We start from the raw sequence: 144,179 nt of genomic DNA, 5'->3' as shown, positions 1-144,179 counted from the left end.
AAGGCAGCGCACACACTGCTTTCTCATCATGCATTTCAAAGCATGGGGGAGCTCCATTTGGAGATCCATTGGAAGCTCCTAAGGCGGACCTACACACACGCGTGCGCGCGTGCACACACACACACACACGCATGGAAATAGCCGTTCGGTGCAAGAGTTTATACACACACACACACACACACACACACACACACACATACCTTTTTGGTATTCTCGACATAAACAATGTCTAGGAACCAGCTTATACACCTTTTGGTATTTTTGACATAAACAATGTCTGGAAACTAGTTTATCCACCTTTTTGGTATTCTCGACATAAACAATGTCTAGAAACTACTTTATACGCCTTTTTGGTATTCTTGAAAGAAACAATGTTTGGAAACTAGTTTATACACCTTCGTTGTATTCTCGACATAAAATGATGTTTAAAATGATGTAATTGTGTCTTGAATTTCGCTTTCAATTATAAGGTTACTTATACAAAAAGGCTACTTTTCTGAAATGGATAACAGCTAGTGTACCAATTTACTTATACTAGTTCCTTGCAAAACTTATGGAGAAATTACCTATCTCCTATATAAGACTTCTAGTCTATACGTCTTTTTGGTATTCTCGACATACGGAAACCAGTTTGCCAGTAAAACAGTATAGCATTATAGCAATATAGACGTGTAGCAGTATCGATACTAGTACTTCCAGTACCAATACTAGCACTAAGAGTCTGAGACAAGTACCAATACTAGTATTTGAGTTGACCAGGATTGCAGTACAAGTACTGGCACTGAAAATTCAAGACTGGTACCAGTACCAGTAATAGTGTATCAAACAATAAAAGTTTTGTTTAAAATGATGTAATTGGCTACCAAAGTCTCTTGAAATTTCGCTTTCAATTATAAGGTTACTTACACAAAAAGGTGTACCTATGTGAAATGGATAACAGTTAGTGTACCAATTTACTAGGATAGCATGATAACAGTACCAGTACCAATACTAGCACTGAAAATCTGAGATTGGTACCAGTACCAGTACCAGTGTATTAGACTATAAAAATTTAGTTTAAAATGATGTGATTGGCTACCAAAGTCTCTTGAAATTTCTAATTCAAATATAAGGTTACTTACACAAAAAGGTGTATCTGTGTGCAATGGATAACAGCTAGTGTACCAATTTACCACGATAGCAAGATAGCAGTACTAGTACTACCAGTACCCGTACTGGCACTGAAAATCTGAGACTAGTACCAATACCAATACCAGTGTATCAGATTGTAGTAAGTTTGTTTAAAATGATGTAATTGGCTACCAAAGTCTCTTGAAATTTCTCTTTCAATTATAAGATTACCTACACAAAAAGGTGTACCTGTGTGAAATGGATAACAACTAGTGTACCAATTTACCAGGATAGCGGAATACCAATACCAATATTGTCACTGAAAATTTGAGATTGGTACCAGTACCAGTCTTAGTACAGTGTATCAGACTGTAAAAAATTTGTTTAAAATGATGTAATTGACTACCAAAGTCTCTCAAAATTTCTCTTTCAATTGTAAGGTTACTTACACAAAAAGGTGTACCTATATGAAATGGATAACATCTAGTGTACCAATTTACCAGGATCTCATGATCGTAGTATCAGTATTACTAGTACCAATACTGGCACTGAAAATCATAGACTAGTACTAGTACCAGTGTATCAGACTGTAAAAAGTTTGTTTAAAATGATGTAAATAGCTACCAAAGTCTCTTGAAATTTCTCTTTCAATTATAAGGTTATTTACACTAAAAGGCGTACCTGTGTGAAATGGATAAGAGCTGGTATACCAATTTACCATGATAACAGGATAACAGTACCAGTACTGGCACTAAAAATCTAAGATTGGTACTAGTACCAGTGTTTCAAACTGTAAAAGTTTATTTAAAATGATGTAATTGGCTACCAAAGTCTCTTGAAATTTCTCTTTCAATTATAAGGTTACTTACACAAAAAGGTGTACCTGTGTGAAATGGATAATAGCTAGTGTACCAATTTACCAGGATAGCATGATAGCAATACAAGTACTACCAGTACCAGTACTGGCACTAAAAATCTGAGACTAGTACCTTTACCAGTACCAGTGTATCAGACTGTAAAAAGTTGTTTAAAATGATGTAAATGTCTACCAAAGTCTCTTTACATTTCTCTTTGAAGTATAAGATTACTTACACAAAAAGGTGTACCTGTGTGAAATGGATAACAACTAGTGTACCAATTTACCAGGATAGCAGTACCAGTACTGACACTAAAAATCTAAGACCAGTACCAGCACTAGTACCAGCACCAGTACCAGTACAGTGTATTAGACTGTAAAAAATTTGTTTAAAATGATTAAATTGGCTACCAAAGTCTCTTGAAATTTCTCTTTCGATTGTAAGCTTACTTACACAAAAAGGTGTAGCTATGTGAAATGGATGATAGTGATAGCCGTTTTTTCGGCTCTTTGTAATTGCCACAGTGAGTTACCTCACCCTACCAAAATCACCCAAACACTGTGGCTATCCCTACCATTTCACTGTACATAGGCGTGCGTGAGTCACGGGACTTTTCCCATATCTTCTTAAAAACCCTCAGCTAGCTAGTCACTGGGCTAGGTGAGCCAAAAAAAAATAAAAAAATAAAAATAAAAAATAAAAAAATAAAATTATATTATGGCCTCTTTGTGTGTAAATATTTCATTGTATATATGGCCTAAATATAGGGATTTTTTATAATTATTTTGGTATTTTATTTAAATATTTCTACTTAGGTGTGTGTTTTATTAAACCTATGTACACCTTCTTTCATCCTCTTACACCATAATTATATATATATTTTTTTATTTTTTTTTGCCAATATGTACATACTCTAACCTCATGTTTTTCCTTTATACAAATCACTCCCACATTTTCACCCTCACCCTCGTGAAAACAAAAAATTGATTTCTACTCATTGGTTACTTTTATTATATTATTTACTTGCATACATTTTCCTCTTTCACCAAAAATAATTCAAGGAGGGACCATATCATATGATTCCAATATCTTTCCATATCCATAACTCCTCCATATTTTTATTATTATTTTTACTCATTATTCTAACACCATGTGCTCATTGAGCTAAAGTCCATGAATAGTCCATACACTAGTCCCACCATGTATATATTTCTTATTTCACCAATAATCCTCCTCCATGCATGGATCAAGGGCAACTTGAATTCTTTGATATATAATATGACAAAGGAGGGGCTCACTCTTGGATGCATTGTACAAATTCAACAAAGGAGGGGACCACTAAAAGACTTTTGCAGGCATAAAAAACAGGCTTTTTGGTGAGAATTTTGGCACCTATCTCCACTCCGAATTTGGAGCGGTGGTCAAAAGAGAAAATGTAGCCCACGCTCTGAATAATCACCCCAAATTTTTTCATGATTTTTGGAGCTACCAGCTGTGAGCTATGATTTTTTTAGTGGACCCCAGTTTTCCCATGCTATGCATCCACACTCTCTCTTCCACTTTATCATTTTCCTCTTTCACACACACTTCTCCACTCATCATCCCCATCTCTCTCACCACTCCTCTCTGCACACTACTCACCTTCTCCTTAACCTTGAAGAATAAGAGAAACCATGGTGAACTCATACCTCCCACACACAATTCCATTCCAAAATTGACCACCTAGTCTCATTTTTCCTCCTCCAAATTACCCATATCTATCAAAAAACCACAAAATTCAGCCTCTTCTCTTAAAAGACAGCATCATGGTGGTTGATTACTCAGCTTCAATTACCTTGTCTCTCAAGGAAGGTCAAGAGTGGAGAAAAAATGTACCGTCAAAGCTAGTGGACCGTCAACAAGCGTCAAAATTGGCCCTACTCAAGACACTTGGAGCATCAACCTTGTAAGAAATCCACCTTTTCTTACCTCTTAAGAGTTTTTCTTCCTTATTTGTATCCTACATGGATACTCCCATTGTAAATATCCAATTCCATTTGTAAATTAATACTAACTCTACTAACACTAACCCACTATGAAAAGTCCTATCACCTCCATTTCTCTCCTCTCTCTTTCCCCACCAACTTCTTGATAATTCCAAGCAAAAGAAATTAGATAAATTGCTGAAAATCTAACCCAACCATGGTTAGAGTAGTAACCCTAGCCTTCAAAATTGCTATAAAAGGAGGGTGTAGCTAGCATAAAAGGGGGAAGCCATAAGCAAGAGAGTGCACTATGCTATAGCTTGAGAAGCCAAGCTCAACCTCTCTAGAAGGAGCTCTTGAGTGGAAGCTCATTGTCTTATGCATGTGCATGTGTTGTAATAGGGGATTAGCAAGGGAAATCTATGCCATTGTAAGAGAGAGAGTGATCATTCAATTGAGAGTAGGAAATCTATCATTTCTCCTACTAGTGTAAGCCCAACATTCGCTGAATCAAGGAGGGTGGATTTGGACTAATCTTGGATATTTTGTCTCCCTTCCAACGTGAAGTAATGGACAACAATGATGCGTAAGTGTCTTGGTTTTTTTTAAGTTCTTGATAGCTTGTCTCTGGTGTTGTCATCAATCTAGCCATAAATCCCACATACTGTAAGAGGGCGACAGGGTGGAGAGGACTCCCCTGGCCTTAAGACAGTGATTGGGGTGGCTTTTCTAGTGATGTGTTGTGGTGAAATTTACGCAAGCTATGTTGAACAAGTACTAATCTCACTTTGATTTGTCATGACAGATTTGTAAGAAGGTATTAATGCAACAAGCACCCCCTCCCCCTTTCTCTCTCTTTCTTAAATATATAGTTGTGTTTGCTTGATCATTGCCGATACGTTTCAAAGCAGCCCGAGCACTCTCTCTCTCTCTCTCTCTCTCTCTCTCTCTCTCGTGTTTTAGTGTGTGAGAGTATTCCATTGGTGTTAGGGTTAGTGTAAATTCCTTGCTTGTTTGTGGGTTGCTCTAACGATTCTCCTCTTTTGCGTCCTAGTTCGCTCTTAAACTAGGTGGTGCCCCTTGTGTAGTTGGGATTTGGCGGTGGGTTTGTTGTTTTGGTTTGTGTTGTGTTGTGCACCAGCCCCATTGAGCAGCACGGGAGCCTTGAAGGGTGTCTAGAGGCCACTCTTCTTGTTGCCCGCCCCGGACCGCCTCAAATTGGTGCCCCCACTGAGGACGGCTTGTCTATTTTTGTGTAGAATCAACCTTTAGCATAGTCAAGTAGTTTGCATGAATCACGAAGATTTGTATGATCCCTTCATTCCCATTGCAAGGCAAAAGGTACACATAATTGTTAGTACTAAGTTGCAATTTCAACGTGTCATTCGTAGAATTTTAGGTCCTCTTAGGTTGGCCGAGATAAACGCTTCAGTAAATCCTTTTATTTTGCCTCTCATTAGGTACGACCTTAGTTTGGACGTCTATATTTCTGTTTTGTTTTAAGCATTAGGACATGCATAGGCCATGGATAATGGACAGGAATAGAGGTTTTTCCCTTTCATTTACTCCACACATTAGAATAAACGTTGCAATTAGTAGAAAGATCCATTTTCAACAACGAATGGTGTTCATGTTTGGTGCCCAAAGAGCAGGAGAAATTCTTGCATCACCAAACCCTGTCATTCTACCTCTCATCAACTACCACACTTCTTTTGATGTACATGTGTTCATTTTATTTTAAAATGAAGTGCAGCCCAGCAAAGTAGTCTGTATGTTTGTTTTTTCTTTGTCCAAGTTGTTACAAGAAACAAAAAAACGATCATTTATTCTAACTGGGAATGTGTGTGCAGTGAAAGTTCAATCCTTAGAGATCTAGCTCTATTACCAATTGAGTTGCAGGAGCAAGTAGTAAGGCGTCTCCCTCATAACAAGAGGGTGGTGAAGTTAAGACGGAAGGTTCTACGCGTGGATTCCATTTTCCTCTTGTTGTTGGGCACTAAGGAAGACCGCGCATTCATCCAACTAGTGTGTGCCCTAAGATTGGTAAATAGAGTGAAATTTGGCGTTTGGCGAGTGCATTTCACCATTGAAGAAGACTCTTCAGGAAACTTGCGGCCAGAGTTCATGCTTCATAGACTCACATTTGGTGAATTTTTCCCTCATTTGCGTCTTATTAATAGTCTTCCTTTCGCTTTCAACAAAGGAGATAGGGAGCTATTCAGAGCTTGTCTTAATAAAGAGAGCATAGAGAAGATTGCAAATTTGTATAAATTCTCATCCTTCTCTACTTTCTATGACACTTTGTTCATAGAGACATTGTAAATCTCTTTATGCTTTTGAATGATTTAACCATAATCCTAAGGAGTTTTTGTCCAGGAATTTTGTAGCATAAGTGGAGTCTTTAAATCTTGCAAACTTGATTGGACTTGATGAGGATGTTCTTTATGAAATTGTGAGAAGGTTGCCTCACTCCGACTGTGTGGAACTCGAAGGAAAGGAGCTCCTAGTCAATTGCTACTTTCTCACGGCCTTCGACGAGCATGAAGATCTAGTTTTTATACAAACCGCTTGTGCATTGGGAATTGTAGAGCAAGTGCAATTTATCACTTGGGACGTGGTTGCTCTTTTGGATCCAGAAAATGAAGTTCTAGAGATTTCTGTTTATCGCCTTAGCTTTGAAGAATTTCAACCCTTCTTAGAGCTCATCAATAGTCTACCCTTTTGTTTTGATCAAACAAATCGAGACCTTATTGAAGCTTGGATAGCTGAAGAAGAAAACCTAGAGTGGTATTTTCTCACTTCTTCATTTGCAGGCGAGTGGTTCTAGATCTCTATTGTATCCCTTATTGTAACTCGTGTTGTAATCTTTCATAATAATGGAGAGCCAACGCCAAATGTCTGGATATCCTCTTTTCTTTGGAGAGCCTGGAGAGGATGCAGAATTATTTTTAGCAAATTTCAAGATGTCTTGCCGTATCAAGAGGATAGTAACCGATCAAGAATGTGTAGAAATGTTTGAGGTGGTCCTTAGGAAAGATGCTAGTACTTGGTTCGACTCTTTGCCTGAGGAAGTTAAGGGAAATTACACAGAAGTTTTGAATCGTTTTAAGATATTGGTATCTTCGTTTAGGAATATCCCTGGATACGAAATGTTACTAACCCTGGTGATGGTGCAGAATTTTTAAAGAAGGAGAGGTTCATAGTCGGACTCTTTCCTGACCTTAAGGTAAAAGTTGAGGCGGGTGCACCTGCTACTTTTGATGCAGCTGAAACTAGGGCTGCTGAGAAGTATAGGAAACTCAAGTGCTTAAGGGGAGAGGTTCCAATAGAAGGTCTTAGACCCAAAGGTAAGTCACAAGCATCAACATCGAGGGAGCTTCCTGAGGTAACGGCGGAAGTAATTGAGAAGTTAAACGAATCTTTAAGCAGCCTGTCAATTCACCTTGCACAAGCTGTAGGTCCAAAGGGACAAGCAAAGAAGTCTGAAGAGCGAGATCCACGACCTAGGAGAGTCTTGCAATGTTGGAATTGCGGAGAGTCTGGACATGGGATGTATAATTGTCCTTGGCCCCGTGGGGAGCCAGGGAGGCCTAACTTGAATTACTCAGTGATGAATGCAGGTGAAGGAACTGGTCAACAACCAAGGCTTCTACAAAGGCCAAATGGACCAAGACCACCTCCACACGGGGTAGAAGGAGTTCCACCTTTGCCAGATCCAAATGTGCATGTGGTAGAGGTGACAAATTCAAATGAGGTTGACATGGAAGCCAATGGAATTAAGCGTGGCCGAGGAAAAGGTAAAGAGAAAGAAGGAGTCACATCACAGAGTGACCATGGACAAGGCAAGAAGGCAAAGGGAACCAAGGAAACCAAGAGGACTCGACGTCGTATCAACCTCTAAGACTTCCCTCTTGGACATGGTATGGCTCCGTACAACTTGTTGGAAGACATGAGAGGTAAGGGTCCTGATATTTCATGGCCTCAATTTCTTGTATTATGTCCACAAGTTAGGAGGGATTTAACAAGGGCAGTTAGCACTAGGAGAAAGGTAAAAGAGAGTGTGCCTGTTGTAAAAATTGCACAAGCTGAAATGAATGAGGACATTACACCGATGCTAGACTGTTACATCAAAGGAAGATTGGTTAGGAAAGGTCTAGTGGATGGGGGTGCACAAATTTGCATCATGACAGAGGGACTCATGCAAAAACTAGGCATGCACATCCATGAGACACCTGAAATTAGGGTCAAGACGGCAAACAATAGCAAGGCTAGGTGCGTAGGCATTTGTAAAAATGTTTTTGTGGAGGCCTTTGGCATTAAGAAGGCAGTGGATTTCTATGTCATGTCTACCAAGGGAAATGGTTACCCATTTATCCTAGGAAGACCATGGCTAATGAAAATGCGAGCTTTGCAGGATTGGGAGAGTGGAAAGCTAATTTGCAGGAATGACAATCACAAGAAAGTTGTCTTTGACATGAAGGAGCAACGCCAAGAGGAGCTCCATGAAGAATCATCTCAAAGTGAGACGGAAGAAGGTTGGACCGATAGCACTTCAGAAGAAGAAAGTAGCGGCAGCATTACTGAAGAGGAGTCTTCCATCGAAGTCATGGGGGTAAGGTTTAAGCCAAGCAACCAAGAGACCTCTTGTCAAGGCTTGGAGGAGGTAGGTCCTCAAGAGAACGAAGGTGAATATCAAGATGAAGGGATGCTGGAAGGTATGCTATCAACAACACTTACAAAGGATGAAAGAGAGGAGTTCAAATGTGTGCTAAGGAAGTTTCCTAGGCTTTTTGCTAAAGACTACACCGATGTGCGTGGAGTAGATGCTGTTCAACACAAAATTGAGTTGAAGCCAGAGGCCACACCTAAGGCTCAGAAGCTACGAAGGCTAGGAGTCATCAAGGAGCAGGCTTTACTCAAGGAGGTAAGAAAGCTTCTAGCAGTAGGGTTCATTTATCCAGTGGAGAATTCGGAGTGGGTCTCTCCTGTTGTTGTCACTCCTAAGAAGAACGGCAAGTGGAGGGTGTGTGTGGATTACCATCCCCTCAATGAGGCAACAAAGAGAGATCACTTTTCCCTCCCATTCCAGGATGAGATACTAAATGAGGTAGCTGGTCATGAGAAGTACACTGTGTGCGATGGTTACTCAGGTTACTTTCAAATAGGGATTGCACTGGAGGATCAATTGAAAACAACCTTTATCACTCCTTGGGGTTGTTATGCTTTTAGAGTCATGCCATTTGGTCTGACAAATGCTCCTGCAACATTCCAACGTTTCATGAATATGGTGTTTCAAGCATTCTTTGGAAAGTCAATTAGGGTGTTCATTGATGATTTCTGTATTTATAGCTCAAAATCATTGCATCTACAAAGGGTAGAAGAAGGTTTAAAGAAGCTCTACGACATGGGAGGTCAACTCAACCCCGACAAGTGCCATATAGGTGAGGATGAAGTAATCTTGCTTGGTCATAAAGTTTCTTACAAAGGCATTGAAGTGGATCCTTCGAAGGCAAAGGCTCTTATTGAGCTACCATCACCCAAGAGTCTTAAGGAGGTCATCTCATTCATTCAAAAGGTGAAGTATATGTCACGCTTCATTCACTTAGCCTCGGAGTTACTTCACCCTTTGCAAAAGTTGACACAACAAGTAGAATTTGCATGGTCTGATGAGCTTGAAGAGTACTTTTGTAAAATTAAAGTCATTTTGTCAGAGCTACCAACACTCATGCCTCCTTGTTGGGAGTACACATTCTTTGTTAGCTCTAATGCTGGGAAAGAAACAATTGGTGCTGTGTTGCTACAACAAGATCCCCACAGTACAAGGATGCGACCCATCTACTTTGCTAGTAGGGTCATGAATGCTTTGGAGAGAGACTACACAGAAGCAGAACTCATGATGCTTTCTCTCATGTTTGCGGTGAGAAAGTTTAGATCCTACCTGCTACCAAAACCTTTTGTAATTCTCACTGCAGAAAATTTGTTCCCTTGGGTGTCATCTCAAATGAATCTTAGTACTAGGATCTCAAAGTGGATTATGGAGTTGCAAGAGTTTCAATACTCTTTCAAGGTAGAAGATAGTGTGCGTGCACAATTGGCAGGGATTCTCACTTATAGGGTGCACGAAAAGGAGATTAAGGTGCCTGAAGTAAAGACCCTACCATTGCCACCACCAAAAAGTATTCCTAATGCTTTTACTTTGTTCTTTGATGGAGCTTTTCGTCGAGCCACAGGAAAAGCAGGGGGAGGGCTAGTGTTGCTCAACCCAAGTGGAGAGGTGGTCATGAAAGAGAAGTTCAATCTACCAAGTTCAGCTAGCAACAATGAAGCAGAATATGACACTCTACTTCATGGTTTGAAGATGTGCATTGGCCAAGGGATACAACGCCTCATGGTAAAGGGAGATGCACTTCTCATTGTTAAACAGATTTTAGGCATTTGGGCATGCAAGAATGAGAGCTTACGGACAAAAGTTCATGCCATTCGTAGATTGTTTAATCAATTTGAAGAAGTGCAACTATATCATATTCCTAGGAAACAGAATGAAGATGCTGATTTACTTGCACAACAAGCCGTTGCATGTGTAAAGAAAGAAGTGCAGGTCATCATGGTGGCGGCTGCTGTGAAGCAACCGAGGTACCAGGGATTGGAGTCATTGGCTCCCATCATTGGCTACATTTTGGAGGGTGAGTTTCCACCAGACTTCACAAAAGCTCAAAAGAGGAGACTCATGAAGAAGGCAAGCGTATATCTCTTCCTAGAAGGCTCCCTCTATCTAAGAGGGAAGGATCAAGTGTGCAGACGAGTACCAACTATCAAGGAAATTCCAGCCATTCTAAAAGGTTTGCATGAAGAGGCATGTGGTGGTCATTTTGCCCAAGAATTAAGTGTGAAGAAGATTTTGTTTTCGGGGTATGTTTGGCCAAGTTTGCATGTGGATGTTCAACATTGGTGTAAAAGCTGTCACACTTGTCAGATAAATGGAAATAGAAGGTTGGTGCATGGCCCAAGGCAAATAGTGCTTGCAAATGGACCCTTTGAAAAGTGGGGCATTGATGCTATGGGTCCTCTGCCTAGGACAAAAAATGGTAAACTCTACATTCTAGTGGCTGTAGACTATATGACTAGGTGGGTGGAAGCACAAAGTGTGGCAAAGGTAAATGAGAAGACAGTGAGCAAATTCGTCTACACTCACATTTGTTGTAGATTTGGCACACCTTTGGAGATTGTTTCTGATAATGGTCCAGGGTTTAGAAAAGGATTGCTCACAGAAGTTTGTGAAGAGCTTCACATTCTACATCGTCATAGCACACCATACTACCCACAGTCAAATGGTTTGGTGGAGAAGGCTAATGGTGTCATTGCAGGAATCATTAGAAAGATGATGCAAAACAAGACAAAATTATGGGATGACTTCTTGGATGGTGCCTTGTGGGCATATCGAACCACATATAGGGAAGCCATGGAGTTCACACCATTTCACTCGGTCTATGGTCAAGAGGCTTTGCAGCCTATCGAGCTCAACATTCCAACAATGCGACTTCATGGCAAAGGAGCACAAGATGATCAAGAGGTATGGATGGATCGACTTCTTACGTTAGTAGAGCTCGAGTGGAAAAGAGAAGCAGCATATAAGTGCTACAAGAGGAAAGCCACACAAGCGAAAGAAACGCACGACAAGAAACTGAAGGACAAAGGCATCAAGGAAGGAGAGCTTGTGCTAAGGTATGACAATCGACTTGACAATCGTTTTGATGCCAAGTTTGAAACAAGATGGCAAGGGCCATACATAGTCAAGAAGGCTTTCAATTCAAGTTACTATCAGCTTATGGACTTGAATGGTAAAGAGCACTCCAGGAAAGTAAACGGGTATCGCTTGAAGCCCTATTTGAGTCCCCTTCTACCAAAGGATCTACCAAAGATTTGTCCAAAGGCCGCTGTCTTATGGAAGTATTGTTACATGAAGCATGAGTGTAACTCCAGCCAAAATTCTGAGGGGCCAAACAATGAAGATCTCGTCAAGGACTCTGAAGCACTCTCTTTGGAAAAGATGCTCTATGATGGTACATGAATATACCATCATCCAGGGGGAGGGCTAATGATAGCCGTTTTTTCGGCTCTTTGTAATTGCCACAGTGAGTTACCTCACCCTACCAAAATCACCCAAACACTGTGGCTATCCCTACCATTTCACTGTACATAGGCGTGCGTGAGTCACGGGACTTTTCCCATATCTTCTTAAAAACCCTCAGCTAGCTAGTCACTGGGCTAGGTGAGCCAAAAAAAAATAAAAAAAATAAAAATAAAAAATAAAAAAATAAAAGTATATTATGGCTTCTTTGTGTGTAAATATTTCATTGTATATATGGCCTAAATATAGGGATTTTTTATAATTATTTTGGTATTTTATTTAAATATTTCTACTTAGGTGTGTGTTTTATTAAACCTATGTACACCTTCTTTCATCCTCTTACACCATAATTATATATATATTTTTTAATTTTTTTTGCCAATATGTACATACTCTAACCTCATATTTTTCCTTTATACAAATCACTCCCACATTTTCACCCTCACCCTCGTGAAAACAAAAAATTGATTTCTACTCATTGGTTACTTTTATTATATTATTTACTTGCATACATTTTCCTCTTTCACCAAAAATAATTCAAGGAGGGACCATATCATATGATTCCAATATCTTTCCATATCCATAACTCCTCCATATTTTTATTATTATTTTTACTCATTATTCTAACACCATGTGCTCATTGAGCTAAAGTCCATGAATAGTCCATACACTAGTCCCACCATGTATATATTTCTTATTTCACCAATAATCCTCCTCCATGCATGGGTCAAGGGCAACTTGAATTCTTTGATATATAATATGACAAAGGAGGGGCTCACTCTTGGATGCATTGTACAAATTCAACAAAGGAGGGGACCACTAAAAGACTTTTGCAGGCATAAAAAACAGGCTTTTTGGTGAGAATTTTGGCACCTATCTCCACTCCGAATTTGGAGCGGTGGTCAAAAGAGAAAATGTAGCCCACGCTCTGAATAATCACCCCAAATTTTTTCATGATTTTTGGAGCTACCAGCTGTGAGCTATGATTTTTTTAGTGGACCCCAGTTTTCCCATGCTATGCATCCACACTCTCTCTTCCACTTTATCATTTTCCTCTTTCACACACACTTCTCCACTCATCATCCCCATCTCTCTCACCACTCCTCTCTGCACACTACTCACCTTCTCCTTAACCTTGAAGAATAAGAGAAACCATGGTGAACTCATACCTCCCACACACAATTCCATTCCAAAATTGACCACCTAGTCTCATTTTTCCTCCTCCAAATTACCCATATCTATCAAAAAACCACAAAATTCAGCCTCTTCTCTTAAAAGACAGCATCATGGTGGTTGATTACTCAGCTTCAATTACCTTGTTTCTCAAGGAAGGTCAAGAGTGGAGAAAAAATGTACCGTCAAAGCTAGTGGACCGTCAACAAGCGTCAAAATTGGCCCTACTCAAGACACTTGGAGCATCAACCTTGTAAGAAATCCACCTTTTCTTACCTCTTAAGAGTTTTTCTTCCTTATTTGTATCCTACATGGATACTCCCATTGTAAATATCCAATTCCATTTGTAAATTAATACTAACTCTACTAACACTAACCCACTATGAAAAGTCCTATCACCTCCATTTCTCTCCTCTCTCTTTCCCCACCAACTTCTTGATAATTCCAAGCAAAAGAAATTAGATAAATTGCTGAAAATCTAACCCAACCATGGTTAGAGTAGTAACCCTAGCCTTCAAAATTGCTATAAAAGGAGGGTGTAGCTAGCATAAAAGGGGGGAAGCCATAAGCAAGAGAGTGCACTATGCTATAGCTTGAGAAGCCAAGCTCAACCTCTCTAGAAGGAGCTCTTGAGTGGAAGCTCATTGTCTTATGCATGTGCATGTGTTGTAATAGGGGATTAGCAAGGGAAATCTATGCCATTGTAAGAGAGAGAGTGATCATTCAATTGAGAGTAGGAAATCTATCATTTCTCCTACTAGTGTAAGCCCAACATTCGCTGAATCAAGGAGGGTGGATTTGGACTAATCTTGGATATTTTGTCTCCCTTCCAACGTGAAGTAATGGACAACAATGATGCGTAAGTGTCTTGGTTTTTTTTAAGTTCTTGATAGCTTGTCTCTGGTGTTGTCATCAATCTAGCCATAAATCCCACATACTGTAAGAGGGCGACAGGGTGGAGAGGACTCCCCTGGCCTTAAGACAGTGATTGGGGTGGCTTTTCTAGTGATGTGTTGTGGTGAAATTTACGCAAGCTATGTTGAACAAGTACTAATCTCACTTTGATTTGTCATGACAGATTTGTAAGAAGGTATTAATGCAACAAGCACCCCCTCCCCCTTTCTCTCTCTTTCTTAAATATATAGTTGTGTTTGCTTGATCATTGCCGATACGTTTCAAAGCAGCCCGAGCACTCTCTCTCTCTCTCTCTCTCTCTCTCTCTCTCTCTCTCTCTCTCTCTCTCTCTCTCTCTCTCTCTCGTGTTTTAGTGTGTGAGAGTATTCCATTGGTGTTAGGGTTAGTGTAAATTCCTTGCTTGTTTGTGGGTTGCTCTAACGATTCTCCTCTTTTGCGTCCTAGTTCGCTCTTAAACTAGGTGGTGCCCCTTGTGTAGTTGGGATTTGGCGGTGGGTTTGTTGTTTTGGTTTGTGTTGTGTTGTGCACCAGCCCCATTGAGCAGCACGGGAGCCTTGAAGGGTGTCTAGAGGCCACTCTTCTTGTTGCCCGCCCCGGACCGCCTCAAATTGGTGCCCCCACTGAGGACGGCTTGTCTATTTTTGTGTAGAATCAACCTTTAGCATAGTCAAGTAGTTTGCATGAATCACGAAGATTTGTATGATCCCTTCATTCCCATTGCAAGGCAAAAGGTACACATAATTGTTAGTACTAAGTTGCAATTTCAACGTGTCATTCGTAGAATTTTAGGTCCTCTTAGGTTGGCCGAGATAAACGCTTCAGTAAATCCTTTTATTTTGCCTCTCATTAGGTACGACCTTAGTTTGGACGTCTATATTTTTGTTTTGTTTTAAGCATTAGGACATGCATAGGCCATGGATAATGGCCCAGGAATAGAGGTTTTTCCCTTTCATTTTACTCCACACATTAGAATAAACGTTGCAATTAGTAGAAAGATCCATTTTCAACAACGAATGGTTTTAAGTGAGGGCTACTCTTTTTGGTTCGGCTTTTTTGGTGCTTTACTATTTGGAAGATTGGTAGCTGGTTTGATGTTTGTGAAGGAGCTTCTTCCTTTTGGATGGGGTCTTGTACCAACCTGATGTTATTCATTTGTACAAAATCAGGCTATGTAAGTTTGTTTTCTATAATAAACCTTATATTTATCTGTGTACCTTGGTCTTTGAACATGTATATGTTCATCCTTGGTTAATATAAGTAAATAACTAAATCGCACACACACACACACACACACACACACACATGAGTACCTTCTCTTCTTCTTCTACTCCTTCTTCTTCTTCACAGCTTGGGTAATATAAGTAAATAACTAAATCACATACACACACACACAAACACACACACACCCATGAGTACCTTCTCTTCTTCTTCTACTCCTTCTTCTTCACAGCTTGGGGAAAATGGTATCATCTCTATTTGGCATGATTTTTGACTTTATCGCATGTATATGTTGTGGACTTCTTTGACTCTGATGGCATGTGTTGCAAACATATTTGACTCTGATGGCATGAGTTGTGGAATGGGGATTTTTTTTGTTTGCATTTTCACACCGTTATGCTGTCGGAATTTTGATAGCTTACCAATGTAGTCAAGATTTAGGGTTTATTTGGCTAGTCGGAAGTTATATAAGCTTCAAATTGGTGTGCATAATGATAAATAACTCTAGAATTTTACTTTGTATCTCTAAAAATTTTAGAAGAGAAGTCATTCTCTCTCTTTAGGGTTTATAATGTCTTCTTCCAATGTTAGTGCGAATAGATACTATCTCCCTAGAATTTATACTTTCTCTCTCCACCAAAAACACATATATGGAGTTTTATGATGATTGAAAATTACATTAAATAGATACTTTATGCTATGGCACATGTTTGGTTAAAAATACTCAAAAGTTTGATGAAATTGTAAAAAAAACTCGAAATGAAAAACTCTCAAATGTTAAATCCCCTAGGTGAAGTAGATTCTCCTTTCAGGGAACTTCATGTTGGCAGCCATGCAATCAAACCATGGAGCCCCTAGTATAGCATCCTCATGTTGGAGCGGAGAGATGAAAAATTCTTCTTTGTCGACACAAAGCCTCAAATCCCCAATCAAAGGAGTAACAGAGGCTTGTTGTCCCTTGAAAGCTATGTCAGTCAGTCGTTATAATATCTCCCATCTCAAAAGCTTGAATGCCCAACTTGGTGGCCAACTCCGTTGATGTGAAGTTGTGAGTAGAGCCAGGGTCAACAAGATGAAGGAATCATGCTCCCTTACCTTTCCCCAAGCATAGGAGAGAGATGATCCTTTGCAACAATGAGCGTCCTCTTTCGGAGATTCGATGGTGGAAGCCATAGGAGTCTCATTGCAATCATTTTTCTTGGGGCAAGAACGATAGACATGTCCTTGCTCCCCACACTTAAAACACTTATGGTCCTTGCAAAAAGCTTCAAGCTCTTCAGGATAGAGTTTTTTTTGCCTTTATATACTCCCTTCTCCTTGGACCGATTGTTTTTGTTGTTGTTGGAAGTGCCTTGGGAACAATTTTGGGCATTGGTTTTTCCCCTTTGCATCATTTTTTTCTTTGTTTTCAATGGGCTTGACATTCCGTCTAGCCCCTTGTTGGAAATTGATGCGTGAAGCAACCATGGTGTGATGGATTACTTTGGTGATAGAACCATGCCATTGAGAGTTGACGTATTCGTCCATCTCTTCCGGTAATCCCGCAAAAAATTTATACTTTTGATCAGCAAAGTCTATCTTTTGGAAGACAGTATCCTTGAGATGTAAATCCCAAAACTTGTCTACATATTTGTGGATAGACTTATGAGAGAGAAGCGTCAAACTGCACCATTTGATGAGCACTTTGTCCTTCGCATCACTTGCAAGGAATTGCTTCATGATTGAAACTCGTAGAGTTTTCCATGTCTTTGGGGCTTTGTCGTTGCCACAAAGTCTAGCCCACCATTGATGAGCCAATTTCTTGAAGTGCATAGCTACATGGTGTAGCTTGGAGGACTTTGTAAAGTCCTCCTCTCCAAAGGCTGCATCAAATTGCTGGATGAAGGCCAACACTTTGTAGGTAGCACTAAAGGTGCCATCATAGGTGAGAAAAGAGATACTCTTTCCTCCCTCTTTGAACTTTTTTAGCTTTTGTGACCTTCTCCATGCAGGGTATGATTTGCAATCTCGTTCTCTCTTTTATACTCTAGGAGAATGGGTGAAGAAGAAGAAGAAGAGGGTGACTTCTTTCTTGCCCTTTGTTTCCTCTCTTACCTTCATGTGTGAAATCAAAGCTATCAATGTTCATTCTACTCTCTTGGTTATTGCCAGCCATGTTAACAAAATTTGTGTACGTACTTAGTGTATGCTTTGGCAATTCAAAATCTTAGTTGCCACTCCTCTTAGCCTTTGAAATTGTCTCTTAAGTATCTACACCCACGGCGCGAAGTGGTTAATTATAGAGAGTAGTGGAGTGGGTCTAATATTACAGAATTGTGATCAAGGGCTAGCTCCTTTCGGACTTCTTATGGATCAATAATGGTAAAGCCATAGACAAGTCTAAAAAGACTCTATTATTAAGTCCAAATCTCCCGAGGTGTGCATCATATCCCACATAGAGGGCTCAACAAAACCGATAATAGATCCCAGTCCCACATACCCTAATATAATTAACAAAATCAACCATTTATAGGCTACTTAAGGACCTCTCTTCTTCAGCAAGAAAAGAAAAACCAAATTCTCAGATACCAATGTAATGGAATTGGCCTATTTACTTGAGAGTAGTGGAAATTAGAGAGAGTACTTTTGTGAAATTACTTTGTGAGCATAGCGGGTGAACATAATTGAAGGTAGAAACATAAACATAGCATTTAGTTAGCTTATGAACAATAATTTGGCAAGAGAGAGAATTTAGAGAACATGACAACAGTTGAGGATCGGATTTATGTGGAGCCGGTCCCCTATTATAGTTTCTCCCATCAAGAGAGACTTGTTACAATACAATCTTTGTGTTCCTTGTGACCTAGGTGATTCATTGAAGATGGAAAGCTTCATGAATCACGAGCATAACATAAACTTTGTGGAAAGAATTAACTATCCCAAGACCTCAAACAGCTTTGAAGGTGGAGAGAGCTAGTAGGGAATGAGGGTAGGGAAGAGGAAGAAAAAACATTTCATAGGAGAAAGAACTAGTTCCTCACTTATCATCACTCTTCTTGCTATATACATAATAGCATAGTAATAAAGAAGGAGAATATGGAAAGCTTAAGCATTGAAGCATGTCTCTTGGTTGGATTTGCGTTCTATAGCCAAGAGTGTTGGTGTAGGCTCTCAACTTCTCTACTTGCTTGGAGAAGGAGAGGGAGATCTTGCACTTTGCACTTCACACAATGAGTGTGTGTGTGTGTGTGTGTGTGTGTGTGTGTGTGGGAGAGTATATCCCTCAAGCAAGCCCCCTACTTGCTTTGGTCGACCCCCCCTTGTAGCTCATTCTTGAAGCTCATTGGACCCCTCCAGGCCTAGCCAGTCACACAAGCAAGAGTTATACCAAGCAACAAGGGTAGCCTTGGGACAAGTGTCCCCGTTTCCCCTGTGAGAGAGAGGGCTTGATAAATGCTAAATCAATCAATTAGATCCACTAAATTATCATTGGACCCCTTGGGTGGCCAACCAATAGGCTTTAGGCACACCATGAGGGTAACCTAGCTGGGGGCTTGACATGTGTCCTACTTGCCTCTTGGGCAAGGGGTGTCCTTTGGGAGAAAGAGTGGTCAAGCAACCACCCCGGGGGATTCACTCTATATAAAACATAGGATGCCACCTACCAAGCGTACAACTTTGATAAAACCCCTTTATACAACTCATATTAGGAAATATGAATCCCCTTTCTACGCTTATACGAAAATCAATGAAGAAAACCATCATACCCCTAACTTACATATAAAATTTAGGTCTCACATGATCTACCTGAGTAAAACTAGTCAAATAATGTCTAACATAGTGACTGGAAACTTACTAAGGAACCATTTCTATTGATAACTAGATGTACCGAGTCAATGTGTTTTAGTTTGACTTTCAAACTATGTGCCCAATCAGCCTGCACTCTGTCTACTAGTCCAAATCTGAGCCAACTAAATTACTCAAAAAACATGTTTATAAAGTTGTGCTAGGTTCTCTTTGTAAATTTGCCTCTACAAAAACTCTTTACAGCTTCATCCCTCAACAACTGAACTATAATCACAAAACAAGAAATTGATACAAAGGACTATTAGTTCTTGGATGTATCTTTGTAACTATTGACTCACAAGTTCAAGGGTAGACTCTTTTGGGAAGCCATGATTTTGAAACACAAAAACTTCCTCTCATTTTTTCCTTTCCTCACTTCCCCTACCCCCTCCCCTCCCCCAAATATGATGACCCCCTCCCTTACTTAATCTTGGGAGATAAATTATTGGGGCTACCCCTAACTTATACGCTTATGTAACTTGTAAAAAAAAAACCCTCCCCTGCACTTACGTGGTGTGGTAATTTCCATGGTGAATCCCTCGGGGCAACCGCCCCTCCTTCTTGCATGGCTCGCCCCCTCCTTGTAGGGATTTGCTTTGACTTTTGTGCCACCTCAAGCCCCTCAACCTTGGCCTAGTTCTCACCACAAGCTTGGTCCTTAAGCCCCTCAAGCTTGGACTGGGTTCCCACCTCAAGTACAAACCTAGCATCTCAAGCACCTCAAGCATCTCAAGAATCTCAGTCATCAGGCATGACAAGCACCTCAAGCTTGGGCCGGGTTCCCAGCTCAAGCACAGCCTTAGCTTACCTAAGGTCAAAGGACTTTAACACTAACTATTGGAGGTCTTCAATGAAGCTAACCCTGATGTCTTTATGCTGCATTGGTTAGCCTTACTCTTTGATAGACCATCTCTCATTTGGGCCCCTTTACCATTGGCCCCGTGTTGAGATTCTATACACACATGTCTATATCCTAACCCTTGTTCTTGTTCATTCTCCCACATTAAATGATTAGTTTAATATGAGAAAATCATTTGGGTTGGTTAGATATTAGATATTATGACATTAGGATCACCACCAATACCACCACTCGATCAGCAGTACCAAGATGAGAGTAGAATAAGAACGTCAAATCCGACCAAGACAAAAGCACCACATTGAGAATGAGAACAAAAAGAAAGGGTCCAAGTAGAGGAACTTCTACAAGCAAAGACGTGGATGGGCCTATAAAAATATACAAATAATATGCTACATACAAGGAAATACACAAATCTGTATACCTGGCAATCACACATACATTGCACAAGATAGAGAGGGTGAGAGAGAGAGAGAACATATGCAGGCACACCTCTTAGAGCGAAGTGCTACATCGGCACAGCAAAAGATAAGAGAGGAGAGGAGAGAATAAACACACAAGCACTGGGTACAATCTCCCCCCGTGCAAGAGTGACCATTTTCCTCTTGCACGTATTTGATTTATAGATTTCTTGAATGGTCAAAGTGAGTGCAAACTAGCCGGCCGGTCATAAATGGCCAAAGCTCATAAAAGAGCACTTGAATAATAGATTATACATAAAATATAATATCCTTTCAAGATCCTTTCACATAACCCTTAGCCTTTTCCACATGTCAGCTACACTAAACAATAAAATATCAATTCCATTACATACCTCTCTGTTAGAAAGAAATTGTCCTCAGTTGCGAATATAAAAAATTTGCAAACCATACTTGTCAAAAATTAGTGATAAGTATTATGTGGCAAAAATAGCATGTAGTAAAATGAAAAATTTATGAAACAAAAGAACATTGCTTATGCCTTCCGTCATCCACATACTACCTATTCTAGTGTCCCATATCACTAGAATAAGCAGTATATGTCATACCATGATGAATCAGGATATCATTGGTCACACTCATCATTCAATAAATCAAATCTCATCAATCTCAAGTTCAATTCCATAATTGGTCAGACTCATCATTCAATAAATCAAATCTCATCACTCTCAAGTTCAATTCGATAATACTATCGCGACAGAAAAGCATCATATACTCATTCCAAATCCAGCTCCAAATATCTGCCAACAAACATCCATTTCAAATCCAAATCCAAATATCTTTCATTTTGTGTACTCGGGTAACAACATCATACCAGTTGCAGTGGTGGCCAGTCATTGCAGCATGATTTTGTGATCGGTGTTGCCTAAATCGGAGAATCTACACCAATAAGACGTGCTGCCTAAATTGGCAAATTGGCAGTAATGCTGCCTAAATCGATAAATCTGCATTTGATATTGTTTAAAAATCATGAATCTACAATTTATCAATGTGTTGCCTAAAACACCGGATCTGCACCAAGTTGAGTATCTACACACTGCCTAAATCAGCAAATCTGTGTGTCTGTGACCAATGAACTAGGCTAGTCAGTAAAATATAGCATTTATCACATGTGTGAGACCAATTTGGAGCATGTTTGAGTAGGAGGTTACTTTCAAATTGTTGTTCACTATCCAAAGCACCTTAGCTCACAAGACAGACCATAGTTTCACTTTAAAAAAAATAATGGGTGGAAAATGTTTGGTTGACCTATTTACAAAGTACAATGATTAAGGTTTGCCTCATACTAGCCTATGGTTAGCTGAAAAATCTAAATGTAGGAGTTTCAAACTATAGTTTGTAAAAGAAAAACTAGTAACAATTTCACCATCTAGAAGAGATCAATAGCGATGAGTTTATCAACCAGATCTTTTGGAGCTGCTATTGTGATATTTCCATTGAAAACAATTAGAAAAAGGCATACAAAGAAAGAAAAAATAGGGTGGCGAACCTCTTTGAATTGTCATCTACATGGTTAGCATGTGAAGTGCAAGTGGGGTTAGTTTTGAATGTATATAAAGCTCTTAGGACAACACCAAATACAGAGTACATGACGAGGCTCAAATTGGAGCAGGATGTAGCTACTAGGCTATTGATAAAAGTTCAACTCAATGAGGGCATAGCTACTTGAAGTAAAGGGGTTCAATGGATTCTTTTGCTCCAATGTCGTAAATATTCACATATGTAAATCTCCCCGACAAACATAGGACTGCTATGAAGACCAAATTGTAGTAAACTTGAAAGCAGCATGATCGCCATCATGACCTGCTAGTGTATCAAGGATCAATTAGTCATCATGAGGGCTTTGAAAATGGTTAGTGTATAGCGAGATAGTGCTGAACAGACTATGAACTTTAAGGAAGGTCGGGTGTTGACCATGAGCAACAAGCTTGGCAAAGCTGAGTTGCACCATTTAGTCGGCTGGGTTGAGACAGAGATGAATGGGGGCACGAAAGGACCAAAGAAAGTGGTGAACAAGGGTCAAGATAGAGAGATAGCTCTAGCACAACGAGCCGGACGACAGCTGGGCAGCCAACAGTTGATGCTGAGGAATCTTCCCTTGCTGGCTGGCGATATTGAGCACAACCTCTCCGGCAGCAGCTCGGCCAGCGAGTGGAAGAGGGTTGCAGACTTTTGATTGGATGGCAGGAGGCTGGAGACGTTGCTGGGGGAGGTGAGGCGTGGGCTACAGCGGCCAGCCAGCCACTTGCCGGCCAAAAAGAGCACTCGACACGTATGCACTCGCCCCTGCAAGATTCTCTTTGGCTGGCCGACTGCTCTGGTTGTGCTCGTGCTAAGAGAGGGAGAGAGAAATGAACTGAAATGTTATATTAATACTCTTCAAAAGCCAAAATTACCAATGAGATCAAAATGATACAAGCTTGGTGAGTCTAATACATTGTCTGAATACAAAATAAAATGAGGTAAAGTGAAATCATCAGCCTCATCGTCAAGGCGTCGTCTGAGAAATTATTGCATCGGTCGTTGCAGAGCTTTGTCAATGTCCGAGGATGCCCGACATTAGGATCGTCTGAGAAAGTAATCCACAGGTCATTGAAGAGCTTCACCGATGTCTGCTTCTGAAAGTAGCCATACTGGTAGGAGGGAGAGAGAGTGCTCCCAAGCGCCAAGGGGCCTTCCCTGTGCTGACGCTTCTTGCAAGGTGCCCGACTCCTCGAGCTTCTTGCCCCTTCTCTTTGCAAGTACCCAGAATGGAAGGTAAGATTGAGCAGAGCTAGACCGGGGAGAGAGGTGAGGTTGGGCAGAAGGCATTCATGGGAGCTAATGAAAAGATGAGTTCGGGTTTCAGGGCGACGCAATGCAGGCCTTTGAATCCCAGAGAGAGCGCTTGTGGCTGGAGTGCTATGCTCTATTTTAAGCGGCTGTGGTTTTTCATGGTTGCATAGTGAAAAGTGGTGCTAGTACTTTAGTTTTTCATGCTACTAATGGTTAAGGTCATACACAACTGGAGCATGAGATTCTCCACCCTCATATGTGGGTTGGTAGGTGTATGCATGAATGATTACCTGTTGTTAGTTAGCGTGAGTGAGGGATGTCGTTATCCCTACATGTACTTCTTCTTCTTTTGAGCCGCCATATTGGGCATGCACCCCACCCACCGCCTCAAGTGTTTCATGTAGACAACGACAGATTCTGTGTGCGGCTAGCGACCACAACTACCTTTTCCATGGGGTGTAGCACGGTTATGCGCCAGTAGATGAGAGAGAGAGAGAGAGAGAGAGAGAGAGAGACACACACACACACACACACAGAGAGAAAGCCTTGTTTGACTCTCATTCATGTCTGCCGTTCAAGAGAGGGTGTCATTTAGAGAGATTATTGGTGATGGCTTTGATCAGAGAGAGAGAGAGAAGGGGAGAGATGAACACCTCATGGCCATTGGGTGGTCCAGAGAGTGGACAATCGACAAAAAGAGCAACCCCGATTGCATGGTGGTTGTGAGCCCTGTGCACCGTAAGTGAAGGAGGTAGGTACATGCAACCCATGTTGAGTGTAACATTAAAGGCGCCCTATTTATGGCTACTACATATTTGTCATAATTGAACAGTAAAACAATGTCAAAGATGCACCTGGCTTGCAAAATCTGCCACCATAGGACCTTCGTTACTCCTGATGGAGGAAGACGAGAACAATAGTCTACATACATTGAGAAATGTATATTGTGTAGAATCTTTGGGCGTCAAGTGGATTTTGAACACTCCACGCATTTTTGTGAACTTGGTTGTGGCTGGGCTTGCGAGACTTGTTGCTGTTTTGTGAGCATCACAGTGGAGTTGTTGCTTTGGTCATATATTGATCAGTCTCGTGCACAGCTCTACCAATGATCAAGCTCGCCGACAATGATCAAGCACGCCTCTACCAAGGATCAAGCTCTATCAATGGTCAAGCTCGCCGGCAATTCAACGTCAAAGATAATTTGTATTGAATTCATTTTATTTTATTTTGTTAATATTCTTCTGTATGAATTTGAATCTGGATGCTTAGCTGGGATTTTTTTCCACAACCAGAGAGAAACAAAATTCATTAAAAAAATTGTCGCCTCTCATTACCCTTCTTTGTGGTACCCCCTTTTTTTTGTTTTTTCAAATCTTTTGATGAACCTAATTTCTAAACTTCCTATTGTTGGCATACCTTGATTACTCATACAAACTCTCGGGTTCTCTGTTTGCTAGGGCTTTTTTTTAAAAATCATTTTCTTCTACTTCTTCACCTTCTACTATAATATGTACTTTTTGTTCTATAAAATCCGATCATAGATATATACGTCATACTTTTTGGTTTATAGAATCCGATCATATTCTCTACTTATAGAATCCAATCATAGGTATATACATCGTCTCTTGCTATTCATGTGTCTCTACATTCTTAGTCTAATCCACTCTACACTACCACATCATTCTTGCATAAACCCTGAAACATCTAAAACCTTCTCTGCTTCATTAAAAAAAAAGTTGCACTATTTTTAGGGATTAGCCAATCCAAAAAAAGTCACTAGCAATATAATTAACGCTAATTTATACAAGCTTAATCAATCAAAGGCATGTGCAAGTAGAAGAAAAAAAACAAAAAACAAAAAAAAACAATAACTTAGCTTTTGATTATCAAGATCTTTGATCTTTGAGCGTAGACTATGCTATGATATGACTGCTACAAACGGAGACGTGGACGATGGCCTTCAAAAATATTCAAATAATATGCTACATACAACAAAATACATAAATTTGCATACCTGGCAATCGCACAGACACTGCACAAGATAGAGAGGGTGAGAGAGAGAGCCAAAGAGCACGTGCAGGTGCACCTCCTAGAGCGTAGTGCTACGTTGACACAGCAAGAGAGAAGAGAGGAGAGGAGAGAAGAAAGGCACAAGCATTCGGTACAATCTCCCCCCGTGCAAGACGGTGACCATTTCCCTCTTGCACGTGTTTGATTTATAGATTTCTTGAATGGTCAAAGTGAGTACAAATTGGCCGGTCGGTCATAAATGGCCAAAGTTCATAAAAGATCACTTCAATAATAAATTATACATAAAATATAATATCCTTTTGAGATCCTTTCACATAACCCCTAGCCTTTTCCACCTGTCAGCTACACTAAACAATAAAATATGAATTCCATTACATGCTCTAATACCATTGCTACAAACGAACACCTGGACGGCGGGCCTACAAAAATATACAAATAATATGCTACATATAGCAAAATACACGAATCTGCATACATGGCAATCGCACATACATTGCACAAGATAGAGAGAGAGAGAGAGAGAGAGAGAGAGAGAGAGAGAGAGAGAGAGAGAGAGAGAGAGAGAGCCAAAGAGAATGTCCAGGTGCACCTCCTAGAGCGAAGTGCTACGCCGGCATAGAGAGAAAGAGGAGTGGAGAGGAGAGAAGAAACACATAAGCACTGGGTACAATCTCCCCCTGTGCAAGAGTGACCATTTCCCTCTTGCACTATGTGATTTATAGATTTCCTGGTCAAAGTGAGTACAAACTTGCCGGCCGGTCATAAATGGCCGAAGCTCATAAAAGAACACTTGAATAATAAATTGTACATATAATATAATATCCTTTTGAGATCTTTTCACATAACCCTTAGCCTTTTCCACCTGTCAACTGCCTTAACAATAAAATATCAATTCCATCATAGGAATGACCACCTACTAGACCAACCAGGAATTATGGATTAAGAACACCCCTAGGAGAAGCACACTTATCATACCCTAGGCCAAAAAGAGTTCATGAAGGAGGATTAGGACACCCTATGCTTAGATTTATGGATCACTGTAGGAGCAGACCATCTCAAGTCCAATTAACAAGAAATATTCCAAAAATAGAGATCCGAGGGATCACGTGGCAACATTGTGCATGTCATTAAACCTGAGGAAGTCCTAGAATTTCCAACATAGTTCACAAGATTTGGACTAACCTTAGAAGAGGATTCTGCCACGTGGTTTGACTTCGTAGAACGTAGAGATTTTCAGTCAATCAAGGAGGTGTTTGATGAACTCATCAAGAAATTATCTCAAAGGGAGATATCTCACAACATCGTCTCACAATACAAATTCAAGAAAAAAGAAGGTGAATCTATACAGAAGGTAGCCTTACGACTGAAGAGATATGTGAAGTTCTGCCCAATAGAAGAACCTCCAACCCAATCAAGGCTAATGCTCATTTTTATCCGAGGGCTGAGGAACAAAGATCTCCATAAGAACCTTCACATGAAAAAGAGTCCTACACTTAATGTGTTGATAGAACAAGCTCTCTACTTGGTAGATAATTGTGTTGTCTACAAGGAAGGAGAATACAAGGATAGACAACGATTTCTTGTCACAGCATACTGGATCCAAATCTACCAAGCCGTATAAAAATCCGAATCCCCGTTAAATCAAGAACATCTCATTGAAGAGGTGCTCAAGAGGATCTACTCGTTTGCTAAGCCACAGGTTAAGCAACCTAAGTGGTGAGTGATAAAGCAAAAATGGACAAATCATGCCACCAAGAGGCAAGGGTAGCAACATGAAACTTAACAAGAAGAAGAACCAAAAATACCAAGCCATGTGCCTACAAATCTAATTTATATGGAGTCCCCACCCACTAATGTAAGCTTTCACTCAGAACAGGCCATCTAAATCCACACAAAAAGTACAAAGGTAGAGGTCCCATACGGACCACTCATAGAGGAGGAACATGCAAAAAAGGCTATCAAGAATTTTATAGATGTAGGCTACAGTCTAGAAGAGGCCCAGGCTATGGTGGACTTACCATTAATGTCCTTCCTAAAAGAACCCTGCCCAGTGTCAAGAACACCCAAATAGGCAACAACATTAGGAAAAATATGAACCCTCTAGGGGCCCTTTGGGATTAAGGTTAATTAGAGGCCAGCCAATAGGAAGAGGGTGGTGGACACACTCTATACCCTCAAAAAAGTAGGGGGACAAGGTAGCCTTACACCTCTTAATGGCCTCTTACCTGGTGAGAAGGTAAGGGAGGTGGCTAGGGGAAAGGGAGGGGGGGGAGGGGGGGGGGGGGGGGGGGACCACTTTGACCTCTTTTCCCCCACTTTTTGGCCCGGATTTAAAAATACACTAAAAATTTCAAATTTTTAAATTTCAAGTTTTCCCTCCTTAAAAGGTCTCCTAACCTATTTCATGGTCAAAAAAGTATTTTTTACCTCCAAAAGTCAAAAACGTGCACTAAAAACACTACAAGAGGTTGTGTGCTCTTGTGACGCTGTTAGCGACGGAAATACACTGGGTTTTTATAACCCCCGGCGTCGCTAAAACCGTCGCTAATAGCGTCGCTATATGCGACGCTATAGGCGTCGCTATATGCGTCGCTATAAGCGTCGCTATATAGAGATGCTCATAGCGACGGTTATAGCGACATTTACACAGAAGACTATAGCGATGCTCATAGCGACGCTACAGAGCCATAAATAGCGACGGTTATAGCGACGCCCGAGAGAATTTTTTTTTGGTGACAGGACATTGAATGCCCTGCCACCCATCAACCATATTGTACTTGATTCACTTTTAAAAAAAAGTGCAAGGATAGATAATAGACCCAAAATAGTCACCCACAAGACGCATTGTTTGCAAAATTGACAAGCGTAAAATTGACAATTGTATACATCATAGGCAAAATGAATTGATTGGCAAATGTAATAATGACAATTGTACAACATCATAGGCATAAAGAATTGATTGGCAAAAGGAACTGCGGTGACAAATGTAATAATATACATGGTTCAAAAAGACGTATAAAATCCGTCTCATGATACATAAGCTATAAGAAACCCTAAACTAATGCTATCTAGCTACGGCTAAACTGACGTCGTCTAGTCAGACGTCTCATCGCGTCCAAGCGGCGTATCTGTCGGATTCTGCAAAAAAAGACAATAAGACAGCTTTCAGTAAGTATAAACATATAACAACATTTATAAAACAATACAAAAAATAGAAAAGAGCAAACCCTAATACTAACCATGCCGCCGCGAGAACTAAGAATGTCCATCAGGGCGTTTAAGCCCTTCCTGCCTGCGTACTCGCGCTCGTACGGTGTGGGATCACGTCCTGTCATCGACCACTGTCAAAACATACAAAGATTTCATTATGTTAGAATTAAAAAACTCATAAACCCTAAACTATCAAACATAAAGAGCAATGCGAAAACACTTACAAAATCGGCCTCAAATGATGCCCATCCACCGCTCCCCAAGTGGTGCGAGCTCCCTGTCTCTACTCGCGCTCTGGCTGCATACTTTTGTTGCTTCCACTTGTCGGGATTCTCGCGCGCTGCTTTCTTCGCATTCTTCCAATCTTCTTTGGCCAGCCAATCTGGCCTGTTCCACCCATTCTTGATTTCTTTTTGCACTTCGGAACGCTTGTGTTTGCAGTATTCGCGCATTCGAATCTTCATCAGGTCTTCATTGAAGCGCTGATCCCGTGTTGGAACGGGAAACTCATCATGAAGTATGCTGATTACTCTGTTTTTTAAATCACTTGGTACTTCACTCCATTTGTTTAGTATGTAGTGTCTAAACAGCTGAGAGCAAAGACCACGCATGCGCGAGATCACCTTCTTGCCATCATCATCCATGATGATGCCGCCGCTGAAGTAGACGGAGTAAGGCAATCCCTCTGGCCGGTGACGCGTGAACCTGGGTGTCCCAGCAGGGGTCTCTAGCGGCGTGTCGATGGGGGTACGGACGTCAGGTGTCTCCACCGGCGCCTGGGCCCCGAAGCGAGGAGTGTCGAGTGGGGTGGCTCCTGGAGGAGTAGGTAGAGGTGTGTAGCTGCTAGGAACAGTCAGCCGTGCAAAACCTGGCGTAGATGGCGATGCTGTGGCTGGTGTGGGGGCGGGCAAAGAAGGGGAGGGTAAAGAGCCTCGTCGAACACGAGGCGGTGTGGAGGCATCGGCGACGGAATCCCCACAACAACCGCCACCGCCACCACTAGAGCGCCGGTGTCTAGACGAGTGTGAAGATCGTCTCGTCGACGCCGAAGCTTCGGAGCGCGCCGAATGCTCCGAAAGAGAGGGAGATGCGGATGGAGTAGGAACGCGCGATGATGCGCCAGAGCGATGACGCTCCACGTACCATTGTCTCTGCTGCGGTGACAAAGAAGAAAGAAACTCCTCAACATCCATACCTGCATTAAACACACGAATATTTAAACTTAATATTGAATGAATAGAGTAGACAATGACGCAAAGACCATTAAATACAATGACGTAATGACGCATATAAATACAATGATGCAATGAATTGAGTGATAGAAGAGGCAAGTCGAAAACTTAGAATTTTCAATCAAAAGATGTGAGCGCGAGTAGAAAATAGCGTTATACACCATGGAAGGTACTTAGAGAGCCAGAGCTTTTACAACACGGAGCAAAATTGTTCAAATACAATATTTGTGGCTTTAAGAGATCTCTCTCTCATCCTCGCATAACTTAGATAACTTCCTATATCTATATAGAGCTCTCCGTTTAAACACATATCCTCTGTTTCATTTTGTAGCTCCTCTGCATGCACCCCATATAGAGTAGTAGCATCTTGATGCTCGTCTGGCACCACCGCAGCGGCTTCTGATTGAGCATCTTCTCTTATCTCCTACATTGATGCCGTTGTGATTGGCACATGGTAGCTTTCATACGTCCTTACACTACGAGGGGCTACCTCTATGACATACCACCAGTTTGATGTAGACTTTGTAGGATGAAATATTACCTGCCAGAGCCACATAACTTACATGAGAGCTTTCAAGCACATAACTTGTAAAAGGGGGATGTTAACTATTTACATACTTACTTGTTCACAATGCTCTGGTAGTACGAAAGTGTCTCTTAGGTCAGTCCATTTCTTAGTAGAATCCACCTCAAGAAAACCAGACTCTCCTCTACGCACAGTAATGTTGCGACCCTCCATGATTATCTTGAACCATTGCACGTCGAACAAGTCGACAAAAAATCCTCTGTAATCGATCCTCAAAATCTCTTGCAGCGTGCCGAAGTAAGTGAGTTCCGCCACCACAGGATCTGCATCAGAGGAACGTCGTCGACTAGACTGTTCAAATTTTGCCATGATTCCACAATCTTGAGTAAAACGCTTTTTGTCGATCCGTTCCACCCTAAAATGTCGACCTTTACACCATGCTGCTGTGTATGACTTATACTACAACGAACAAAGATTATGAGTGGCCGTTCAAACGTTTAGAAATAAAGTCACTAGCTAGTCGTACATTGCAAACTTACCTTGGTCGCGCAACCCCGAGAGTACTCCCACTCTTCCTCAGTCACTTCGTCAGCGCATTGTTGTGCGCTTTTCAATTGGTTGTGCAACCATCTTAAGCTCATGAAGGTTGGTAGGCTCTCCAGAACCGTCGGATAGTGCATCGGTGGTCGTCTTCCCTGTCTCCACTCGATTCGTGCCCTTTGTCGCTCTTGCTTTGCATCCTTATATTGTGAAATCCATTTTTGCATCACTGGATTGTGAAGCATGCAAAATCGGTTGATTTTAGCCTCTAGATCTTCCGTCATCTTCTTCTCAACACCGAGATTACACATGACAATCCCAGATATGCGCTCATCATCTATGGTTTTCCATAGCGTGTCCCAGGCTTTATCAAATCCGTCTAGCCACTCTCCAATGTACACTAGGGACTCTGATACCAACCAACCTTCTGCCATGCTACCCTCTGGACGTGCCTTTTGACGCACATATCCCTTAAGCGTTTTCATGAAACGTTCTAAGAAGAACATCCATCTGGAATGAACTGTGCCAGCTATTTCCACCTCATCAACTATGTGAACAAGAAGATGCACCTGAATGGTTAGCATGGTAGTAGGAAAATGTTTCTCAAACATGCACACAAGCTCCGCAACATTTAGTTTGGCGAATGGTAGTCTACGTTGATCTCCTTTTGTGAGATCCATTGCACCAGCTTTGCAAGTTTGTAGATTGTGTTACGGATGTCGAGAGACAAACATCTCTCAATGGCAACCGGTAAAATAAACTGTAAAGTATGTGCAGCAATGATATTAAAGTCCACATTTTATGCAATGATATTAAAGTCCACTATGAACGTACCTGACACATTTTATGCCAATCGTGTGACTTCAAACCGGTAAGCTTTCCTTCTTTAGTAAAACACGTTCGGAGCGAGTGCATTATGCCAGTGGGGGTCCGCAAAGATCGAATGGTCTCTTTTACTTTGCGTTCTTGGGCTCCTGTGAAAATCCATGGTGCTTTAGGGAGTTTTATCGATCCATCAGACGCTGTTTGCGGCCAATATTGCTCCATACGATCCACATTTCTAAGGTCAACTCTGGCTCCCAAAGTATCTTTCTTGCCGGTCAGATGGTCCCATAGTAGATTACCCACATTCTTGAATATGTGCATTGGATCGAGCAAGTGATTGATCATGAGTCAGGGCCAGTATGGTAACTCGTACCATAGAGATAGTCTCTTCATCCCTGGAGGCAATCCGGCATCGCACATCTCCTTCTGCTCTAACCATGCTTGTGTAGACATCCTTGGTGGCTCTCTTCCCAAAAAGCCGTCGCGTAACACATGATTCTCTGGAAGATATGCTTGATGACCTTCGTAGATTTGCTTCTTCAGTGAGGGTGCCCTACGTGCATTCAGTCTAGGTCCACATGTGACACATGCTCTGTATCCGCTTGTTTGAAGCCCTGCATGTATACACATGATAATAGATCAACTATGGGAAAAAACAAGACTTACAGTGTCTGAGTGAGGAGTGTCAATAGATCACCTGAGCATTCTGTTAGCCCGGGATAGTCATGCATGGTCCACATTAGAATGCCTCTGATCAAAGCATCCCGTCGTCCTGTGTGTCGGCTCATATCCACCACCTCTATGCCAATCCACAATTGTTGTAGCTCTTCCAATAGTGGACGAAGATACACATCCATATTCTCCACTTTATATCGCCCTGGCACAATCAAGCTTAGCCATAGGTGCCCCTTCTTCGTAGTCAACCACGGGGGAATGTTGTAGTTGACGATGACAACGGGCCATACACTGTAAGATGTTGATCTTTGACCAAATGGATTTACGCCATCCATAGCCAGGCCTAAGCGCAAATTTCGAGCTTCCCTGGCAAAATTCGACCATGTTCCATCTATATGTTTCCAGGCTGCGCAATCTGCAGGAATTCATAGCACACCATCCGAAGATTTATTCTCCTCATGCCATGATGCTAGGGCGGCCATGGACTTACATTCGAAGAAATGCTTGATGCGAGGAATCAGAGGAAAATGTTGCAAAACCTTTTGTGGAATTTTTGTCCCGTGGAGATCTACTCGATATCTTTCGGAATCACATTTCGGACACTTCTCCATGTCTATGTATTCCCCTCTGAAAAGAATGCAGTCATTAGGACAAGCGTGGATAGAATTGTAATCCATCCCCAAGTTTCGCAAAATCTTTCTTGCTTCATCTCGGGAATCTAGCATCACATTGTCAGCTGGTAGTATGTGCTCTTTAAGCAATCTACACAACATAAAAATACGATACAGTCGTGTAAAAATCTATCAGATCATTATACATTTAGAGTTTTATTAAAGTAAACTAATTGTAATAGATCACCTGAAAAGCGTTGTGACGCTAGTGTCACTCCATCCAAACTTTGCCTGCATGTTGAGAAGAACCAGGAGTGCTTTCAATCTAGACATACGTGCTCCATTATACAATGGCGTATCGGCTTCACTTTTCATATCATCATAGATAAGCCTTTCTGAATCCATGATCGTCTCGATCATTTCATCAATCTCGGACTCAAACATTGCCTCGTTGGGAATGTGCTCTGCATGATCATCCCCTGAGCTGTCAGAGGCTACATCTTGTGGCCTCACATATGCTGCTTGACCAAAGCGCCTGCGAACACGTCTATTGGGTTGCAAGATTGCTGTTTGTTGGCCAGCGTCAGAGTCCGATGAGTTATAATTGGCAAAAACTCGATCTATAATAGATGGATCGAACTCGCCAAATTCGCGAACGTGCTGCAAAGAAACACGTCTTGTCCGTCGAACAGCATGCTTGCATTGATTACAAGGACATAAGACCCTCGTTGAGAGATAGGTGTTTCGGTTGGACGGTCCCACATCCTCGTCACTACTCATAATGAGGATAAAAATCTTATAACCTGGACAACAAATTTAATATTCTATTGGAATTCTTCGTCTTATCTCTCTCTCTCTCTCTCTCTCTCTCTCTCTCTCTCTCTCTCTCTCTCTCTCTCTCTCTCTCTCTCTCTCTCTCTCTCTCTCTCTTTCTCTTTACCTCACATTCTCTAGTCATGTCCAATCCCCGCACACCTCGGTCTAGAGGTGCACGGAGATCAGAACCACCGGGTTATAATCTCGTCTTTATTGGTCAATACCTATATTTGTGGGTACAAGAAATCTACAGATCCACGTCTACATGATACTGCATGTAGTGGACAAAATCCCTTTGCCTCTTCTCTAGCTGTAGCACTTCACAACATCTTAACATCTTTTCACAGTAGATCTTATCACTGTTCGTCTAACTCTAAACCCTAAACCGTAAGTAATTCTTGCGTGGACTCGATCTAACGTAAATAAGCGTAAATCTAAATAAACGTAAATCTAACTAAAAATAAACCTAAATCTAATTTAACGTAAGTCTACATCGAACCTAATCTTTAACGTCTTTTGGGATAGTTTCCTACGACGTTAAAACTCTCTTCTTCTTGTGTGTGTGTGTGTGTGTGTGTGTGTGTGTGTGTGTGTGTGTGTATGTGGGTAAACCTAAATAAACCTAAGTCTAATGTAATATAACATAAATCTAAATCCACCTTGAAGATCCACCTGCTTCCCTATCTTCTGAAGACATTTCACCAGTACTTTTGGATCGACGGAGCCCACCATGAGTGAAGGCAGCAATACCCTATATTCCATTGAGGGCTTTCTTCACCCGCTTCATGCAGGCATCGCAGTCTATGGAGACCTAAATCTAATCTAATATAACGTAAATCTAAATCTAGTGTAAATAAACGTAAATCTAATTAAAAATAAACCTAAATCTAATCTAATTTAACTTAAATAAAACTAAATCTAATTTAACGTAAGTCTACATCTAACCTAATCTTTAACGTCTTTTAGGATAGTTTCCTACGACGTTATAACTCTCTTCTTCTTGTGTGTGTGCGCGTGTGTGGATGTGTGTGCCAATAAAAAGAGATAAATGGTATAACCTTTCTATCACCCATGCCAAGTATGATAGATTGGTTATGCCATTTCCCTCTTGAATAATAGGTCTTGAGTTCAACCCCTCGTCGGCTAGATCTTTAGGTCTTTTAATTTTAATTAGTTTCCTACGACGTTAATTAGTTTCTCTCTCTTTCTCTCTCAATGTGTGTGCGTTTTTTTGGATTGTATGCATGTTTTCTCTCTCTTTTCCTCTCTCAATGTGTGCGTTTTTTGTTTATGCATGTTCTCTCTCTCTTTTCCTCTCTCAATGTGTGTGTTTTGGATTGTATGCATGTTTTCTCTCTCTTTTCCTCTCTCAATGCGTGCGTTTTTTGTTTATGCATGCTCTCTCTCTCTTTTCCTCTCTCAATGTGTGTGTGCATTCTTTGTTTATGTATGTGTGTGTGCGTTTTTGTTTATGTTTGTACTCTCTCTCTCTCTCTCTCTCTCTCTCTCTCTCAAAAACACTATGTGTGTGTGTGTATGTGTGTGTGTGAGAGAGAGAGAGAGAGGGAGAGAGAAAGAGGGGAAGGGAACATGAGAGTGAAGAGAGGGAAGGAGCATACCTGGCTCTCCTTCCTCTCCTTGTGTGTGTGTGTGTGTGTGTGTGTGGAGAAGAAAGAGAGAGAGAGAGAGAGAGAGAGAGAGAGAGAGAGAGAGGGAGAGCGTTACCTGCTCCTTGCTTGAGGGCGGCGAAAAACTCAGATCTGAGATCTGAGTTTTTGGGCGCGCTCTGTTATTTTTTTAGCCCAGTCGGCGTCGCTATGAGCGTCGCAAATTTCTTTGTAAATTTGCGACGCTCATAGCGACACCGGGAATTTGTTTTTGGAGCGTCGCTGTGTGCGCGTCGCTAATATGAATAGCCTCTTGTAGTGAAAATTCCAAAAAATTAAATTTTTCCAAAAAATTTCTAAACATCATTTTCCACCCTCCAAAGTCTTTCCAAACCTATTCTATAGCTAAAAGTGATTTTCTCTCTCTACAAACCCTTTTCCAAGCTCTCCATGGCTGCAACAACCACATGCACCCCCTATAGTCCAACATTATCTCTCTACTAGCTTGCTCCCATCTCCATTGTAGCACCAAGCAAGCTTCTTCCCCATCTCTTCCCCTTGCCCACCACATAGTTCCACACCAAGCTAGCTCCTCTCCCTTCTCTCACCTCCATTACAGCATGAAACAAGATTCTCCTCCTTCTACTTTCATTCACTCGCACTACATGGAAACCTCTACTCCCGAAGGTGGAAAAAGCATCAACTCACATGACTTGCATATACCACACGAACAAGAGGTGTGAATAGTGCATGGGCATTGCAAGGATTCATCTCCAACATAAAGATAGAATGGTGAGAAAACTACCCTTGTAGCTTACATTCAGAGCTTAAGATCATCTCCATCTTTAAGTTTATCATGCTGGAGGGAATTAACCTCTTTATGGCTTTCAATGTTTAGGCTTCACACCTCATAACATTGGGTGGTGCTATTTTGTTGATGGCTTTGGTGCGCCATCTATAGTTTTGTAGCATGTGATTGAGCCTCACAATGTAAGTAAGTTGTGTTATCTATGGAGAGTCATCAAAGATTTTTCTTATAATTTATTCTTTGTATAGTTGTCATTAGATTATTAGAATGATATCATTTTGTACTTTATAACTTTGTGCTCACATAATGTGTTGTTTACTTACAGAGTCAACTTGTTTTGAGAGGACATGAGCAAGCAACCATGTGCAGAGATGGAAATCACTCTATTTTTGTTCTGTGAGGAACCTTTCACTACAATTTTAAAAGATTTTGATAAGAATAGTAGGATTTTTGTAGAATCTTGAACCAATAGGTACTCTCTAGGAGCTCTTAGAAAAGACATCCCTATAGTACTACTATCTTCCCTAGTGTCATAGACACACAAATACTCGTGTATATGAATCTCTAGATGAGAAAGACAAATACTCGTAAGAGAAGCCTAACAGCAACAACATTGTCTCCATTTGTAATTATTTTTATGAGGCTGGATTCCTCTATAAATGCAATATAAATATTTCTTTTTGTTAAATGGTGTCGCACTGAGTGAGAGTATTTTATTTAGATTACTGGAGTTTCATACAGATTTGAGAAATATTGTTGATTTTTTTGGATATTCTGATTTGTCTGTAAGATGTTTGAAGTTTCAAGTCTTAATCATTCCACCATTAAGAAATTCATGCAATATTTTGATTTCAGTTTAATCACTAATGGTTATTCTTATTAAGTGGATCATAACCTTTGTCAAGATGTCCTCATTTGGGGATGTTGAATATATATCAATAGCAACATTTCAAAAGTTGAGAAAGCTAAATTCTTGCTTTCCAAAATGTTATTGTCAAGGGAATACAAGGATAGACAACGATTTCTTGTCACAGCATAGTGGATCCTAATCTACCAAGCCGTATAAAAATCCGAATCCCCGTTAAATCAAGAACATCTCATTGAAGAGGTGCTCAAGAGGATCTACTCGTTTGCTAAGCCACAGGTTAAGCAACCTAAGTGGTGAGTGATAAAGCAAAAATGGACAAATCATGCCACCAAGAGGCAAGGGTAGCAACATGAAACTTAACAACAAGAAGAACCAAAAATACCAAGCAATGTGCCTACAAATCTAATTTATATGGAGTCCCCACCCACTAATGTAAGCTTTCACTCAGAACAGGCCATCTAAATCCACACAAAAAGAACAAAGGTAGAGGTCCCATACGGACCACTCATAGACGAGGAACATGCAAAAAAGGCTATCAAGAATTTTATAGATGTAGACTACAGTCTAGAAGAGGCCCAGGCTATGGTGGACTTACCATTAATGTCCTTTCTAAAAGAACCCTGCCCAGTGTCAAGAACACCCAAACAGGCAACAACATTAGGAAAAATATGAACCCTCTAGGGGCCCTTTGGGATTAAGGTTAATTAGAGGCCAACCAATAGGAAGAGGGTGGTGGACACACTCTATACCCTCAAAAAAGTAGGGGGACAAGGTAGCCTTACACCTCTTAATGGCCTCTTACCTAGTGAGAAGGTAAGGGAGGTGGCTAGGGGAAAGGGAGGGGGGGGAGGGGGACGGGGGGGGGGGGAGTTTGCTATGAATACATCAACTTGCCCAATTCTATCTCATGGCTATGCATCAAAAAAAGCCTGTAATTGTCATTTTAGGGCCCCAGGGACCCTCAACATGAGGGGCCACAAGGGCCCGCAAATCACCCATCCAAAAATTTTGGATGGCTGATTTGCGCGCCCTTGTGGCCCCTCATGTTGAGGGTCCCTCGGGCTCTAAAATGACAAGTACAAGATTTATTTTTATGCATGGCATGATACAATGTTTAGCTATTTGCCATTGTGGGGGGGGGATTTTTGCTATGAATACATCAATTTGCCCAATTCTATATCATGGCTATGCATCAAAAAAAGCCTGTACTTGTCATTTTAGGGCCCCAGGGACCCTCAACATGAGGGGCCACAAGGGCGCGCAAATCAGCCATCCAAAAATTTTGGATGGCTGATTATCGCGCCCTTGTGGCCCCTCATGTTGAGGGTCCCTGGGGCCCTAAAATGACAAGTACAAGATTTATTTTTATGCATGGCATGATACAATGTTTAGCTATTTGCCATTGTGGGAGGGGGGAGTTTGCTTTGAATACATCAATTTGCCCAATTCTATCTCATGGCTATGCATCAAAAAAACCCTGTACTTTTCATTTTAGGGCCCCAGGGACCCTCAACATGAGGGGCCACAAGGGCGCGCAAATCAGCCATCCAAAAATTTTGGATGGCTGATTTGCGCGCCCTTGTGGCCCCTCATGTTGAGGGTCCCTGGGGCCCTAAAATGACAAGTTCAAGATTTATTTTTATGCATGGCATGATACAATTTTTAGCTATTTGCCATTGTGGGGGGGGGAGTTTGCTATGAATACATCAATTTGCCCAATTCTATCTCATGGCTATGCATCGAAAAAAGCCTGTACTTGTCATTTTAGGGCCCCAGGGACCCTCAACATGAGGGGCCACAAGTGCGCGCAAATCAACCATCCAAAAATTTTGGATGACTGATTTGCGCGCCCTTGTGGCCCCTCATGTTGACGGTCCCTCGGGCTCTAAAATGACAAGTACAAGATTTATTTTTATGCATGGCATGATACAATGTTTAGCTATTTGCCATTGTGGGGGGGGGAGTTTGCTATGAATACATCAATTTGCCCAATTCTATCTCATGGCTATGCATCGAAAAAAGCCTGTACTTGTCATTTTAGGGCCCCAGGGACCCTCAACATGATTTGCGCGTCCTTGTGGCCCCTCATGTTGAGGGTCCCTGGGGACCTAAAATGACAAGTATATGATTTATTTTTTTGCATGGCATGATACAATGTTTAGCTATTTGCCATTGTGGGGGGGGGGAGTTTGCTATGAATACATCAATTTGCCCAATTCTATCTCATGGCTATGCATCAAAAAAAGCCTGTACTTGTCATTTTAGCGCCCCAGGGACCCTCAACATGAGGGGCCACAAGGGCGCGCAAATCAGCCATCCAAAAATTTTGGATGGCTGATTTGCGCGCCCTTGTGGCCCCTCATGTTGAGGGTCCCTGGGGCCCTAAAATGACAAGTAGAAGATTTATTTTTATGCATGGCATGATACAATGTTTAGGTATTTGCCATTCTGGGGGGGAGAGTTTGCTACGAATACATCAATTTGCCCAATTCTATCTCATGGCTATGCATCAAGAAAAGCCTGTACTTGTCATTTTAGGGCCCCAGGGACCCTCAACATGAGGGGCCACAAGGGCGCGCAAATCAGCCATCCAAAAATTTTGGATGGCTGATTTGCGCGCCCTTGTGGCCCTTCATGTTGAGGGTCCCTGGGCCCTAAAATGACAAGTACAAGATTTATTTTTGGATGGCTGATTTGCGCGCCCTTGTGGCCCCTCATGTTGAGGGTCCCTGGGGCCCTAAAATGACAAGTACAGGCTTTTTTTGATGCATAGCCATGAGATAGAATTGGCATGATACAAGATTTATTTTAATGCATGGCATGATACAATGTTTAGCTATTTGCCATTGTGGGGGGGGGGGGGGGGGGGGAGTTTGCTATGAATACATCAATTTGTCCAATTCTATCTCATGGCTATGAATCAAAAAAAGCATGTACTTGTCATTTTAGGGCCCCAGGGACCCTCAACATGAGGGGCCACAAGGACGCGCAAATCAGCCATCCAAAATTTTGGATGGCTGATTTGCGCGTCCTTGTGGCCCCTCATGTTGAGGGTCCCTGGGGCCCTAAAATGACAAGTACAAGATTTATTTTTATGCATGGCATGATACAATGTTTAGCTATTTGCCATTGTGGGGGGGGCGAGTTTTCTATGAATACATCAATTTGCCCAATTCTATCTCATGGCTATGCATCAAAAAAAGCCTGTACTTGTCATTTTAGGGCCCCAGGGACCCTCAAAAGGAGGGGCCACAAGGGCGCGCATATCAGCCATCCAAAAATTTTGGATGGGTGATATGCGCGCCCTTGTGGCCCCTCATGTTGAGGTTCCCTGGGGCCCTAAAATGACAAGTACAAGATTTAGTTTTATGCATGGCATGATACAATGTTTAGCTATTTGCCATTGTGGGGGGGGAGTTTGCTATGAATACATCAATTTGCCCAATTCTATATCATGGCTATGCATCAAAAAAAGCCTGTACTTGTCATTTTAGGGCCCCAGGGACCCTCAACATGAGGGGCCACAAGGGCGCGCAAATCAGCCATCCAAAAATTTTGGATGACTGATTTGCGCGCCCTTGTGGCCCCTCATGTTGAGGGTCCCTCGGGCTCTAAAATGACAAGTACAAGATTTATTTTTATGCATGGCATGATACAATGTTTAGCTATTTGCCATTGTGGAGAGGGGAGTTTGCTATGAATACATCAATTTGCCCAATTCTATCTCATGGCTATGCATAAAAAAAAGCCTGTACTTGTCATTTTAGGGCCCCAGGGACCCTCAACATGAGGGGCCACAAGGGCGTGCATATCAGCCATCCAAAAATTTTGGATGGCTGATATGCACGCCCTTGTGGCCCCTCATGTTGAGGGTCCCTGGGGCCCTAAAATGACAAGTACAAGATTTATTTTTATGCATGGCATGATACAATGTTTAGTTATTTGCCATTGTGGGGGGGGGGGGGGGGGAGTTTGCTATGAATACATCAATTTGCCTAATTCTATATCATGGCTATGCATCAAAAAAAGCCTGTACTTGTCATTTTAGGGCCCCAGGGACCCTCAACATGAGGGGCCACACGGGCGCGCAAATCAGCCATCTAAAAATTTTGGATGGCTGATTTGCGCGCCCTTGTAGCCCCTCATGTTGAGGGTCCCTAGGGTCCTAAAATGACAAGTACAAGATTTATTTTTATGCATGGCATGATACAATGTTTAGCTATTTGCCATTGTGGGGGGGGGGCGTTTGCTATGAATACATCAATTTGTCCAATTCCATATCATGGCTATGCATCAAAAAAAGCCTGTACTTGTCATTTTAGGGCCCCAGGGACCCTCAACATGAGGGGCCACAAGGGCGCGCAAATCCGCCATCCAAAAATTTTGGATGGCGGATTTGCGCGCCCTTGTGGCCCCTCATGTTGAGGGTCCCTGGGGCCCTAAAATGACAAGTACAAGATTTATTTTTATGCATGGCATGATACAATGTTTAGCTATTTTCCATTGTGGGGGGGGGGGCGTTTGCTATGAATACATCAATTTGTCCAATTCTATATCATGGCTATGCATCAAAAAAAGCCTGTACTTATCATTTAAGGGCCCCAGGGACCCTCAACATGAGGGGCCACAAGGGCGCGCAAATCATCCATCCAAAAATTTTGGATGGCTGATTTGCGCGCCCTTGTGGCCTCTCATGTTGAGGGTCCTTGGGGTCCTAAAATGACAAGTACAAGATTTATTTTTATGCATGGCATGATACAATGTTTAGCTATTTTCCATTGTGGGGGGGGGGCGTTTGCTATGAATACATCAATTTGTCCAATTCCATATCATGGCTATGCATCAAAAAAAGCCTGTACTTGTCATTTTAGGGCCCCAGGGACCCTCAACATGAGGGGCCACAAGGGCGCGCAAATCCGCCATCCAAAAATTTTGGATGGCGGATTTGCGCGCCCTTGTGGCCCCTCATGTTGAGGGTCCCTGGGGCCCTAAAATGACAAGTACAAGATTTATTTTTATGCATGGCATGATACAATGTTTATCTATTTGCCATTCTTGGGGGGGAGAGTTTGCTATGAATACATCAATTTGCCCAATTCTATCTCATGGCTATGCATCAAAAAAATCCTGTACTTGTCATTTTAGGGCCCCAGGGACCCTCAACATGAGGGGCCACAAGGGCGCGCAAATCAGCCATCCAAAAATTTTGGATGGATGATTTGCGCGCCCTTGTGGCCCCTTATGTTGAGGGTCCCTGGGGCCCTAAAATGACAAGTACAAGATTTATTTTTATGCATGGCATGATACAATGTTTAGCTATTTGCCATTGTGGGGGGGGCGAGTTTTCTATGAATACATCAATTTGCCCAATTCTATCTCATGGCTATGCATCAAAAAAAAGGCTGTACTTGTCATTTTAGGGCCCCAGGGACCCTCAACATGATTTGCGCGTCCTTGTGGCCCCTCATGTTGAGGGTCCCTGGGGACCTAAAATGACAAGTATATGATTTATTTTTTTGCATGGCATGATACAATGTTTAGCTATTTGCCATTGTGGGGGGGGGGAGTTTGCTATGAATACATCAATTTGCCCAATTCTATCTCATGGCTATGCATCAAAAAAAGCCTGTACTTGTCATTTTAGCGCCCCAGGGACCCTCAACATGAGGGGCCACAAGGGCGCGCAAATCAGCCATCCAAAAATTTTGGATGGCTGATTTGCGCGCCCTTGTGGCCCCTCATGTTGAGGGTCCCTGGGGCCTAAATGACAAGTACAAGATTTATTTTTATTCATGGCATGATACAATGTTTAGCTATTTGCCATGTTGGGGGGGGGGGGGGGGGGGGGGGGGAGTTTGCTATGAATACATCAATTTGCCCAATTCCATATCATGGCTATGCATCAAAAAAAGCCTGTACTTGTCATTTTAGGGCCCTAGGGACCCTCAACATGAGGGGCCACAAGGGCGCTCAAATCAGCCATCCAAAAATTTGGATGGCTGATTTGCGCGCGCTTGTGGCCCTCATGTTGAGGGTCCCTGGGGCCCTAAAATGACAAGTAAGGGTCCCTGGGGACCTAAAATGACAAGTATATGATTTATTTTTATGCATGGCATGATACAATGTTTAGCTATTTGCCATTGTGGGGGGGGGAGTTTGCTATGAATACATCAATTTGCCAAATTCTATCTCATGGCTATGCATCAAAAAAAGCCTGTACTTGTCATTTTAGGGCCCCAGGGACCCTCAACATGAGGGGCCACAAGGGCACGCAAATCAGCCATCCAAAAATTTTGGATGGCTGATTTGCGCGCCCTTGTGGCCCCTCATGTTGAGGGTCCCTGCGGCCCTAAAATGACAAGTACAGTAATTTTTTTTTATGGATGGCATGATACAATGTTTAGCTATTTGCCATTGTGGGGGGGGGGGGGGGAGTTTTCTATCAATACATCAATTTGTCCAATTCTATATCATGGCTATGCATCAAAAAAAGCCTGTACTTGTCATTTTAGGGCCCCATGGACCCTCAACATGAGGGGCCACAAGGGCGCGCAAATCAGCCATCCAAAATTTTTGGATGACTGATTTGCGCGCCCTTGTGGCCCCTCATGTTGAGGGTCCCTCGGGCTCTAAAATGACAAGTACAAGATTTATTTTTATGCATGGCATGATACAATGTTTAGCTATTTGCCATTGTGGGGTGGGGAGTTTGCTATGAATACATCGATTTGCCCAATTCTATCTCATGGCTATGCATCAAAAAAAGGCTGTACTTGTCATTTTAGGGCCCCAGGGACCCTCAACATGAGGGGCCACAAGGGCACGCAAATCAGCCATCCAAAATTTTGGATGGCTGATTTGCGTGCCCTTGTGGCCCCTCATGTGAGGGTCCCTGGGGCCCTAAAATGACAAGTACAGCCTTTTTTTTGATGCATAGCCATGAGATAGAATTTGGCAAATTGATGTATTCATAGCAAACTCCCCCCCCCACAATGGCAAATAGCTAAACATTGTATCATGCCATGCATAAAAATAAATCATATACTTGTCATTTTAGGTCCCCAGGGACCCTTACTTGTCATTTTAGGGCCCCACCCTCAACATGAGGGGCCACAAGGGCGCGCAAATCAGCCATCCAAATTTTTTGGATGGCTGATTTGCGTGCCCTTGTGGCCCCTCATGTTGAGGGTCCCTGGGGCCCTAAAATGACAAGTACAGCCTTTTTTTGATGCATAGCCATGAGATAGAATTGGGCAAATTGATGTATTCATAGCAAACTCTCCCCCCCAAGAATGGCAAATAGATAAACATTGTATCATGCCATGCATAAAAATAAATCTTGTACTTGTCATTTTAGGGCCCCAGGGACCCTCAACATGAGGGGCCACAAGGGCGCGCAAATCCGCCATCCAAAATTTTTGGATGGCGGATTTGCGCGCCCTTGTGGCCCCTCATGTTGAGGGTCCCTGGGGCCCTAAATGACAAGTACAGGCTTTTTTTTGATGCATAGCCATGATATGGAATTGGACAAATTGATGTATTCATAGCAAACGCCCCCCCCCCCACAATGGCAAATAGCTAAACATTGTATCATGCCATGCATTAAAAATAAATCTTGTACTTGTCATTTTAGGACCCTAGGGACCCTCAACATGAGGGGCTACAAGGGCGCGCAAATCAGCCATCCCAAAATTTTTAGATGGCTGATTTGCGCGCCGTGTGTGGCCCCTCATGTTGAGGGTCCCTGGGCCCTAAAATGAACAAGTACAGGCTTTTTTTGATGCATAGCCATGATATAGAATTAGGCAAATTGATGTATTCATAGCAAACTCCCCCCCCCCACAACGGCAAATAACTAAACATTGTATCATGCCATGCATAAAAATAAATCTTGTACTTGTCATTTTATTAGGGCCCCACCCCCCAGGGACCCTCAACATGAGGGGCCACAAGGGCGTGCATATCATGCAATTTACTGGCATATGCCCAAAATTATTGGGGGGGATGGCTGAGTATGCACGGCTTTTTTTTATGCATAGCCATGAGATAGAATTGGGCAAATTGATGTATTCATAGCAAACTCCCCTCTCACAATGGCAAATAGCTAAACATTGTATCATGCCATGCATAAAATAAATCTTGTACTTGTCATTTTAGGACCCCAGGGACCCTCAACATGAGGGGCCACAAGGGCGCGCAAATCAGCCATCCAAAATTTTTGCATGGCTGATTTGCGCGTTGGATGGCTGATGCGCGCCCTTGTGGCCCCTCATGTTGAGGTCCCTGGGGACCCTAAAATGACAAGGACAGGCTTTTTTTGATGCATAGCCATGAGATAGAATTGGGCAAATTGATGTATTCATAGCAATCCCCCCCCCCACAATGGCAAATAGCTAAACATTGTATCATGCCATGCATAAAAATAAATCTTGTACTTGTCATTTTAGAGCCCGAGGGACCCTCAACATGAGGGGCCACAAGGGCGCGCAAATCAGTCATCCAAATTTTTGGATGGCTGATTTGCGCGCCTTGTGGCCCCTCATGTTGAGGGTCCCTGGGGCCCTAAAATGACAAGTACAGGCTTTTTTTGATGCATAGCCATGATATAGAATTGGGCAAATTGATGTATTCATAGCAAAACTCCCCCCCCACAATGGCAAATAGCTAAACATTGTATCATGCCATGCATAAAAACTAAATCTTGTACTTGTCATTTTAGGGCCCCAGGGAACCTCAACATGAGGGGCCACAAGGGCGCGCATATCACCCATCCAAAATTTTTGGATGGCTGATATGCGCGCCCTTGTGGCCCTCTTTTGAGGGTCCCTGGGGCACTAAAATGACAAGTACAGGCTTTTTTTGATGCATAGCCATGAGATAGAATTGGGCAAATTGATGTATTCATAGAAAACTCGCCCCCCCCACAATGGCAAATAGCTAAACATTGTAATCATGCCATGCATAAAAATAAATCTTGTACTTGTCATTTTAGGGCCCCAGGGACCCTCAACATGAGGGGCCACAAGGACGCGCAAATCAGCCATCCAAAATTTTGGATGGCTGATTTGCGCCGTCCTTGTGGCCCCTCATGTTGAGGGTCCCTGGGCCCTAAAATGACAAGTACATGCTTTTTTTGATTCATAGCCATGAGATAGAATTGGGCAAATTGATGTATTCATAGCAACCTCCCCCCCCCCCCCCCCCCCACACAATGGCAAATAGCTAAACATTGTATCATGCCATGCATTAAAATAAATCTTGTATCATGCCAATTCTATCTCATGGCTATGCATCAAAAAAAGCCTTGTACTTGTCATTTTAGGGCCCCAGGGACCCTCAACATGAGGGGCCACAAGGGCGCGCAAATCAGCCATCCAAAAATAAATCTTGTACTTGTCATTTTAGGGCCCCAGGGACCCTCAACATGAAGGGCCACAAGGGCGCGAAATCAGCCATCCAAAATTTTTGGATGGCTGATTTGCGCGCCCTTGTGGCCCCTCATGTTGAGGGTCCCTGGGGCCCTAAAATGACAAGTACAGGCTTTTCTTGATGCATAGCCATGAGATAGAATTGGGCAAATTGATGTATTCGTAGCAAACTCTCCCCCCAGAATGGCAAATAGCTAAACACTGTATCATGCCATGCATAAAAATACTTCTTGTACTTGTCATTTTAGGGCCCCAGGGACCCTCAACATGAGGGGCACAAGGACGCGCAAATCAGCCATCCAAAATTTTGGATGGCTGATTTGCGCGTCCTTGTGGCCCCTCTGTGAGGGGTCCCTGGGGCGCTAAAATGACAAGTACAGGCTTTTTTTGATTCATAGCCATGAGATAGAATTGGGCAAATTGATGTATTCATAGCCAAACTCCACCCCACCCCCCCCCCCCCCCCCCCCCCACAATGGCAAATAGCTAAACATTGTATCATGCCATGCATAAAAATAAATTTGTATCATGCAAATTCTATCTCATGGCTATGCATCAAAAAAAGCCTGTACTTGTCATTTTAGGGCCCCAGGGACCCTCAACATGAGGGGCCACAAGGGCGCGCAAATCAGCCATCCAAAAATAAATCTTGTACTTGTCATTTTAGGGCCCCAGGGACCCTCAACATGAGGGGCCACAAGGGCGCGCAAATCAGCCATCCAAAATTTTTGGATGGCTGATTTGCGCGCCCTTGTGGCCCCTCATGTTGAGGGTCCCTGGGGCCCTAAAATGACAAGTACAGGCTTTTCTTGATGCATAGCCATGAGATAGAATTGGGCAAATTGATGTATTCATAGCAAACTCTCCCCCCCAGAATGGCAAATAGCTAAACATTGTATCATGCCATGCATAAAAATACTTCTTGTACTTGTCATTTTAGGGCCCCAGGGTCCCTCAACATGAGGGGCCACAAGGGCGCGAAAATCAGCCATCCGAAATTTTTGCCCTCAACATGATTTGCCCGTCCTTGTGGCCCCTCATGTTGAGGGTCCCTGGGGACCTAAAACGACAAGTATATGATTTATTTTTATGCATGGCATGATACAATGTTTAGCTATTTGCCATTGTGGGGGGGGGGAGTTTGCTATGAATACATCAATTTGCCAAATTCTATCTCATGGCTATGCATCAAAAAAAGCCTGTACTTGTCATTTTAGGGCCCCAGGGACCCTCAACATGAGGGGCCACAAGGGCACGCAAATCAGCCATCCAAAAATTTTGGATGGCTGATTTGCGCGCCCTTGTGGCCCCTCATGTTGAGGGTCCCTCGGGCTCTAAAATGACAAGTACAAGATTTATTTTTATGCATGGCATGATAGAATGTTTAGCTATTTGCCATTGTGGGGTGGGGAGTTTGCTATGAATACATCGATTTGCCCAATTCCATCTCATGGCTATGCATCAAAAAAAGGCTGTACTTGTCATTTTAGGGCCCCAGGGACCCTCAACATGATTTGCCCGTCCTTGTGGCCCCTCATGTTGAGGGTCCCTGGGGACCTAAAACGACAAGTATATGATTTATTTTTATTCATGGCATGATACAATGTTTAGCTATTTGCCATTGTGGGGGGGGGAGTTTGCTATGAATACATCAATTTGCCCAATTCTATCTCATGGCTATGCATCAAAAAAAGCTTGTACTTGTCATTTTAGGGCCCCAGGGACCCTCAACATGAGGGGCCAAAAGGGCGCCAAATCAGCCATCCAAAATTTTTGGATGGCTGATTTGCGCGCCCTTGTGGCCCTCATGTTGAGGGTCCCTGGGGCCCTAAAATGACAAGTACAAGATTTATTTTTATGCATGGCATGATACAATGTTTAGCTATTTGCCATTATGGGGGGGGAAGTTTGCTATGAATACATCAATTTGCCCAATTCTATCTCATGGCTATGCATCAAAAAAAGCCTGTACTTGTCATTTTAGGGCCCCACGGACCTCAAATGAGGGGCCACAAGGGCGCGCATATCAGCCATCCAAAATTTTGGATGGCTGATATGCGCGCCCTTGTGGCCCCTCATGTTGAGGGTCCCTCGGGCCTAAAATGACATGTACAAGATTTTATTTTTATACATAGCATGATACAATGTTTAGCTATTTGCCATTGTGGGGGGGAGTTTGCCATGAATACATCAATTTGCCCAATTTATATCATGGCTATGCATCAAAAAAAGCCTGTACTTGTCATTTTAGGGCTCAGGGACCCTCAACATGAGGGGGCCACAAGGGCGCGCAAATCAGCCATCCAAAAATTTTGGATGGCTGATTTGCGCGCCCTTGTAGCCCCTCATGTTGAGGGTCCCTGGGGTCCTAAAATGACAAGTACAAGATTTATTTTTATGCATGGCATGATACAATGTTTAGCTATTTGCCATTGTGGGGGGGGGGGGGGGAGTTTGCTATGAATACATCAATTGGCCCATTTCCATATCATGGCTATACATCAAAAAAAGCCTGTACTTGGTATTTTAGGGCCCCAGGGGACCCTCAACATGAGGGGCCACAAGGGCGCGCAAATCAGCCATCCAAAAATTTGGATGGCTGATTTGCGCGCCCTTGTGGCCCCTCATGTTGAGGGTCCCTCGGGCCCTAAAATGACAAGTACAAGATTTATTTTTATGCATGGCATGGTACAATGTTTAGCTATTTGCCATTGTGGGGGGGAGAGTTTGCTATGAATACATCAATTTGCCCAATTCTATCTCATGGCTATGCATCAAAAAAAGCCTGTACTTGTCATTTTAGGGCCCCAGGGAGCCTCAACATGAGGGGCCACAAGGGCGTGCAAATCAGTCATCCAAAAATTTTGGATGGCTGATTTGCGGGTCCTTATGGCCCCTCATGTTGAGGGTCCCTGTGGCCCTAAAATAACAAGTACAAGATTTATTTTGATGCATGGCATGATACAATGTTTAGCTATTTGCCATTGTGGGGGGGGGGAGTTTGCTATGAATACATCAATTTCCCCAATTCTATCTCATGGATATGCATCAAAAAAAGCATGTACTTGTCATTTTAGGGCCCCAGGGATCCCAGGGCCATCTCAACATGAGGGGCCACATAGGGCGCGCAATCAGCCATAAAAATTTTGATTGGCTGATTTGCGCGCCCTTGTGGCCCCTCATGCTGAGGGTCCTTGGGGCCCTAAAAATGACAAGGACAAGATTTATTTTTGTGCTGGCATGGATGATACAAGGCTTTTGATTTTTCCATTGGGGGGGGGGGAGGGAGTTTTCTATGAATACATCAATTTGTCCAATTCTATATCATGGCTATGCATCAAAAAAAGCCTGTACTTATCATTTAAGGGCCCCAGGGACCCTCAACATGAGGGGCCACAAGGGCGCGCAAATCATCCATCCAAAAATTTTGGATGGCTGATTTGCGCGCCCTTGTGGCCTCTCATGTTGAGGGTCCTTGGGGTCCTAAAATGACAAGTACAAGATTTATTTTTATGCATGGCATGATACAATGTTTAGCTATTTGCCATTGTGGGGGGTGGGGGAGAGTTTGCTATGCATACATCAATTTGCTCAATTCTATCTCATGGCTATGCATCAAAAAAAGCCTGTACTTGTCAGTTTAGGGCCCCAGGGACCCTCAACATGATTTGCGCGCCCTTGTGGCCCCTCATGTTGAGGGTCCCTGGGGCCCTAAAATGACAAGTACAAGATTTATTTTATGCATGGCATGTTACAATTTTTAGCTATTTGCCATTGTGGGGGGGGGGGGGGGGGGGGAGTTTTCTATGAATACATCAATTTGCCCAATTCTATATCATGGCTATGCATCAAAAAAAGCCTGTACTTATCATTTAAGGGCCCCAGGGACCCTCAACATGAGGGGCCACAAGGCGCGCAAATCATCCATCCAAAAATTTGGATGGCTGATTTGCGCGCCCTTGTGGCCTCTCATGTGAGGGTCTTTGGGGTCCTAAAATGACAAGTACAAGATTTATTTTTATAGCATGGCATGATACAATGTTTAGCTATTTGCCATTGTGGGGGGGTGGGGGAGAGTTTGCTATGCATACATCAATTTGCTCAATTCTATCTCATGGCTATGCATCAAAAAAAGCCTGTACTTGTCAGTTTAGGGCCCCAGGGACCCTCAACATGATTTGCGCGCCCTTGTGGCCCCTCATGTTGAGGGTCCCTGGGCCCTAAAATGACAAGTACAAGATTTATTTTATGCATGGCATGTTACAATTTTTAGGTATTTGCCATTGTGGGGGGGGGGGGGGGGGGGGGGTTTCTATGAATACATCAATTTGCCCAATTCTATATCATGGCTATGCATCAAAAAAAGCCTGTACTTGTCATTTTAGGACCCAGGGATCCTCAACATGAGGGGCCACAAGGGCGCGCAAATCAGCCATCCAAAAATTTTGGATGGCTGATTTGCGCGCCCTTGTGGGCCCTCATGTTGAGGGTCCCTGGGGTCCTAAAAATGACAAGTACAAGATTTTATTTTATGCATGGCATGATACAATGTTTAGCTATTTGCCATTGTGGGGGGGAGTTTGCTATGAATACATCAATTTGCCCAATCTATCTCATGGCTATGCATCAAAAAAGCCTGTACTTGTCATTTTAGGGCCCCAGGGACCCTCAACATGATTTGCGCGCCCTTGTGGCCCCTCATGTTGAGGGTCCCTGGGGCCCTAAAATGACAAGTACAGTAATTTTTTTTTTAGGATGGCATGATACAATGTTTAGCTATTTGCCATTGTGGGGGGGGGAGTTTTCTATGGAATACATCAATTTGTCCAATTCTATATTCATGGCTATGCATCAGAAAAAGCCTGTACTTGTCATTTTAGGGCCCCATGGACCCTCAACATGAGGGGCCACAAGGGCGCGCAAATCAGCCATCCAAAATTTTTGGATGGCTGATTTGCGCGCCCTTGTGGCCCTCATGTGAGAGGTCCATGGGGCCCTAAAATGACAAGTACAAGATTTATTTTTATGCATGGCATGATACAATGTTTAGCTATTTGCCATTGTGGGGTGGGGAGTTTGCTATGAATACATCGATTTGCCCAATTCTATCTCATGGCTATGCATCAAAAAAAGGCTGTTTGTGTTGTACTTGTCATTTTAGGGTCCAGGGACCTCAACATGATTTGCCCGTCCTGTGGCCTTCATGTTGAGGGTCCCTGGGGACCTAAAACGACAAGTATATGATTTATTTTTATGCATGGCATGATACAATGTTTAGCTATTTGCCATTGTGGGGGGGGAGAGTTGCTATGAATACATCAATTTGCCCAATTCTATCTCATGGCTATGCATCAAAAAAAGCTTGTACTTGTCATTTTAGGGCCTCAGGGACCCTCAACATGAGGGGCCACAAGGGCGCGCAAATCAGCCATCCAAAAATTTTGGATGGCTGATTTGCGCGCCCTTGTGGCCCCTCATGTTGAGGGTCCCTGGGGGCCCTAAAATGACAAGTACAAGATTTATTTTTATGCATGGCATGATACAATGTTTAGCTATTTTCCATTATGGGGGGGGAAGTTTGCTATGAATACATCAATTTGCCCAATTCTATCTCATGGCTATGCATCAAAAAAAGCCTGTACTTGTCATTTTAGGGCCCCACGGACCCTCAACATGAGGGGCCACAAGGGCGCGCATATCAGCCATCCAAAAATTTTGGATGGCTGATATGCGCGCCCTTGTGGCCCCTCATGTTGAGGGTCCCTCGGGCCCTAAAATGACATGTACAAGATTTATATTTTTATGCATAGCATGATACAATGTTTAGCTATTTGCCATTGTGGGGGGGGGGGGGGGGGGGGAGTTTGCCATGATTACATCAATTTGCCCAATTCTATATCATGGCTATGCATCAAAAAAGCCTGTACTTGTCATTTTAGGGCTCAGGGACCCTCAACATGAGGGGCCACAAGGCGCGCCAAATCAGCCATCCAAAAATTTTGGATGGCTGATTTGCGCGCCCCTTGTAGGCCCCTCATGTTGAGGGTCCCTAGGGTCCTAAAATGACAAGTACAAGATTTTTTTTATGCATGGCATGATACAATGTTTAGCTATTTGCCATTGTGGGGGGGGGGGGGGGGGGGGGGGGGGAGTTTGCTATGAATACATCAATTTGCCCAATTCCATATCATGGCTATGCATCAAAAAAAGCCTGTACTTGTCATTTTAGGGCCCTAGGGACCCTCAACATGAGGGGCCACAAGGGCGCTCAAATCAGCCATCCAAAAATTTGGATGGGTGATTTGCGCGCCCTTGTGGCCCCTCATGTTGAGGGTCCCTGGGGCCCTAAAATGACAAGTACAGGATTTATTTTTATGCATGGCATGATACAATGTTTAGCTATTTGTCATTGTGGGGGGGGGAGTTTGCTATGAATACATCAATTTGCCCAATTCTATCTCATGGCTATGCATCAAAAAAAGCCTGTAGTTGTCATTTTAGGGCCCCAGGGAGCCTCAACATGAGGGGCCACAAGGGCGCGCAAATCAGTCCTCCAAAAATTTTGGATGGCTGATTTGCGGGTCCTTGTGGCCCCTCATGTTGAGGGTCCCTGGGGCCCTAAAATGACAAGTACAAGATTTATTTTTATGCATGGCATGATACAATGTTTAGCTATTTGCCATTGTGGGGGGGGGGGGGAGTTTGCTATGAATACATCAATTTGCCCAATTCTATCTCATGGATATGCATCAAAAAAAGCATGTACTTGTCATTTTAGGGCCCCAGGGATCCTCAACATGAGGGGCCACAAGGACGCGCAAATCAGCCATCCAAAAATTTTGGATGGCTGATTTGCGCGCCCTTGTGGCCCCTCATGCTGAGGGTCCCTGGGGCCCTAAAATGACAAGTACAAGATTTATTTTTATGCATGGCATGATACAATGTTTAGCTATTTTCCATTGTGGGGGGGGGGAGTTTTCTATGAATACATCAATTTGTCCAATTCTATATCATGGCTATGCATCAAAAAAAGCCTGTACTTGTCATTTAAGGGCCCCAGGGACCCTCAACATGAGGGGCCACAAGGGTGCGCAAATCATCCATCCAAAAATTTTGGATGGCTGATTTGCGCGCCCTTGTGGCCTCTCATGTTGAGGGTCCTTGGGGTCCTAAAATGACAAGTACAAGATTTATTTTTATGCATGGCATGATACAATGTTTAGCTATTTGCCATTGTGGGGGGTGGGGGAGAGTTTGCTATGCATACATCAATTTGCTCAATTCTATCTCATGGCTATGCATCAAAAAAAGCATGTACTTGTCAGTTTAGGGCCCCAGGGACCCTCAACATGATTTGCGCGCCCTTGTGGCCCCTCATGTTGAGGGTCCCTGGGGCCCTAAAATGACAAGTACAAGATTTATTTTATGCATGGCATGTTACAATTTTTAGCTATTTGCCATTGTGGGGGGGGGGGGGAGGGTTTTCTATGAATACATCAATTTGCCCAATTCTATATCATGGCTATGCATCAAAAAAACCCTGTACTTGTCATTTTAGGGCCCCAGGGACCCTCAACATTAGGGGCCACAAGGGCGCACAAATCAGCCATCCAAAAATTTTGGATGGCTGAATTGCGCGCCCTTGTGGCCCCTCATGTTGAGGGTCCCTGGGGTCCTAAAATGACAAGTACAAGATTTATTTTTATGCATGGCATGATACAATGTTTAGCTATTTGCCATTGTGGGGGGGGGGGGGGGGGGGAGTTTGCTATGAATACATCAATTTGCCCAATTCTATCTCATGGCTATGCATCAAAAAAAGCCTGTACTTGTCATTTTAGGGCCCCAGGGACCGTCAACATGATTTGCGCGCCCTTGTGGCCCCTCATGTTGAGGGTCCCTGGGGCCCTAAAATGACAAGTACAAGATTTATTTTTATGCATGGCATGATACAATGTTTAGCTATTTGCCATATTGTGGGGGGGGGGGGGGGGGGAGTTTGCTATGAATACATCAATTTGCCCAATTCTATATCATGGCTATGCATCAAAAAAAGCCTGTACTTGTCATTTTAGGCCCCAGGGACCCTCAACATGAGGGGCCACAAGGGCGCGCAAATCAGCCATCCAAAAAAAAATTGGATGGCTGATTTGCGCGCCCTTGTGGCCCCTCATGTTGAGGGTCCCTGGGGCCCTAAAATGACAAGTACAGGATTTATTTTTTATGCATGGTCATAATTCAAGTAGTAAGTTTTTTTTTTTTTTTTAAAGTGTTGGACTTTTAGGCTGTTTTCAAGAGTTTCTAGTGTTCAATTGGCTCTGAGTCTGTCTGGGTTTGTCTCACATAAATTTGTTTATCTCGTCATGCTCTTCGACTATCGTGTGATGCAAAAAAATCATATCCTACTCGGATTTTCCAAAAATCAACGTGCAAGTTGGCAATTTCTTAAAAAATGATGTAAAATAGACATTTCTTACTTTTTCCTTAATCTAGGGGCTCGAACGGGCATTAAAACCATGGAATCTGAAAATACTCAGAGAACCAATGTTTTTTATTGTCTTAAGGACTGCATTTCCTACATACAAAACTTTCTCAAAATCTCACCCTAACACCTTCAAAAGTGGCTTCCAAGGAGTGCCCTCGATCAAAAATTGAAACTGAAGGAAAACAATCAGAATGAACTCCTAGACTATGTACAAACTTTAAAATAACCAAAATTTCCTTTAAAAAAAAGTTAGTGCTAAAAATTTTAAAATAGACCACCCTTAGACTTCCCACAATGATAGAAATCAAAAGGTTCAAGGAGAGGTCTGGTGTCACAAGTGCATGGTAGGAATCTAATCGAGGCTTATTCTGTCAAGATCTCTTATACTTTATTATGTCTTCTCATGTACAATCTTACCAAACAAAAACAAACTTACACTTTAAATGACTACAAATTTTATTTAACTTATCAAACAATCTAAAATATGGTAGACCTAGAGTGCTCTTACACATCAACGAACAAAAAAGCGTCAAATTTCTTCTCATTAACTTTGATAAACATACATCTATGAACACTTTACAAGGAGTAGTGTGGTCATAGTTCTTACATCCATTCCATGACATGGTATGCTCGTGGGGTGACCTATCACATAAAAATATCTTTGGTAGGAGTGCCCTCATGTTAGGAAAGAGTGTGTGTTCTGCTGATGAAAAGTTGTTGCATTGTCCTACTAGGGATTCTTCATGTCAGCATAATGATTTTTGTGTAGTGGGATCCACATTGCGCTGAGGAGAGCTTTGTGCCACCGTAAAAGCTTTATGTTATGCCAGTTCCTTGAGCCCGTTCTTGCAAACAACGCCACTCAACTAGCATAACAGAGTTCACCTTGTAACAAAAACATGTATGATTCAACATTTGCAAGCTATATAATGAAGACACTTGTTAAGTATATGTTGTACAAATTTGCAAGTATTCTATCTAGCTGGGAATAAACAATATAAAAATATACATTAGGATGAGACTACACCCCTAATAAGCATGGATTTGAAGCACCTACTGCTGCAAGATGTAACAAAGAGACTGTTTTAGAGGAAAAGTGGTGACACTTGGCCTCTCTAACCTGCAGCCTTTCACTATTTGTGCATAAAAGCACCTTTGTGCCAAGCACTACAAAAACAGTAGAGGCAACACCTTAGACTTCAAAGTTTATGATAGAAAGAACACAATCAAAAGTAAGAAGTATATTGTTACCTTGCATAAAGGGGTGTTTTATTCAAATATGTGATGGTATTGGCAAGATATTGAAGAATCGTCAACATTCATCTCACCGATGCTACGACGTTCCTGGGATGACCTCTGCTCACCCTCACGTGGCCTTCGATGCAAACGTGCGAACAAGCAAATATGTATGCATACGATTTGTGATGTCTTGAGCACCATGGTAGTTGTTGCATGAGGAAGCAAAGGATATAAAAAGAGAGAGGGGGGAGGGAGAGAGAGGAACATGGAGAAGACAAGGGGTGTAGTGGGGAGAGAGAGAGAGAGTGGAGAAGGAGAGAGAGAAGGGCAGGGAGGAGAGGGAGGAACATGGAGAGGAGAGAAGGGGACAATGGGAGAGAGAGGAGAGGGGAGGAGGAGGAGAGAAGGGGCAGGGAGGGAGAGGAGAGGGAGAAAGGAGGGAGGAGGAAGAGAGAAGAAAGGTTTTTTTTTTTGGGGAAGTTTTTTTTTTTTTGAAAATTGGACTTTTAGTGCTTGTAAGTTTAAAAAAATATCAAAAATACTTTTTTGATATGGATATATATTGGGGGGGAGTTTTAAGTCAAAAATAAGTAAAAATAACTTTTTTTTTAAAAAGTCAAATTTTGGCTCTTAGTGATCCACGTTTTTGATGATGTGGCCACACCTCTTTACTCCCTTCACTTTCAAAAAGCTAGAGAGAGAAGGTGACCTCTTAGGTCCACATCCTACATGTGTCTAAAAAAAAGGCTAGAAAAGCCTACTCAAAACTAGCTTCTTGAATGTCCTTGTCCCCTTAACCCTACACACCATTAGCCTTAATCCCTAAAAATTAGGATTCCTTACAAGGCCCATGCAAGGTTCATATTTCTCCTAATGAGAAAAGATGATCAGTCAAGGGGCTTGCAAAAAACACAAGAAAATCCAATGACAACTTATCAAGAGCAAGAAATCAAAAATGAATTGGTACAAGGAGTAAATCAGTGTGAAGTCTTGTAAAAAATACAAGAAAACCTCAGGATGGCTAGCTTACCAATTTTATCAAAATCTTAAGAGCAAGATACAGGAGATGTGGAGAAAGCACCAGAGGGCAGGACTAAAATGTTTGCTCAGACACTCTCTTAAGGAGGCTCCACATGGAGAAAGATCACGGCATAGGATTCAGACACCCCCTCCACAAAAAATGATGCTTATCAAGAAAGATGAAATGTAGACCACATAACATGTTTGCTCAGACACTCTCTTGAGGAGGCTCCACATGGAGAAAGATCACGGCATAGGATTGAGACACCCGCTCCACAAAAAATGATGCTTATCAAGAAAGATGAAATGTAGACCACATAACATGTTGATAAGTTCGCGATGCAAACTGGAGGTTCTCATAGTGTGCCAACGGGTAGGGATAGATCCTTGTGAACATGAGCCACCTGGCACCATTGATTTTTTGTGTTGCTCACGCATAGCTCTCTAAGCATGGTACTATAGAGTTTCTCAAGTGCAAAGCATTAAGTTTCATTCTCTTTGAATATTCCCTCACTCTTAATGCTAACAAATGTATATTGGTGAATCAAGAGGTAACCTTGTAGCCTTCATAGGCAAGGACTCTAGGTCAATCCTCCCACTCTGCCTTAAGCCTAGGTTAAAGGGTGACAAACCCAGAGAAGATTGTGAAAACTCTTGGCATTAGGTCAACCATTTTCCTCATACCCACAGATGTAATTCACAAAAAAAGTTACCGACCATGATGTAATTCCCAAAGCAAAGGAGAATATTTTTTTTCTTTTCTACTATCTTTTTTCATCATTGTATACGTTATATTTTTCTTTATTCATATTGTCCAAAAAATTTGATTATTATAACCCATGCACAGAACGGCCTCCACAAAACTCTTGAATGTGATCACGCATATCAGACATCCAGGGGAACATCGTCGATCACTTTTTGTCAAAACTGGGCCACTGGGGGACCATGCAGGGATGGCAGAATGCTCAACAGGGATGATCGGCACTAAAAAAGTGTTTGTGCACCACGGCGCATAGGAGACAATCACAATCGGGAGTTTAAATTAAAAACTTGAGAAAAACAAATACTTAAAGAGCACAATGTACACAGTCAATGTTACAATTGCACTGAATGGTAGAAATCTGAGTCATTGATACTATATGAAAATATTACAAATCTCATAAATAGAGGTTACATAAGCTAATTCCTATGTAGGTATCCTTCATTTTGCAAACTGATTGCCAGGGCTAAACCCATGTTTTTCAGGGTTACTCACTTTGCATGCACCATACAAGAAATGCAATCTTGAAATAGTTGCACCAAAATGTCCTCTCAACAGCATCCTATAGGGACAATAAAGCATCACACTTTATTCGGGTGAGAGAATCATTGTACTCAACCATTGTCTCTCTCACCACTTGAGAGAAGGCCGCTTTTGATATAGTCAGCTTAGTGCTCTTTTGATACTTTTGAATCTGTTGTAGAGCCATTGTTCCTGGCCTCCATCTCTGTTTCTTCTTCGGTGTCAGTGCTGGTGAAGGATCTGGCTACCGTGCCCATTGAGGAGGATCATTTTTATAATTTGTCCTGCTCTCATATTGGGTCCGTTTCTCTTTGGGTGTGAGCTTGTCTTTCTTCTTCTTTGCACATTGTTTTTCTCTCTGGAAATCTTTGAAGGCTTAGAGCTCCTAACTTTTGCTTATTGTGTAGCTCAACCTCTATCCTTTATTGTCTTCTTCTTTGCCTCTACCCGTGCTTTCAAATTGGCCATGTGGGCTCTCTTGGCCTCTTCTCTCTCCCACTCCTCCTGGTCCTTTTGTCTTCTCTCTGCCTCTATTGGTGGACCGTTGTGTCCAACGATGCATCCTAGCGAGAACTCAAACTAACATAAATCTGTCAATCTTAGGACGTATCCAACCCAACTAGTGCATGGAAACGTTGAATGCAATGCCCCAATGGCAATGCAATGAGGAGAGAGGTGTCACTCTGAAGCAAGGAAGCAACTAAGTGGAAAATTCCTAAGTCTTCCGTGTGGTCTAACTAACACTCAAATGGTCAAAAAGGTTTACAACATCAAAGCCTGCAAATTTCAAAGTCGGGTAAATGAGCAACCGTAATTGTTGTCACCTCTCTCCTTCACCAAAAATGACAAATGAGGGGCTTTTTGGCTCCTCCTAAGGCCTACTTACCTCTATCCATGCTTAGTTTCACTTGAAACACCATCAGCAACTCAAAACAAGCATTTAAACACGCTAGGCAACCTAAAGCTAAAACTGCTCATTGCGTCGCATGTGCACACACACACACTCTTCACTACATGAGCTCCAAAGTAAAAAATAGATCCTCTAATAATTACAATTTTTGGCTTATATACCCAAGGTAGAAAATTGGGTATTTGGCTAGAAATGGATAATTACTTCAAAAATGTGATGGAGTAGGGCATCTAGCCTCTTCATTAAGTACAAAGTGGTTTGGAAATAATCAGACTATTTTGAGTTCATAATTTAAAATGCCTGCTAGGTGGAAAATAAATGAGTAAAGGAAAAAGGTTTTGCAGGCCCATCTGAATTGGCGTGATTGGGCTCCTTGCTTCAACATGCCCCCCTCCCGGCTTCTTGTTGTCCCTGACAAGACTTCACTCTTTGACAAAGGCTTTCTTTGCTTTTGTTTGTTGACATATTGCTGGAATTCCACTATCATTTGCTATACTTGGTCTTCTTCTTGTGTCTTGTAGATTCTTGTTAAGGGGTTTCCTCATTCATGGAGGGTGTATGCCACAAACTTGAGTCTGAGATCTTTGCAAATGGGCATGAACATTGTGGATTCCATATCAAAGTAGCCCATATAGAATGCCTCCTCAAAGGTCTGCATGTAGTGGTAGCTAGATAGGAACATGATCCTGGAGAATAATCCATAAATTATCTTCCGCTTGTGGGTATCATTCAAATTGAATATTAGTCCTTTGTAGCCCTCCAAGAATGGACTTCATTTTACTTTGGTGGCCTCTGCGTTCCTAAAAGTGTTGATGCATGTTGTCCATTCTGGTATGCCTTCTTTGATCTGTTCGGTGATCCATTCTAAAAGATCCGCTTCTTTGTAACTTCCTTCGACATTTGGTAGAATTGCTAGTAGCAACTCTTTCTTCTTTTCTATTATCAACCATTTGAGTAGTGGATAGGGAAGTTTTGGCTCACAAACTCCTCCTTTTGTAGCTGTTCTGGAGTGATGTACTTTAGTAAATGTGATTTCAATAGATGGTTCTCGTAGCGGAGGTTCCTGGCCACAACTTCCCTAGTCACTTCCCAGTGCACCTCCGATAGATGCGAGTACTCTAGAGGTAATTTGTGGGGTTCAGTTGAAGTACCCACATCTACCGTGCCTTTGAATTACATGTCCTTCTGTTGTGTCTCTTCTTTGGTTGCTCAAAGTCGGGCCCTATTTCCAAGGGTCCTTTTCTCTCTAGGTGGAAGGTTTTGGACTACTCGATTGTTGATAGTTGTTTTCTTAACTCCTCCACTTCCTTCACAAGCATCTTGATGCTTTCTTCTTTTTCCTTTCCTTCTTATGTCATGGCCTTGCTCTTGGTGTGTAGATCTTCTCCCAGTGTGATTCCTGTTGTTTGAGAAACTTCTAGTGCATGTTGTAGTTGTGTGATCTTCTTCTTGTAAACGTTAGCCTTCTCAGAACTACTTGTTGGGATGATCAAGTAATCTTTTGTAAATGCCTCTATCTATCTACTCTGATCAGCTATACGGCCTTTAAGCACGTCTAGTGATATATATTTGCTTTTGAGCAAGTGTTGCTGACTCTTTGGAACTTTGGTGGGCTTGTTGGTATTGCTTAGCAAGCTTGGCTATCAATGCTTCCTTGGCCATACTAGACATTGACTCTTGATGAGTGTCCCTTGAGCAACGGGAGAAATTGGAAGCCATTAGAGAGAGAAAGGATTGGTTTCTACCCCAAATATTTAAAGCAAAAATCATTGTTTTGAATTTATAAGATAATTTCTCTCTATATTTCAAAAAAACAGTACAAGTTTGACCACTCTCTTTTAGGCCCTACCATACCCACCATTTCAATCCACATGGCATCCACCCATTTGCCCATTCCATAATCTCATTTTTAATCCCATGGCAAATAAAGAGGCCCTTTGTTGATGGCTGGGTCAACAGCACGACATAACTCAACAAAGCCTTAGTTTCTAAGAGTTATGAAATGATGTGGATTATGGTTAGAAACATCAATTTTAATAAGTAGCTAGTCTAGTTGTAGAAGTCGGGGTGCAATGACACTTCCAAATTGTACATAACAAAGCCATTTTACCCCTTAAACTCTACTTTTTTATTAAGCTAAGGTAGCCTTAGTTTATAAGGTACATAGATCACTTTTGTAAACACACTTTATCATAATCATAAGTTGTAAGTTGTCGTCGACTGTGTGTGAGAGAGGAAGAGAGAGAGCTTGAGCTTCATCCTGCCGCTACTCCCCGCTCGCTCATCACATTGGAGAACCGACAACACCATTGCGCTAGCCTCGGCAATAGCTATGTGACAACGCTAAGCATTCCTCGCAGAACGGAGTGAACACGCTAGTGCATCTACGAGCTATTTGTGACTATAAGTATATCAAATGGTTTTTTTTCTGCGTGCAAGTATTCATTAGAATCGTAGCACATAACCTATGCATAGGTACTTATAGACTTCAGTTTTAGACACTTCAGAATTCTGCTATGTCTTTATACGCATTTTTTACAGATAGGTTTAGAGCAAGGATTTTGAATGTAGAGGCTTAGGGACAGGTGTATCCTAGTGAGGGGATGGTGTTCCATAAGTTTCGTATGATTCTGGTATGGTTTAGTGAGTTTCCTTTTATTTGTGTGTATGTGGGCTAGGTGGTGTAGTTGAGAACAATGAGATTATAGGTTGTTACTTAGTTGGCCTTCTAGAGTGTTCTATGTGTAGGATGGTCTCAGTCTGACAAGCTAAAGAGTTTTCCTTCGTGTGCCTCTCATGTCATTTGTGTCGTTGATTGACATTATGTTGATCTAGGTTGTGTTGCATGCACTTTATAGGTGGTGTTGGGGATACAAGGACTTAGGTAGGTATTCTTACTAACACTTGTGTGATGGTTGCTTGCTTTAGTTTTGGCTAAAGAAAGTACGTGACAGAGGACAAAGCTTGAGCCTCCCAACAAGAAAAAGTTGGGAGCTCTAAGCCTTCAAAGCTTCCCTAGAGAGAAAAACAATGTGCAAAGAAGAAGAAAGGCAAGCTCACACCCAAAGAGCAACATGCCTAGGAGGAGGAAAATTTATAAAAAGGATCCTCCTCAATGGGCCTGGTAGCCAACTCCTCCACCACCATTGATAACACAAAAGAAATGGAGATGAAGGCCAGGAACAATGGATATACAAGAGATTAGAAAGTATCAAAAGAACACTGACGGCTTATCATACCGAAAGCATCGTTCTCTCGGGTGGTGAGAGAGATAAAATATGAGTACAATGATTCTATCACTCAAAAACAACATGCTGCTTTATTGGCCCTATAGGATGTTGTCGAGGACATTTTGGTGCAATTGTTTTAGGATGCCATTTCTTGTATGGTGCATGCAAAGCAAGTAACTCTAAAAAACATGGATTTAGCCCTGGCAATCAATTTGCAAAATGAAGGGTGCCTACATAAGAATTATCTTATCTCATGCAACCTTGTTTATGAAATTTGTAATATTTTCATATAATATCAATGACTCTGATTTCTACCATTCATTGCAATTGTAACATTGATTGTGTACATTGTTCTCTTTTAGTATTTGTATTTCTCAAGTTTTTTAATTTAAACTCCCGATCGCGATGGCCTGCTGTGCATCGTGGTGCACAACCACTTTTTGCATTGATCGTCCCTGCTAGGTGCCGTCGTGTATTGTGGATGTTCAACCACCCCGGTACGGCCTCCCCCCCGTGGCTTGGTTTTGAAAGAAGATGATCGACAATGTCCCCCTACCTGTCGGATCTGTGTGATCACGGTCAGGAGTTTTTATGGAGACAGTTATGTGCACGTGTTATGAGAATTAAGCTGTTTGGACAATATGAATAAATGAAAATATTCAAAATGATGGCAAAAGATAATAGAAAAGACAAAATTATTTTCTATTGCTTTGGGAATTACATCATGGCTGGTTAGTTTTTTTTTTGAATTACAAGTGTGCGTATGGGGAAAATGGTTGACCTAATGCCAAGAGTTTTTACAATTTCCTCTCGGTTTGTCACCCCTTAACCTAAGCTTAACACTAGGTTGGTAACCTAACAGGACATAAAAGTGTCCTTTCAGGGTTTTGAAAAAAACCTCCAAAGCCATCGTAGATCCACTCATTTTGTAAAATCCTTTCATGAGATTATAGTTCAAGGCCTACTACACATGGAAAAAATAAGAAACTTGTAAAATTTCTCATCTTTTGGTCACACCAAGCCTCCAAAGTTGATGGACCAGTACATTTTCATCGAAACAGTCATTTCTTACGTTTTGTTGCATAAAAATAAGATTAGGTATTTTTGTAGGACTTGAGATAAATTCCCTAGTTAACTTCAATGGGTTGGTGATCAGAACATATAATTGCGTCTCACTCTCTATTTTTGTTTTGCCAATAGAAAAGGTACAAAAAGGTTTGAATTTTTACCATTCTGCCAAACCTATCATCAAAGTTTCTATAGCCCCGCTCAATACAAATAATATATGCATGTTTCCTAATACCCGATTGTCCTTTAGGTTCATAAGGAGCCATGGAGCATGTCAAAAGAATAATACATCTCTTACCAAGGGGAATCTTGGGAACAAAGATGAAGTGCTAAATACAACAAACATGAAAAACTATGGGCTCTCAACATTATGAGTAGTAGAATCCCATAGAAACTATTCAATATCTAGCCAAATTTGATCCTTATGACTAGATATGGTTACTACCTACAAAATGCATGCAGTTGTCACAAGAACTAACAATATTGAAAAGGCTATACTTGATATACTAGAAATGTTTCGTTTTCTTCTATAATGAAAAAATCAACCATCGTTGTCTACTATGCAAAATAGGGTATTAGGTGCCCCAAAACTCAAGGAATATTAGCTTTATGATACAATATGCGACATAGAAAATCAAAACTGCCTTTGGATATCATGAAAGCCACCAAAAAAATCATAGAAGAGTAAAATTGGGGTAAGAAACAGGATTTGACATTTTTTGTAATTTGGTCATAGCTTACAACTTTAACATTTATTCTCCCTAGAAGCATCAGGACATGTGAGGACTACTAATGATAGTTCTCTAGCATTATAGACCTCACAAACACGAATTCTAAAGTGGTATAGTTGCAAAAAAAGTTGAAAAAAGCCAAAAACAGGACCGTGTTTTCACACAGTTTAGTTGTTGTGAAATGTTGTGCAAGGACAAAGGTTAAGATGGAAATGATATTACAAAAAAAAATGTCGAGTTTTTTTCAGCTCATGAGACAACTTTCTAGACAGATAGCACCTCAAAATCCATTTTGAAACTCTTGACATAATTCAAGGAAAATGGTCACTTAACAGGACATAAAAGTGTCCTAGGACATAAAAGTGTCCCATTACCAACCTAGTGTTAAGGCACAGTGTAGAGGACTAACCCAGGGTCCTTGCATGTGAAGGCATACAAGGCTATGCTCATGATCCACCAATATACATTTATTAGCATTAAGGGTGAGGGAATCTTCAGTGAGAATGGCACTTAATTCTTTGCACTTGAGCAGCTACGCAGTACCTTGCTTGGAGAACTCTGTGTGAGAAACTAGAAGAATCAATTGTCCTAAGTGGCTCATGTCCACAAGGAGCTATCCCTACCCTTTGGCACGTTATGAGAACCTCCAGTTCGCATTGCGAACTTATCAACATGGTATGCAGTCTACAAAACATTTTGCAAGACTTTAACACTTGTTGTAAGAAAACAAGGACAATCCTTTAGGTTTAAAAATATTTTCCTCAGTTTCTTCATCCATTTTGTCAAGAGATTTCCTCGTAAGAGCGATGCAGAGCGATCATATCCACCCATAGGAATTAGTTGTTTGTGTGGATGGAAAGCACTTTCCAGGATGCTTTTAGGTTGATTTGAGTTCCATACATCCCCCATGTGACTGCATGTGCAACCCATGTGATATCTTATCCATTATAGCTAATTATAGAAGTGCATATTTTTCAATCATAAAATTTCTACATGACCTAAGGTTTTATTCAAGTTTCAATTTGGGTTTTAAGGGTCTATATTTGTCGAGTTTCAGAGCATAAAGTAATGGTAGTAATGGTTCACTTAAGAGTCAAAAAAAAATATTCTTTATCTAATTTAGGGTTTCCTTAAGCCATTTTTAATAGAATAATGCTAACATTCCTTGGGTAAGAAGGTGGGTAACTTACAAACTCCCCAACTTAGAAATTGAGATTCCCTCATTTCAATAGTAGGTTGGGATAGTCCTTGAAGAATGGTCATCCTCTTCCCAAATAGCATCTGCAATATTAAAGAAATAGTAGGTTGGGATATTCCTTGAATAATGTTCATCCTCTTCCCAAGTAGCATCTGCAATATTAAAGCAAAGTCATCGAAGAATTCTTGAAAAACCTCTTGCATCGAGTGATTAAACATTGAAAGGGCATTCATAAGACCAAAATCCATTACTATGAACTCATAGTGGCCATAATGAGTATTAAAGGCGGCTTTTGGGGATGTCAATATCCTAAGTTTTGATTTGATGATAGCTTGAGCAAAGATCAATCTTTGTGAACATCTTTTCTCCATATAGTTGATCAAACATCTCACCCATATGGAAAAGAGAATATTTATTCTTCACTTCCTTTCCGTTTGCTAGTTCTACACTCTCTTTTCTTACTAGACATTGATTAAGCCTTAATCTCCTTAAGCATATTGATGAAAAAAATGAATGATTACCACAATCAATGAGAAACTAAAATGATTCATCTTGGTGATTTGTAGGTGTATGAAGGAAAACATAATGTTAATGTTCCCAAGGTTATCTGTAGTCACATGTAGAGTCACTCTTTTTCTTGATCTTGTCCCAAGGTTGGTTCCTCTATGGTAGGATGTTCTCTTGCATTAGTTCTTCCGTACCCTTTAAGTGGTCCACCATTTCTCCCCACGGATGACCCATTGTCCACATACCCTTCCTTGACATTTCATATTTGTCACTAACATAGGACAAGTGTTTCTAAAATCTCTTGGATCATTTCATTCAAAGAATCAAAAATATGAAATTTGGAGTTCTAAATACTTGAGCTACATCTATAGGCTGGGTTAGCTGGCCTTTGATTATAGTTCAAGGGTCTTCCTCTCCTAGCACCATTTCTTGGATTCACATTGTTTCCCTTTTAAAAGTTAGTCACTTCTCTAGCTAAGGGTTTGGCTCTTAGGAGAGCATCTTGCAAGTTGGTTGGTCTTATTGCTTCAATGGGAGTGTTCATAAGAGCCTTTACACCTTGGAAAAAATAGGCTACTTGTTGTTATGTAGACATTTAATGAGTATAACACCTAGGATTTACATATTTTGAGTAGTACTCCCCTAAAGTAAGGTGATCTAGTTCACCTTTAGGAAATTGTGAGAAGGTGAGAGATGGCATTCTTTTAAAGCAACCTTAATGTCTTCTCAAGTTTGGGTGCCTTGATTGTCCTTGCAATGCTACTTCCACCAAATCTTAGCATCATCGGATGGAGCATGCCTAGCATAGCTTTATTTTCAATGGAAATTCCAATGTCAATAAAGTAATCATCCATTTTTTCCAATCATACTTTATTGCCAACAACAATAACCTAATCATCCATTTCTTCAAGTCATATGCCTTCATGTTGTTGAGAAGATAGAGACAGAGAAGAACAATGAGATGATACATAGAGAGTGCAACCCCAAAGTGTGTAGAATACGTACACAAGATGGTATATATATATATAGGGGACCTAGGGTTGTATTTAGAATATCTTAACATATAATCTCAATAGCCCCGCTCAAACAAGGGTCCTAACTATGGATGAAAAGACCCTTGTGACTCAAGGGAAAAACCCATAACTATAAAATCCACAATCCCAACTAATACTTTCAATTATAAGTGGTTTCTACTCTCATCTCTTCTCACTCTATGTGTTGAGTTAGTATAGTCAATGTGGATGTTAAGATAGTGGTTTTGCAATAAAATCATTCCCTCTAGCTAGAAGATGTCTTAGTAAACACTTGATTACTCATAGACACAATCTCTCACTTACTTACCACTCTAGTATAGTCTCTTATTCAATAATTTATTTACATTATCCTTGATATATCCTTAGTAGATAATTAGCACGATCATTGTGTAGTTGCCATAATTGCAGCTACGTCCACGGCATGCTCTTTTATGAACATTAGCGAAGTAGATCAGAGGAACTCTTGACTAAGTAACTTGTAATTGTAAGGATGATTTATGGTGCCTCTCCCCAGTTATTACTTGGTGAGCCCAAGGGTCTTTTTCCAGTATCTGAATGCAAAAGACCCCACGTGGCATTAGATTTAATTTTTTTTTAAACATCACTGCCATGAAAAGCTCTAAATAAAAGAGACTCCACGTAAAAAGCTATCAAGTGAATAAAATAGAAAAAGCACTCTCCATTGCTCAATTGCGCTCAGAAGCAGTTCGATCTTGAGTTCATAGATTCCTCGGAACTAAGAAGCAGCTCGAAGCTCTCTCTGTAGGTTTGTCTCTGTACACTCTTTACGAGAAGAGAGAGAGAGAGAGAGAGAGAGAGAGAGAGAGAGGGAGAGAGGAGATGAGAGACGAGAGAGAGAAGAGAGATCGAGAGAAGATGAAGAGGAGAGAGAAGAAAGTTCCGAGAGAGAGAGAGAGAGAGAGAGAGAGAGAGAGAGAGTAGGCATATTGGAATCGGTCTTCTTTTGCAGTGAAGCCTAAACACCTAACTATAAGCCTACCTGCGCCTTCCCCGGGTAGCAATCATAGCAGCTTTGTGTGCAACAAGCTGACCTAGTGGCCAGCTAAACAACATGTCTAGCTTCAACTACCATACTTAGCTCGTTTTTTTATGCCGCTCCAAGTATAGCTCATGCAGATTCAACAACCCTATGCCCTTGGCCATCCTTCAACGTTCATGGAAATGATATATTGCAGCAGGCCCCCATGCCTAATTCTCAAGATTCACACCAATTCGTTTCCGTGATGTTTGTCAGTGCAGCAGCAAGCTGGGAAGAATAAAAAAGGAGTACTAGAGACCTTTCAAACCCTAGTTATATTTTGCAGATCATCAAGATGGAGGGTACTCCGGATGCTTTCTGACGTGATGAGCACTCTCAAAGATCAAAGATTTTGTGCGATCAATCCATGGCACAGGTCTGCTCTAGTGCTACTGAAACAGAAGATATCAGATTTCAATCAATGGTGAACTGGCGTAATCTGGACTCGAATCACCAAAACTCATTGCCTTCGCAAACCCGTTCATCACTTTTTTTTGTTGATGCTATCATGCTATTGGCGATGCAGACAATAGAGGCCAAAGAAATGGAAAGAGTAAACGTCGAAGTGGACATGAAGGTAGAAAAGCTTAGCAGGATTGATCACACCGAAGCTTATGATGGTTAGCTACTTGCACTTTTAGCAGAGAGTGTGAGGGGATTAGTGGCAGACAGTTCAATGACATTGGTGAATGATATCGAGTGGAACTCCACCCATACTAATTTCCATGAGCATCACGCAATAGTAGTTCACCAAATGCATGTTTGGGTTATTGTTGATCGGGCTGAACATAGTGTCTTCTGCTATGGGGATGCCGACCTCAAGATGCCCATTATTATGTGTAGCTAGGAAGCACGATACATAACTCGGGCTAGCCACACCAAGGAGGCAAGAAGACATAATCGATGACCGAAGCAGCTTAGAACACACACACACACACACACACACACACACACACACAGAAGGTAATATTGATTAGAGGACACAGAACATAAAGTTACATTTGCGTGTTTTGTGTATGGCAGGGAGGACATATATTCACAACAGTGCACGTTCCAATTACACAAGCGCAACTCCAACTCAACAACACTGTAACGTTCATTACCTACTCCTCCCATGCGCATGCATTTGCTTGGTGTAACACATAAATGCTACAGGGCAGGGCACGACTTTCATTTCTTATTGGAGAGACCACGGTGCCGGCTCTCCACCATACTTTTGTATGGCACCTCTGTATGACGTGGACTATATACTTTACATTTTAGTCTGTGACGTTTCATTGCGCGATGATATGTTTGACTATTCACATTGCTTTTTTGTAGCTTGACTCAAATATCGGCCTATTGATTGGCCAATCAAAAAGCATCAGTACAACATTGCAGGTCAGTAAAGCACCTCATTTATAATTGCACTTCATTCATGCTTTATCTATTTGCTTGTTTTAGAATTTTTTGCATTACTTCCTTTGCTATGATTTATTTGAATCTCGTTTTCAGAACTATACACTCGATGTCAATCAACATCTGCACATGTTAGTTACATATGGTGCTCTTTGCATACGGTTGCTAGCCAATGCATGTGATGTATTACAATAGTGAATACACAAGTAGTGAATGCATGTGGTGTATCGCAATAATGAATTCACCTTGTGCATTATTACTTTAGCTCTAAATAATTGGTACCATAGTAGGTGTCTAAATAATTGATACCATATTATATATTTCCTTGTTTCTCTCGTACTATGTATCAGTTTAAAGTTCTCAAGACCTAGAAGATTGCAGTCCAATCGTTAATAAGCTAGGGAGCAAACTGCAGCCAACTTGAAACTAGCTTATCGTCCATATGCTAGGTCATGGTTTAATATTACTGCATTGTATAAAGATTAGAGCATGCAATGTGACATCTTTGCTCACTATCTAGAACTATGTCCCTCCTGCACAACGGCATACCTCTCATACATAGAGATTTACGAGGGCGACACAAAAATGAAATAGATACTCTTGCTGCCCTCACTTCTGTATTGTTGTTGGGCGCTTTGCCATTGTAGCGGCAGCAACAAGACTTAGCAACATTACATCTACAGTCTATTACCAATTCAAGATACTAACCACGCATCAACAAATCCCTTCTCTATTCATGATAACAATGAACGATATTTGGATGTAAGAAAGGTAGATATTAGACAAGCTATCCATGTTTACCCAAACGACTTTTGATCTTATCGAAAGACAAAATGTGAATGTAAACAGCAGTCATTGGCAGATCCCTTCAACAAAAAACGTGTTCTCTTGCTCGGTGATCTTGCCCCACTACCCCCAGTTTGTAGGCACGCACGGGAGCTTGGTAACACATGCCATATCACAAGTTGGGTCCACTGACTACATGCAAATTTGTACAAGATGTCATTCTCTATAAGACATGCAACGGACCCTAAATTGCTTCAGTTCTTGACCATTATTCGTTGAAAGACCATTATCAATTCTTAACCATTATTCCTTGAAAGAAAACGAGCCGTAGATGAGATCAATTGTAACTTGGATGCATGTATTATAGATGAAGTGCATGTGCATGACTACATCAACAACTCTACTACGATAATATGCACTCATAGATCAGACGTCCAACACTATAACAACCTTGCCTTGAATAAGTTGTACAATCAAACTGACATTTAAGAAGTTGAAATGAAGACGAATGCAGGTAACATAAATGTCCTTCATTAGTGCCTCCTAGACCCTAAGTTCAATAAGCTGGATTCGATCGCAATTGGCATGCCAAATTAGTCATTCTCTTGTTCCCTTCAGCTCTAAATGCTAAATGTAAATTTACATATGTCCTGTTATATTCTATAGATGTTATATAGCAAGGCCCACCAAGCAAAACTAGTAGTAGGTCGTGCTAATTTGGTGGTGTCTTATTAAGCAAGATAGCACCACTAGAAAGAAACACTAAGCATAGAGTTTGTGCGTTTGGAAAAGCGCGCGTGGAGAAGGAAAGACAGCTAGTTCCCGAGGGAAAAGCATTCTCGAGGAGAGGGAGCAAATAAGTATAAATACGAGGGCACTAGGGCCATTTGGAGTTGATCGCTGGGTGAAGAAGAAGATGGCAGAAGAATGTTTTGGGTTCCATGAGCAGATAGAGCTAGACATGCAACTAGCGCTTCGAATGCAGAAGAATGACGAGAGCTTGCGCAATCTGCAGATTGCGACGAGCTCATGGCATGTTGTGCGAAGCAGAAAGTGGATGGGGAATATTCTAAAGAAGGAGGCCCGTCAACTAGCTGCGGAGGAGGAGCTTTCGCAGAGAGATGTGGCGGAGGCTGTATATGCTGCGGAAGCTGGGCTTCCCTTTAGGGCGGTGCACAATCTATACATGCTCATGTCGCCAAAAACGCAGGAAGACGATGAAGAGCAGGCCGCGAAGGACGGTAATATAAGCAATATAACGCACAGACGCAGCCGGCGGAAGCAGCAGCAAGAGCTGCCTGCAGGAACTCGCTATCAATCGGCCACAGCTACTTATACACAGCAGCAGCCGCAAGAGGCGAAGAAGAAGCAGGAGACAGGTAGCACTCCGCGCCATCGCCAGCATCACAACATCACCCTTGTGGCCATTACATGTCATGTTAGTGTCATCCTTGTGCTGATAATGATCTTTTGGCTCATCAAGTCTGTCTTGTTGTTGTAAACGTCGTCTTTCGTTGGCCGTCATGCCATTCTTTCATTGCTCCATCCCTTTGGAAAGTGATAGGCGGCTGTGGGTTTATGCCCTGATCTCTCTCTCGCTTGGTTTTGAGTTAAAGCCCAGTCAAAAACATAAATTCTGTTTCCTAGAATTGACCTTAAGGTGTAAATAAGTTCACATCTCTTCTTCTTCTTCTTCTTCACAGTATATCCAAGTATCAATTCAAGCATTGTATATGTTGCCTTAATTGATGACGCATAATCGGTGCAATTTTATGGTCAAAAGTTATTTGATGTCTTCCCCTCTTTTTTGGCTCATCGAAATTTGTAAGTGTACCACAAGAGTTCAAATTAAGGGATATTATATTTGACAAATTTTCAAAATCCCCCCCCCCCCCCCCCCCCCCCCCCCCCCCCCCCAAAAAAAAAAAAAAAAACATGCAATAATCAAGTTCAGCCATGCCCCTTCAAATAGTAATGAGCCCACCAGAAGAAGATTGAAATCAAAACATGGACGAGTGTCCATTAATTGGCTCGTGGCTACCTCAAAAACAATGCAACCCTTATTGCCCACATCCAGCAACAACTGGTGCTCTCATGCCTCCAAACTCAAGGACTGCTCACCTCTGTCTGGACACGTAGCTGCTTGCAAATCAAACAACCCCTTATCAGCAATCATGGAAACGTCAACCAAGATGCAATCCTAACAAACATTAAATGTGAGCAAGTTTTCAAAGATTGTGAGCAACGTAATTTCTACTACTTGCTTAATCAAAAGACAATTGTAGGATTGAATCTAGTGACCATGATCAACTCATGCAATCAAATATTGAGATAACAATACAGAGCTAAGAGTGTACATGACGAAGGCATATCTACCAACACTTCCAATTTTGGAGCACACTTACAGTACCCAACAATGGGCTTACCACTCACAAGTCCCTACTTGCAATAACCAACCAGAGACACACATCCATGCACACAACACACGTTAACAAGTTTCTTGTAGAAAGTATTTGCCTGCATATACCTTCCTCCAAGTTCCAACCATAAGTTATCATCTTGCCACTGCACTCTTTTCCAATACCACACTCTTTTCTACATAAAAATCCAACGAAAGGTCAACACTTCAATTCAATCCAAACACAACCAATCAGATAGGTATGCTTTTCACTCCATATGACTTCAACAATCTCTTGTGAATGCAAGCTATCCTTTCTTGAAAGACATCCCTAACTCAATGGCCTTCTATGCGTTGATATGCTTCTTCATCAAGAAGGAGTACATGTTTGTTGTCGCAAGCGAGTTCATGTGATTCTCAGGTTTCTATGCAAGGTGGATTAAAAGAAGGCTTCTTTTATAAGTCCCAAGGGTCAAGCTGCAAATTCACTTCCCCAAGAAAGAGTTCTTAGCCCAAAAAATACTACAAGCCAAGATCCAAAGAAAAAATTCTTTGTCAAAGGCAAACCAAGTTTCCTTCAGAACTATTCAAAGGGATTTCCCATTCACATTGTAAGTTTAACCACTTCATAACCATAATGTCTACATAAAATTCTTAGGATCGGCTTCTAATGGTTATTATTGATATATAAGCAAGTTTCCTTGGCAACTTAATTCTCAAAATACTTTATGATGGGCCAAACTAGACTAACACATTGATTTGTTTGCAAAAAATTACAAAGAGAACCACGAGAAGCAATAGATCAATCAAAGGAAAATATGCTTCAACAAATCAATGTATAGCCTACCTCTAAAGGAGTTCAAAGAAAGAAAAGGTCTGAAGTTGCTACAAAAAGAGCAATAAGCAAACCTCCTCGAGCTCATCAAACTAGAGCTATGTTCTTAAAAGCTTTCATTAAAATCCCTCCCTCAAATTACCAAGAGCATCCCACCACAACGGTGAAAGCATCTCCCAAGCAAAAGAGAAAACCAGCCAATCGTCAAAATTGTCATGGTGGATAGAAGAGAACATGCAAAAGTCTCTTCTTTGCTACAATCAGGGTCTCTCATTAAGTAAATGCTACATCCTATATGGTATCAGCAAATCATCCATCGCCTCTTTGCAAGACAGAATGATACACAATCAAACAAGAAAGGTCCCCCAACAATGCTCACAAGAGAGGAAGAAGAGTTATTATTGAAGTGGTTTTTCTCTAAATGCAACTCCATGCATGGAGTATTCCTTGTCGATGTCTAGTTAAAAGTGGCTGAAATTTATCAAACCACATACACTCTCTTCTCTAGCAAAATTCCAAGAGACGGTTGGTGGGAGGGCTTCTACAAGCGACACCCCAATCTAGTATTCCAAGTTTTAGAGGGACTTGAGCAGTCTAGATCACCTCTCAAATTTAGGCTAAAAGTATTTTGAACTTTCACTTCCAAGATCTCTCTCTCTCTCTCTCTCTCTCTCTCTCTCTCTCTCTCTCTCTCTCTCTCTCTCACACACACACACACACACACACACACACACACACACACACACACACACACATGCGCGCATACACCCTTTTTTGATTGTCGTATTTCACCATGGACCTCCTTGTCGATGATATTGCCACTCCCATTAGCCATCAAGAGCAGTACGGTGGGGATGGCCCTTCTCCCATTGTTGATCAAGAGTAGAGAGGGCCCTCCTCCTCAAGCTCCTCCCCCTATTGATTAGTAGTAGAAGGGGGCAATGGCCCTTCTACCATTCTTGATCATGAGTAGTAACATGGAGAGGTCCCTCCTCCCCTGGTTGATTAGGAGAAGTGCAGTGGAGAGGGCCCTTCTCCATTGTGGATCAGGAGTAGCTAGCAGGTAGAGAGTGCCATTTTCCCATCATTGTTTAGGAGGAGCATGATGGAGAGGGCCATGTTCTCAACACTGATCTTCAAGAGTAGCACAACAGAGAGGGCCAACTCCCATAGTTGGTCAAGAGAAATCAGGCAGAGATGTCACTCCTCCCATAAATGGCCATAAAGAGAAAACCAATGTTTTACAAGTATAAATTTTTGTTTCATTTATTCACGCTTTTATTTCTTTGTTTGCTATTATGGAGGTGCTTCAGTCTATTCTCTATTCTTGAATAGTTATATGATATCATCCCCTGAGAGAAAGAAGAAGAAGATATTTTGTGCAGAGATAAGAGATGCCCAAATAAACATTGTTCAATGCAAGTCCTAATCCAAGAAGGTGGCTCACACAAAGTGGGATGAGGTTGCCAAAGACCCAAAATCTAGAACTTTGTAACAAAGTTGTAGATAGCACTTCTGTAAATGTTATACATGTATCAATATAAAAACTATTTTCTTGCAAACATGTTTAGAGCACAATTCTTCTTCAATTTTGAATCCAATTCTCCTTACATTGGGTGTAATCATGTATTATATTATATTTTCAAATCAAATACACTAGTTTTATCTTTGTTTTACAATAGAGGGAGACCCCTTTTTAGCTTTAGCATCGGTAGTAGAATGTAAAGGCTTGCTCTAAGGTGGTACAAAGGGTGAGGTATCATGGATGGAAGGTGAGAGAAAACATGTGAAGGAGCAATAACCTCTAAATCATGAGTGACAAAGTATGTTAGGTGATATCATGGAGACGACTGGGGTGTTGGTTGATGCATAGAAGCAAGGGGCAGAGTGTAGAGGTATTGGGTTACGAGGAGAAGAGCACATAAGTGAGCATGGGGTTGTTCGGTGATGGCTTGATGGGTGAGGAGAGGATTGTCATTTGTGCAATAGTTGTTGTTACCATATACATGTGGTAGTGATGTGTGTGAACACACTAGGACCGCCGGGGCATTTTTTCCCTCTTTAGGAGGTTTTTTCCCCCGTGCATTGTATATACGCCCATCACTCTAGGGCTATCAATCTTTCCATTGCACACTAAGTAACATACTCTCTATTGTGTGCCTTGAGCTTCCTTCGTCTTCTCCAAGCTGTGTGTGTTTCTCTGCAACCCTAATTCCAACAATTGGTATCAGAGCAGGTCACGTCCTCCCGGGCTTAGTCGCCAGCTGCTCCAGCACACGCCTGCTCACTTTCTCCGATTTCAGTGAGCTTTGGCGAGCGTTCGCAGGTCGACAAATATTTTGGGTATACTCGAAGAGCTCGATCTGCTCAGAATTTTGATTTGGGCTCATTTCGGCCTCTGTTTCCACTACGGGCAGTACTGCACAGGCTATTTCGTCATTTTGTGTAGATTTTCTGTCAGTGCCGTTTTCTGCATAACAGGTGCCTTATATTCTTCTACGGTTTGTGCTATATAGCACAAGTTGTTCCCGCTCCATTTCTCCTATTTTCGGGCAGTTTTCACATCAGGTGCAGCATTTACCATGGCTGACAACAACAACACAGATGTGTTCAAGATGTTTGCTGCTGAGGACAGGTTGGATGGGGACAACTACCCTATGTGGGCTTATATGATGCAGCATGTTCTTGTGTCAAAAGGTGTCTGGAACATTGTCTAGGGCATTGATGTACGTCCTGGTTCTGAAGATGTAGGCGATATTGAGGATGTTGCAGGTCTTGCTGCAAGGATTGCAGCTGTTAGAGTTGTTTTGCCTACGGCAGAACAAGCTCGTTGGGATGTTAAGGATGCGCAGGCTCATGCATTGATTGCGTTGTCTGTGAAGCGCACCATTATTCCTCACATCCGTTCAGCAAAATCTGCAAAACAGGCTTGGGATATTCTAGCAGGTCTTTATGCAAGCCGCAATGAGGCTAAAATTGCTTTGCTGCGTAAAGAGCTAGAGTTGAAGATTATGCATGAGGAAGATGATATGGACACTTTCCTTGCTAGTGTCAAGGATATCAATGAGCAACTCATTTCTGCAGGTGAAGTCATTTCGGACAGTTCCCTTGTGCAGACTGTTCTTGATGCCTTACCAGATTCCTACCAGACTTTTGCTAGTACTTGGAGACTGATGACCCAAGGAAATCCTGAAGTTGTCAAGTTTGATGCATTATGCACATTGCTATTGCAAGAGTCACTTTCTAGAAAAAACAGGACTAGGCAGCGTGCAGTTGAACAGGCTTTTATTGCTTCTCAAAGAAAGGGTGGTAACAGTAATGCAGCCACTTCTTATGGTTCTGCTGCGAGTGGAAAAAATTCTATTCCTAATGCTTCTGCTGGCAGCACTTCGTCTGGCAATTCTGGTGATAAGGGCAAAAAGAAGATGCGTTGCCATTATTGTAAAGCCAATGATCACTTGATCAAGTCGTGTCCTAAGTTGAAGGCCAAAGAGGCTAAGAAGAAAGAGGGTGGTTCCACTGCAAATGCTGGTTCCACTACAAATGCAGCCATTGTTGAGTCTTCTGTGAAAGGAGATTGTGATGTTGATGTTGATGCAGAATGGGCTTTTAGCGCAGAGTGCACTTACAATCCTGCTGTCCATGATGCATGCTTGTCAGTTGCTGCAGATTCACATGTGTGGTATTTCGACAGTGGTGCTACAAAGCACATTACCTCACATCGTGAATTGTTTACCTCTCTCGAGTCTGTCCCTCATGGGAATTCAGTCACTTGTGCCAACAACGCCTCTTATCCAGTTCAGGGAGTTGGAAAGATTGTGCTCACTGCTGCTAATGGCAGTTCCTTCACACTTGTTGATGCACTTTATGTACCTGGGATCAAGAAGAATCTCTTGTCTGTATCCGCACTTGCTAGACTTGGACTTGTAGTCAAATTTGTGGATGACAGATGTACAGTTCATGATCTCAGTTTTGGTGATGAAATTGTTGCATCTGGGCTTTTGTGCCGTGGGCTGTATAAGCTCACTTTGTATGACAAGTGTGGACAAAATTTTGCAAATGCTGTTGCAAATTCAAGGGCTATTTCAGATGCAAAACTTTGGCATGCACGTTTTGGTCATCTGAATTTTGCCAGTTTGCTGCGTTTGTAGAAATCTGATATGGTTGCTTCTTTGCCGCCTCTTGAAGCACCTGTCAAACATGTTTGTGAAGGCTGTATTCTGGGTAAAATGCAGCGTTCTAAGTTTCCAAAGGATGGTTCAGTTAGGGCCACATGCAGGTTGCAGCTTGTGCATAGTGATGTTTGTGGGCCCATGCAAACTCCGTCTTTGGGCAATTACCTGTACTTCGTGACTTTCATTGATGATTACTCCAGGCATGCATGGGTATTTCCGCTTAAAGCGAAGTCCAAAGTTTTTATGTGCTTCAAACAATTTTTGGCTATGGCTGAAAATGTCTCAAAATGTACTATGGGATCCCTCCGTTCCGATCGAGGGGGGGAGTATATGTCTCATGAATTTAATGCATTTCTGGCTAGTCGTGGGATAAAACACCAATGTACAGTGCCTTATACACCTCAGCAAAATGGTGTTGCTGAGAGGAAAAACAGGTCACTAACGGAAATGGCACGATGTATGGTCAAAAGTCAAGCTTTGCCGCATTCTTTTTGGCTTGAGGCCATCATGTGTGCCACTTATGTACTTAATAGGTGTCCTACGAAAGCTTTGCAGTCTATTACTCCATATGAAGCATGGCATGATAGAAAACCTTCTATTGAGCACATGCGTGTTTTTGGCTGTTTGGCATATGCTTTGGTGCCACAAGTGCAGCGCAGAAAATTGGATGATAAGGCTGTCAAATGTATTTTTGTTGTTTATAGTGCTGAAAGCAAAGGTTACAGGTTGTATCATCCGCAAACAAAACGTATTCTGGTTTCACGGGATGTAGTGTTTGTGGAAGACTCTGTTCAGCCCTTGCTGTCATGTACTAGAGACAGTAATGTAAGCTCACAGGACATTTATGACACTTTGTTGCCTCTTTTCAGTGGTGGAAATACGAATGTAAGTTCCAATGAGGCAAATGTACAGCCTATGGGGGTTTCTGAAAATGTTTTAGAACAGCCTATTACTGATGCAGATGTACATGATGTACTTGATGAGGAAAGGGCTGAAAATGAGCAGGCTAGAGGTATGCCAAAATGGCTGGTGCACACTTTGCGTGACAGTAAATTGGATGCACCTTTATCTAGTCGTACTCGTTCAGGCTCTTGCCATGCATCTTATGCATCAGATTGTTATGCTTTGGCTGTGTCTAGTTTACATGATGTTGAGGAGCCTCTGTCTTTTGATGAAGCACAGAATTCAGAAAATTGGATTGCTGCCATGAAATCAGAATATGATCCACTTATAGAGAATGACACATGGACTTTATGTGATTTGCCTCCTGGCAAAAAGGCCATTGGTACGAAGTGGGTTTACAAGTTGAAACGCAAGCCGGATGGTGAGATCGATCGCCATAAGGCTCGACTTGTTGCAAAGGGTTATGCACAACAAAAAGGCATAGATTATGAAGAGACTTTTGCTCCCACTTGTCGTATGACTACTGTGCGTTTTCTATGTGCATTGGCAGCTCATTTTGGTTGGGATGTACATCAATCAGACATTGTTACTGCTTTCTTGAATGGTGACATATTTGAGGAAGTTTATGTAACGCAGCCTCGCGGTTTTGTCATAAAAGGACAAGAGGACAAAGTGTGCAAATGTAACAAGGCTTTGTATGGGTTGAAGCAATCTCCTCGTGCTTGGTATGAGAAAGCTAACACTCATTTGGTTAAACGAGGCTTTCGTAACAGTCCAACAGAAAGCACATTGTATGTAAAGCGTGAGGATGATGTATTTCTCATTGTGGTTCTTTATGTTGATGATTTGCTGATCACTGGACCAAATGAGAGACATATTGCTGAATTTAAGGTTGATTTGAATGCTACTTTCAAGATGAAAGATTTGGGGCTGTTGCATCATTACTTGGGTATACAGTTTAAGCAGTGTGATGGTGGTATTGCCTTGTGTCAGAAAAGTTACATAGAGACATTGCTATGTAAGTTTGGACTTGAGGATTGCAAACCTATTGCCACTCCCATGGAAACAGGTTTGAAGTTGAGTCTACATGATGCTGGAGATCCTGCTGATGTCACTCTTTACCAAACTGCTGTTGGCTGCCTCATTTATGTATGCAACACGAGGCCAGATATTCAGTTTGCAGTCTCGCAGGTCAGCAGATTTATGCATAGCCCAGGGTCTAAGCATTGGCAGGCTGTCAAGAGGATTTTCCGCTACCTTAGTGGCACTTTACATCTTGGCTTGTTTTATCCCAAGGGGGGATCATTGCCGCCAGACTTACATGCTTTTTCGGACTCAGATTGGGCTGGTTGTTTTGACACGCGAGTGTCCACAAGTGGTTTTTGTTTCATGCTTGGCAGTTCATGTATATCATGGTTGAGCAAGAAGCAACCTACTGTGGCCACTTCGAGTTGTGAGGCTGAGTACAGGGCAGTCTTCATAGCTACGGTTGAGTGTGTATGGCTCAGACGCCTTATGGCTGACTTGGGTGTTGGACAGGACACTGCCAACACTATCTACACTGACAGTCAGAGCGCATTGGCAGTTGCGAGGAACCCAGTTTTTCATGCTCGCACAAAGCACATTGAGGTGCATTACCACTATGTCAGGGAGAGGCTCTCAGCAGGAGAGATCAGCTTGGCTTATGTGCCAACACAGGACAACCTTGCAGATCTTTTCACAAAGGCATTGTCTCGTGAGAAGCTTGAAGCTTTCCGCAAAGCTTTGGGCTTACTCCCCTTTGTGGACTGATCCTGTCCTCAGGGCATGGCACTTCCCTTTACTCATGTGCCAGCTCTCGTTCACCGCATCACTCCAGGGGGGATTTGTTACCATATACATGTGGTAGTGATGTGTGTGAACACACTAGGACCGCCGGGGCATTTTTTCCCTCTTTAGGAGGTTTTTTCCCCCGTGCATTGTATATACGCCCATCACTCTAGGGCTATCAATCTTTCCATTGCACACTAAGTAACATACTCTCTATTGTGTGCCTTGAGCTTCCTTCGTCTTCTCCAAGCTGTGTGTGTTTCTCTGCAACCCTAATTCCAATAGTTGCCCCATTGTCAGTAAAATCAGGTATTAAAAAAAGGATGGAATCAAATTCCTCACAGAAAGACCAGCGATAGATTCTACATAGGCTTGTTGTGTTGCTTGAGGCTCATCTTCATACCTCCAAGGTGAAGGGCATGGTTGTGGCACGACAAATGCATCAAGGACTTCATCCGGTAGCACATCCATAAGATTAATTAGATTTTGGAAAGTTTTTGTACTAAAGGTGTTGGGGGTACCATCGTAGCATAGCTCCAATGACCAACAATAATTGTCAATCCGGAGGAATGAGCTACCCGGCTAGGGCATGGAGACACTCACCTTAGTGAGCTAATCATGGCAACACGAATGGAGACTCTATGAAGTGAGATTCTCGGCCTATGGAGGAGCTAAGCCTACAAAGATTGGTAATCTCCACATCCACTTCTCTTCACCTCAAATCAACCCAGTCACACACATTAACGATTGCAAATATGCACACATCACTAACCCTATCATGCAACACACTAATCACAAGCACATACACATAGATCCATTGAGCATCCACACTCCAATCAAACCTACATGGACACACAAAGAATAGAGGTCAATCATGCAAGATTAGCACAAGATTAACCACTAATAAGTTACAATCTAGTTAATCAAAGCATCATAAGAGGTGTGAGAGAGGCATAGTGAAAGAGAATTAAGCATTGATTAGTGGAAATCCAGTCACATGAGCAAAGAGAAGCTCAAGGTATCCATAGCCACACACCTCATGAGCTCTCACCAAAGAGTGGTCTCAACCCTTGAGGCTAAGAAACCCTCATTCCATTTTCACATTGCCTTATATACCTAGGGTAAAAATGCGGGCACTCAAGGCCTTTAGAGCTCCACAACATTAGTTTGGATGTTGTCGTCCTCTCAAGGCGCATAGGTGGAAGAAAAAAGAGAGTGTCTAATGCATATTTCCAATGATGGGACATCCTATATATGCATACATTGAAATGCAAGGAAAAACAATATGTGTGCCAGAAAGATTTTTGAGGGGTTCTTTAGAAAGAAGGTGTAGCCATAAAAGAATATGGCGTGGCTTTACAAGCTGGCACCCCTTTAAGAAGGGTTTTGGTTGTCGAGGATATGTGCTCTCATCTTACTGTGCACTGTGCATGAGTGTTGGACTCTACATCACTCCACCATGATTAAGCTAATAGAATTCGACTCTTGTGCTCATCTCATCCAGTATGAGTGACATGACTTAGATATGATCAACTCTTCTAGCTTGAGCATAAGCCTATAACTACGACTCTTAGCACAGAGTTTATTACGACTTGAAGCTTTGGGACTAAAGCTTTGCTCATTTTGTGGCTCAGCAACTCGACTTCGACTATGCCAAAGAGTGTTTTTTGCACCCTAGCGACTTGACTTTTCATATTCTTGAGCTTCTTCTTCAGGTAAAAGTAATCTTGAATCCTCAAAAAGTGGATTACTGAAGGACCAAGTTGGAATTGATGGTTTCTTTTGATATACATGTTTAATCATCTTTGAATCTGCACCTTTGTTGGTTGAATTGTCCCTTTTTGACTTTGAAGACTCCATTGGTTGTTTCGTTATCCAGTTAGGCCTATTGAAAGGAGTCCTTGATAATGTTGTAGGTTTATGTTGACTGTCAACATTTGTTTGTTGACTTGGAGCATTGGAATACTTAGGAATTGAAATTTCTCCATTGTTTTCTTACGTTCTTTGATGACTTTTTCTGGCTCTAGGTCTTGTTGAGCTCTTGAGATCTTCATGCAGGTCTGTTGTAGTTGCGGTTGGCTTGTGTTTGACTGATAGCCAAATCCTCGTATAGCCTGTGTAGAACCTTTGTGGCTAAAAGCATGAATAGATGGAATGCTAGTTGAGTTATTATATAGCATATCACAAAAACAATCTTATGAAAACAAAATTGCAAACTAAAATAAGATTTATAAGTGATTGCACTTCTGTATTCTTTAAGAGTTATCCATTGACATAAATCGTCACATAAATTTTATGTGAACTCATGTCTAATTGTAGGCCAAAGTTTTTGATAGTAGGTGTACATGGACACAGCTATCAATACAAGAGGTTCTTCAAATTAGCGACGCTAGCAGAGCGACGCTAGCAGTGCGACGCTCGAATGTGAAAATCCACGGCGTTGCTATGAGCATCGCTATTTTAGTTGTTGCATAGCGACGCTCATAGCGACGCCGACATGGTAAAAAAATAATCCGAGAGCGCCAAAAATTCAGATCTCAGATCTGAGTTTCAACGCTCTAGCGAAATATGTATACCTGTGTCGCTCTCTCTCTCTCTCTCTCCTTCTCTCTCTCTCTCTCTCTCTCTCTCTCTCTCTCTCTCTCTCTCTCACACACACACACACACACACACACACACACGAGGAGAGGAAGGAGAGCTAGGTATGCTCCTTCCCTCCCCTCGCTCTCATGTTCCCTTCCCCTCTTTCTCTCTCTCCCACACACACACACACACACACACACACATTGTATGTGTGTGTGTGTGTGTGTGTGTGTGTGTGTGTGTGTGTGTGTGAGAGAGAGAGAGAGAGAGAGAGAGAGAGAGAGAGAGAGAAATGTACACACATGCAAAAACAAAGAACACACACACACACACACATATTGAGAGAGAGAGAGAGAGAGAGAGAGAGAGAGAGAGAGAGAGAGAGAAAGCAAAGAATGTACACACACATGCATAAGCAAAGAACACATACACACACACACATTGAGAGAGGAAGAGAGAGAGAGAGAGAGAGAGAGAGAGAGAGAGAGAGAAAGAGAGAGAGAGAGAGAGAGAGTAAAGAGAGAGAAATAAAGCAAAGAGAGAGACAGAGAGAGAAAAGAGGAGAAAACAAAGAGAAAGATAGAGAGTGGGAGAGAGAGGGAGAAAACAAAGCAAGAGAGAGAAAGAGAGATGAAAAAATAGAGAAAGAGAGAGAATATGAAATGAAATGTTATATTAAACGTCTTCAAAATTTCAAAATGATTTATGAGACCAATCCTATAAACTCTTTGTGGATCTAATACATTGTCTGCATTGTCCAAGAAAATAGTGCATCCATCGGTGAAGAGCTTCATCAATATATGTCTTTGTAAATAGACGTACTATGACATATATAGATAAAGAGAGAGGGAAGGAGAAATAGAGATCGGAGACAAAGAGAGAGTCCACATAGGTTTAAGATTTAGAATTTATATTTAAGTTAGAGTTTAGGTTTAGATTTAATATTAGTGCTTTGGGGTTACGTTTAGGATTTAACTCAAGATTTAAGGTTTAGAGTTGAAGAAGAGGCCTATCTCTCAACAAGGATCTTATGTCCTTGTAGTCAATGCAAACATGTTGTGCGACGGACAAGACGTGTTTCTTTGCAGCATGTTTACAAATTTGGTGAGTTTGTGCATCTATTATAGATCAAGTTGTTTCCAATTACAACTCGTCGGACTCTGACGCTGGCCAACAGGCAGCAATCTTGCAACCCAATAACGTGTTCGCAAGCGCTTCAATCAAGCAACATACGTGAGGCCACAAGATGTAGCCTCTGACAGCTCAAAGGGTGATCACGTAGATCACATTCCCAATGAGGCTATGTTTGAGCCCGAGATTGATGAAATGATCAAGACAGTCATGAATTCAAAAAGGCTTATCTATGATTACATGAAAATTGAAGCCGATACGCTATTGTATGGTGGAGCACATGTGTCTACATTGAAGGCACTGTTGGTTCTTCTCAACATGCAGGCAAAGTTTGGATGGAGTGAAGCTAGCATCACAACACTTTTCAGGTGATCTATTACAATGTGTTTACTTCAATAAAAAACTCTAAATGTATAATGATCCGATAGATTACTTACACAAGTGCACCGCATTTTTTTTTTTTGGTAGATTGCTCAAAGACCACATACTGCCAGCTGATAATGTGATGCCAGATTCTAGAGAGGAAGCAAGAAAGATCTTGTGAAACTTGGGGATGGATTACAATTCTATTCACGTTTGTCCTAACGACTGCATTCTTTTCAGAGGGGAATACATAGACATGGAGAAGTGTTCAAAATGTGATTCCAAGAGATATTCAGTAGATCTCCACAGACAAAAAATTCCGCAGAAGGTTTTTCGACACTTTTCTCTGCTGCCTCGCATCAAACATTTCTTTGAATGTAAGTACATGACTACCCTAGCATCGGAGAATAGATCTTCGGATGGTGTGCTGCAGATTCCTACATATTAGGCGGCCTGGAATCATATAGACAACACATGGCCGAATTTTTACAGGGAAGCTCAAAATTTACGCATGGCCTGGCTATGGATGGTATAAATCCATTTGGTCAGAGGTCAACATCTTACAGTGTATGGCCAGTTATCATCGTCAACTACAACATTCCCTCGTGGTTGACTACCAAGAAGAGGCACTTGTTTCTAAGCTTGATTGTGTCCGGACGGTATAAAGTGAAGAATATGGATGTGTATCTTTGTCCACTATTGGAAGAGCTACAACAATTGTGGATTAGCATAAATGTGGCGGATATGAGCCAACACACAGATCAATGCAATGCTTTGATCAGAGGCATTCTAATGCGGACCATGCATGAGTATCCCGCACTAACAGAATTCTCGGGTGATATATACTCAAACTCAAAGACTATAAACCTTTGTTTTCCTCAAGCTTATCTATTTTCATGTGTATACATGCAAGGCTTCAAACAAGCGGATACAGAGCATGTATCACATGTGGACCTAGACTTAATGCACGTCGGGTGCCCTCACTGAAGAAGCAAATCTATGAAGGTCATCAAGTGCATCTTCCAGGGAATCACGAGTTATGCGACAGTTTTTTGGGAAGCGAGCCACCAAGGATGTCTACTCGAGCCTGGTTAAGGAGATGTATGAGGACGGTTTGCCCCTAGGGATGAAGAGACTCTCTCTATGGTACGAATGATCAATCACTTGCTCGATCCAATTCATATATTCAAGAATGTGGATAATCTGCTATGGGACCATCTCATCGGCAAGAAAGATACTTTAAGGGCCAAAATTGGCCTTAGAAATGTGGATCGTATAGAGCAATACTGGCCATAGACAGCACCCGATGGATCGATAAAACTCCCTAAAGCGCCATGGATTTTGACAGGAGGCCAAGAATGAAAAGTAAAAGAGATCATTCGATCCGTGTGGATGCCCACTGGAGTAATGCACTCGCTCCGAACATGTTTCACTAAAGAAGGGAAGATTACTGGTTTGAAGTCACACGACTATCATAAAATGTTTCAGGTATGTTTGAAATGGAATATATTATAGTGGGAATTGTGTAGCATATCCTTGTGTGGACTTTAATACCATTGTTGGACGTGTTTTGCAGTTTATTTTACCGATGTCCATTGAGGGTTGTTTGTCTCCTGACGTTCATACCACAATCTACAAATTTACAAAGTTGGTACAATGGATCTCTCAAAAGGAGATCCATGTAGGCTCCATACCATCCACCAAACTAAATGCTGCGGAGGTTGTATGCATGTTTGAGAAACACTTTCCTACTACCATGCTAACCATTCAAGTGCATCTTCTTGCTCACATAGTTGATGAGGTGGAAATAGCACGCATAGTGTATTCCAAATGGATGTTCTTTTTAAAACGTTTCATGAAAACGCTTAAGGGATATGTGGGTCAGAAGGCATGTCCGGAGGGTAGCATGGAAGAAGGTTGGCTGGTATCAAAGTCCCTGGTTTACATTGGAGAGTGGCTTGATGGATTTGATCGTACTCGAGACACGCTATGGTGAACCATAGATGATGAGCGCATATTTGCGTTTTCATGTGCAATTGCGGTGTTGAAAAAAAAAAGACGAAAGATCTAAAGGCTAAGATCAATCGATTTTTCATGCTTCACAATCCAGATGATGCAAAACTAGGTTTCACAATACGAGAATGCAAAGCAAGAGTGACAAAGGGTATGAATCGAGTGGAGACGGGGAAGACGACCACCGATGCATTATTCGACGGGTCTTGAGAGCCTACCAACATTCATGATCTTAAGATGGTTGCACAACCAATTGAAAAATGCACAACAGTGTGGCAAACAAGTGACTGAGGAGGAGTGGGAGTACTCTTGGCGTTGCACAATCAAGTTAAGTTTGCAATGTACGACTCGTGGCTTTCTAGATATTTGAACGGTCACTCATAATCTTTGTTGGTTGTAGTATAAGTCATACACGACAGCATGGTCTAAGGTTGACATTTTAGGGTGGAACGGATCGGCAAAAGCGTTTTACAAAAGATTGTGGAATCATGGCAAAATTCGAACAATCTAGTCGTCGACGGTCCTCTGATACAGATGCTGTGGTGGTGGAACTCACTTACTTTGGCACGCTACAAGAGATTTTGAGGATTGATTATAGAGGATTTTTTGTGCATTTGTTCGATGTGCAATAGTTCAAGATAAACGTGGAGGGTTGCAACGCTATTGTGCGCAGAGGAGAGTCAAGTTTCCTTGAGATGGATTCAATAAAAAATGGACCGACCTTCGAGACACTTTTGTACTACCCGAGCATTGTGAACAAGTAAGTCTGTAAATATTAAACATCCAACTTTAGAGGACTGGTGGTTTGGAAGCACTCATGTAAGTTATGTGGCTCTTGTAGATGGTATTTCATTCTACAAAGTTTGCACCAAACTGGTGGTATGTCATAGAGGTAGCCCCTTGTAGTGCACGGACGTATGAGGGCTACAATGTGCCAATCATAGCGGCATCAGTGGAGAAGATCAAAGAGGATGTTGATTCGAAAGCCGCTAATGTGGTGCCAAACAATCCTTGTGGTGCTACTCTCTATGGGATGCATGCAGAGGACCTACAAAATGAAACGGAGGACATTTGCCTAAACGGACATTGTATTTGAGCAATTTTACTCCTTCTTATTATATATATTATATTCACGTGGAGTTTTTTCCATTCTTGTTTATATGCTATACTTGTGAAATTTAAAATTATGATTAATCAAATTATAACTTATTCAAATTTTCTTGTCCATTTTCATTAAGATTTAATGTTCGTGTATTTAATGTAGGTATGAATGATGATCAGTTTCTTTCTTCCTTGAACTACGAGTAGAGAAGGCAGTACAAGGAGCATCTCCCTCTGCTTTGGAGTGATCAACGGGCTCCAAGAGTTCGGTGTCTACTAGACGATCTACACACTCTTCTAGGCACCGACGCTCTAGCGATGACGGTGGCAGCTGCTATGGAGATGCTACCACTGATGCTTCAACACCGCCTCGTAGTCGATGAGGCTCCTTACCTTCCCCTTCTTTGCCCGCTTCCACACTAGCCACGGCATTGCCCTCTACTCCAAGTTTTGTACGACTATTGGCCGTTCCTGGCTACACACCACCGGCTACTCCTCCGGGAGTCATCCCAGTCGACACTCCTCACTTCGGGGCCCCGACTCTAGTGGAGAGGGCCTGTCGTCCATACCCCCATTGAGACCCCTATGAAGACACCCAAGTTCATGCATCACAGGTGAGAGGGCTTGCCGTACTCGATCGACATTAGTGGCAGCATCATCTTGGATGACGACAGCAAAAGAAGGTGATCTCGTGCATGCGTGGCCTTTTCTCTCAGGTGTTTAGACACTACATACTAAACACCTAGAGTGAAGTGCCAAATGAATTAAAAGACAGAGTCATCAGCATGATGCATGACGAGTTTTCCGTGTCAAGTCAAGATGAGCGCTTCAACAAAGACCTGATGAAGGTGCGGATGCATGAATATTGCAAGCACAAGCGTTTTGAAGCGCAAAAAGCAATAAAGCATGGGTGAAACAGGCCAAATTGGTTGGCCAAAGAAGATTGGAAGAATACAAAGTGAGCAACGTGTGAGAATCCTGACGAGTGGAACCAACAAAAGGAGGCAGCCAAAGCGAGAGTAGAGGCAAGGAGCTCGCACCACTTGGGGGGCGGCGGGTGGGCATCATTTGAAGCCGACTTTGTAAGTGTTTTTTCATTGCTCTTTAGTTTTGGTAGTTATGGATAATTCTACTTTTAGATTCTAACATAACGTATTATTTGTATGTTTTGAACAGTGGTCGATGACAAGATGTGACTCCACACCATACAAGCACGAGTATGCAGGCAAAAAGGGCTTAAACGCCCTTACGGACATTCTCAGTGTTCTCCCTCCGGCATGGTCATTGGTTAGTATTTAACTTTACTCTCTTATATATGTTGTATATTAATGATAAACTAAAAAAGAGATTGTTTTGTAATTATATGTTTATACTTACAAAAAGTCATTGTTTTTTATGCAAAATCCGATAGATATGCCACTTGGACGCGATGAGACATCTGATTAGACGACATCAATCTAGTTGTAGCTAGATAGCACTAGTTTTCTTTTGTCATAGCATGTATAATGAGATGACGTGTGTACGTCATTTTTGTAACTGTTGGTCTAACGATGTATTTTCTCAATAATGACAATTGTGTTGTAACTATTACATTTTGGTCAAAGATTAACAATCAAGTGATTTTGCCTATGATGTGTATAATTTTGTCATTGTATTACTTTTGTCAATTCACTTTCGTCGAACTACTTTTGTCAGTTTTGCATCTTTATTCAAGAAACAATGTTCAATATGGTTGATGGGTGGTAGGGCATTCATTGCCCTACCACCCAAAAAAATTTATTCTTGGGCGTCGTTATAGGCGTCTCTATTTAAGGCTCTGCAGTGTCTCTATGACCATCGCTAAATTGGAAATTGTATGCATCGCTATAAGCATCACTGGGGGGTAAAATACCCATTGTATTCTTGTCACTACAGCCATCACAAGTGCACATAACCTCTTGTTATGTATTTGAGCCACCATTCCATGCTTTCACCCTTGTGCAAGAGGAAGAATCCTTGAAATCCATCTTTGTTTTGTATTCTCTTGAGAGTTGTGGTACACTTTAGCATATGATGTCATTCTATTGTAGAACTACTTCTTAGGTCTCCTAGGATGTTGTCAAGGTTGATACCTAGTGGGCCTTCTTTGTTGTTGGGAGGGTCTTGATTGCACTTCATATGCTGTGACCTTTGGTTTTTGTACCCAAATGTGTTTGTTCCCTCAATAGTACTCCTGTTCTTCTGAACTGCATTGTGATGCTATCCATCCCATGTGTTTTTCTTTGTATGTTGATCTTCTATCTTCAATCCACACTGGATCATGAGAGAGAGGGTGAGAGAGAGAGAGAGAGAGAGTTTACATGTGGCCAATCAGACAGAGGGAGTGGAGGTGGGGATGAGAGAGAAAGTGAAAGGGACGAGAGAGAGTATCTTAGGCATGCCTAAGATGGCTGGGAAAGGGGTTTTTTTTTCACTTATTTAAACCTTAATAACCACAAGAGACGATTCTCACCACGAATGCAGAAAGTTGATTTTTTCATCGGAGTCGAAACTTCACCGTCGAATTCGTCCACGAACGTCGACACCTTGCTAGTGCATGCTAAGAACTCATAAAAATTCTTCGGCATTCACGCCAAAGAAAAAATTTCAATTTTTATTTTTCAAATGCCAAAATTAGGCTTAAAATTAGCCAAAAACGCTAAAAATCATTCAAACTTCCAAAAAATTTCCCCAAAAACTCCAAACAATTCTCAAAAAAAACTATAAATCTAAAAAAATCATCACAGCGATCACATTTGAACACTTTTGAGGCGCATAAGTACACCATAAATAGCAATTTTTGTCAAAAATGCCAATTACAACAAAATCATCAAATCGATCCTCAAAAACAGCAAAATGCTCAAAACTCGACCAATGAGGGCAAAAGACACTCCAAACCATGCGGTAGATATGCACATAAAACAGCTCATAAAGATCACAAGGTATCATTTTTTTACAAAATCAATCAAAAATTAATGCAAAACTAGCAAAACAATATCCGAAAAATATCGTTTTTTTTTTTAAATTCTCTACATATAGAGGAATGGTGCAGCCAAATCAAAACTCGATAATCACACCGATTCAATTGCCAATTAATTTTTTTGATAAAATCCAAAAGTAGGCAATTAAACCATCAATTTTATGTCAATATTTGACAAAAACAGAGTGTGTAAATCCCTGTTTTGAACTCAAAAACACAGCAATTAGCCATTGCACACATCAAATTTGAAATCAATCATCGAATTATTCATGCACATACGAACTTTTTACGCACACACACACACACTAATAATTGGCAGTTTTCACCAACTTTAAAGTGCACACACACAAGTGTTAATCATGAATTGAACACACAAATCTCTAATTGGGCATGACCACACCACAAATCAACCATCAAATTAGCTAAATCATTATGCACACATTGATTTTTAGGTGCACAAACAAGGACAAAATAGTTCTCACACACCTAAAATTAAGCATACACATACTCAATTAGAATGCACACACACTTGATTTTAGTGCACACATTTGCAAGTGACCATTCAAGCATGCAATTAGGCAAATTCACAATGCACATTAGCACATGAAACCATCAATTTGCACATTCAATTCCACTAAAATTTTGTCATTATGACAGCATGCAAGCGCACAAAATCAAAAGTTCCAAATCACAAATTTGACAATGGCAAAGCATACCGCACAAATCTTGAATCCAATAGCACCATCCAACCACCGGTTACACAATGTCTGGGACACTTTAGTCGATGCTCCAAAGCCCTAATCGTGCATTCCAAAATCAACAAATCATTAAGTGATTAGCACAAACCGACAATGTTTGAATGCAATCCAAGCCTCTAACTAGGCAAATATCAAAGCATAAGCACTAAATTTTAGTGCAATGAGTATAAAATTAGTGTGTAAATTAACAAAAAATAGTGAATTTAGAAAGGGGTTAGTGTAAAATTAGAGTGTGTAGGCAAAAATTTAGCAAGATATGGTATCAAATTAGGAACAATTGAACACAATGTCTCATGCACACACATTCAAAATCCACAAAACCATAAACACACAAGTGAAATTAGTGAGGAAACCAGTTCAATTATGCCATAACTACATAAGCATAGGCCATAGCTCCTTGGCAATAGCGCAAAATGTTGGGGGTACCATCATAGCATAGCTCCAATGACCAACAATAATTGTCAATCCGGAGGGATGAGCTACCTGGCTAGCGCATAGAAACACTCACCAATTAGTGAGCTGATCATGGCAACACGAATGGCGACTCTATGAAGTGAGTTTCTTGACCTATGGAGGAGCTAAGCCACAAAGATTTACAATCTCCACATCCACTTCTCTTCACCACAAATCAACCCGATCACACACACTAGCGATTGCAACGACGCACACATCACTAATCATATCATGCAACACACTAATCACAAGCACACACACACATAGATCCATTGAACTTCCACACTCCAATCAAACATACATGCACACACAAAGAACAAGGGCAATCACACAAGATTAGAGTGGGATTAACCACTAATTAGTTAAAATCTAGCTAATCAAAGCATCATTAACAATCATAAGAGGTATGAGAGAGGCATAGGGAATTAGAATTGAGTATTGATTAGTGTAAATCAAGTCACATGAGCAAAGAGAAGCTCAAAATTTCCTTCTCCTATCCTTTTTGTCCTTCAATGAGTGACTTGCAGTTCTCCTGCTTTGCCAAGGCCGAGAGACAGAGTTTTCCCTTAAACACTTGCTTGGCCCAAACTCCTTATCCTTCTTTTTTCTTCTCATGCCGTTCTTCCAAAGCAGGAATTAGTCAAGCCTCTTCTTTATCCTTCTCAAGCGATTATTATTCCCCGAATATGAGAGAGATAGAGATGACTATCATCCTTTGAGCATGACGGTGACAGGTATATGTAGAGCAATCGAGCTCGAATCTAACCCTTGTGATTATTAAGCTCTAAGAGTGAGCTTTGGAGCTTTTGGAGATATTGATATCACCATGGTTTGAATGTCAAAAAGAGAGAGCTATATGTTGGCTTTAAGAGCTATGATGGTGGCTTAGAAACAAGGGAGAGAGAGATAGATTCCGATCTTGAGGCTTAATTTCTGGAGATAAGAGATTCGAGGAAGCCCATGGGAAGTCTCCAAATCCCCCAAATAATCCCAAAAAAGTGAGCCTAACCCCCTTTTATAAGTCCCTCCCCCCCCCCCCCCCCCCCCCCCCCCCCCCATTCCCCCCCTTTTGCATGCTATCTGCCAATCTCTAAGTTTAGCCGAGTTTTCTTCCTCCCTCTTCCTACCATACCACTAGCGCTAGCACTAGTGGTCAGCATGGGAAAGGGCTCTTGGTGACATGGCATCCCAAAGAGAAACCTCCACCAAATCTGGTGCCAAATAGAAGCTCCCTGTCTTGCTTGACATCTTTTCTTTCTTTGTTGACGTCACTCGAGCACCACAGCTCTCTTCGCAAGCCCTTCTTCTCCTCTATGCACCTCTCTTTGTTGCATGCGTGTTGATTCCCCCTATTTTTTTTTCCTTTTACGACTAACCCCTCCTTCATTAAATGGGTGGCCACCCCTTTGCTTTGGGAGGCCTTTAGCACTCATAATACACCATATTTGGCATGCACATCGACCAAGGCATTGCCTAGCACCACATGCGAGACACAAAGCTCAGCAAGAACGCAATGTGCTTTCATAAAGGCACCACATTTGGCATTACACTTCCATATTCCCAGTTAATTCATTCCAAGTAATGACATTCCAAAATAATAGCCCATCGAGAACTTTATGTGCATTCGTACTAAATAGCTTCACATATGACGTGCATATCAACCCCAAACACCGCCAAGCATAGCATTGAGTGTACATATCAATGAAAGCATTGAAATACTCCTAGTTTGGCCCAAATATTGACTAAAGCATTGCTGAGCACAATTTAAATTGGATCCATATTAATTTTTGTTGCTCATGGAGCAAAGAAAATTGAATCGGCCATAACTTTAGCACTAAATGCCCCATTTGAGCACAGTAAAGCACATACTCTAGCTTGTGCCAGATATTATCACCCAGAACCCTGTCAAGTTTAAATAGATCACTCAAGCATGCATCTCAACTTCATTATAAAGACAACGGATCCGGCCCTTGGAAAATATCAAACTGTCCATAACTATCTCGTTCGGACTCTAATTGACGAACCATAAAGATAGGCCTATAGAGCTCTTTGAGTACTACATATCTAGTCCATAAAACCACATTTTGGCAACATCACTTCATCTCAGCTTGTAGGCAACAACCTCATTTGATGGAATCTAAACCCACATTTAGCATACATTCTATCATTTTGATGTCATAACAGCTTTTTGCATAAATCATAAGTTTGGCAAAACTTGAAAATTCAAGTAGATCATCATCTTTCACCGCATACCCGCAAAGCGGCACGACAATGTTGTGGTGCAACTAAGGACCAAAAAATGCAACACTGAAACACAAACAAAGGAAAAATAAGGGATAAATTGTTACCATATATGTGGTAGTGATGTGTGTGAACATGCTTAGGACCGTCGGGGGAATTATTTCTCACTAGGAGGTTTCCCCCCCCCCCCCCCCCCCCCCCCCCCCCCTCTTTTCCTTGTGCATTGTATATATGCCCATCATTCTAGGGTTAAATTATCTTTCCATTGTGCACTAAGAAATACACTCTCTATTATGTGCCTTGAGATCATTCATCTTCTCCAAGATGTGTGTGCTTCCTTGCAACCCTAATTCCAACAATTGGTATCAAAGCAGGTTGCACCCTCTCGAGCATAGTTGCTAGCACCTACCTACTCACGGTTTTTTTATTTGAGTGAGCTTTGGTAGGCATCAATAGGTTGACAAATACTTCAAGAAATCTTGTAGCACTTGGTTTTCTCAATCTTTGAGTCAGACTCATTTTGGCCTTCGTTTTCACTACAGGCAATACTCTGCAAGCAATTTTGTCCTTTCGTGCAGAATTTTTGTCGATGCAATTTTTTGCCCGGCAGGTCCTTATAATATTCTTTGGGTTGTGCTATATAGCACATGTTGGTCCTACTTTTTTTCTCCTCTTTTTGAATAGTTTTCACATCGTCAATTGCCATGGTTGACAACAACATAGATGTTTTCAAGATGTTCTCGCTGGTGAGGATAAACTCGATAAGGGTAACTAACCAATGTGGGATTACATGATGACACATATTATTGTGTCAAAGGGCATTTGGAATGTATTGCAGGGCATTGATGTATGTCCACCTTCTGTGGATACATGCTCTATTGAAGATGTTTCAGGTTCTGGCAGGTCTATTGCTGCTAAAGTTGTTTTGCCTACGGCTAAGTAGTCTCATTGGGATGTCAAAGATTTGCAGGCTAATGCATAATTTCATTATCTGTGAAGCTCTCTATTACTCCTCACATTTACTTAGCAACATTAGCAACACAAGCTTGGGATATTTTGGCTAGTCTTTATGCATGTTGCAATGAGGCTAAAAATGCATTGCTGCGTAAAGAGATGGGACTCAAAGATTATGCAAGAGGAAGATGACATGGACACTTTCCTTACTTGTATCAAGGATATTATTGAGAAACTCATTTCTACAAGCAGTCATTTCTCATAGTTTACTTGTGCAAACTATTCTCAATCCATTTCTAGATTGTTATCATACTTTTGCTAGTACTTGGAGACTTATGAACCAAGGAAACCCTCAAGCTGTCAAGTTTGATGCATTATGCATATTGCTACTACAAGATTCACTTTCACAAAAGAAAAGGGCTAAACACCGTGCAGTTGAATAGGCTTTTGTTGCTACTCAAAGAAAAGGTGGTAATAGCAATGTAGCTACTTCTCATGGTTCTTTGGTGAGTAGCGAATCATATATTTCTAATGCCTCTACAGGGAGCACCTCATTTGGGAATTATGGTGAAAAGGGCAAGAAGAATATGCTTTTCCATTATTACAAGGCTAATGATCACTTGATTAATTAATGTCCTAAGTTGAAGGCAAAAGAGACAAAAAAGAAAGAGGATGGTTCCACTACAAGTGCAACTATTGTAGAATCTTCTAGGAAAGGAGATTTTGATGTTGATGTAGATGCAGAGTGTGCATTTAGTGCAGAGTGTACTTATGATCCTTGTGAGTGCACGAATGTGGTGCTCGTTTAGAGAGGGAGAAGAAGAGAGACAGAAAAAAGGATATGGGTGGAGTAACTCACCACTACATGTGTGTGTGAGAGCCCCTTATTCTTCTATATAGTAAAGAAGAAGGTGTGTATAAGTGATGGGAGGTTGGATGCCTCTGGCACATCACATCAAGGTTAGAGTCACACCACCTTTACCCTAGCAGTATCCCACTCAAATGTGGTGGATGTTCAAAGAGGAAGAAGGGGGGAGAGAGAGAGATAGAGAGAGAGAGAGAGAGAGAACATAGGATGTGGGTGGAGTAGCTCACCACAATGTGTGTGAGAGAGCCTCTTATTCTTCTATCTAGTAATAATAAGGTCCGTACAAGTGATGAGCAATCAAACACCTCTAGCGCATCTGACTGAGGTAAGAGGCCAACCACCTTTACCCCAATAATCTCCCATTTAAAAGAAAATGTGTCAATAAGTGGTACTACTATAGGACCTAGCTATATGTACAAGAAGTATAGGGAGGAAACTCGTCTCAACCTATGCCCATTGGCTCTCTCAAAGTCAATGCATGCCACCATATAGGCTGTAGCAATGTGCAAAAGCATATATCCCTACTAGAATCAGCATGCATACCTTGCAAGTATCCCATAATGACCTTCATTGCTCCATGATGCATCATGCTAGTGCCAGTCATCACTTGATTGACAACCCCAACTACAAACGCTCCTACTGTAGCTGTTATAATGGGTCTCAATACCAGGAGGTCGTACATGAGAGTCTCAAAGGCTAATGATTTATGAATAATCTCTACCAGCATATTCATGCCAATCACACCAAGGCCATGTGCAGTGACCTCTAACAATCTATTCATAGTAAGAAACTCAACGCTCACTACATCACCACCAGAACTAGTTTCATATGGATGCATCAAGCCTAACTATGGGGTAGTCGTCACTCCCTCATAATCCATAGGGATTGTATCCACATGTCCTAGCATCACACTATCAGCCTCTAGCATGAGCATGTCAAACAACTCCATATCGGTCATCTCCATGGTAGAAGTCATCTTTGTCCTAAGAGGATCAATCTATTGTGCCTTGCTAGAGCATAGCCACTCTAGCTCTATATCTACAGACATAGCATGAACAACACTCTAGAGCTCGTCCATGAAAGATATGCGTCTAGTCTCTCGTTGATACGACTATAATGTAATCAAGGCTATGTTGTATCGCACATCAGATACATACAGAGGGTGATTTAGTGAAGATTCCTTTGTCAAAGAACACAGTGGATGCACTCACTAAAAGTCTCTCCTACCATCACTTTTAGCACTATCGTGAGCTGATGGGCATTGGGTGAAGCGTGGTTCTCTTCAATTCTTATGGTCTCCCACATTGGCCATCAAGTGGGAGAATGTTAGGTTTAATGGCCATGTGGCCAACCTCCCATCACTAATTGCTACTAACCCTAAGTGTACAGCTATACAATTATGTGAGCCACTAACACAAAGTAGAGTGTGTATTGTGTATAAGATAGAGAAGAAAGAAAGGGTGTGTCGGCTATCCCCCTCCAACCTGTGTGTGTGTCTATGGTGGTGTGTGTGTGTGTGTGCATATTCATCTTCCTCTTCCGATGTTTTCTCGGCTCCTCTCCTTCAATGGCTAGCACATACTTTGCCTAATAGTAAATTGGATGCACCTATGCCTAGTCGTATACATCATTAGGAAGAGAATGGACTCTAGGAGGGCCTCTTTATTTGGTAGTTTAAGGGAGTCAAACCTTTAGTATTAAGAAAGCAATCAAAGGAAAACTTTTGAATTCAAAAAAGTAAAATGTCTAGTTTACCTGAATTCAAATTTCCTCCCAAAAATGAAATTCAAAATCTAGCGAAAAAAAGTATATCAAGTAACATATCTATAGAAAGAGCTCTGCGTGTAGATTTGGGATCTATAATCTCCGCTCAAATTGGAGATCATATGTAGGAGTTATGGAAGGCCGCAAATCAAAAATTTGTCCTTCCCCTTTTGGGGGGGGAAAGTGCATCCTTTGACCACTCTTACACCTCTCTTACACACATTGAGGTGCATTATCACTATGTCAGAGAGAGACTCTCAGTGGGAGAGATTAGTTTGGCTTATGTGCTGACATAGGGGAACCTTGCATATTTGTTCATTAAGGCATTACCATGTGAGAAGTTTGAAGCTTTTCACAAAACTTTGGGCTTGCTTCCCCTTTGTGGATTGATCGTGTCCTTAGGGCATGGCACTTCCTACACACTATATGCCAGCTCTCATTCGCCGCATCACGGGACTTGTTACCATATATGTGGTAGTGATGTGTGTAAACACTTAGGACAGTCGGGGTATTTTTTCCCTCACTAGGAGATTTTTTCCCTTATGTGCGTTGTATATACACCCATCATTCTAGGGCTAACTTATCTTTCCATTGTGCACTAAGCAATTCACTCTCTGTTGTGTTCCTTGAGCTTCTTCATCTTCTCCAATTTGTGTGGGCTTCCTTGCAACCCTAATTTCAGCATAAATGACCCATAGATTCAAAGAAAAATCCACATGCACTCCCTTCATTAAACTTTCAATACAGGGTAAAAAAGGTAAGGGATGCACTAAGTGCTTTCTCCCTTCCTACTAGTCCTCTTCTTCCTTTATCTTTGGTGGTTTCTTGTCCTTTGTCTTTTCTTTGTTGGTTCCCACAACATTTGCTTTTTGGGTTTATTTGATCTTCTTCTTCAGATCCTTTTGCATTGCTTTAGCTTCAGAGCTTTTTTTTTGCATTTCCCTTAAGTACTCCCTCATCTTCTCAAAAACCTTGGCTTTCCCCTTCTTCTTCTCCTCCATTCGTGTCTTGTGGATAGATTTGGGAGAGGCTAGGATTGTGCACTTAGGGTTATTTATATGTATGATGGAGGAGATCATCAATACGCTACTTTTTTGGTTACATAACTCACCTTAGACAAATTTGTTATATTGAGTAAGGTAGAACTTGTTGCCTCTGGACATGTACTCCTTCACCATGAAAACCCCCCATGATCCACTTATTGCACAATTGGAGAAGATGATCAACCTACTTCGCTTGGTGGAAAAGCTCCTCCCAGTGTTTTGAGGGTTTGATCAACATGGAGGTCACCGTACAACTTCATGGCGGCATCTTTCTAGATGTCACAAGCTACATGGAGACATACATAGAAAATTTCATGATAAAATTTGAGGGAGAAGAGGGATCTTGGATTCCTATTTAGTTTCTCAAGCACTCTTTCCAAGAGAATAAATTTTTGCATCAAATAACTGAGGATTATCAAGGGGTTAAGCAAGAGGGACTACAATGAAGCAAAAAATGACACCATTGTTAATATAGCCATGGGAGACATTAGGCACCTATTTCTCAAGTGGGAAATCATTTTGGCTGTGATTGTGCTTAAGGGCATTAGCAAGGCAAAGTAAAGGTAGAAGAAACATCCAAACAAGGCACATCAAAGCTTCTTCTTAAGATCAATCCCAAAGAGGAAAGCTTGATAAATCAGGAAGAGGCCTCCATGGCCTTAGTGCTATTAAGTGATGTTCTACTCAAGGTGAAGGATGATAGGAGTTTGGAAGGGGAACAGGTGATCGAGGAGTGACAACCTTGCAATACTGCAACTAAATCCTATAGTAGTTGAGAGGACTTAATTCTTGTTTCTAGATGACATTGCACATGCTTTTGAGATGCATCAAGATGAAATCCTCTCTATGATTGATATGTATGTGGGCCTTTGAGATGGGGAGAATCCAACTAGCCTCAATGATAAAATACAAGAGGATTTTAGTGACAATACTTTAAGGAAGGCCTATATATCCGCACAATCCAACCTCTATGGAGGCCCTTTTTGCCAAAACACTAGTTTGCATCAATCAAACAAGGACGTATACAATAGAATGCCAAAAAAAAAAACAATCCAGCAACATCATCCAATCACGGCCAACAATCCCTTCACCTTGGGAACCATCGACTTGGCCAACAAGGCTGTCGTGGACATGGACAAAACCACAAAGGTAATACTTAACTGGAAACATTGTTGATAGTCAAAAACTTATCCTTTCAAGTTCAAATAGGATTATCTTATTTTCTTATAGATGTCTAAGGAGATTGATGGATTTGCTATGTAAAGGGGTGGCTCTTGTAGTGCATCTAAAGGTAAAAACTCCTCCCTATGGCACTACCTATTGAGATTAAATGCTTCCATCATTAATGCTTCCATCACCAATGCTTCCATCATCAATGCTTCAATGTAAAGGGGTGGCTCTTGTAGCACATCTAAAGGTAAAGAGTCCTCCCTATGGCACTACCTATATCAAGCTTCAATGCTTCCATAATCAAGGTGTTCCACTCAGAGTACTCAAAGAATAGGCATGGGGACCTTATCAAATGCAAAGCCCTTAGTGCAATCTTATCCAAAGAATCCCTCATCCCCAATGCCCACAAATGTATCCTAGTCAATTGATAGGCTACCTTGTATAGCTTTGGGGGAAAATTATCCAGGTCCATTCTTGGTAGCTATGCCCTAGTCTTAGCCTAGGAATCACAAGCCATAATAGAATTTTTCAGAGACATCAAGGACAAGACAGTGTCTAGGACACTGACAAATAGCTAGATTCTAAGAGTTGTATGAAGGCTAACCTAGCCTCTTCCTTTAATATTGCATTGTGTAATGTTTTCAATGAATGGATATCAATATAGTTTTTGATGTGGTGTTTCAAACACTTGTAATTTCTATAGGCACACAAGGTGGAGATCCAAGTTAATGAAATCATCCACGATAGAAGCAGGTCCCTATTCCTCTCTGTGTTGTTACTTCTTGGTAACAATAGGAAGAAGACACCACATGAGCTCTCACTAGATGTGCTCTCAACAAATGAGACTCAGGACCCTAATTCCATTTACACACTGCCTTGTATACATAGGGTTAAAAATGTGCAATGCCTCGGTGCCCAAGGCCTTTACGGCTCCATACTTATTGTATCTGATGCCTAATCACACTAACTACCATCATATGTATAGCTTGGAACTCTTATTGAGCTTGCATCACATCATGATTATTAAAATGATTGATAGTAATTGAGCATTTACAATCCACGGTCATATTGGAAAAATGTGTACATTCAATCCTTGTTGCTTCGTTGTATTTGTCCTTGATGTGTAGCTACTAGGCTTGGATCTTTGGCAAAATCTTGTTAATTAATGCTGCATCAGTTAACATACTACATCATTTCCTTTGTATTTTGTAACATCACATACCTTCTTCTAAATCTTAAATTTAGTGTTGCTCATTGCATCACAGTGATTTGAAAGAAATTCTCTTACATTTGAGCCACGCATACTATTCTAAATGCAATTGAATGTCCAAAACATCCCTACTCTTGGAACATGAAGTTGCTGCACATTCCCTTGACAGTTGAAAATCTCTTGGATGCTTTATCAAAGTACCACCTCAAGCTATCTATCATGGGAGGTTCCATCCTACTAGACATCATATATTCTTTTCCAGCTTCACACTATAATATTCTTGCTTTTGCTTTGTTTGGTTCTTTCCCACAACCTGATCTATTTTTTTCTTGCATTGTACTAATTTCCCCTTTAGAGCCCTACTGCACACTCAAATATTCTTGCTTATATTTGTCTGGTGCTTTCCCACAACCTACTCTATTTATTCCTTGCATTGTATTGCCTCCCCCTTCAAAGCCCTACTCATGGGCATTACTCATGAGCATCAAATTGATGCACTCTACCCATTGAACTTTGACAATTTGATATGAGTTTGAGAATGAAGATTTCTTTTCTATCTTCCTCCTCAAAGGTGAGATTATAAAATTCCCAAACATGTTCACAATGTCTTGATCCATTGATTTCCTTGACATTTGGATGATTTCTGGAGTTGAAAGCAAGGACTTGACAATATACTTTGCACCCAATGCCAAAGTGTTTGAGAAGTATATGGCTCTATAGCCTCATCAATTGATTTCTACCGAATCACTCATGTTGAGCATATCCCTTAGAGTGACAAGGTTGTACCTCTTGCATGCCCCTCCATTTTTGGAGAGAAGTTCTACCACTTTGCGCTTTCTCTACCTTGCATGAAAACCAATGGGAAGGTGTGTGAGGTGGTCCACATGATGGCAAAGGTTACAAATGGAGGATCGGAGGTGAACATAGTTGTCTGCAACTTGATCGATTGTGTGGTCATGCTCTTCAGGTTTGCTTCTTGCATAGGCACTTCCTCTAGGAGATCACCAATTATTTGAGTCATCCTTTGTTCTACTCACTAGAATATGTTTAATCAAGTGTCCGTTGCACTTCCTTTGTCCTTGCAAGATCTTCTAAGTAGAGGACATTAAAATCTTCTACAATATCCAAGCACATCATTGAACCCATCACCAAAAGACCTCACAAAACTAGTAACTTTAGTAAAGGGTGGAGGAGCACTAAATATTGGTTAGGGCAGATAGAGGTTCCCCTTTGTCCATGGGTCGATGGCTTTGGATCCAACCATTTGAATTTGTCCATGTGGAATGATAAAATATACTTGCTACATGAAGAAGCATACTTTGAATCCAAATCTATGTGAAACTTGGATGGCTTGTTGGTGATATCTTCTAGGTGCATTTGTAGGAGTGGCAAGAGAAAATCTCTATGGATGGAAGGGTATGCATGTGGATAAGGATACTAGGGGAAATGAGAATATGGTTTGTCTTTCTGAGCTTAGAACATGGAGATGGAGATAGGAGGCAAGCAAGATGGTGGAGATGGAGGTGAAGAATGGTGGTGAAGAGAGATTGAAGGGTGAGAATGGAGATGGAGATGAAGACGGTATAGATCTAATAGTGGTGGCTTGTAGAGGGAGAGAATGGTCGTCAATAGCGATTGAAGGGTGCAAATTGAGATAGAGATGGAGACATTAGGAAGTGAATGGGGTATAGGAGGGCCTCTTTATTTGACAATTTAAGGAAATGCTTAAATCTTAAGCCAAGTTTGACCAAGCCTAAAAGAGTGGGCAAAAGGCCTGTGTCATGCTTTTCAAATTTCCATTTCTATATTTTGTTTTTGCAAATAGACTATTTAAACCCAAAAGAGAGGTGGGTATCTGAATTTTATAATATATGCTTTTGAATTTTTAAATGTCTTTTTTCCACCCATGTCCTCTCTCTCTTACATTGAAACCACTCTCTTTCACTTAGAGGTCCCCCTACCAAAAAACAAGATTTTTCACATTCTCTCACTACATTATCTCTCTAAAACATGAGAAACTCTCTCTCTCTCTCTCTCTCTCTCTCTCTCTCTCTCTCTCTCTCTCTCTCTCTCTCTCTCTCTCTCTCTCTCTCTCTCTCTTTTCTCTCTTGTCACTTCCCTCTGCCAATCATTGCAGGGACATTCTTTGCTGCCTACTTATGACAAAAAGCGGAGATCCTTTGTAACATTTAATGGCCTAGTAACTTGTGTGTAGCGGAAAATAGCATGAACATAGTGATCATTTCATCAAAATAGATTCCTAATGAGAATAACAAGAGTTCTTGGGTGGAGAGAGCAACAAAAAGTATAACACCTAGTTAGATAGCATGAACAATACTTCAAAAGAGAGAGAAATTAAGCTATTGAAAATAGTTGAGGACCGGATTTACATGGAGCCGGTCCCCCCCTCCAAAAGGCTTTGTATTATGGTTTCTCCCATCAATAGAGACATTTTACAATACAATTCTTTGTGTTCCTTCAATACTAGCTAGTGCAATGAAGATGGAAACTTCAAGCACTAAGCAAAACACTTATTAAACACAACATCAATTCCCTCACGGTCTCAAACCCAAGACCTCACACACCTTTGAAGATAGTGAGAGCTAGCGGGGTATGAGAGTAGATTGAGAGGAAGAATGAGTAGTCTTACGAGAAAGATGTACATCTCCTCACATAATCACTCATATTAGCATAGCTTAGCTTAGTAATTAGCATGATAGAGGAGATGAGCATGCATTGAAGCTTGGCTCTTGGTTGGATTTGTGTCACAAAGCCATGAGTTGTTGGTGTAGGCCTTTCTTCTCACAAGCTTGAAGTAGGTGATAAGCTGTCCATTAAAGCTTGAGAAGGAGAGAGAGAGAGAGTCTTCTTGCTTCACACATGAGTTTGTGTGAGTGTGTGTGGATAATGCCTTGAGAAAATCAGCCCCCTCTCTCTCTTGGTCGACCCCTCTTGCTATTTGCTCATGCTACAACCCTATTGGCCCTTTCCAGGCTTGATCGATGAGTATTAAGAAGCATAAGTGATAGCCTTCTGACATGTGTCCCCCTTTCCCCTTTTGTGAGAACTTTAAGAAATTAATAAATGCAACTAAACTCTCATTGGACCCCTTTGCCTCCTGGCCAATATGAATCAGGCAAGCCATTGGGCTATTGAATGCTCCTTGGACCCCTTGGGAGACTATCCAATAGTCTTCTAGAGAGCTTAATTCTTATTGGTTCTTTTATTAAGTGTTTTTAAATTAATTAAACTAGATTTACTCTATCCTAATTCTCATTGGACCACCTCCATGGCCATCCAATAGGATTTGAGTACACCTTATAGGCATCTGGGCTAGGGAGCTGACATGTGTCCCTCTTTCTCCTTGTGTAAAGGAAGCTTTTGAGTGTGTGTGTGTGTGTGTGTGTGTGTGTGTGTGTGTGTGTGTTTCTCTCTCATCCCCTACTTCTAGGGCTAGTCCTCCCCTATGTAGGACTTGTGAAGACTTTTTGGGACACACACAAAGCATCCAATTTCCCTAGTGTTTGACCTTTGCACACAAACTTTGAATTTTGGAACCTTAGCATTTTGGAAGTCTTAATGGGCTGAACCTTAGGGTCTTTTAAGCCCATTGTTGCACATTGCTCTTTTGCAGATGACCCCCCCTTTGGATCCCTACTATGGCTGGTCTGTCAGCTTAACCAATATTCTAGCTTTTTCTCCCCTGGTACTTCCCGATATCAAATGATCGGTTTAACATGAGAAAATCATTCAAGAGAATTAGATATTAGTTATTATGACATCCTCCAAGGTTAGAGATCTTCTCTCTCTTCCACTCTCTCTTCCTTTATTGTTTCTCTTTGTCTCCCCCTTCCTCTCTCTATCTCTCTCTCCCTAATGCTTCTCCATCTCCAACTCTAGGTGAGAGCAATGGGATACTCCATTACCTTTGTGTGTAGCATCATCTCTCTCTAAAACACTCATGATCAACCATTTGGATTCAAATGAAATTAAGCAGCATTCCCTCCCTTTATTGACACCACAACATAATCATTTTCTCATATCTTTGAGTTCCAACATAGCCAACATCCTCTACTTGTAGTAGTCACCATTACACTTTCTCTCTCTAATTGTCTTGATAAGCTAACACAAATGTCATTCAATTCTCTTCCACTGCAAGACATTACTAACAGGCCAAAATAATGTTGATTAAATTTTGATTTGGAGCAAGAGTACGCTACTGTGCAACTTGGTACATCCAATCTCAATGTTGCAACTCAAGCATGGAACATTGGTTGTAAGGCAATCAACTTATGGGTCGATGGATCCTGTTCTATTGATTCCACTAATAAATGTGCATATGTGCACCCTTCGTGTTAATCTAAAAATTCTTGAAAAGTTGTTAATGCTGCATATTAATTATGCTTGGAATATGGAGCGTGCAGAAAGAAGGGAAGAGTATATAAGAGAATCAGGGGCTATTCTATTGAGTGTTGTTCTCCATGGTGGTGGTGTTGATCTATCAAAGGATAAGAATGCATCTAGAACTACACAAGATCACCCTTAAAATATTTATGGGTGGCAGTAAAGCGAGGCATTTGCTTTCAAACTATTTTGACTAAGTCTGACTAATTAGTTTCAGTTGTAGAAAAAGGTGTGTGACATTATCACCTACAAAGATAGCAAAATCAGCCCTTGGAATTAAGTCTCAAATTAAGTGCGCTCTACTTAAAAATTATTTTTTATCTACTTAAAATGAGAAAGCTAAACTCTGATGAGATCTCTTTTTGTAGCCAATAGTCTCACAGTCCAAATGGTTGATGCCTAGGAGGAAACACACATAACACATTACATAGAGGGTTGAACACTTAGTCTCTAGAGTCTAAATGCTTCTATGTTTGAACTTAAGTCTTTTGTTTTCTGCAACAGATTCTTTTTGCACATGGTGCATTTTTTCTTGACACCGATACCGGTTTAGCCGCACTGCCTTCTAGCACGGCCAAAGAAACTGAAGTGGGTCAGTTTTCAAAACCGCGGCCGCAAGAACCAACCCCAATCAGGGAGGAGCACAAAACGATTAAAAAAATTGCTTTTAACATTCACCACACCCCTCTATACTTCTTCCACTAGAGGGCCGCCACCAGTTTGGCCACACCTCTCTCCATTATCACCACACGACAGAGGTCTCTCTCTCTCCTACTCGGCTTTGCCAATCCACCATCTCTCTCTTATCTCTGCTCCTGTGTCACCTAGCCCAACGGGTGCATAAAACAAACCGCCACCCCTTTTCTTCCACGGTAGGTCGCCATGCTTTTACAAAGTCTCCCTCTCTCTCTTTCATTATTTTCCACACTCTCTCTCTCTCTCTCTTACCCCTCCTCACTTGTCTTTCTCCCTCTGGCAGGCCGACATACCTCACCTACCCTCCCCTCTCATCCATACTCTCTTGTCCCTCTCTCTTTCTTCCCCTCTTGTTTGCCAACCAGAGCAGGACGCCGCCATGCAAGCTAAGTAACCACCACACACTCTCTCTCTCCCTCATCTATCTCTCCCTCCCTCTCTATCTCGTTGATTCCCTCTCCATCTCTATGGAGGCACGCGGGCCAGCATGGAGTAGAATCTCTCTCTCTCTCTCTCTCTCTCTCTCTCTCTCTCTCTCTCTCTCTCTCTCTCTCTCTCTCTCTCTCTCTCTCTCTCTCTCTCTCTCTCTCTCTCTCAACCCACCACCACACATATCCTCTCTCTCTTCCCCCTCTCACTCACTCACACTCCCTCTCTCTCTCTTCCCCTCGGTGTAGAAACCCGCCATGCACGAAGTCTCTCTCTCTCACTCCCTATATACACACACACCCACAACCCTCCCTCCCCCTTCCCTGGCCCGCTACCCCCTTACCCCAGCCCATTGACCACAAAACCCCCCTCCCTTCCTCGTCTGTGTCAGCTACAGGGCCATGCGAGCCCGCTCCCATTCTCTCTCTCTTTTTCTCCCTCATGAGCCCACAGGGCCGCCATGCGGGCGCAGCACGCACTCACCTCTTTCATACACACCCACACACATACTCATTCACTCCCACACCTTGCCACCTCACCACCCCCCTGCCATCACCAAGCTCTCTCCCTCGCTCGCTCTTTCTGTCGCGCTCTCCGTACGAGCAGGCTCGAAGGCGCAGCAGGGTTTTTTTTTTTTAAAAAAAACACACACACACACACACACACACATGCACACACCCAGTCCCTCTCAATCCCTCTCACACCCTCTGCACACACTCCCCCCCTCCACGTCTGTGTCGCCATCACCACCAGCTCAAAAAAAAACATATTTTATATATATATATATATATATATATATATATATAAAAAATAAAATTACTCCCCCTCTCTCTCATTCCCACACACACACACTCTTTCCGAGCACACTCACCCACATACACACAAACAACCCCGTGTTTATATGTACGCACACACACATATACATACAAGCACCGACACGCATAAAACGCACATACTCACACTCACGCACTCACCTATATACACACACGCATACACACACTCACGCACTCACCTATATACACACTCACGCACTCACCTATATACACACACGCATACAAACACTTGCTCATACACACAATACACGCACGTATATACGCACACCCACCAAATAAAAAATTTAAAAAAGCGAAGGAATCGACATCATCAACAAAGAAGAAGAAGGCCAAGTCGCGCGTCGCCGACATCAAAATAAGAAAAAACGACAAAGGCATGCCCTGGCAACGAAAGGAAGTGACACGTAGCATTTCGGCTTCATGCAACAAAGTACCAATTCTGGCAGCATTAAAAACCTCACACCGGCCACCCAAACCATCAATAGAACCCTTGTAAATGCCCCGAACTCCACTCTTCCCTAATAACCTAACCAGTGGCTAGTGGATTGTAAAAAAAACTCTCCCCATCCCACTCTTTCATCTCTCTCTATCTCTACCTTCTCTCCCTCTCTATCTCTCTTACTAGAGAGGCATCTAGATTTTCTACAGTGACCAGTGAATATTTGCAAGGACCATTAGGTAAGGATCACCTCTCAAGCCTATATAAAGAGTCCTCCGATAAGAACAAAAGGAGGGGAGAAGTGGAAGGAAGAACACACTAGCTCCATGCACTCTACAATTTAAGCACCACTAAGCACATAATGCACCTCCCAAGCTAGGGAGCTCCTGGCATCATGTTTTTGTTGCAAGCATGGGCATTGTAGCATTGGCAACATCACCATTTCCTCCATTCTCCACCACACCATGGTTGAGTTACTAGTTACGATGGTACAGCCAAAGTTGGTCCAAGCTAGGAGATGGTATATGCCAGGCAGAGGCAGTAGGAAGGTGCAGTGCAGAAGGCTAGGGCAAGTACCAAAGCCCTAGGTAGCCAAAGGGTATCAAAAATGTATGCTTGAAGTTGTTTTTTAGGTCAAAAGTGTTGCGGGATGGCCCAGATGAGATGGCACGTCAAGGTGTCCGAGGTTCCAAGCCAATGTCCTAAAATGTAGTGCTCAGGGTACTCTAGAATTTGGTCCACATGGCTCATCAAACGGAGCCTCGGTGCTCAAGATATTGTAGTTTAAAGGAAGAGTGTGTAGCAGATCCCCAACAGACAGGGCAGCTGGGGACAGGTAGCCCAGGCTGATGTCAATATATACATGTGTAGTGCTCGAGTTATGGAGCATGCTTGTCTTCTCGGATTGCGAATCGGAGCTCTGGATAGCAAGTTATGGTCTGTAGAAATTTTTCCAGCGGCCGGGCCTGAGCCCACTTGGCCGCAGCGGAGGATGCACCATCTGGCAGCTTTATGGCCTCGCCAAAGTTCTCGGTAATAGGGTGCATCATGTGGAGCTAGCACAAATCAATGGTGCGTCAAACGGATGCTTGGTCAACAAGAAAAGGGCAAAGGGAAGTTGGGATCATTTGGTATCAGTGAGCTTGCATATGATTTTGGTTGGTTTTGACGACCTGGATTTGCGGCCTCGGAAGGCTCAAGAAGGGGTGAAGGGGGAGCGGATCAGAGGCCACCATAGCAGTTTTCAACGGGCTTCCCTGACTCAGGCATATAATCACTGAGCAAGGAGGAGCAAAGCTCTAAAGTGGAGGGATAATTTCCATTTCCAGGGTTTTTTCAAAGAAGTTTTTTTGGTTTAGGAGGCTCGAACCCGTGGAGATGCCACGTGTCTACGGAAAGGACCCACAGCGGCGAGCCTGGTGGATGCGCTATATGTGGTAGGCCGTGAGCCTCCATTGTTACACAAGAGGGTTGTGGAGAATAGGAGCTCCGTGAGCTCTAGGCTATGGCGCGAGCGCAAGCGGCATTGCGCAGGGCACTAATGCAGCGTTTTTGGGCCGGGCGGGGCAGGGCGGTGGCGCGTGCCCGCGTGTAAGAGGGAAGGTGGCCGGTTGGTGACATGACAAGCCCATGACTAAGGGCGACATCCGGTGGTTCTTAGAAGTCCCATCTTTGGAAGCCAAGAGGGGAGGGTATTAGCGACATCGCTAATGCCTCCCTGGCTCGAGATAGAGAGCAATCCCATGTAGGTGGAGAGACGGTATAGCAAACGAAGAGGAAGAGATTTGGAGGGCGGCCAAATGGGCCAAGCAAGGAGCCAAAGGACCAGTAGAGGCCGGACAAACAAAGAGCAAGGGAGGGCAAGCAAAAGCAAAGTAGAGGCTAGGCCAAATGAAAAGAGGGAGAGGACAAGAGGGACCAAACAAGAAAAGGTCAAAAATCAAGCCAAAGGAGCAGTGCAAAGTGGAGCCTAAGGAGGGTAAAAAAGGAAAGATAAAAAATAAAAAATAAGAAGTCTAGGGGCCAATAGCGACATCGCTAATGCCCCCCCCCCCCCCCCCCCCCCCCCCCCCCCCCCAAGTGAAAGGGAGTAGATGGAGTAAGGCGGTGCCCCCCTTCCCAAAAGATACTAAAAATGGGTGCCATATGGACCAATTGAGGAGCAGTTTTCCCAAATTGAAGACCCCCCCTATAAAAGTCAAAAATTAATCAAATGAGGGGCTTTTTGGCCTAGCTTTTTTCCTGGATTTTGGAGGCCGTTTGAAGCCTGCAAAGTGGAGCTTTTGGACAGAGGAGTGTGCCTGTCAAAGCCCTTTGTATCTCTCTTGTGTAAATGGCCATGGTGATGAGAGTGTGAGTCTGTATAAGTGTTTGGTGAAGTGCAATCGAGCCGTTGTTGCCTCATCTCATTGTTGTTTACCCTTCCCCCCTTCTCTTTCTCCTGCTTTCATGTTTCTCCTCGGTGCCGGATGTGTGGAAGTGTGAGCCCCCTCGGACCGACGGTGTTTTGTGTGAGAGAGTGAGATTGAGTGGCTATGTGTGTGTAAGGGTAGATACAAGAAATGGTAGCAGGTGTATCTTGTGTGGTGGTTTGTGGAGTGTGTGAACAATGTAAATCGAGCAGGCGGTGGTCTGATCTAGTGTAAAGTGTTTCTTCGAAGGTGTTTTCCGAGAGGATAGGGGTGTTGTGAATACCCTGAGCTATAGAGAGGCCCTTGTGTTTGTGCCGGGCGTGATCCCCCATTCCCCCTCTCCATCTTCTGGTGCCCCCACTGAGGAGTATGCTGATGCTCCTAGTTGAAGTTGAAGCGGTGATTTCAGAGAAGTTTTTATGGTTTAGGAGGGTGGACCCGGTGGAGATGCCACCTGTCTACGGAATGGACCCACATGCGCAGCTGCGGGCCTAGTGGATGGGCTATATGTGGTAGGCCGTGAGCCTCCATTGTTACACAAGAGGGCTGTGGAGAATAGGATCTCTGTGAGCTCTACGCTATGGCGCGACGAAGGTGACGCTGTGCAGGGCGGTAATGCGGCGTTTTTTGGTCGGGCGGGGCGGGGCGGGACGGTGGCGCGCGCCCTCGTGTGAGAGGGAAGGTGGCCGGTTGGTGACGTGACAAGCCCATGACTAAGGGTGGCATCCCGCAGTTCTTAGAAGTCCCATCTTTTGAAGCCAAGGGGGGAGGTCATTAGCAACATCGCTAATGCCTCCCCGGCTTGAGATAGAGAGCAATCCCATGGAGGTGGAGAGAGGGTATAGCAAGCAAGGCCCGAGCCAAAAATTGGGTGCAGAGGAAGGGTCCCATGGTGTGGACAATGAGCAAAGAACAGGAAGAGAGTTTGAGGGCGGCCAAATGGGCCAACCAAGGAGCCAAAGGACCAGTAGAGGCCGGACAATCAAAGAGCAAGGGAGGGCAAGCAAAAGAAAAGTGGAGGCTAGGCCAAATGAAAAGAGGGAGAGGACAAGAGGGATCGGACAAGAAAAGGTCAAAATCAAGCCAAAGGAGCAGTGCAAAATAGAGCCTAAGGAGGGTGAAAAAGGAACGATAAAAAATAAAAAATAAGAAGGCTAGGGGTCAATAGCGACATCGCTAATGCCCCCACCCCAATTGCAAAAGAGAGAAAGGGAGCAGATGGAGTAAGGCGGTGCCCCCCTTCCCAAAAGATACCAAAAATGGGTGCCATATGGACCAATTGAGGAGCAGTTTCCCCAAATTGAAGACCCCCCCTATAAAAGTCAAAAATTAATCAAATGAGGGGCTTTTTGGCCTAGCTTTTTTCCTGACTTTTGGAGGCCGTTTGAAGCCTGCAAAGTGGAGCTTTTGGACAGAGGAGTGTGCCTGTCAAAGCCCTTTGTATCTCTCTTGTGTAAATGGCCATGGTGATGGCAGTGTGAGTCTGTATACGCATTTGGTGAAGTGCAATCGGGCCGTTGTTGCCTCTTCTTATTGTTGTTTCCCCTTCCCCCCTTCTCTTTCTCCTGCTTTCATGTTTCTCCTCAGTGTCGGATGTGTGGAAGTGTGTGCCCCCTCGGACCGACAGTGTTTTGTGTGAGAGAGTGAGATTGAGTGGCTGTGTGTGTGTGTGTGTGTGTGTGTGTGTGTGTGTGTGTGTGTGTGTGTGTGTGTGTAAGGGTGGAGAGAAGCAATGGTAGTAGGTGTATCTTGTGTGGTGGTTTGTGGAGTGTGTGAACAGTGTAAATTGAGGAGGCGGTGGTCTGCTAGTGTAACGTGTTTCTTCGAAGGTGTTTTCCGAGAGGATAGGGGTGTTGTGAATACCCTGAGCTATAGAGAGGCCCTTGTGTTTGTCTCAGGCGTGTTCCCCCATTCCCCCTCTCCATCTTCTAGTGCTCCCACTGAGGAGTATGATGATGCTCTTAGTTGAAGTTGAAGCGGTGATTTCAGAGATACCAAAGGTGCGGCCTTTGAAGAGCAGGTGCTGCTAGTAATGGCTTGGAGGGGATTTCCCATTTTCACTTGGGTTGAAGATGCGAAAACTTGGCTTCAAGACTACGGATTGTTTGTGTTGGAAAGCGGTTTATCGAGAGAAGATGGTGCGGTACAGGTGTTCCCGTTCTTGGTTCGTGGTAAAGCAAAGCTATGGTTCGATAGCCTTCGTGAAGAAGAAAAAGCAAAATGCGAGGTCCTGGAGACGGCTTTTTGGAGAAGATTTGTTGCGAATGCGCAGCTAGATGAAGTAACGCGGAAGCTGGATGGATTAAAGAAAATCTTAGAGGGAGATTTTCAAGCATTCGAAGGTGGGAGTTTGAAGCCCTTTTGGGGAAGTTGATGAAGGTAACTGCTGCAAAAAATACCAGTTTTTTGAAATTGTGTAAATTCATGGATTGCCCTGCATGAGAAAGTGCGAGATAAAGTGGAGGTAGATGGACCAATGTCATATGAAGAGGCGGTAGCTCTAGCGAGAGGGTGGACCAAGGAGATTTTGAAGAAGCGCAAGGCTAAGCGGTGTTTGCAAGGTGTTGTGATGCCAAGGCAGTGTGATGCGGTGATAGCCGAGCCAAAGGTGGTACAAAGTGAAGTGCAAGTGCGAGAAGAACCAAGGGTTCTTTGGTTGCAAAGAGATAGGATGGTTCCTATGCCGAAGATGCTAGCTAGAGCAGTTCCAATTGTGGAGGAAGTGTATGTGGTTCCATAGGGGACAAAGGGTGTGATGCCAAGTTCGAGGGTGGCTGTTGAAGCTCCATTGAAGTGCGTTAAGGAGCAAGGAGTGCGGTTTGGAGATGAGGTCAAAGCGGTGAAGCTAGAGGAGGTTCCCGAGCTTGAAATCGAAGAGGAGACTGGTCGAGTGACAATAGCTCTATGGATGCAGACATGAGTTGGGAGACCAAGTCAGCCTAATCCAGGTATGATGAGTTCGACCTCTTACATGTGAGTGAGAGGTAGTGAAAATGTGTGAGGAACAGCAGGAAGTGCAAGCCGAGGTGCTTAGTCAAGACCAAGTGGAGAAATCTAGGCATACAAGTGTGGAAGAGCGGGTAAAACTGGTGTTCAGTGCCATGCTAATGGCCATGCTGATGAAGATAGCAATTGAGTATGCCATAGTGGTGCAGCAGGTGCAAAATTTTTCCAAAAGGGTTAGAGCAGTTGTACCTATGGAAGAGGACGAAGAGGATGCGATAGAGAACGAATTTCTCTCTTCCTTGCCAGAGCTTGAGGATGTAGTAGTAGAAGAGCAGGTAATTGCAGCGGACAAGCAGGTGGTGCTTATTGAACTTGAAGGGCCAATTGACGAGGAGGAGCTCGACAATGTTGGAATTGAGTTCATGGCAGGTGAGAAGGACGGTGTAGAGTCAAAGTTAGAGGTTCTTCCTATGCAGTCAATGCCCTCTATGACAGGTGGTGCGGAATCCAAGGCGGTGTCCAAGATTTCTAAGGAGGTATGTAAGTGGTGGTTGAAAGGAATGGTGATAAAAGTGGCTGTGCAGTATGCTGTTGAACAGATGCAAGATCTGCTAGACAAGGATATAGCTTTACATGGATGGGAGGGTGGGTCAGATATGTTAGGTCTTTTTGGTGCGAGTGATGGTACAAGCAGGTCTTTGGATGGTGAGAATGAGGGTGCTTTATCTGGTGTACTTGGATATTCTTGGTTGCGAGTGGGAAATTTGCCAATGAGTGCTTGGAGTGGTAGAAGCATGCTAATGGCAGGATGGATATGTGGAAGGATATGTGCCTTGGTGTGGCACCACACAAGGTTGTTGCAGGTGGATGAAGAAGAACAATGCAAGGTGTTTGACCCAGGCGGTCGGTGACATGTAAAGCAGGGGGTTGGGCAACCCGCATGAGCAAGGTAGCGGGTAGCACGTGCAAGTTTCTTGTACATATGTAGGATGTGTTGCAGTGTACAAAGGGTCTGTTTTTGGTGTGCAGCTTTTAAGTGCAATAAGGCCATGTGTGGTTGAACATAAATGTTCAACGAGGGGGTGGGAAATGATGGTTCAGCCAAAGTTGGTCCGAGCTACGAGATGGTCTATGCCAAGTAGAGACAGCAGACAGGTGCAGTGCAGAAGGCTAGGGGCAGGTACCAAAGCCCTAGGCAGCCAAAGGGTAGCAGGAATGTATTCTTGAAGTGGTTTTTTGGCCAAAAGTGTTGCAAGATGGCCCAGATGAGATGGCAGGTCAAGGTGTCTGAGGTGCCAATTCAGTGTCCGAAAACGTAGTGCTCAGGGTACTTTAGAAGCTAGTCCACATGGCTCGTCAAACGGAGCCCCGGTGCTCAAGATATTGCAATTTAAAGGAAGAGTGTGTAGCAGATCCCCAACGGACAAGGCAGCTGGGGACAGGTGGCCCGGGCTGATGTCAGTATATACATGTGTAGTGCTCGAGTTATGGAGCATACTTGTCTTCTCAGATTGCGAATCAGAGCTCTGGATAGCAAGTTATGGTCAGTGGAATTTTTTCCAGGGGCCAGGTCTGAGCCCACTTGGCCGCAGCGAAGGATGCACCATCTGGCAGTTTTATGGTCTCGCCAAGGTTCTCGGTAATAGGGTGAGTCAATTGGAGCTAGCACAAATCAACCGTGCGTCAAACGTATGCTTGGTCAGCAAGAAACGGCAAAAGGAAGTTGGGAGCATTTGGTGGCAGTGAGCTTGCAGATGAATCTGGTTGGTTTTGATGACCTGGTTTTGCGGCCTCGGAAGGCTCAAGAACGGGTGAAGGGGGAGCGGATCGGAGTCCACCGTAGAACTTTTCAGCGGGTTTCCCTGACTCAGGCATATAGTCACTCAGCAAGGAGGAGCAAAGCTCTAAAGTGGAGAAATAATTTCCACTTCCAGGGTTTTTTCAAAGAAGTTTTAATGGTTTAGGAGGCTGGACCCCGTGGAGATGCCACGTGTCTACGGAATGGCCCACATGCGTAGCGGCGGGAGTGGTGGACGGGCTATATGTGGCAGGCCGTAAGCCTCCATTGTTACACAAGAGGGTTGTGGAGAATAGGAGCTCTGTGAGCTCTAGGCTATGCCGCGAGGCAGGCGACGCTGTGCAGGGCGGTAATGCGGCGTTTTCGGGTCGGGCGAGGCGGGGCAGGGCGGTGGCGCGCGCCCTCGTGTGAGAGGGAAGGTGGCCGGTTGGTGACGTGACAGGCCCATGACTAAGGGTGGCATCCTGCGGTTCTTAGAAGTCCCATCTTTTCAAGCCAAGGAGGGAGGGCATTAGCAACATCGCTAATGCCTCCTCGGCTTGAGAAAGAGAGCATTCCCATGGAGGTGGAGAGAGGGTATAGCAAGCGAGGCCTGAGCCAAAAATTGGGTGTAGACGAAGGGTCCCATGACAATGAACAAAGAAGAGGAAGAGAGTTTGAGGGCGGCCAAATGGGCCAACCAAGTGTTAAGTATGGAGCCTGGTTTACCCTTGTAATTTTCTGTGGTAAAAGCGCACATTTGTAAGGCCCCCATTATGAGGAGAAGCCATCGTGCCTGAAGGAAAATCACTCACCGGAAACCAAAATTTTCACGGACAAGAATCAGGGGCAACTTTAAAGGCCTCGGGGGCGGAGGCCCCCGAGACTTGTTTTTCGCCGGAATATTCTTTTTCGCCGGAATATTATGGTCGGACGGCGGCCGGAAAGTGGTCGGAAAACAACCGGTCGGTTGGCTGGTGGCCGGTAGTCAATGGCCGATGGCCGGTGGTCGGAAGTCAATGGCCGGTGGCCGGTGACCGAATTCAATGGCCGGTGGCCGAATTCAAAAGCGGCCTTGTCTTCTCAAGGGCGGCCACACATGGGAGGATTGGAGGGTCCGATTTGGACTTATTCGCACAAGGGCGGCTACACATGGCTGTCTCTCATAAGAGAGGGCAGCCCTTTTGGCCTATAAAAGGAGGCCATTTCTACACACATTCCATAGTGTGAAGTTGATGCAACAAGGTGAGTGTGAGGTGGTGAGAGTGAAGCAAGGCGGGAGCTCCATTAAGGGTATAATCCCTTTGTAAACTACTTCTTGTTTTGAAGTACTAAAGCCATTGAGTGGCTGCTTTCCCGTGGACGTAGCCCACATTGGGTGAACCACGTATATCGTGTGTACTCTCTCTCTCTCTCTCTACTCTATAATCTCGTGTATATAAATCTGTCTCTCTCCATTAAGTAATCTACTCAATTATCTATTTAGCTATGTCTTATTTCCTAACACCAAGGAGCCAAAGGACCAGTAGAGGCCGGACAATCAAAGAGCAAGGGAGGGCAAGCAAAAGAAAAGTGGAGGCTAGGCCAAATGAAAAGAGGGAGAGGACAAGAGGGATCGGACAAGAAAAGGTCAAAAATCAAGCCAAAGGAGCAGTGCAAAATAGAGCCTAAGGAGGGTAAAAAAGGAACGATAAAAAATAAAAAATAAGAAGGCTAGGGGGCAATAGCGACATCGCTAATGTCCCCACCCCAATTGCAAAAGAGAGAAAGGGAGCAGATGGAGTAAGGCGGTGCCCCCCTTCCCAAAAGATACCAAAAATGGGTGCCATATGGACCAATTGAGGATCAGTTTCCCCAAATTGAAGACCCCCCCTATAAAAGTCAAAAATTAATCAAATGAGGGGCTTTTTGGCCTAGCTTTTTTCCTGACTTTTGGAGGCCGTTTGAAGCCTACAAAGTGGAGCTTTTGGACAGAGGAGTGTGCCTGTCAAAGCCCTTTGTATCTCTCTTGTGTAAATGGCCATGGTGATGGCAGTGTGAGTCTGTATACGCGTTTGGTGAAGTGCAATCGGGCCGTTGTTGCCTCGTCTCATTGTTGTTTCCCCTTCCCCCCTTCTCTTTCTCCTGCTTTCATGTTTCTCCTCGGTGCCGGATGTGTGGAAGTGTGTGCCCCCTCGAACCGACGGTGTTTTGTGTGAGAGAGTGAGATTGAGTGGCTGTGTGTGTGTAAGTGCAGACAGGCAATGGTAGCAGGTGTATCTTGTGTGGTGGTTTGTGGAGTGTGTGAACAGTGTAAATCAAGCAGGCGGTGGTTTGCTAGTGTAAAGTGTTTCTTCGAAGGTGTTTTCCGAGAGGATAGGGGTGCTGTGAATACCCTGAGCTATAGAGAGGCCCTTGTGTTTGTGTCGGGCGTGTTCCCCCATTCCCCCTCTCCATCTTCTGGTGCTCCCACTGAGGAGTATGCTGATGCTCCTAGTTTAAGTTGAAGCGGTCATTTCAGAGATACCAAAGGTGCGGCCTTTGAAGAGCAGGTGCTGCTAGTGATGGCTTGGATGGGATTTCCCATTTTCACTCGGGTTGAAGATGGAAACTTGGATTCAAGACTACGGATTGTTTGTGTTGGAAAGCGGTTTATCGAGAGAAGATGGTGCGGTACAGGTGTTCCCGCTCCTGATTCGTGGTAAAGCAAAGCTATGGTTCGATAGCCTTGGTGAAGAAGAAAAAACAGATTGCGAGGTCCTGGAGGCGGCTTTTTGGAGAAGATTTGTTGCGAATGCGCAGCTAGATGAAGTAAAGTGGAAGCTGGATGGATTAAATTAAATCTTGAACGGATATTTTCAAGCATTCGAGTGGGAGTTCGAGCCCTTTGCGGGAAGTTGATGAAGGTAACTACTACAAAAAATACCAGTTTTTTGAAATTGTGTAAATTCATGGATTGCCTGCATGAGGAAGTGCGAGATAAAGTGGAGGTAGATGGCCCAATGTCATATGAAGACGCGGTAGCTCTAGCAAGAGGGCTAACCAAGAAGATTTTGAAGAAGCGCGAGGCTAAGCGGTGTTTGCAAGGTGTTGTGATGCCAAGGCAGTGTGATGCGGTGATAGCCGAGCCAAAGGTGGTACAAAGTGAAGTGCAAGTGCGAGAAGAACCAAGGGTTCTTTGGCTGCAAAGAGACAGGATGGTTTATATGCCAAAGATGCCGGCTAGACCAGTTCCAATTGTGGAGGAAGTGCAGGTGGTTCTAGAGGGGAGAAAGGGTGTGATGCCGAGTTCGAGGGTGGCAGTTGAAGCTCCATTGAAGTGCGGAGTGCGGTTTGCAGATGAGGTCAAAGCGGTGAAGCTAGAGGAGTTTCCCAAGCTTGAAACCGAAGAGGAGACTTGGTCGAGTGACATTAGCTCTATGGACGCAGACACGAGTTGGGAGACCAAGTCATCCCAATCCAGGTATGATGAGTTCGACCTCTTACATGTGAGTGGAGAGGCAATGAAAATGTGTGAGGAACACCAGGAAGTGCAAGCCGAGGTGCTTAGTGAAGACCAAGTGGAGCAATCTAGGCCTACAAGTGGGGAAGAGTAGGTAAAACTGGTGTGCAATGCCATGATAATGGCCATGCTGATGGAGATAGCAGTAGAGTATGCCATAGTGGTGCAGCAGGTGCAAAATTTTTCCACAAGGGTTAGAGCAGTTGTACCTATGGAAGAGGACGAAGAGGATGTGATAGAGAACAAATTTCTCTCTTCCCTGGTAGAGCTTGAGGATGTAGTAGTAGAAGAGCAGGTAATTGCAGCGGACAAGCAGGTGGTGCTTATTGACCTTGAAGGGCCAATTGACGAGGAGGAGCTTGACAATGGTGGAATTGAGTTCATGGCAAGTGAGAAGGACGGTGTAGAGTCAAACTTAGAGGTTCTTCCTATGCAGTCAATGCCCTCTATGATACGTGGTGCGGACTCCAAGGCAGTGTCCAAGCTTTCTAAGGAGGTCTGTAAGTGGTGGTTGAAAGGAATGGTGATAAAAGCGGCTATGTAGTATGTTGTTGAGCAGATGCAGGATCTGCTAGACGAGGATATAGCTTTACATGGATGGGAGGGTGGGTCAGATATGTTAGGTCTGTTTGGTGCGAGTGATGGTACAAGCAGGTCTTTGGATGGTGAGCATGAGGGTGCTTTATTTGGTGTACTTGGATATTCTTGGTTGTGAGTGCACAACTTGCCAATGAGTGCTTGGAGTGGTAGAAGCATGCTGATGGAAGGTTGGATATGTGGTTGGATATGTGCCTTGGTGTGGCACCACACAAGGTTGTTGTAGGTGGATGAAGAAGACCAATGCAAGGTGTTTGACCCAGGCGGTCGGTGACAGGTAAAGCAGGGGGTTGGGCAACCCGCATGAGAAAAGGCAACGGGTAGCAGGTGCAAGTTTCTTGTACATATGTAGGATGTGTTGCGGTGTACAGAGGGTCTGTTATTGGTGTGCAGCTTTTTAGTGCAATAAGGCCATGTGTGGTTGAACATAAATGTTCAACGAGGGGGTGGGCAATGATGGTGCAACCAAAGTTGGTCCAAGCTAGGAGATGGTCTATGCCAGGCAGAGGCAGCAGGCAGGTGCAGTGCAGAAGGCTAGGGCAGGTACCAAAGCCCTAGGGAGCCAAAGGGTAGCTGGAATGTATGCTTGAAGTGGTTGTTTAGGCCAAAAATGCTACGGGATGGCCCGGATGAGATGGCAGGTCAGGGTGTCCGAGGTGCCAAGCCAATGTCCTAAAATGTAGTGCTCAGGGTACTCTAGAAGTTAGTCCAAACGGCTTGTCAAACGCAGCCTCGGTGCTCAAGATATTGCAGTTTAAAGGAAGAGTGTGTAGCAGATCCCCAACGGACAGGGCAGTTGGGACAGGTGGCCCGGGCTGATGTCAGTATATACATGTGTAGTGCTCGAGTTATTGAGCATGCTTGTCTTCTCAGATTGCGAATCGGAGCTCTGGATAGCAAGTTATGGTCAATGGAAATTTTTCCAGCCGGGTCTGAGCCCACTTGGCCGCAACGGAGGTTGCGCCATCTGACAGTTTTATGGCCTCGCCAAAGTTCTCGGTAATAGGGTGCATCATGTGGAGCTAGCACAAATCAACGGTGCATCAAACAGATGCTTGGTCAACAAGAAACGGCAAAAGGAAGTTGGGAGCATTTGGTGGCAGTGAGCTTGCAGATGAATTTGGTTGGTTTTGACGACCTGGGTTTGCGGCCTCGAAGGCTCAAGAAGGGGTGAAGAGGGAGCAGATCGGAGTCCACCATAGCAGTTTTCAGCGGGTTTCCCTGACTCAGGCATATAGTCACTCAGCAAGGAGGAGCAAAGCTCTAAAGTGGAGGGATAATTTCCACTTCCAAGGTTTTTTCAAAGAAGTTTTTTTGTTTTAGGAGGCTGGACCCCTTGGAGATGCCACGTGTCTCTGAAATGGACCCACATGCGCAGCGACGGGCCTGGTGGACACGCTATATGTGGTAGGCCGTGAGCCTCCATTATTACACGAGAGGGATGTGGAGAATAGGAGCTCCGTGAGCTCTAGGCTATGGCGCGAGGAAGGCGGCACTGCGCAAGGCGGTAATGCGGCGTTTTTGGGCCGGCCGGGGCGGGGTGGTGGCTCGCACCCACGTGTGAGAGGGAAGGTGGCCGGTTGGTGACGTGACAGGCCCATGACTAAGGGTGGCATCCCGCGGTTCTTATAAGTCCCATCTTTTGAAGCCAAGGGGGGAGGGCATTAGCGACATCGCTAATGCCTCCCCGGCTCGAGATAGAGAGCAATCCCATGGAGGTGGAGAGAGGGTATAGCAAGCGGGGCCCGAGCGAGAAATTGGGTGCAGAGGAAGGGTCCCATGGTGTGGGAAATGAGAAGAGGAAGAGAGTTCGAGGGCATCCAAATGGGCCAAGCAAGGAGCCAAAGGACCAGTAGAGGCCGGACAAACAAAGAGCAAGGGAGGGCAAGCAAAAGCAAAGTGTAGGCTAGGCCAAATGAAAAGAGGGAGAGGACAAGAGGGACCGGACAAGAAAAGGTCGAAAATCAAGCCAAAGGAGCAGTGCAAAGTGGAGCCTAAGGAGGGTAAAAAAGGAAAGATAAAAAATAAAAAATAAGAAGGCTAGGGGGCAATAGCGACATCGCTAATGCCCCACCCCAAGTGCAAAAGAGAGAAAGGGAGCAGATGGAGTAAGGCGGTGGACCCCTTCCCAAAAGATACCAAAAATGGGTGCCATATGGACCAATTGAGGAGCAGTTTCCCCAAATTGAAGACCCCCCCCATAAAAGTCAAAAATTAATCAAATGAGGGGCTTTTTGGCCTATCTTTTTTCCTGGATTTTGGAGGCCGTTTGAAGCCTGCAAAGTGGATCTTTTGGACAGAGGAGTGTGCATGTCAAAGCCCTTTGTATCTCTCTTGTGTAAATGGCCATGGTGATGGCAGTGTGAGTCTGTATAAGTGTTTGGTGAAGTGCAATCGAGCCGTTGGGTCCTCGTCTCGTTGTTGTTTCCCCTTTCCCCCTTCTCTTTCTCCTGCTTTCATGTTTCTCCTTGGTGCCGGATGTGTGGAAGTGTGTGCCCCCCCCCCCCGGACCGACGGTGTTTTGTGTGAGAGAGTGAGATTGAGTGGTTGTGTGTGTGTAAGGGTGGAGACAGGAAGTGGTAGCAGGTGTATTTTGTGTGGTGGTTTGTGGAGTGAGTGAACAGTGTAAATCGAGCAAGCGGTGGTCTGCTAGTGTAAAGTGTTTCTTCGAAGGTGTTTTCCGAGAGGATAGGGGTGTTGTGAATACCCTGAGCTATAGAGAGGCCCTTGTGTTTGTGCCGGGCGTGTTCTCCCATTCCCCCTCTCCAATGACCACTCCATGCACATAAGGCAGTCATTATTCCCCCCGCAAGGCAACATGAGCATGCTAGGATTGAATGCACCGACACCATGCTACCCCGGGCCACTCTCGATGCTGGTGATTACGTCATCGGTGGCTGCATTGTCTTGATGTTTTCCCTCAACTAACCTCCCACTAATGTGCTAACCTCCCCTAACTTCAAACTTCGCCATGCACCATATGGCGCTCGCATTCCATCATGCATCCCTAGTGCCAAGAGAGAGGTTTGTAACATTCAAGACCACCGTTGTAAGTATCGTCATCATCAATAAAAGTGTGCAATGTTGTCTTGATCTTTGAGTCCATTCTCTGTTCTCCTTAGCTTTGTTTTCCCCACATTCGTGGGATGTTTCATCTCTTGTATATCACTCTGCTTGTGCTCCATCACGTGCGGCCTCTCCAGTCAATCAGTATGCTCCATTCTGACCTTGTCACCTACCTCTCTCGTACACACACTCCTGACTATTGACTAGACATTTTCTACATCTGGATGTTTGTTGTATCACCATTTCATGTTGGTTACCTAGAGGGCATCTCACTCTTGCTACCGTAGGTCATTTATGTTTGCGTCCTAGCCACACTCATGCTAGGTGGTGCCCCTCTCTAGTTATAGGATTACTCCTACCTTGAGATGATGCTTGGGGATGTTCATGCTATGTGTGGTGTAGAGGCCACCCCATATGGCTTGTCTTTTTTGGCTATCAACACCTATAGTCCATGCTTTGAGTCTTGTTGTAAATTGTGTTTGGTAGGCGGTTGTGGTGAGTAGGGACTAGATTCAAAACTTTTGTTATCATTTACCCCCCTATCAGTTATTTTTACTTTGTTTTATTTTATATTTTGATATTTTGTTGTTTAGGTTAGATGTAGGAGTAGTAGTTAGGTTACATTACATTTTGGTGTTGCTTGGACGAGCCCAAGTTGCTTTTGGATGACATATTGCCACTTTTTTATGATAGAAGTGACTGAATAGGAAATAAGTGTGCATAACTTGAGAACGAAGTGTGTGAATTGAGAAATCCGTGCTTGTATACTTGCATACACTCTAGGAGAACATATCTAGAAATTTTGGCTATTGTTTGAGTCATCAGTTGTGAGTTAGAGCAAATTTTGCAGTAATTGGCCAAGTTGGACTTGAAACTTTGGACAAAGGCCAAAAAGTGATCATTCTAAGTCATACAAGGTGTCATTAGAAAGCCCTAGAGGTAAGGAAACCACAAGAAGTGACTAGCCTAAAATTTGACCTTAGTGGCAGTTATTGCGATTGCTGCCACTTGTCACTTTTTCACATCCAAAGCATTTTAGCTGGATCCTTAGACTCCATACTTTCCAAACCCACTTTCTACAAGTCAAAAAGATTGAAAAATTGGGTAAAACCAGTCAAAATTTCTTAAGTGACCAGGCTCGGGGAATTAACTTGACTTTTGACAAGTCAAATTTCAAAATTGCAAGTGACTCATAGGTGCAAAAGACTATACAGGTGATTGGGAAACCACTGGAAGTGCAAGAAGTCAAAAAACACACAAAAACGAGTTACCATGGTAGGTACCATCAATGCCAGATTGGGATCAAGTTGGTGTCATTTGATTCCTAATAGTGCAAGGATCCCAAATATACCTTCATTGACTCATTTGGACAAGTAAAATCCCCTCTAATCACCCAAAAAATGAATGTCTAAGGCCAAACTCTGATAATTGACCCATTAAGCATCAAAAAATGTCAAAACACTTCATTCATAGTGTCAAAAGACACAGCAAGTAAATAGCAACCAACAAGAGATGAGCAGGCTCAAAATTCCACCAGTGTCAGTTACCACAATTGCTGTCATCTGGTCCATCTTGGAAATTTGACCCTACCAACCTATTGGCCATCTTGCCAAGATTCCAAAAATACCTTGGTTGAATCAAACAGACTCCAGAATCCCCCTCAAAGAGCTTATATATTAAAGATTAGGCTTTGATTTGTCAAATTCTTGACCTAGGGTTGAGAATTTCTACAATTTTTGAATTTCAGTGAAGATTTTGGAGAGGAAATTGGACTAATCACCCAAAAGGCCAAGAGGGAAAGTGCTTGATCTTGTGTATACAGGTATCTAGGGTATCAAGAGCAAAAGTTGCGCAAGGAACTAGCTGACCTCAAATGTAAGAGGTTGGGATTTTACAAGAAGTGTCTATCTTTTTTTATGTATTTGAGATCAGATAGTTATCTTCTGAGAGAGGGTAGAGTAACAACGGACCAAGAGATTCTAGTATTAACTGAAGAGAGTATAAACCAAGCCAAGATAGATCCCCTAGCTCTAATCATAGAAGAAGGCAGTGATACTGAAACCTCTTCCAACAAATCATATCGTTGGGATGGCTAACGAGTAGCTAGGAGGATTTCAACAGTAAGGGGGCACAGATGGGTAGCACCTACCAAACTCTTTTGAACATATCAAAATACATGACAATCTTGGACTAAAGGGAACAAACACCCATGGAGCCTTAGTGTACGTAGATGCTCGAGGATAACAATGTATCTGTATTGAAGAATGGTTTGCTAAAAGATCCTAGTAAATGATGATGGTGATAGATTTTTCAATGAAGAGGGGAACCACTACCTCATTGTCAGAGACCCAAAAAATTATAATTGGTATGGAGACAACATAGCAAAAGGGAAGATAGTTATAGAGACATTAGAACTACCTCCTAAGCTCAACCTTCCTAGAGCCTTTTATATTCACGACAAGAGAGTGGCAAGAGCGGTTACAATTCTTGAAAATATTGGAATTTACAAGCACGGGGATGGGAGAGTCGTCTCCTACTATTGTTGCATAGAACCCCATGTGAATGAATTAAGCAAAGACAAAGTCTTGTACTTATTTTCATATGACTCTGCAATAGGAACCCATATCATTTTTGTCGATAAGCACGGATGAAAATATGAGCCAATCCACCCAAGGGGTGTAAGAAGAGTGATAACGCCAGAATTGTTAGCACAGACTTCTGAAGAGAAGCAAAAGCCCACACAAACCCCTAGCAAATCCATAAATCCCTTCTTAGATGATTATGACACCACCTCACATATCAATAGACAACCATTTACCAACCCTCAAGACCAGGAAGCCACACCACTATCATTTCAAGCGAATAGTATGCAACACTAGAACATAACAAAAATAGAGGTGGTTATCAAGCCATGCCGGGGCTAGGAGCACCACCAATACCACCAGTCCATCAGCAGTACCAAGATGAGAGTAGAACAAGAACGTCAAATCCAAACAAGACAAAAGCACCACATTGAGATTGACAATGAGAACAAAAAGAAAGGGTCCAAGTAGAGCAACGATCACCTGCTAGACCAACTAGGAATCATGGATTAGGAGCGCCCCTAGGAGAAGAACACTTATCATACCCTAGGCTGAAAAGAGTTCATAGAGGAGGATTAGGAGACCCTATGCTTAGATTGATGGATCACTGTAGGACTAGACCATCTCAAGTCCAGAAATGGATTAACAAGAAATATTTCAAAAACAAAGATCTGAGGGATCACGTGGCAACATTGTGCTTGTCATTGAAGCTGAGGAAGTCCTAGACTTTCCAACATAGTTCACAGGATTTGGACTAACCTTAGAAGAGGATGCTGCCACTTGGTTTGATTCCATAGAACGTAGAGATTTTGAGTCAATCAAGGAGTTGTTTGATGAATTCATTGAGGTATTATCTCAAAGGGAGATAGCTCACAACATCGTCTTGCAAATCCACAAATTCAAGCAGAAAGAAGGTGAATCTTTACGGAAAGCAGCCTTACAACTAAAGAGATACGTGAAGTTCTGCCCAATAGAAAAACCTCCAACCCAATTAAGGCTAATGCTCATTTTTATCCAAGGACTGAGGAACAGAGATCTCCAGAAGAACGTTCACATGAAAAAGAGTCCTACACTAAATGAGTTGACAAAAGAAGCTCTCTACTTGGTAGATAATTGTGTTGTCTACAAGGGAGGAGAATACAAGGATAGATGATGATTTCTCGTCATAGCATAGTGGATCCAAATCTACCAATTCAGTATAAAAATCCAAATCCCCACTAAATCAAGAATAGCTTATTGAAGAGGTTCTCAAGAGGATCAACTCGTTTGCTAAGCCACATGTTAAGCAACCTAAGTGGTGTGCAATAGAGCAAAAATGGACAAATCATGCAATGGGGAGGCAAGGGTAGCAACATGAAACTTAACAACAAGAAGAACCAAAAATAACAAGCCATGTGCCTACAAATCTAATTCATATGGAGTCCTTGCCCACTAATATAAGCCTTCAGTCAGAACAGGCCATCCAAATCCACACAAAAAGTACAAAGGTAGAGGTCCCATACGGACCACTTATAGAGGAGGAGCAAGAAAAAGCTATCAATATTTTTTTAGATGTAGGCTACAGTCTAGAAGAGGCCTAGGCTATGGTGGACTTACCAATGGCCTTCCTAAAAGAACCCAGCCCAGAGTCAAGAACACCCAAACAGGCAATAGGAACAAATGATCAGTCAGAGGGCTTGCAAAAAACGCAAGAAAATTCAATGACAACTAATCAAGAGCAAGAAATCAAAAATGAACTAGTTTAAGGAGGAAATCAGTCTGAAGGCTTGTTAAAAACACAAGAAAACCTCAGGATGGTTGCCTTACCAATTTTATTAGAATCTCAACAGCAATAGATAATCCAGGTAGTTACAAAGATACATGAGATGTGGAGGAAGCTCCAAAGGGTAGGACTAAAATGTTTGCTCAGACACTCTCTTAAGGATGCTCCACATGGAGAAAGATCAGGGCATAGGATCGAGACACCCACTCCACCAAAAATCACGCTTATCAAGAAGGATGAAATGTAGACCGCATACCATGTTGATAAGTTCGCGATGCAAGCTGGAGCTTCTCATAGCGTGCCAATGGGTAGGGATAGCTCTTGTGGACATGAGACACTTGGGACCATTGATTCTTTGAGTTGCTCACACATAGCTCTCTAAGCATGGTACTGTAGAGCTGCTCAAGTGCAAAGCATTAAGTGTCATTCTCTTCGAAGATTCCCTCACCCTTAATGCTAGCAAATGTATAATGGTGGATTGTGAGGTGGCTTTGTATGCCTTCATAGGAAAGAACTCTAGGGAAATCCTCTCACTGTGCCTTAAGCCTAGGTTAAAGGGTGACAAACCCAGAGGAAATTGTGAAAACTCTTGGCATTAGGTCAACCATTTTTCCCATACCCACAACTGTAATTCACAAAAAAACTAACCAACCATGATGTAATTCCCAAAGCAATAGAGAATAATTTTTTTCTTTTTTACCATCTTTTTCCATCATTCTATATGTTATATGTTTCTTTATTCATATTGTCCAAACAATTTGATTATTATAACGCATGCACGGAACGGCCTCCACAAAACTCTCGAATGTGATCATGCATACCTGACAGCCAGTGGAACACCGTCAGTCAGCTTGCTTTCCAGAAAAAACAAGACTAGACAGTGTGCAGTTGAACAGGCCTTTATTGTTGCTCAAAGAAAAGGTGGTAACAGCAATGCAGCCACCTCTTATGGTTCTTTTGAGAGTGGAAAAAAACATGTTCCTAATGCTTCTACTGGCAACAATTCATCTAAAAATTCTAGTGATAAGGGCAAAAAGAAGATGTGTTGCCATTATTGTAAAGCTAATGATCACTTGATCAAGTAGTGTCCTAAGTTGAAGGCGAAAGAGGCTAAGAAGAAGAGGGTGGCTCCACTGCAAATGCTGGTTCAACTACAAATGTAACTATTGTTGAGTCTTCTGAGAAAGCAGAATGTGATTTTGATGTTGATGCAGAATGGGCTTTTGGTGCAGAGTGTACCTATAATCCTAATGTCCATGATGCATGCATGTCAATTGCTGTAGATTCACATGTGTGGTATTTTGATAGTGGTTCTACAAAGCACATTACCTCACATTGTGATTTTTTTACCTCTCTTGAGTCTATCCCTCATGGGAATTCAGTCACTTATGCCAACAATTCCTCTTATCCGGTTCAAGGAGTTGGAAATATTGTGCTTACTGCTACAAATGGCAGTTCTTTCACACTTGTTGATGCACTTTATGTACATGGGATCTAGAATAATATTTTGTTTCACTACAAGAGGCTATTCATATTAGCGACGCTCACACAGCGACGCTCAAAAAAAAAAATTCCCGGCGTCGCTATGAGCGTCGCGAATTTGCGACACTCATAGCGACGCCGACTGGGCTAAAAAAAATAATAGAAAGCGCCCAAAAACTCAGATCTCAGATCTGAGTTTTTCGGCGCCCTCAAGCAAGGAGCAGGTAATGCTCTCCCTCTCTCTCTCTCTCTCTCTCTCTCTCTCTCTCTCTCTCTCTTTCTTCTCCACTCACACACACACACACACACACACGAGGAGAGGAAGGAGAGCCAGGTATGCTCCTTCCCTCTCCTCACTCTCATGTTCCCTTCCCCTCTTTCTCTCTCCTCTCTCTCTCTCTCTCTCTCTCTCTCTCTCTCACACACACACACACATAGTGTTTTTGAGAGAGAGAGAGAGAGAGAGAGAGAGAGAGAGAGAGAGAGAAAGAGTACAAACATAAACAAAAACGCGCACACACATACATAAACAAAGAATGCACACACACATTGAGAGAGGAAAAGAGAGAGAGAGAGCATGCATAAACAAAAAAACGCACACATTGAGAGAGGAAAAGAGAGAGAGAACATGCATAAACAAAAAACGCACACATTGAGAGAGGAAAAGAGAGAGAAAACATGCATAAACAAAAAAACGCACACACATTGACAGAGAAAGAGAGAGAAACTAATTTAACGTCGTAGGAAACTAATTAAAATTAAAAGACCTAAAGATCTAGCCGACGAGGAGTTGAACTCAAGACCTATTATTCAAGAGGGAAATGGCATAACCAATCTATCATACTTGGCATGGGTGATAGAAAGGTTATACCATTTATCTCTTTTTATTGGCACACACATCCACACACGCGTACACACACAAGAAGAAGAGAGTTATAACGTCGTAGGAAACTATCCTAAAAGACGTTAAAGATTAGGTTAGATGTAGACTTACGTTAAATTAGATTTAGGTTTATTTAAGTTAAATTAGATTAGATTTAGGTTTATTTTTAGTTAGATTTACGTTTATGTACGCTAGATTTAGATTTACGTTATATCAGATTAGATTTAGGTCTCCATAGACTGCGATGCCTGCATGAAGCGGGTGAAGAAAGCCCTCAATGGAATATAGGGTATTGCTGCCTTCACTCATGGTGGGCTCCGTCGATCCAAAAGTACTGGTGAAATGTCTTCAGAAGATAGGGAAGAAGGTGGATCTTCTAGGCGGCAAGAGTCACTACATCCCCGACAATGACCATCTAGACAACCTCTAGTCATTCAACAGCAACTTCAAAGTTAGTAACAAGAGCAAGAAAGGTCCAAAGGGCCAATTGCTGTCGTCAGATGTGGATGGAGATGAGGCAACGTCACCGCCGGAAGTTAACTCTCACATCTTTAGTGATGAGAATGCCAACTCTTGCGGAGTTATGTGAAAAATTATGTGTTAAATCAGTTTTAAGGTTCTTATAATCCCTGTTAGTTTAGTTCTTTGTTTTTAATATAACATAATTTACGTTAGATTTAGATTTATGTTATATTAGATTAGACTTAGGTTTATTTAGGTTTACCCACACACACACACACAAGAAGAAGAGAGTTTTAACGTCGTAGGAAACTATCCCAAAAGACGTTAAAGATTAGGTTAGATGTAGACTTACGTTAAATTAGATTTAGGTTTATTTTTAGTTAGATTTACGCTTATTTACGTTAGATCGAGTCCACACAAGAATTACTTACGGTTTAGGGTTTAGAGTTAGACGAACAGTGAAAAGATCTACTGTGAAAAGATGTTAAGATGTTGTGAAGTGCTACAGCTAGAGAAGAGGCAAAGGGGTTTTGTCCACTACATGCAGTATCATGTAGACGTGGGTCTGTAGATTTCTTGTACCCACAAATATAGGTATTGACCAATAAAGACGAGATTATAACCCGGTGGTTCTGATCTCCGTGCACCTCTAGACCGAGGTGTGCGGGGATTGGACATGACTAGAGAATGTGAGGTAGAGAGAGAGAGAGAGAGAGAGATAAGACGAAGAATGCCAATAGAATATTAAATTTTTTGTCCAGGTTATAAGATTTTTATCCTCATTATGAGTAGTGACGAGGATGTGGGACCGTCCAACCGAAACACCTATCTCTCAACGAGGGTCTTATGTCCTTGTAATCAATGCAAGCATGCTGTGCAACGGACAAGACGTGTTTCTTTGCAGCACGTTCGTGAATTTGGCGAGTTTGATCCATCTATTATAGATCGAGTTTTTGCCAATTATAACTCGTCGGACTCTGACGCTGGCCAACAAGCAGCAATCTTGCAACCCAATAGACGTGTTCGCAGGCGCTTTGGTCAAGCAGCATATGTGAGGCCACAAGATGTAGCCTCTAACAGCTCGGGGGATGATCATGCTGAGCACATTCCCAACGAGGCAATGTTTGAGCCCGAGATTGATGAAATGATCGAGACGATCATGGATTCAGAAAGGCTTATCTATGATGATATGAAAAGTGAAGCCGATACGTCATTGTATAATGGAGCACGTATGTCTAGATTGAAAGCACTCCTGGTTCTTCTCAACATGCAGGCAAAGTTTGGATGGAGTGACACTAGCGTCACAGCGCTTTTCAGGTGATCTATTACAATTAGTTTACTTTAATAAAACTCTAATGTATAATGATCTGATAGATTTTTACACGACTGTATCGTATTTTTATGTTGTGTAGATTGCTTAAAGAGCACATACTACCAGCTGACAATGTGATGCCAGATTCCCGAGATGAAGCAAGAAAGATTTTGCAAAACTTGGGGATGGATTACAATTCTATCCACGCTTGTCCTAATGACAGCATTCTTTTCAGAGGGGAATACATAGACATGGAGAAGTGTTCGAAATGTGATTCCGAAAGATATCGAGTAGATCTCCACGGGACAAAAATTCCACAAAAGGTTTTGCGACATTTTCCTCTGCTTCCTCGCATCAAGAATTTCTTCGAATGTAAGTCCATGGCCGCCCTAGCATCATGGCATGAGGAGAATAAATCTTCGGATGGTGTGCTACGAATTCCTGCAGATTGCGCAGCCTGGAAACATATAGATGGAACATGGTCGGATTTTGCCAGGGAAGCTCGAAATTTGCGCTTAGGCCTGGATATGGATGGCGTAAATCCATTTGGTCAAAGATCAACCTCTTACAGTGTATGGCCCGTTGCATCGTCAACTACAACATTCCCCCGTGGTTGACTACGAAGAAGGGGCACCTATGGCTAAGCTTGATTGTGCCAGGGCGATATAAAGTGGAGAATATGGATGTGTATCTTCGTCCACTATTGGAAGAGCTACAACAATTGTGGATTGGCATAGAGGTGGTGGATATGAGCCGACACACAGGACAACGGAATGCTTTGATCAGAGGCATTCTAATGTGAACCATGCATGACTATCCCGGGCTAACAGAATGCTCAGGTGATCTATTGACACTCCTCACTCAGACACTGTAAATCTTGGTTTTTCCCATAGTTGATCTATTATCATGTGTATACATGCAAGGCTTCAAACAAGCGGATACAGAGCATGTGTCACATGTGGACCTAGACTGAATGCACGTAGGGCGCCCTCACTGAAGAAGCAAATCTATGAAGGTCATCAAGCGTATCTTCCAGAGAATCATGTGTTACGCGACGGCTTTTTGGGAAGAGAGCCACCAAGGATGTCTGCACAAGCATGGTTAGAGCAGAAGGAGATGTGCGATGCCGGATTACCTCCAGGGATGAAGAGACTATCTCTATGGTACGAGTTACCATACTGGCCCCAACTCATGATCAATCACTTGCTCGATCCAATGCACATATTCAAGAATGTGGGTAATCTACTATGGGACCATCTGACCGGCAAGAAAGATACTTTGGGAGCCAGAGTTGACCTTAGAAATGTGGATCGTATGGAGCAATATTGGCCGCAAAAAGCGTCTGATGGATCGATAAAACTCCCTAAAGCACCATGGATTTTCACAGGAGCCCAAAAACGCAAAGTAAAAGAGACCATTCGATCTTTGTGGACCCCCACTGGCGTAATGCACTCGCTCCGAACATGTTTTACTAAAGAAGGAAAGCTTACCGGTTTGAAGTCACACGATTGGCATAAAATGTGTCAGGTACGTTCATAGTGGACTTTAATATCATTGCATAAAATGTGGACTTTAATATCATTGCTACACATACTTTACAATTTATTTTACCGGTGGCCATTGAGGGATGTTTGTCTCTCGACATCCGTAACACAATCTACAAACTTGCAAAGCTGGTGCAATGGATCTCACAAAAGGAGATAAATGTAGTCTCCATACCATTCGCCAAACTAAATGTTGCGGAGCTTGTGTGCATGTTTGAGAAACATTTTCCTACTACCATGCTAACCATTCAGGTGCATCTTCTTGTTCACATAGTTGATGAGGTGGAAATAGCTGGCACAGTTCATTCCAGATGGATGTTCTTCTTAGAACGTTTCATGAAAACGCTTAAGGGATATGTGCGTCAAAAGGCACGTCCGGAGGGTAGCATGGCAGAAGGTTGGTTGGTATCAGAGTCCCTAGTGTACATTGGAGAGTGGCTAGACGGATTTGATAAAGCCCGGGACACGCATATGGACCTCTGGCAGTGAAACGTTTGTCGTTATCGCCGAGATACCAAATAGGCCCGAATAATGCAATACAAGATGATGAGCGCATATCTGGGATTTTCATATGCAATCTCGGTGTTGAGAAGAAGATGACGGAAGATCTAGAGGCTAAAATCAACCGATTTTGCATGCTTCACAATCCAGTGATGCAAAAGTGGATTTCACAATATGAGGATGCAAAGCAAGAGCGACAAAGGGCACGAATCGAGTGGAGACGGGGAAGACGACCACCGATGCACTATCCGACGGGTCTGGAGAGCCTACCAACATTCATGAGCTTAAGATGGTTGCACAACCAATTGAAAAAAGCGCACAACAATGCGGTGACGAAGTGACTGAGGAAGAGTGGGAGTACTCTCGGGGTTGCGCGACCAAGGTAAGTTTGCAATGTACGACTAGCTAGTGACTTTATTTCTAAACGTTTGAACGGCCACTCATAATCTTTGTTCGTTGTAGTATAAGTCATACACATCAGCATGGTGTAAAGGTCGACATTTTAGGGTGGAACGGATCGACAAAAAGCGTTTTACTCAAGATTGTGGAATCATGGCAAAATTTGAACAGTCTAGTCGACGACGTTCCTCTGATGCAGATCCTGTGGTGGCGGAACTCACTTACTTCGGCACGCTACAAGAGATTTTGAGGATCGATTACAGAGGATTTTTTGTCGACTTGTTCGACGTGCAATGGTTCAAGATAATCATGGAGGGTCGCAACGCTACTGTGCGTAGAGAAGAGTCTAGTTTTCTTGAGGTGGATTCTACTAAGAAATGGACTGACCTAAGAGACACTTTCGTACTACCCGAGCATTGTGAACAAGTAAGTATGTAAATAGTTAACATCCCCCTTTTACAAGTTATGTGCTTGAAAGCTCTCATGTAAGTTATGTGGCTCTGGCAGGTGATATTTCATCTTACAAAGTCTACATCAAACTGGTGGTACGTCATAGAGGTAGCCCCTCGTAGTGCAAGGACGTATGAAGGCTACCATGTGCCAATCACAACGGCATCAATGGAGGAGATCAGAGAAGATGCTCAATCAGAAGCCGATGCGGTGGTGCCAGACGAGCATCAAGATGCTACTACTCTATATGGGGTGCATGCAGAGGAGCTACAAAATGAAACAGAGGATATGTGTTTAAACGGAGAGCTCTATATAGATATAGGAAGTTATGCTGAGTTATGCGAGGATGAGAGAGAGATCTCTTAAAGCCATAAATATTGTATTTGAACAATTTTGCTCCGTGTTGTAAAAGCTCTGGCTCTCTAAGTACCTTCCATGGTGTATAACGCTCTTTTCTACTCGCGCTCACATCTTTTGATTGAAAATTTTGAGTTTTCGACTTTCCTCTTCTAGCACTCAATTCATTGCGTCATTGTATTTATATGCGTCATTACGTCATTGTATTTAATGGTCTTTGCGTCATTGTCTACTCTATTCATTCAATATTAAGTTTAAATATTCGTGTGTTTAATGCAGGTATGGATGATGAGGAGTTTCTTTCTTCTTTGTCACCGCATCAGAGACAGTGGTACGTGGAGCGTCATCGCTCTAGCACATCATCGCGCGTTCCTACTCCATCCGCATCTCCCTCTCTTTCGGAGCATTCGGCGCGCTCCGAAGCTTCGGTGTCGACGAGACGATCTTCACACTCGTCTAGACACCGGCGCTCTAGTGGTGGCTGTGGCAGTTGTTGTGGGGATTCCGCCGCCGATGCCTCCACACCGCCTCGTGTTCGACGAGGCTCTTTACCCTCCCCTTCTTTGCCCGTCCCCACACCAGCCACAGCATCACCATCTACGCCATGTTTTGCGCGGCTGACTGTTCCTAGCAGCTACACACCTCTACCTACTCTGCCAGGAGCCACCCCACTCGACACTCCTCACTTCGGGGCCCAGACGCCGGTGGAGACACTTGACGTCCGTACCCCCATCGACACGCCGCTAGAGACCCCTGCCGGGACACCCAGGTTCACGCGTCACCGGCTAGAGGGCTTGCCTTACTTCGTCGACTTCACCGACGGCATCATCATGGATGATGACGGCAAGAAGGTGATCTCGCGCATGCGTGGTCTTTGCTCTCAGTTGTTTAGACACTACATACTAAACAAATGGAGTGAAGTACCAAGTGATTTAAAAGACAGAGTCATCAGCATACTTCATGATGAGTTTCCCGTTCCAACACGGGATCAGCGCTTCAATGAAGACCTGATGAAGATTCGAATGCGCGAATACTGCAAACACAAGCGTTCCGAAGTGCAAAAAGCAATCAAGCATGGGTGGAACAGGCCAGATTGGCTGGCCAAAGAAGATTGGAAGAATGCGAAGAAAGCAGCGCGCGAGAATCCCGACAAGTGGAAGCAACAAAAGGATGCAGCCAGAGCGCGAGTAGAGGCAGGGAGCTCGCACCACTTGGTGGATGGGCATCATTTGAGGCCGATTTTGTAAGTGTTTTCGCATTGCTCTTTATGTTCGATAGTTTAGGTTTTATGAGTTTTTTAATTCTAACATAATGAAATCTTTGTATGTTCTGACAGTGGTCGATGACAGGACGTGATCCCACACCGTACGAGCGCGAGTACGCAGGCAGGAAGGGCTTAAACGCCCTGATGGACATTCTCAGTTCTCCCGGCGGCATGGTTAGTATTAGGGTTTACTCTTTTCTATTTTTTGTATTGTTTTATAAATGTCGTTATATGTTTATACTTACTGAAAGCTGTCTTATTGTCTTTTTTTGCAGAATCCGACAGATACGTCGCTTGGACGCGATGAGACGTCTGACTAGACGACGTCAGTTTAGCCGTAGCTAGATAGCATTAGTTTAGGGTTTCTCATAGCTTATGTATCATGAGACAGACTTTATACGTATTTTTGAACCATGTATATTATTACATTTGTCACCGCAGTTCATTTTGCCAATCAATTCTTTATGCCTATGATGTTGTACAATTGTCATTATTACATTTGCCAATCAATTCATTTTGCCTATGATGTGTACAATTGTCAATTTTACGCTTGTCAATTTTGCAAACAATGCGTCTTGTGGGTGACTATTTTGGGTCTATTATCTACCCTTGCACTTTTTTAAAAAAGTGAATCAAGTACAATATGGTTGATGGGTGGCAGGGCATTCAATGTCCTGTCACCAAAAAAAAATTCTCTCGGGCGTCGCTATAACCGTCGCTATTTATGGCTCTGTAGCGTCGCTATGAGCGTCGCTATAGTCTTCTGTGTAAACGTCGCTATAACCGTCGCTATGAGCGTCTCTATATAGCGACGCATATAGCGACGCCTATAGCATCGCATATAGCGACGCTCTCGTAGCGAAGCTATTAGCGACGGTTTTAGCGACGCCGGGGGTTATAAAAACCCAGTGTATTTCCGTCGCTAACAGCGTCACAAGAGCACACAACCTCTTGTAGTGTTTGTATCTGTACTTGCTAGACTTGGACTTGTACTATCAAGTTTGTGGATGACAGATGTACAGTACATGATCTCAGTTTTGGTGATGAAATTGTTACATCTTCCATTTTATGACGTGGATTGTATAAGCTCATTCTGTATGACAAGTGTGGGCAAAATTTTGCAAATGCAGTTGTGGATTCTAAGGCTATTTCATATGCAAAACTTTGGCATGCACATTTTGGACATATGAATTTTGTCAGTTTTCTACGTTTGCAAAAATTTGATACGGTTGCTTATTTGCCACCTCTTGAAGCACCTGTCAAACATATTTGTGAAGACTATATTTTGGGTAAGATGCAGCATTCAAAATTTCCAAAGGATGGTTCAGTTGGGGACACATGCAGATTGCAGCTTGTGCATAGTGATGTTTGTGGGCCCATGCAAACTCCGTCCTTGGGCAATTACCTTTACTTTGTGACTTCAATTGATTACTCTATGCATGCATGGGTATTTTCGCTTAAAGAAAAGTCCAAGTATTTATGTGCTTCAAACAATTTTTGGCTATGGCTAAAAATGTCCCAAAATGTATTATGGGCACCCTCCATTTCTATCAAGGGAGGAGTATATGTCTCATCAATTTAATGCATTTCTGGCTAGTCATGGGATAAAATACCAATGTACAGTGCCGTTTATGCCTCAACAAAATGGTGTTGCTGAGAGAAAAAACAGCTCACTTACAGAAATGTCATGATGTATGGTCAAAAGTCAAGCTTTGCCGCATTTGTTTTGGCTTGAGGCCATCATTTGTGCCACTTATGTACTTAACAGGTTTCCTACGAAAGCTTTGCAATCTATTACTCCATATCAAGCATGGCATGGTAGAAAGACTTATATTGAGCACATGCATGTATTTAGATGTTTGGCATATACTTTGGTGCCACAAGCACAGCACAAAAAATTAAATGATAAGGCTGTCAAATGTATTTTTGTGAGTTATAGTGATGAAAGCAAAGGTTACAGGTTGTATCATCCACAAACAAAGCGTATCTTGGTCTCACGGGATGGATGTTGTGTTTGTGGAAGATTCTGTTTAGCCCTTGTTGTCATGTACTAGAGACAATAATGTCAACTCATAGGACATTTGTGACACTTTGTTGCCCCTTTCTAGTGGTGGAAGTTCAAATTTAAATTCCAATGAGGAAAATGTATAGCCTATGGGGGTTTTTGAAAATTTTGCAGATCATCCTATTACTAATGTAGATGATCCTATTACTAATGCATATGTACATGATGAGGAAAGGGCTGAGAATGAGCAGGCTAGAGGTATGCCTAAATGGCTGGTGCATACTTTACATGATAGTAAATTGGATACACCTTTGTCTAGTCGTACTCATTCAGGTTCTCACCATGCATCTTATGCATCAAATTGTTATGCTTTGGCTGTGTCTAGCTTATATGATGTTGAGGAACCTCTATCTTTTGATGAAGCCCCAAAATTCAAAAAATTGGATGGCTGCCATGCAATCTAAATATGATGCACTCATAGAAAATGACACATGGACTTTATGTGATTTGCCTCCTGGAAAAAATGCCATTGGTACAAAGTGGGTTTACAAATTGATACGCAAGTCGGAGGCTCGACTTGTTGCAAAAGGTTATGCATAGCAGAAAGGCAAGATTATGAAGAGACTTTTTCTCCCACTTGTTGTATGGCTATTGTATGTTTTCTATGTGCATTGGCAGCTCATTTTGGTTGGGATGTACATCAATATGACATTGTTATTTCTTTCTTGGATGGTGACATCTTTGAGGAAGTTTATGTAGCGCAGCCTCGGGATTTTGTCAAGAAAGGACAAGAGGATAAAGTTTGCAGATGTAAGAAATCTTTGTATAGGTTGAAGCATTCTCCTTGTGCTTGGTATGAGAAGGCTAACACTCATTTGGTCAAACGAGTCTTTCGTAACAGTCCAACAAAAAGCACATTGTATGTAAAGCGTGAGGGTGATGATCTTCTCATTGTGGTTCTTTATGTGGATGATTTGCTGATCATTGACCAAATGAGAGACATATTGTTGAATATAAGGCTGATTTAAATGCTACTTTCAAGATGAAAGATTTGGGGATGTTGCATCATTACTTGGGTATACAATTTAAGCAGTGTGATGGTGGTATTGCCTTATGTCAAAAAAGTTACATAGAGACATTGCTATGTAAGTTTGGACTTGAGGATTGCAAACCTATTGCCACTCCCATGGAAACAAGTTTGTAATTGAGTCATCATAATGATGGTGATCCTTCCAATGTCACTCTTTGCCAAACTATTGTTGGCTGCCTCATTTATGTATGCAACACAAGGCTAGTTATTCAATTTGCACTCTCATAAGTCAGTAGATTTATGCATAGCCAAGGGTCTAAGCATTGGTAGGCTGTCAAGAGGATTTTCTACTACTTGAGTGGCACTTTACATCTTGGCTTGTTTTATGCCAAGGGGGGATCATTGCCACCAGACTTATATGCTTTTTTGGACTCAAATTGGGCTGGTTGTTTTGACATGCAAGTGTCCACAAGTGGTTTCTGATTCATGCTTGGAAATTCATGTATATCATGGTTGAGCAAGAAGCTACCTAATGTGGCCAATTCTAGTTGTGAGGCTGAGTATAGGGCAGTCTTCACAACTACGGTTGAGTGTGTATTGGACAGGACACTGCCAACACTATATATACTGACAGTTAACGCGCCTTGGCAGTTGCAAGGAACCCAGTTTTTCATGCTCGCACAAAGCACATTGATGTGCATTACCATTATGTCAGGGAGAGGCTCTCAGGAGAGATCAGCTTGTCTTATGTGCCAACACAGGACAACCTTGGACCATTGGGGCATTCTTTCCCTCACTAGGAGTTTTTTTCCCCTTTGCATTGTATATACGCCCATCACTGTAGGACTAACTTATCTTTCCATTGCACTAAGCAATACACTCTCTATTGTGTCCCTTGAGCTTCCTTCATCTTCTCCAACCTATATGTGTTTTTTTTTTAAATGCTATCAACTTGAGCCCTAAGGGTTTGGTCCAACGGTGGTCTCACCAACAATTTTTATGATTTGGATAAACTATTGGCTATAGATAATGTATTTTCCAATTCTCAATTAGTTGCTCTCAAGATTCTTAAGGAGTACAAGTGGTTGGCCAAGCCACTATGCTTTAAAAGAAAATTCGGATTGCTATCATCTCATCTCTTTTCTCGTGGAGATGGAAGCTATCTTGATCTTCAAGGACAAGGTTTGAGGTTTGACAAAGGGAAAAGGCAAATCCAAGCTTGAAAAGTAAGGAAAAGATAGTGTTTGCACCATGGAAGGTGGCATGGCTCACGTGGCAATGGCCACATGGGCCTCAACTCCATCTTCTTAGCTTGGTGGGCGTAGCCAAAGAGGGGCAATTGGCATTTCCTAACCAACACGGCATATAGAAAACACTATGGATGTGCCTTGAACTTTGATTCAAGGGTTAAAACACCGATAACTTCTCATAAGGAACCAACACGGCATATAGAAAACACTATGGATGTGCACAAAATCCATTGATTTTGGCCGGATTATGGACTAGATGTGTCTCATCTAGAGTCTATTATGACCATTCTCTTTACATTTGTATCTTCAATTTAGGTGTTACAGACTATTTTCTCTCTCTAATCTGAAAAAAGATAATCATGTTTTAAGCCTCAAACTTTATTCTACCACCTTCTTTGAAACATTGTAGAATGTTAGACAATGGATTCCAATCATTAAACTTTGATGGGGCTATTATCAAAACACAATTTGGTGACATTACCGTACATCATAGTCCTCTTTGACTATGAGTTATCTTCAAGGAAATAGAGATGTGGTGTTTGTAGATCCTCATTTGAGCAACAACACCATTCCACAATAGGTGGCTAATCTACTCAATGTTTGAAAGACATAGACTACTACATGAGTGTTTCCATACATTTATCCTTCACACCTTTCTATAGTAAATGGCTAGTCTACATATAAAATCATCTTCACGTTGATTGTTCAATCACAAAATTAACAACAATTCCTTGCATATTTTATCTTGTTGTCCTTCTTGGAATTGTTGACTATTCAATGAAATATAGAAGTATTTTTTTTCTATGATCATAAATTCCTCTTTATTACCTCAAATCATCTCTTAATTGAGAAAGTGAGATACCTTTGACATTTTTGAGCCTTGCCATATGATGATGGAGTCTCTTAGATTGGACCTCTCCCTAGAAGAAGAAGCAAAGGTGGGATTTGAATCCAATGTAAATTTTTTTGGGAAAAATGTTTGCCATCATCACTCACATAATTTAGTAAGATATTCATAACATCATGTTTCAAGCATGAAGACAATCACATAGCTATAGGTAAAAACTTAGAGAGGGATAAAGAGAGTCGACACAATATTGAGGGTCAAAATGACCGACCTCCTCCATAGGGATATTTGTATATGGAAACTTACAATGAAGTTAAATGCAATCATGATAAAGATATTTGACATAGTATTGAGGTTTAAAATGGCCGACCTTCCCCACAGGGATTTTTGTATACATAAGCTTACGATGAAATCATGATACATCATGTTGTAACTATGGTCTTTTTATAGTGCTAGCATGATGGCCTTCTCTGATCAAGCCAACAATTTTGGCCTTCTATGATCAGAGTACACACTCATAGAGTCATCTCCTTGAAGAAGCATCATCCTTTTCCTTCTTTGTAATCTCTTCTTCCTTTTGTTAAATAATCATAGAAACATGACAAACTCTTCAAAACAACTGTATGCTTCTCTTTAGAAGAGTTTTACTTAAGGAGTTTTGTGCATACTTCACGGATGGGACATAACTTTTTCATCGTCTTCTCAAAGGCTAGTGAATCAAAACAAACTTGCTAGGAAGACAAGCAAGACCAACTTGGAACTATCCAAGGTCTCAACAGATAAATGAATAGTAAAAATTATTTTTTTACAAATGACCTGATTTTAGCATGTTGGTTTCAACAACTAAAACACTCTATAATTAGTAATGGTGATCTCTATCCACTACTCCTCGTAGAATTCAAAATAGGTACATAAAGCAAAATTTATCACTCAAAATAGCAAGAAGTGGGCCATGCCCAAAACATCCTATTTTGTTGCGTAGAGCTTTCATCTAGAAGCACAATGCAACTTTAGAAGTTGAAAATAGACTTCACATGAGAGAGATACAAACAAATAAAGCATGTAGGTAGAGAGAAGTACACAATGCATATGCTCAATTAATTATCCTCTTGCCAAAATGTATGGCAGTCTAAGTGTTGTAGGCAAAATAACTACAAGCTAGAAGCCCTTTCCCTAATCTTATCAATAAGAGCTCACATATACAACTATAAAAATGATAAGTACATTTCTGGACACTACAAGAATTATAAGGAAATAACAATAATGAGCCACATGAATAGGCATTTGGTATCAATTGTTAGCTTAATGAGACACATGAATAGGCATTTGGTATCAACTGTTAGCTAGGCTGCTAAAATACCACCTTTCTCCTTCACGACATAAATAAGGGAGGCTTATGTTGAATAAACGGGTTTAATAAAACCGCTACCTAGTTAGCTAGTTGGAATTGTACCTCAAAGACTTTCTTATGAGACTGAGCCAATAAGTTTGCCTACTAATTTATTTAATTCCTAGAATGACATCTATGCAATGTTGTAGAGGTAATTCAGATGGAAACTTTGAAGGTGGATCAACTATGGAAACATCTTTGTCGTCCCAAAATCCCTCAAGTTGTAAGGTTACTTGTGTTGGATCATTACATGAAATTTTTTTATCTTGTAAGATAGTTGCTTGATTACTTAGCTTGGATCCATTTCATCATGTGATTTGTTAGCCATTGTAGATGAAGAAGATACACAAGCATATGGCATTAGCATATAGTTTTGAGGTTGAAATAGAAGTACAACACAATAAATAACAAAGAAAAACTTGGTTTGTTTTTGTTATTTATGCATCTCAAGTGAATGCCCAATGTGATTGTCATGCCAAGGGCAAACCCAGACGAGTAGGACTCGGGCCAAGGGCCAATTGCTAAAGGCGGACAGGGAGATTCTATTCAGTAGCCAAGGGCTATATAATGGGAGGTTGGGCGGAGAATCTTCATTACGTAGCTCCTGGGTCTTATATCGGTATAAGAGCTCAGGAAGGGAGAGCTATGGAGGAGGGTAAACCTGCTTTGCATGGCTTGCATGTTCTCTCTCTCACCCTTTCTCTCTCTTTCTTTCATATGAAGAGGCATGGCTGCTCGAGTTTTTTTTCTCCCTCAAGTTAGTCGAGGTCTTCAAGGCAACACACATGCGGGAACCAAGGCTAGGACGCACTGAGTCTACTCGTTGAGTAGTCGGCACCGTCGGCAACAACCCTTGTCGAAGGGGGAGGTCGAGAGCCGACCTCAACAAAACCACATGCAGGTGATATCTACGGGGTCGCAGAGCCGGTGGGAGCACTCTTTCTCACCTGGCCAAAGCCTGGAATGCAACTTGAAAAACACTAGGTCTCCATCTCTTGTCGGTGCTGCAGAGAGAGTTCACCATCGTTTTGTTTCTTTGTTTTCCACTTGGGGGGCCGCCCACAGTCAAAGGTTGGTCACCCTTCAAAGGTCTTAAGGGGCATACACACCCCCATTCAAAGAGCGAAGTCGAGGATAGTCGGCACCGATACGGCAACCAAGGACCGAGCCTGCCGAGGAGAAGCCGGTTCCAGAATCATGGCAGCTCGAACACACAACTCATGCCCAAGTGGGGAACAAAAAAATTGCAAGCCAACTGGGAGCCTCGATATGAATTACGATTGGCCAAGGTAAGACCAACATCAACTCATGATTGGCGAAGCACGACTTCAAATACACCATATTCCAACTGAGCTTAAATTTTTTCTTCAAGAACGGAAACAATGTAACCTCTTTCAATTTTGTTTTTATCAAGTTGATTACCCTCATAGTTTATGCAGGGAAGCAAATTTGCCTAGCAGTAATGGTCAGTCAGGCTGTGACTGGTATTGCTATGAGTAAGGTTTCATAAAAAGGTGCTAACGGGCAAGGCTTGTGTCGTCCAATGTTGTGTTATTTCTTTCATAATATCTGCAGTTTCCCCTCGGTACCACATTCGATTTCTGGGTCTGCAGATTTATCGACGGGTGTACTTAATGAGGTACTCAGTTGATTTTTGTTTATTGAACATCTACTTGATAGCTATGATATGCAACAGACATGCATACACTTTAGGCACGCAAAGCACAAGCATGGCTTGTGAAAATGATTTTAAGCACTAACAATTTGATTGGTTTAAAGATTGGCATCAAGCATGGCTTGAGTACTAACCGCCTTGCTCCGCAGCATGGCTTCTCAACGGTTCAATTTTGATGCAAAAGCATATCAAATTTGCAATGTTTTGGAATCTCAAAAAGATTGGCACATTCTATTGCTTGACTTGATGAAGGGGGCAAGTTTCTCGACATGGCCGACTCCTTCTTGCTATTTCTAGAAGCTGACAGAGGATGCGTGCCCCGCAGTACTAGCTAATTTCACTTGAAATTTCTCGAGAAGGTCTATTCTTTTTTTCATGATATCTGTATGTCAACAGCCACATCAATTGGCTATAAGCAAGGCTTTAAATTATGCATCTTTCATTGAGACTCCCCAAGTTTGGCATATGCTATGAACATACAAACTTGGCAGGGATTTGGCAACATGCTTGCAAGTTCTTTCATTAAGTACAAGACAGGCGTATATGATATAAAAGGACGTATGTGCATACACGACAACTCTCTCGCAAAGCAGATATGGCTATGCGTCGGTTTGGAGTGAGTTTTTCATTACAAATTTCATGACAACTGGTTGCAGACGTACGCCTAGGTTAGACAATTCTAAGTTTCTCTTGTTTTTCCATGTTTCCACTTTACTTGGCAACTAATGTTG

This window comes from Adiantum capillus-veneris, chromosome 3, assembly GCF_014529385.1.
Source record: "Adiantum capillus-veneris isolate H3 chromosome 3, ASM1452938v2, whole genome shotgun sequence".
Classification (NCBI taxonomy): Eukaryota; Viridiplantae; Streptophyta; class Polypodiopsida; order Polypodiales; family Pteridaceae; genus Adiantum; species Adiantum capillus-veneris.
This window is presented reverse-complemented; position numbering follows the sequence as displayed.